The sequence below is a fragment of the Kryptolebias marmoratus genome, linkage group LG14 (genome assembly GCF_001649575.2).
Source record: "Kryptolebias marmoratus isolate JLee-2015 linkage group LG14, ASM164957v2, whole genome shotgun sequence".
NCBI lineage: Eukaryota > Metazoa > Chordata > Actinopteri > Cyprinodontiformes > Rivulidae > Kryptolebias > Kryptolebias marmoratus.
In genome coordinates, this window is record NC_051443.1 from 19,784,186 (window position 1) to 19,904,921 (window position 120,736).

General features: G+C 37.4%; 5 protein-coding genes across 8 annotated transcripts; 3 read left to right on the forward strand and 2 right to left on the reverse strand.

Moving 5' to 3' along the window:
- Positions 1-23,579: 23,579 nt before the first annotated feature.
- Positions 23,580-27,440, reverse strand: arpc3 (actin related protein 2/3 complex, subunit 3). The gene is made up of 7 exons (XM_017410518.3): positions 27,313-27,440; positions 26,847-26,946; positions 25,348-25,424; positions 24,839-24,907; positions 24,457-24,583; positions 24,095-24,189; positions 23,580-23,811 (listed from the first exon to the last, which is right to left on the reverse strand). The coding sequence occupies exons 1-7, from the start codon at positions 27,316-27,318 to the stop codon at positions 23,749-23,751; spliced, it is 537 nt and encodes a 178-aa protein (XP_017266007.1). The 5' UTR covers positions 27,319-27,440; the 3' UTR covers positions 23,580-23,748.
- Positions 27,441-27,510: 70 nt separating this feature from the next.
- gpn3 (GPN-loop GTPase 3) lies at positions 27,511-30,354 on the reverse strand. Its single transcript, XM_017410517.3, has 8 exons — positions 30,181-30,354; positions 29,903-30,011; positions 29,525-29,692; positions 29,232-29,356; positions 29,024-29,139; positions 28,669-28,765; positions 28,460-28,588; positions 27,511-28,362 (listed from the first exon to the last, which is right to left on the reverse strand). The coding sequence occupies exons 1-8, from the start codon at positions 30,226-30,228 to the stop codon at positions 28,297-28,299; spliced, it is 858 nt and encodes a 285-aa protein (XP_017266006.1). The 5' UTR covers positions 30,229-30,354; the 3' UTR covers positions 27,511-28,296.
- Positions 30,355-31,180: 826 nt separating this feature from the next.
- rnf170 (ring finger protein 170) lies at positions 31,181-35,411 on the forward strand. Its single transcript, XM_017410519.3, has 7 exons — positions 31,181-31,425; positions 32,017-32,180; positions 32,402-32,477; positions 32,885-32,999; positions 33,080-33,153; positions 33,618-33,749; positions 33,957-35,411. Exons 2-7 carry the CDS (start codon positions 32,041-32,043, stop codon positions 34,224-34,226), a joined length of 807 nt encoding a protein of 268 aa, XP_017266008.1. The 5' UTR covers positions 31,181-31,425; positions 32,017-32,040; the 3' UTR covers positions 34,227-35,411.
- A 1,214-nt stretch (positions 35,412-36,625) lies between these two features.
- On the forward strand, positions 36,626-54,454 carry hook3 (hook microtubule-tethering protein 3). Of its 4 annotated transcripts, none has more exons than XM_017410668.3 (25): positions 36,626-36,805; positions 40,392-40,477; positions 40,650-40,722; positions 40,893-40,943; positions 41,077-41,209; positions 41,341-41,408; positions 41,534-41,596; positions 41,919-42,002; positions 42,590-42,652; positions 44,204-44,367; positions 44,483-44,623; positions 44,980-45,067; positions 45,248-45,361; positions 45,451-45,561; positions 45,673-45,757; positions 45,840-45,909; positions 46,632-46,772; positions 47,080-47,167; positions 47,504-47,538; positions 47,678-47,760; positions 48,114-48,214; positions 48,335-48,439; positions 48,526-48,597; positions 49,633-49,769; positions 49,943-54,454. In XM_017410668.3, exons 1-25 carry the CDS (start codon positions 36,749-36,751, stop codon positions 49,953-49,955), a joined length of 2,226 nt encoding a protein of 741 aa, XP_017266157.1. In that variant the 5' UTR covers positions 36,626-36,748; the 3' UTR covers positions 49,956-54,454. The 4 variants fall into 4 exon arrangements, with proteins under 4 accessions (XP_017266157.1, XP_017266156.1, XP_017266158.1 ...); XM_017410667.3 differs by having other exon boundaries at positions 51,232-54,454; XM_017410669.3 differs by lacking the exon at positions 42,590-42,652 and having other exon boundaries at positions 36,627-36,805; positions 51,232-54,454.
- Positions 54,455-67,244: 12,790 nt separating this feature from the next.
- On the forward strand, positions 67,245-114,105 carry trabd2a (TraB domain containing 2A). Its single transcript, XM_017410497.3, has 7 exons — positions 67,245-67,948; positions 68,871-69,431; positions 90,269-90,415; positions 90,805-90,979; positions 109,426-109,516; positions 110,537-110,809; positions 112,952-114,105. The coding sequence occupies exons 1-7, from the start codon at positions 67,778-67,780 to the stop codon at positions 113,154-113,156; spliced, it is 1,623 nt and encodes a 540-aa protein (XP_017265986.1). The 5' UTR covers positions 67,245-67,777; the 3' UTR covers positions 113,157-114,105.
- Positions 114,106-120,736: the final 6,631 nt, after the last annotated feature.

Sequence of the window (120,736 nt, forward strand, 5' to 3'; positions counted from 1 at the left end):
CAGTGGCTACAACAGATCCCAGGAACAACATCAGACATCTCAGTCCAGAAATGTGCAGTTCTAGGCACAGCCAAGATACTGCGCAGAACCCTCAAGCTCCCAGGCCTCTGGTAGCGGACCCGAGCTCAGAGGATGAAACAAAGACCACCCGCGGAGGGTGAGAAGGAAATTTTTTTTTTTATATATATATATATATATACAGTAATTTAAAACTGTAGTTCTGACATTTAAGCATTTAGTGGAAGAAATTCTATTTCTTCTGTTTCCACAAAGACAAAACATTGGTAGATTTAAAATTTTTATACTTCAGGGGCCATTTAAGGGTGGCATTTTTTTAAACTGAGAGTCAAGTATATGCCAACCTATCAGGGTATTCAAAACTTTCAATGACACATTGGTTGACAATAAAATGGTGAGCTGGGTGGGTTTTCCCTGCCATTTAATACTGTTTTCCAGTTCACTTAAATTTTTGCATATCTCACTGGAAATACCAGCATCTTATTTTATTATATGGTTTATCATACAGCATGAGCATAGTTGTAAGAAATCTGTGAAGAACCTTTGTGACCATACATGGCACTTCAGGGGTTAATCCAGTTTCAGCCCACCCCCCAGGTTAAACTTTGAATCCGCCCATGTAACAACAGCAAATTGAAGAAGAAAACAGTGAGATTAAACATACAACCACAATAATTTAGAGACCAAATGTTCATGAGCATTGTCCAGTGAGTAAACATGGCTGGATCCAGGCTACTTTTATTGATTACTGCAGTTAGAATTATCGGTTGGGTCAGCAGAGAAAGAGAAAACAGCGATCTACCACATTAATTGGTGATGATTTCTCTTCACTCCTGCACCACACGGCTACGGACTATATTTCACTGCAATCGCCTCAAAGCAACCCCAAAGTGCTTAATCTTGAGCCAGTAGAATGAACACGACCGATTCTGATGTGCAGCAGCTCAGTGGTGAGTTTTGTAGAGCTGGCCAAGCCCCAGCCTCGACTCATGAGCAAGTCTGCCCTCTATCTGAGCCAGACAGATGTGAGGTTTTTCTTCTTCAAATGTGACTTTCATTGCTCAGCAAAATGGCATATTAAAAAAGGCCAAAAGGCTCTGAACACTTTAGAAAACATTTATTAAATCAAGATATGTTTTATTTATCATGCATTAAGTCGTTTTAATTCAAATTCTTTGTGTATCATTGGGTATTGGCCATTCAATAATGAACAGAATCTATGAAGCATTTGCATCCAATCCCTTGACATCTAGGTTTTAGTTTTTTATTATTATTATTTTGAGCAAAAATGCTCTAAAGTTAAAAACATCATTCCATTTCATTTTGTTTAATTGTCATTGTGAAATCAATCTACGTACTTTGGACTTTCAAACACAACATATTTAACTTTCTATTATTTAACCATCATCAAAGGAAAAAAATATGAGGAATCTCATTTGAATTTGCTCAGATTTTAGTTTGATTTATATTTTTTCAGCTTTGGAAATTGATAATTTAATAAATGTTGAGAAACTACAAAAGTCTAAATCTTTCAAAGAGAGTTCATAAAAGGGAAATATAATTCTTATATGTGGCAGTAAAATCATGTATTTAGTTCAGTGAGTAGATGGGATAAAACATTATGTTCATATGTGGCACATTTATGTCAAAACTGCCAGCAGATTTCTAAACGACTACTTTGAGATGATGTACTTTATAAAACTTGCAACATCAAAAAGAAAATTAATTGAAAATTAGATGGTGAAATTAAAAGCACGCTCCTTTCACATCAATCTCCTAACAGCTCCTTTTGACATGCTGTACCACTACTCATCAAGTCAAATAACAATCTAGTCACTGTTGGGCAATGCTGGCATTTTCACACAAGTAGAGCCATCAATTTTACATTTTGTCATGTTGTGTTTTTAGTCCCAGTCAGGGAAGCTTGTGTTTGAAACTTCTGAAGAAAGACACCTAATGTCATACCTCAGGGCATAACCGCACTTGGGGAAAAAAAGACTAATAAAACATCATGAATTATGCTCAAAGACATAAAAAATAACAATGTCTGAAGGAGAGTAGATGCCTTTATAACTAATTGGTGCCTCACAGAAACTGTTTTTCTCTGTAGGATTTGCTGTAAAATAGTTTAAAATAGTTTTCTTTTTCTTGTTCGATTAATATCTATCTGGTAGATTTGATTGTTTTGCTCTCAGACATGCTCACAGCATGCATCAATATCACTTGAGCATCCTATTGGGAGGTAGGCTTAGTCTTTGAGTTAGTAAATCACACTAACCTTCGGTAAGGTTGCTCAAAAAAAAAAAAAAAAGAATGTTGACTTTGCTTTTCCAAATTGCCTCCTGTGTTTCCGATTTCTCTTGGTTTGTAGTGATTTGTACCATGCTACTTTTATCTTAAAGCAAACCCCTGCAGCCTCACACTGCTAGACTTCAGATTTGAAGTCTTAGTTTTCAATGTAATCTTATTTCATACCACTTTAGGAGTCTCCAGTAATGAGTTGTTGATGATTGACACTGAAGACACTCAATTACAGGGAATCATTCCAACTAAGGGTTTCTTTTCTCCATCCCGAGCTTACGTTTTTGTGATTCTGAAAGTGCTGAAAGCTAAGAATGATATCAGAATTAGACAAAAGGAGTTTATCTAGTTTGCTTTGTGGTCAAAAATCACACAAGGGTCAATGATTGGTCATGAAAAAACACTACTTGGATTAAAGAAGGCAAGCCCTGAGAGAGAACATGCAGTGGAAAGATATTGATCTTTTCTTTTTTCTAATCTTTCTTGTAAAAGTTTTTTGTTCTCTAACTCTACAACACAAACTCCTCCATCTGGAGTATGTCATTGCCCGAGATGGATGACATCTGTCAAAAGAGCCATCCCATCTGAACTACGGCCAAGACCCCAACACATTTACATGAAAGAGCTAAACCACATATTATATTCCTCACACATCTTTTTTTTTTTTTTTTCCTCCACAAGCCCCTCCCTGACTGGCCCGGACCGTCTTCCTGTCTCTGCTGGGCTGCAGCCGCCAAATCAATCATCCTTCTCCGGCTCTGATGGCGCGGCTGTCTGATCAATGATACCACTAATAATAACTGCAACGCTGTCACCTCACCTCTCATCATCCCAACTTGTGCAGCCGGGGGGCAGCTCTCTGCAGATTGCCTCCACAGATTAGGACTCCATTAGAAAAGCTATTTACCCACCTTTTCCTCCCCTCGGGCTCCCCTTCACTTTGTTTGCCCACCAAAAGACCCCATGAAGGAGAAAATAACCTCTCCTTTTTTTTCAAAGCGAGAAATAACTGCTTCATGTATATTGCTCCAGAGGCATCAGATAGAACTGGACTCTGGAATTTCTGTTTCATGGCACCACTTGTGAAGTTTTAACTCAGGGGGCTTATGGTAAGAAATTGCATCCACCTCCTCCATCTGTGAGCGTCGTTCATCATTTGCAAGTACACACCTCCGTGGCATCTCCAACACTCTGAGTTAAAGGTTAGCTGAGAGCACAGCCACTCCTCTCCCCTTTACGGTGCATTAAGAATGCAGAACTAGACTTTGCGAGGATGAGAAAGAGCGATATGTAGACATATTAATCATCTCTGCATCTTTATATTTCAAATGGTTTTGCAAAGAAAAAACCCCCACAAACTTCTAGTTTGCCCCTTCAGGCTGCCTCAATGGCCTGACAACAGCAAGAAGTCACGTAAATCATCGTCCCAGGGACCCCAGCCCATTACAGCAGTCACTTACACCAATCATTAGTGAAAGAAGACCCATTGCATCTCTGCCCCGCTCTGCCATTACCGCTTCTATATTAATCATTTGCTTCTTTGCAGCAGGAGTAAAAGAGGAATAAGGTTCTAATTTACCCCCAAACAACAGCGCAGGATTCTCTTGCCCTTTTATCTGCATGAGTAAGTTCCTTTGAGCTACTGTGGATTCAGAGGGCCTCAGAATATAAAATGATGTAATATTTGAGACCTTCATTTAAGTGAGCATATATAACTTTTGGGAATGATGAACACAGGCTCCCACTGGCTCCTTTAATTAAGCGCAATGAGCCTTGTAAATCCAATATTCATCCAATGCAGAATAATTTGCAGAAGAATGGCTGCTGTAACACAATAGAAAAATAGGTATTTAAGCAGATACAAATGATCCATTACGATAATATAACTCCCCTGTCTCTCGAAGTTCCCAAAATGGCAGTAAAAAAAGTGTTTTGAATTTTCAATGCCAGCGCACCCTTACAAGGAGAGCGAAATTACCAGAGTGAATCTTGTCTCTGGCAGTCCTTTATCGGACCTGCTTCTCTCCAGGTAATTTCGCTGGTGAGCAAGTACAGTCCTGATAGACAGAATGGAAGAGAAAGAATGTCATATTCCCACCAGCGCTCTTTAATTCATGAGTCCTCTGCGTTATCAAACCACTGGAGTCCTGACCTGTTTTACTTTCTGCAGGTGTCCGTTTTGTGTGTGGGTGTTCTTCCCTCCAAAGACTTTAGTCTCTTCCCTTTCCAAACACCGCACAGGCCAAAGCGCCCCCCCCCCCTTCCCCCACGGGGCTGATAACTCCTTACACGCAGTGAGTCAAAGGGATAGGATGAGATAAGGCTCATGAAATTTAGAATTGGTTTTCCCTAAATTCGATTAGCATTTTATGGCGCTTTATTTTCTTGCCTGGCACCAAGGACAAGCAGCGATGGTCTAGTTATATTGTCTAGTTCATACATTTGAGACATGTTAAAATGAAGCTGGCAGATATATTTAGTGTTTATTTGCATCTGCCAGGAAAAACAGTGTTAGCCAAAATGGCAAAAAAAAGGTAGTTTAAAGTTGTAGATCTGAAAGTTTTACTGACTCTTAAATCTTTTTTTAATTATTATTGCAAAACTTGCACTGCAATAAAATGGTGGGTTCTGGGTAAAAGGTACCCCACTACCTTTTAACTCACAATAAGCTTTTTTAATAGAATCTTCTCTGCCTAAGCAAAGTGATGCTTTGATAAAAACATATCACAACAGTCCAATGAAACCTCTGAAAATTTAGTCTGCTTCTTAAAAAAATAACATGTTATGTCTTACATAAAGAACCTGCATTTGAAGATATTATTCCTGTCCCTGATTGACTGTGAAGAAAACCAGAGTGGGTTAATTGCGCCGTGATTGAATCTAATCAAATGAAAGCCAAGCGAGTGTAACATAATTAAGAAGAGGATTAGATTATGGATGGGCGTTTAGTCAAACCCAAAAGCCACAAAACTGATCAGAGAAGATGCACAAAAACACAGCTGCCAAAAAACAATGCCACGGCTCAGAAGTGAAAGTGATCATGCTGTTACTCTGTGTTCAATTATACACAACTTGAAACTTTGTAAAATCCATTTTTTTTACCAATTGGTCTGTTAATCTTTATGTCAATATCAGTCAGTAAACACAGAACATAGCAATAACAATGATCACAGAAAAATTAGTTAAGTTATACACATTGACAAATGTATACAGTTGGGTTATGCCATTGATGCTTGTATGGAAAATGGAAAGAATGAAATATTATCTGAATACTGCTTTCTATCAATCATAGCAAGGAGAATAATATTTGAAACAGAGTAGGCAGAGATAGGAGCACAGCATCCATTTGTCTTGTCCTTCATTAAGGTCTTTTTCTGTTTGCATTTATTGGCTACAGGAAATGAATGTGGATAGTGAGCAGAAAAATTAGAAAAGATTGTAAAAAAAGAAAGAAAAAGTGAAGACAATTTTAGTAGGTGTGCAACATAGGAAGGCTGGGTAAAGTTGCTAAAGCAAACAAGCAGAAAGATAAAAGAACAGATGGATGCATGTCAAGTAAAGGTTTGGGAAACATGCATGCAAAATGTTTGGCCCTTGCCCAGCCGCTGCTGGTCACTGAGAGTTCAACTAGGCCATATCTATTAGCAAAAACACGGGATCGTCTCTCAAATGGCCTCGTTCCTCCTCCCCCTAGCAGCCACCACAGAGTGATGACGGCCTTGTCTGAGGGAAAGGCTAATCCATCGGTCTGATTTGTAGCAAACGGGGCAATTTCAATACCTGTCTTTGGCTTGATAGACGAGGCCCCAGTTTGATAAAGGGCCAATTTGCCAAGGGACCAATGGGGATAAAATTGCAGCAGTTGCCTTTATTTTGTCCTCTCCTCATTGCACAGTTAAACAGGGTTGATTGGCCTGGACCACCACCAATGCAAAATACAAGTAAAAGCATTAAAACCAAATATGGCTTTCATTGTGAGCTCATCTTACAATAAAAGCTCATCTTGTTTTTCTGTAAGGAGCAATAAGCTGGCTGAAATGTAAAACTTGTGAAGTGGAAAATACATATATTGGACCTAGTGCCGTGGTGGCAAAGTTATACAAAAAAAACCCACTTTAGCCACTTGATCTTCTCACTGAACAAGACTTAACCAACTAGACTCATGTTAGTTACCTAACAGTTAAGGGGATAGATGTTAAATTTGTTTGAAATTCACTGCACTCATGTCAGCTAGGTCCATGACTGCAAAATAGAAACTTCCACCCACCAACATGACTCAAGTAACTGTATCAAATTGCTTCATTTCAATTTTTATTTAAGCACGACGACTGAAATTTCTGGAGAAAGGTGTAATCAAGCAGATGTATGTTTATCTTTTTCGATTTCATGGAGTCATGCTACAAATATTAACAAAAACCACAAAGACCACTGTATTCCTTGATCAGTTCTGTAGTAGTTAGGATCATTTGTGCTTTCACTGGCAGAAATTAGGACAACAATGTCTGAAAGGATATCTAAATGTAATAACTCCTGTAAGACAATAAATGAATTTCAAACTATTGTCATGAGACTGCTGAATAATTACTTACTGGCTAATCCAGTTTACACACTGTGATAGATAGGTGTGGTGTGAGCCTTGGCTGAGGCATGTTCTCTCTCTGTATGTGTTGTTTTTGTCACACATTCTAAAAACATTCATGTCGTGGTTGACTAGAATTTTTAAACCAGCCCGGGTTGTGTTTGCAGGCGTGCAACCCTGAACGGGACAATGGGGGTAAAGAAAATGAGTTGGTGAGTCAGTGACTGTGTGGAAATAATCAGTGTTATTTATAATCACTGTTATTTATTTCACTGGTTTATTGTTTTCAAGTCTCGCTGAGCTAAAAACAACACACACCCTGCTGAGCTAAAAACGTCAAGCTGCACAGACCCAAACAGCTTGGTTTCTGTGCTTGCATCACCTTATATTATGAATTTAGCTCCATTGTTCAAGTTTGGGGAGGCACAGCGGCGCAGTGGTTAGAGCTGTCGCCTCCCATCAAGAAGGTCGCAGGATTGCCTCGCTGGGGCTTGCACGTTCTACCTGTGCATGTGTGGGTTTACTCCAGTTTCCACTCACAGACCAACAACATGCATGTTAGGTTAATTGATAAATCTAAAGTGTTCCTAAGTGAGAGTGTGAATGTTTTTTTATTTCTCAATGTGACCCTGGGATGGACTTGCGACGTGTTCAGGATGTCTGCCGCCTCTCGCACAGTGACTGTTGGAGATAGGCACCAGCTCCCCACGACCCAAAAAGGAGAAGCAGGTAAAGAAAACGGATGGTTGGATGGATGTTCAGTAAATAAACATTCAATAAAATAAACATTTTCAGTACTATTTTTCACCTACGACTGACAGCTTAATAAAACTCTTATGAGAGATTATACAGGGGCAAAATGGAGCAATAATGGGTCATGGGTTTCTGAAAAATGGGTGTGGCAACAATTATGATTGGAGGAAATTTCAGGAAGAACCCAAGATGTAAGATAAGCTTCTGGCTGAATAGGGAACAAGATGCAGAGTAATCCTCCAAATAATTTTTTGGGACTGTTACAGTTTATTTCCTTTAACACCTTTAAAATACAGAGTTTGCAGGAAAACGGGTGAGTTTTAGAGACAATAAGAATTGCTGAAGTAGAAGTTTAAAGTTATGGCTGATCTGAGTATTTCAGCTCTCTTTCAGTTATTTTAACATTTATCCAAAAATGATAATATTGTATTTAAACTTCTTATGTCTTACTTTGATTTGCTAATAAACTAATTTTGTCAAACTGTTTGTTTGTTTCAAGCAGAGATGCCGCCAAGAGGGAGTGGGGCAATGGCCATTACATTACATTTAAACAGTAAAAACAGTATATTTAAGTTTACAGCAACTATGAATGCGTTGTTTCAATGTTTATTTTAAATATTTTATGATAAGCTGAACAAAATTATTTTACAAATGTACCAAATACTTTTGATAGATGTCCTCAGAGAAGTTAAATAATTATATAGTTGTAAGATATGATATAGGAACAGAGAATTTTGTCAGAACTTTGCAGCTTGAGAACACTTTCAGTACAGATATATTGGGACAAGGTGCTAAACTTGATTACACCAATCTATGTTCTGGCAGCATCTGTGTTCATTACAGTTATGTTCTGGAGTTATTCATCAAAACTCAGCTTCTCTGACAGAGATTATCAGAAATTATTTCACTTTTTCCTCCTGAGTCTCATTGCACAGTTTGCCAAATGTGCCCTCTAAAACTTTACCGCTATAGATAGATCTTAACAAATTGGTATCTGAACATTACTTTTAGTCATATTGAGAATGAAACCATGAAGCATTAAATATATTGAAATCACGTAGAAATGGTCATTACCCACTGATGCAAATGCTATTAAACTCTGCAGCGAGCATGAAAACATCCCCTCGATTATCAAGAATCTGCTGCAAAACACCTGATGCATGAAAAAGAGGAGGCGAGGAAAAGTCTTCCATTTAAAATCAATGGCATTTCTGCACCCTAGATCAAGGGCTTTTCTCGACAAAACGAGACGTGATGCGACATAATGATACCTTTCCCAGAAGTGGATTAATATTTTAAAGTTCAACTCTCTCATCAAGAGGATGTTAAACTAGTTGTAAATCAAGCACCTCTTGCAACACATTTGCATGCATAAATGATTCCTGTTTGCTCTTGTTTTTGTCCAGCAATCACATTAATCCGTGTTGTTTTCTTGTGACGTGCTGTGTGTCCATATAAGTGAGCAAAACAGGAACTCTGACGATCATTGAAAACATCCACAGCCTCCAACAGAGCGGACCTTCAGGATAGCAGCTATAACCCTGAGGGAGCCATCTGCCTATTACTTCTCGGAAAATTGTCCGGTGATAGAGCGATAGATTTTATTATAAGCAAAGCAGTAAGCATCACACTGGTTTCAAATGTATTTACAATACCCGTTTTAAAGGTCAACGGGCAATAAAAAATACATATCAGAGGTCTATTTTGCATAAAGTATGTGTTTTCTAGGTGGTCTGTGTGTTATTTTGTCTATAACTCATTTTAGATGGAAAGGTCAGGCTCTTTTAACCCTCCAGTGGCCTTCGGGTCAAATTGACCCGAAGTTACAAGGGCTTTTCTACCTCTCTTCATCTCTCTCTCGCTCTTTTAAGGGCTTCAGGAGGGTTTTGAAGACGCCCATATATAATCAAAAGCCTATCAGTCCTTGAAAGAACGCACATTGCCCGCCACGTTTCATGCCCGAATGTCATAATCATCATATGTTGAAAAATGACAACCCTATAGTCTCTTTCTTCAAACCCTGAAAATAACATTACGGACAATCTCACATAATATCATGACATGTCACAGTCCGAGTATGTGTTGTGAAGGACTCTCTTCTACTACCACATCAAAATTTACCTCAGTATCTGTAATATTTAGTGAGTTTTAATCATTTTTGTGTTGGCTAATATTGATTAAATGTTGTGGCCATCTTGACATGGACTGACTCTGAATGGTAAGCAGCTGTAGATGGACATCCAATTATCACTTTCAGAAAGTTTCAATAAAATCTATCTGGGGGGGTGATGAGATATTTTGCTAACAGATAAACGAGGCTGGCCCCAACAGTAAATGCTGAAGTTTTAGACAAAGCACTTGCACAATAAGTAGCACTTGAAGTATGAGTTGAGCCTAATACCTGTGAAACTAACTGTATAAAGACGTTTTTGTGTTTTCTCAGGTCAGCTGGCGACCAACTTGAATGGGATTGGCTCCAGAGGCTGAACAGTTGTAAAGCTAAATCCATCTGAAAGTTTCATTAAAACCATCCAATGGTTCATGAGATATTTTGTTAACAGACAGACACAATTTACTCAAAATAATTAATGGCAAATTTTTCAACTATTTTGCTAACAGACAGGCATATTCACACATGTACAAACACATACAGACACTGACAACAACACAACCACCCGACTTCACCCTTCACCCATGATTAGTTTTATTTGTTATTCCTTTGTAATTCATAATTGACCAACAAAATTCACTTGGACGCTTTAGGGCCTTTTTTTTTTTTTTTGTAAATACCCGGAAATCATCATTCACGCAAGTTCAGATGCAACACCTAACCCTATACAGAGACAAAATTAGATTTATTTAAAAGCCATTTATTAATCGCTGCAACCGGCCCACTAATTTCCGGACTGGACGGTTGGACTCCAAAAGTGTTTATGAGGGATGAGCAAATTTAAATAAAAGCAGGATGTAATCAGGCACGCAGGGTGCTGAGCTGTCCCCCGGGGGATTAAATACTCCACCACATAAAGCAGGTCATATTGATACAAAAATAAAGCAGGCACTGACGAAGGTTACGCTAAAATGTTGATAAAGAAAAGCAGAAAAATATGCAAATTTTTAATCCAAGTCTTATAATCTGTTTCTAAGCAGATTTTCAAACAATTTAAAAGAGAATTATGTTCTTATTGTCTTTTCACAAAAAAGCACATTTTAATTGCAAATTAGATTTATAATTCTAAAATTTGCCAAAGCTATACTTATTATCCAGCTGTTTACCAAAATGCTCCTAAATCCTGTTTGGCTGTTTCTACATAACTATTTTCATGGTTTTATCAGATTTTAATGATCCTTTAAGCCTGAAATTTTAATTAATCTTTCTATGTGAAGTCATAATTTCCTAAATAGCAGGTGAATGTGTGTCTTGAGAAGTAAAAAAAAAGCCATTCTGACTTTGTGAGATTGTCAGTGTAGCTCCCCTGGTGAGCAGAAAAGGATGCTGGGAAGAGAAAGTGATGTTCTTATCTCACACATTTACTTTTTAGGAATCACTTGTGGTTGCAGCCTGCTGCTCTCTCTGGTGTGTTTGTTGAGCATGATTGTTCAGAAAGTTGCCAACTCAGCAGCCTCCTGTGGATACAAAAAAAGAAAACTGATAAATGAGAAAACTGTCATAACATTAGAACTGTCTAAGTTTCAGGGAGTAAAGTCAAATGTAAATGTAGGAGAAAACAGGAGCTTCCCATTTAAAATGTGGGCCACAGTGCCACCTATTGAATGCTAGCAGATCTCTGTATATGCTGCTAAATGAAAATAAAATCAATCTTTTTACTTGGCATCACCTTTATAGCCTTAACTATATGTCTTTTTTATCTATTTATTATTAATGTCAGCCATTTTCAAACCTTATTCACTGGTTTTGTTGATGACTGACCTCTGAAAAGAGTTGCAGTGAAAAGCATCCATATTTAGCAATCAATTTCAAAAGACACATTTCAGATTTAATGAAAGCTTTCTCAGCTAAGTCGTTTTGCATTAAATGATAATAATATTATTTATGTGAAAATAGTCTATTAGACTTATTGGATAAAGAAATACATCAATTGAAATGTTTTGATTTGTTCCTATAGAAAGAGAAAAAGGCTCAGTGAGATAATATTTTCAAATCAGTTTATTAAAAGTGCCAGTGCTTTATCTTGCAAATTAGATGTGAAAACACTTGTTACTAATGTGTAAACAAAACAGTCCAAATACCAATGTAATATACACTCACTGGCTACTTGACTTGGTCCACTTGTTCAATTGCTTGTCACTCAAATAGCTTATCAACCAATCATCCAGTCACATGGCAGCATCTCAGTGCCTGAAGTTCAAACCAAATATCAGAGTCTGGAAAAAAAGGGGGATTTAAGTGACTTTGAACTTGCTGTGGTTGTTGGTGCTGACAAATCTGCTCAAATGTCAATATGGACCAAAATCTCTGAAGCATGTTTACAACATTTTGTTGAACATATGAAACTAAGAATTAGGGCAGGTACCAGAAAAGGTGTACCTAATAAAGTGGCTGATGAGTGTGTATGAATAAAAACGGTGGTAGGTTCAAGCTTCCTTTATTCTTATTTTTAGGTGAACCATATCCTCCAACATTTCACTGTAGAAATATTTGGTTCAAAAAGTTCAGATAAATTCAACTAATTTCGCATACTGTTCACCTACTAATCACCTTTTTCTGCTTCATTTTGTTTTAAAAATATGTAGCAGAAAAGCTTTAATAGGAAAGTAAGATCCTGAGCTGTAAAATGGAAAACTGTTGTTTTTCCTAAACACCATGATACTTAAAGATTAATAAAGCTGTTTTCCCTTGCAGGTGCTTGAAGGCGTACTGCAATATTAAAAATAAAAATAAACATGGAACGCAAGCCCATAATCTCTGAGGATTTGCTCTATTAATTATTTTACTTGTGTTTTTTTATAAATAATAAGGTATATAAAATGCAGTTTCCCCATAGGCAAAAGTAAAGAAAATAATACATGCTGGTTTCAAGTGGTGAATTGTTGTGACCCCTTTTAAAACAATCATGTTCCCCAGAGAGTGAGTAATTCCACCAGCTCTCGTAGCAGTAGTAGTAATAACCTTTTTGCTAATTGCTTCATTACCATGACACTGACTTCCTGCCACAACAGGCTCCAGTTACTGCTGTATATTTTTCCCTTACCAACCAATACTGGGTCCAATGTGCATTCATCACCAGACTGAGAAAGGCTTGTTTTTGTTTTTTTCTTCTTTTTTACAAAGATGCAGTTTATTGAACCAAATTAGTTTTAGAATCGGTAGTTCTATTTTCAAGCTCAGACGGTACTTATGTCCTCGTAGTGAAAGAATAGATAATCTTCTTCCATCTGCAACAAGCTCCTTTTCCATTTTGTGAGCAAATAAAACGTTACCAAAACACTGGTCATAATTCTTACTCAGTGAATCTACAGGATATTTCTTTGCGGTATTTATTTATATATAAGTCTGGCTACATCTTATTATTGCATCACCAAAAGTCATAAGTAAAATCTGAAAGGTATTTAAGTTCATAAGCATCAATGATAGCATGCTTTAGATCAGAGCAAAACTTGTTCCAAACGTAACTTCTTCATTCTTTTGTAGTTCTATTCTGTTTTTAGAACATTTTGCACACACACATAGACATGGGCGAAAGCATAATCACCCTTTCACCTTCAGTGGTTTGCGATAACAAATCCATGACATGTATCACATTGTAATGCATGTTGAGCATGTGGCTGATCCTTATGAATACACATGTTCCTGCGAGCAAAACCACACCACACTCCACCACACTTTTACTTTCAAGTAGAAATTATGTGCGGAAACTGTGTGATTTAATCAATTTTGACAACACATTTAGATCTTACCAGTATTCTCGTTCATCCTGTTCTTGTTTTTCTGATCCTTTTACTCCTCTGAAACACTTTGCCTCTTGTTATCACTTCTCTCATAAAAGTGACATTTTTCTCCAGAGAGAGTTGCTTATTAGGCTGCAGTATTGTCATGTAGAATTGAGTTTTCATCCATAGACCATATAGCTCAGAGAAAATGGATAAAAAAAAAACCTGAGGTGAGCTGAGAAAAAGAGAAATTCAGATTCATCAAATTCATCTGCAACTTCAGCACCTTGGGCAGCTCTATGGATTTATCAATAAATCACAGAAACAGACAACTAAAAATGCACTTTTGTCATTTTCCTGCAAAGAAGATCAAATTTTCTATTACCCTTCTAACCTCTGGACACCCTACGCCCTCATGGGGACATTGCACTATTTTATATTATTCTGTTCAACCTACTTGTTCTTAAGTTGATTATTGCTTGTGAATGTGCATCTGACTGTGTGTTTGTGCAATCGTGTGATGTGTATCTATAACTGATTAACTTTTGGAGTCAACTCAATTCAAGATGGCCTTCACAGTTAATTGACATTAGTCGGTACAAAAATAGCTCTAACTCAGTCAATTTTACAGATCTTGAGCGAAAACGTGGTGAGGTAATAGCCGATACTCATCCTCGACCCATTCTCTGAGCAGTAATACACCTCGCAAGATCTTGCAACACCGCATGAGATTGAGCGTGATGTCATTTACGAGGTTTGACTAAAACTGCTGCAGTTGATTTCTCATTGTAAGACGATCTTAGTTTAAAACTGCTATGAAAAGCGGTGAGCAATTTGCATTCCTTCAAAGAATGCTAGGTTTGTAATTTGTGTTGTGGAGGAAACCAGAGCAACCAGCAAGTTTCCCCCTGCCGACACACGGCAAACAGACAAACTTCACCCAGAATTCAACAGGGATTCTTTTAACTGACTTGTAATTAGGTTAATTTGTAGCAAGACAATTATAATGTTGGATTTAAACATTGCACCCCTGAGAGAGAGGCTTCAAGATTTATACTGTATAACCATCTGTGTTGAGAATCTCCCAGAATAAGTCTGAGCTGGTCCACCTGGACTTTTTTACATGCAGATCTGCCCAAGGCTCAATTTGTAGCCGTCTGGAATCCCTTTCAACATTCAAAGACTCAAGGCTACCTGCAGAGTTCAGAGAGCCAGGCGTTCTGTGACTGGGAGGAACTTTCTTCAGATGTTTTAAACCACCCAGGTGAAAAAAAACAAACCTACACAGACACAAAAGGTCTGAGAGCCAAAACACATAAAGCGGTTTGTGTAAGATGTCTAATATCAAAGCATAGAAGATTACTTGTGCAAAATGCTAAAATTGTGAGCCTTTCTATAGAATAAACGGTTCAAAGGTTGTTCACAAAGAAAAAAAAAATGCATCACTGTAAATAAATTCTCAGAGCAAATCACCCTTTCTAAAAATCATTCCCCATTAAAAAGCAAAGGCAGACATTTGTCTTTTACTAAAATACTTTTTTCTAACACTAACAGATTTGGCAAGATCTTTGCCAATAACTATTTGGAGTTAACTAAGCCTGTTAGCAAAATATCGCAGACCACTGGGCAGATTTTAATGAATGTTTCAGGAAATAATCAGTGGATGAACATAGATAGGTGTCAGGTTAAGTGGATGGGTGGAGGATTAGAACCCAAAACGGCAGACACAGAAGGAGCTCAAATAAAAATTAATTAATTAACAAGAACAAACAAAAGAGCTGACGTGGCAGCAAAAACTAAACAACAAAAAACCTACGGACTGCAGGGAACACAAGGAGGAAGACATGAGGAAAAACCAGACAGTGCATATCTGCAAAAATGAACCAGGAAGTATGTGAAGCAGTGGAACAGGTTTAAAAACCGAGGGTGATTGGTAAGTGGACACAGGTGACTGATTACAGACGAGGGACAGGTGCAGATGGGTATGGCAGGCTTATAAGTACTGAGCTGAGGACACATGAATAATAACAGGGGACACAGAGGGCACAGGGAGCAAAACCATGCAAGAACCTACAAAATTAAACACAGAGATAACAAGTAAAACAGAAACATGAAACAATAAGCCTAATACAAAAGAGACTCAAAAGATAACTCAAAAAAAAACAAAATCCTAACACTAAGGTTATTTCTAAAAACATACCTGTTATAAAACTTGGATTAAAAAGTAGGTTAGGAAGATTATTCAAGATGGCTGTCAACTGATCTTAGAAAACACAACAATGACTATAATTCTGTACATTTTACAAATATTACACTGAAATCTGGTGTGGTTGTAGCTAATAGACAGTCGCAATACAAACTCCAAGTGCTACACAATGTGTGAGATCTTTCCTTAAAAATTTAGCATTAACTACTGGAGTCAATAATGTTTGTTATCCAAATATTTAATGCACCACTGGAAGATTTGAATAAATCTTTCAGAAAATAATCATGATATATATCTGCAACTCATTACCTTTTGGAGTCAATCCCATTCAAGATGGTTGCCACAGATAGTTCAAAAATTGGCTATCACTCAGTCAGATTTACAGATATTAAGCTATTGCAAAAGATGGCTCAAAACATTATTTTCAATGTTTGACCAAAATGGCTAAAACTCTGTCAATTCTCAACATAAGATGAGCTTAGTTTCAAACTCTGGCATGAATGGGGAACTGGTGATATGCATTCTTTCAAGGAATGCTAGCTCTTTTAAATAATGCTCGAGTTTTCTCTGGGAGTCATGCGATCATGTTGGCATCAGGCTTCTACAGGTGCCCTCGGTCACTTCAAAACCACTTTTACTGGGATGTGAGCTTCAGTTTCAAAGTAAATTCTCAACTTAATGGGAACAGTCCAACAACTAATTCAGTTTGTCAATTTCAAGTGTATCAATAGCGTTCTTCATTGTGCTTTTTCCCTGTAGACTTCTCTAATCAATGGTACATATTACCCTCGATTAGCCCACTGGCCAGGGCTCTATATCTCTCTCTCCTGCTGGCTTTGCTGCAGCACGTTTTCACTGGCACTGACAAAGAAATGCATGCAGTTTTTTTATATTAATATCCTACATCATTGGCTAATGATACAGCATTTAATAGCATCATTACTTCACACAAATGAGAGCAATATGCATACAGTGACTATAGCTCCTGTCTTGAGTGTGAGGTTTAGCTATTGCTCAAAGTTAAAGCCACAGCTCCCAAAAGGCCCATTACATTCTGTTATAAATTAGACGGTGCAATGATTCCCTCCCCCAGAGCCAAAGCCGGTATGTTTGTCTTTTGTTACTGATTCATGGGAAAAGATAAATGTGCTGACAAGGGCTTCTTAATCTACATTTTGCTTACAGCGCATCTAATGTGACAATTTGTAAAAGTTTTATTCTCTGCACATCTCACAGTTTGAGACAAATCAGGGGCTGACTGCCGACAAAGCCAAACAACTGTGCAGTTATTATATAGGAAAGCTTTGCAGGCAGCTAAATGCACGGCAATGAAACAATAATTTCTGTTTGTTTTAAAACAGAACCAATAACTTCGTTTTGTGTAACATTAGGAAGTTTAGAAAAATGTCAGACTGGACTGTGGATGAGCAAAAGAATGTACAACCCCAATTAAAAAAATATGTTGTGATGGGTAAAATGTGAATAAAAACAGAATGCAGTTGATTGCAAAGCTTATAAATCCATATTTTATTCACTATGGAACATAGTAAACATAGGAAATGTTTAAACTAAGAAATCGTACAATGTTTTTTGAAAAAAAAATAAAGCAATCATGAATTTTATGGCAACAACACATCTCAAAAATGTTGGGAGAGAGGCAACAAATGGCTGTAAAAGCAAAGGGGATGAATAAGAAATAGCTGGAGGAGCATTTTGCCACAAATTAGTTTATTTGGCAAAAGGTCTGTAAGAGAACTGGGTATAAAAGAACATTTTAGAGGCTGCAAGAAAGTCTGGCTTCTGAGAAGCAACGTATCACGAAATAAGGAATGGTTTTAAATTTTTTGCAAAACCAGCAAAGTGCCCAGTGTAAAAAAATAACCTTCTATTAAGCCAGTCTGATGTGTCCCAAATGCTGCAATAACTTAAAATATTATGGCATAAAACAATCAGTTTAAAAGGAAAATGCCTAATTCTGGTCCAAATATCTTGTTGGCTGATCGTGTTTGAAATACCAGGCTGTACTGCCTGAACTTGGCTTTAGTGAGAGGTGCAGCACTTCTATGCTCTGATGTTTACTTTTCTACACAAATCAATTTTTTTTTTTTGTTGTTGTTGTTCCTCCACTTTTGAAGTGACCTGAGTGCTGCCTCCCGCATTGATCAAGGCCACTTAGAGTTGTATAGGTTGAACCGTAAGAGTGCAGCCCTAAAGCAAAATGCAGTTTGTGTCAAATCATGTTATGTCAGAGTGTCGGTTCTGAAGCTAAAGTCTAAAGATTGTTTTTTTTTGTTGTTTTTTTTATTCCGTTATCTTTGTTACAGAAGTCAGTTTTGCCCAAGACATGCCTGTTGAAACCTAGTTATTTTCTAACCCTAACCAGTATGTTCAAATAAAAATACACCCTCTCTTCTATATGTACATGATGAGATGGAAGTGACACCACACTCACTTGCTTCTGTGGTTTCCAGTTGCATAAAAAGACCTGATTCTGTAAACTAGGCTGGTGACCAAGTTGGGGAGTAAACCTTTAAGGTAGTATCTCACTGGGCTGCGACTGCTTCTGACTAGCTGTGATCAGCATTCATGAGGGAGTCTACAGAACGTCTGATGACATTTGTGGGGTTCTTAATTTCCTCGCTTGAGTAACAGAGACTTTCAGTCCTGTCACACGGCTCGCTGGTCACTTGATCAGAAACACTCTAAAATCAGTAAAACTGCAATGGAAAGTTTGTGTATTATCTTGCATTATTGAATTAAGCTTGAGCCACCAACTCGTCTCCAGCTGTTGCAGTCCATTGAAATGGTACCTTTACATCACTGTTAATTTTACATCCCACCATTTTTTGCATAGAAATATATAGTTATTTCCCAGTACAAAAATGATCAGCAGCAGATAGAAGTTCTGTTTCTGTTGCAGCTTGAGGAACTTCCTGCAGAATCGTTATAATATTTCTGCCAGAATAACTATGCAATCCAAACTGGACAGCAGTGTAAAGATTGACAAAATAATAATTTTACAAACTGCTATAATATTTTTATGATTAGAGCTGTTTTAGGTTAGCACCAAGCCTGCTCAGACTAGCCATTAGCTTGTCAATCTGGTCAGAATTAAATTTTATGTCTTCTGCAACAGGTGAGATATTTGTTCAAACCTGTCTACCGAACCCCACCTGAAAAGATCTGAACTATCACTTTAATGCCCTAACTCCTCGAGAAGGAAAGCTGAACAAGTTGATGAACATGTCAAAACAAACATTTAAAGAGAGCTGAATCAAACAAGGCGTGCTCCAAGAAGGAATTGTTTTGCTGATCTCTGAGAGTCTGACTTTAATGACCACGTTGTAAAGTGCCATGAAGATGACTGCATGCAGGCCGTGAGCCGGAACAAGCAGCTGCAGAATGAGCTCGTGCTTCTGAAGCGTGGACGAAGCAGTCAATCACCGCTACAAGCCTGACTTCTTGTTCCACCTGAACAAACAATATGTGTCAAGATGAAGCAGTGGGAATTATACAAACATGTTTTTTTTTTCTTTCTTATCTTATTCAAACTTCTGTGCTCTATAGGGATGTTAGATTTATGAAATGACAGCAGAGCATGTGAGTGAGCAAAAAAAAAAAAAACTCAGACTTTCCACGAACTCCTGAGACTGACTAGGATAAAACAATTGTTTTTTGAGAGACCAGTAAATTAAAAGCCTAGCATTTCTTCAAGAAATGCTTATTGGCCATCACCTTTCATGCCAGAGTTTTAAGAGTTTTAAACTAAAACCAGCCTGTGGTGAGAAAGGTTTTGGTCAAACTTGAAAATAAAATTATGTGCAATTTCATGGGATATTGCGAGATCTCATGTGATCTGTTGCATTGAGGATGACTCTCAGCTACTACCACATCAATGTTTTTTTTTATTCAATATCTGTAAAATGAACTTAGGTATAGTCATTTTTGTGTAAGATAAAGCTGATTAGCTGTGGTAGCCATCTTGGATTGGAAAGACTCCAAAAGACGTAAAAGACACAAATAGACGTAAAGCCAAAGATTATTTTCTGAGCGTCTCATTGAAATCCATTCTGTGCTTTATGAGATATTTTGCTAACAGACAAACGGGGTTGACTGTAACAGTTAGTGCCAAGGGTTTGTTGTGCAAGGTGTGCTCAAAATATGTGTTGAAGACAGTGTTAAGGTCCTAACACACTAAATTTGAGCTCAATATCTTTCAAATTCGACGACATATAACGATTTGTTGGGTTTCCTAAGGCGGCCGCCATCTTGAATTAAATCCAATTGTCATTCAGTTGTAAATGTCAGTCTAATGATTACTTTCTGAAAGTTTCATTAAAATCCATCCAGGGGTTCATGAGATATTTTTCAGACAGGGTTGATGCCAACAGTTAAAGCCCAAGTTTTTGGTCCCTTTTGGCCATTTGTTTGCATTTTTGAGGCCAGTTAATTTGGACTAAAACTGTGGATATAAGATTGAGTGGAAAGTAGTTTTGACTGAGCAAATGTGCGAGAAACGAGAAACACTCCGATCCAAACATGTATTCTCAATAAGTTGCCAAATGAGAATAATTGAAATTTGTGCCAGGATTGCCAAGAGAAGATTAGATGAAATAGCGCCAAATGTCAAGGGGAAACATCCAATTTTCCAGTTTGAAACCAGGGGAAGTCTTAATGTACCCAGGTTTATGTAGGCCAACTGAACTGGAAGCTGTAACGTTTACGGTCACGGAGGGAAAATAAAATGCCTGAGAGTTCAGATTCGTCATAACAGCTATCTATAAGTATGTTTTAACACATATAGGAAACGGTAAACCCTATAAGAATACCTAAATGAGAATATGAAGACTGTTACACAATAGAAATTCTCTTAAAGTGTATAAGGACATATTTAGGGCATCAAACTGTACCACTCATTTATGCAAGACGAGCAGGCTGAGAGACGAAGGTGTCTGCCCCTGAATACCAATGCTGCTGTAACAAAAGCCTTTCATAGATCCTCGAGTAGAGGAGGAGATAAATAAGGATTGTTATTGTGAACAGTCGAGATAAGAGAAGCTTATAAAAGAGCGATGAGAGAGCTGAATATTGCACCTTCAGATTCGAGCATTTATCACGAAGACGGCTGCTACTCAAGTGGTTGTCAGGTCTCAGAACATGAAGATAAGTACGAAAAAACGCCGGGTGCATTCTGAAACCCCAACAGTGACACAACTTTAAGGCAGGTGCTTTTCTGGCCGGCCCAGCGTCATTTAAGACCTTTCAGGTGAACTGTATCCGGATGCAGGACTATCAAGAACGATACAGCGTGGAAGGAGAGAAAACTACTCAATTTAACAGCAAAATGCAACAGCGCAATGTTTAAAATTTAGATTTACCTTTGTTTTGTTCTTACAAAAATGTTACAATTTCACATTAAATATATTTACGGTGTTTCGTTGTGAATTAATGACAAGTTTATGAGAGCAAATCATTGCATTCTGACATTATTTACATTTTACGCAACTTTTTCAGAATTAGGGCTGAAAAAGAGATAAAAATGATTGATTATTTTGCAAATGATACAACGCCCGCTTGATAAGAGTCATAGCGACTCTCAAGTGAATAAGCCGGCCATGTTTGTATTTGAACGACTGCATTTGTATGTCGAGTGGTGTCTGACGAGTTAGCGGACAAAATAAAGGAGGAAAAAGAAATTATTCCGTATCATATGCAGAGCAGTTCCATCAGTTAGGTTGCTTGCCAGACTCTTCCCAGAAGTACTAAAGTGTTTTATCACAACACAACTGTTTGGCAGTAAGAAAACTTGCTTTTGTTGCCTAATAAAGATACACATTTGGGGTCCTATATTCTCACATCTGCCAAGTTTTCCCACCATGAATTCAGGATACCTGTAGTGCAATTGTTCATGTACCATCTTGTTCAATTTCAAAGCTTAATAGAAACCCAAAGAGGGTTTTTTGTTTTTTTTCTGGGGACTTTTGAAAACAAAAGATGACACCTATCTGTGAAGAGTGGTCGTTATTGGACCTCAAAACTCATTATTGTGAGATTTTTTTTTCTTTTTTTTTCCATACCCATCCATTCTCATTTATTAGCTGTGACGTGCACTCACCCAAATCCTAAACCCCAGAGTACTTGTAATACCATGCTTCATTTACATTTGCAGTGGAGTGCTTCTTTATATTTTCTCAAGACTGTCTTTTAAGGCCCCCAAAGAAAACGTTCATCATCGAAATATGACATCTAAACGGTAGAATAAACTCAAACTGAGCTCTGGGTTTCAACACAAATATGACCTGTAACATTATCTGACTTTTATCCAAGTCCTTTAGGTACATAAAGAGAACACAATGAAACCACACAGAAATAATGAACATAATCTTTGATTTATTGAGAAAAACAATCCACTGGACGATAGCACCAAATATCTAGTGGCAAAAGGATGAAAGCTTTTGGGATCTGCATTTAATTTGATATGAAACACATCAGCCAACAGGAAGATTTAAAGCTTATTTGATCTCTTAGGTGAGCTACAACAGAAGTTAGGCATTTATAGAATATACTGTTTATTAATCAAATACTTTCAGAAAATGTCTAAATACAAAAGGTGGGGAAAATGTGAACGTTACCAGTTTCTGCACCTGAGTTTCCTTGTGGGAAGATCACAGGTACAAGTTTGTGTGTGGTGAAGATCTTTAGTGTATTTTTAGCTTTTATATTAAAAAAAAAAAGGTTTAACACGGATTTTGGAAAAGTAATGAACGACTTCTGAATGAAGTCTCACTGCAGTCACAACGAGCACGGAGCACCTGTCGAGGGGAAATTCTGCACAGTGAAAATTGGGAAGTAATTGGAACCTAGAGGGTCGCAGTACCTAATTATTTAAGTGATGTCTTTCCATGTGAAATCAGCAATTATACTAAATTAACAGCTGAAATTGGTTCTGCATCAGCTTGTTACTACAGCGGATTGAGAATCTGGTCAGACTTCCTTCAGTGAGCAGAACTGAACACGTCTCCAGTGAAGACATTTAACAATTTTCTTACCACTACCTGTTTTGTGCAGCTATTTCTCTCTTACTTTTCTCCTGCAGTTTTAGTAGTTATTGCTACTGAATCGTGTTGAATGGAAGCAGCATTCTGGGCACTAAAACTATCATTTTCTTCATAATCAGAATATTTAAAACACTGGCCAATCAACACTTTACCCACAGGTGAAAACAGCTAAATGTGTTTTTCCCATGTTGACGTATTTTGATACACCCTGCATTTTCTATAGTTTATCTGTTTTATTTTAGTCTTTAGTAAGCTATGCTGAGCTAAGTATACACTTATATCAAAGGTTATGCAATGTGACTATCTCCAATAAGATGGAAATGCAGGCACTTCTATCTTAAATGTCCTTTATTTAATCCTTTATTTAAAAAATGACTCATTTTGGGTCAGGATTGTATTCAAACCTACTGAAAAAAAACCTGTAAACTTCACTGTTTTTGTCACTTATTTACAAAAACAGCAGCTTCCTGTGAGTCTGGGAGGGAAACATGTTGTAATACGTCTAGAAAACCAAAAGATTTATGGACTTCTTTGGGTAAAAGTAGAATGAACAGTATAAAATTTATACAGTCTGTCTTAACTTTTTACATACGTAGAACAAAAGGATGTTAGCCTTTGTAAATATTTTTACCAATATTCAGTGCTAAATAATTTTGATTTAAATTCCCATCTGTGGTTATATAAATTAAAACAATGAAAAATACCCACTGGTGAAATTCAAAATGATATGGGGTTTAAAAAAAATAATAAAAAAAGAGAAAACAATACAGCATTGCTTTTCAATCTGCATAATTTCTTTATTGAATTAAGTACCAGCTCAATATAATCAACATCCAGAGAAGTGAAGACATAAATTTAAATTCAAACAGTATAAAATCTTGACAGAAAAGCACTCTCTTTAATCCATCCACCTGCAGAACAAACTCTGGGCCGCTTTTGTTTCACTGTCCGGGAGCAGACAGACTTTTGTTCATGAACTGCTTCTTGACGAAGCACAGCCACCACTGAAACAGAAAGTAGTAATTTATTATGTAAATATTACTTTACATAATAAAAAAATCATGTAGGTTTCAGAATTTATACAATGTACTTTAAATATAAAGTAAATTATCTTAGTTAAACTTGGTGTTGATGCTTTTGTGCATTTGTAATCAATCTTTTAGATGTTTTTTTAAAGTAACTTTTTCTGAATTTAACTTTAACAACACTCTGGAAAATAACTTTGCTGACAAAGTTGCATAGCTCCAACCTTTTTGGCTCAAAGTTGTGTTTTTTATGGAGACTTGCCTTGCTGGGTTTGTCAGTCTGGGGGTCAAACACACGATCACAAAGTCTTAAACCAGTCTCCTGACGAAGCTGCTGCAGGTACGCCCTCATGGTCTCTGAAATACAAAAAACAAAACAAAAACAAGGGCATGTTACCACTAAGGTTGCAAACAAATGTTTCATGATTTAGCAGTGCTGCTACAGTGAGAGTAATCCTAAGACCAGGATGTTATTAATCCATGGTTGCCACATTAACAGTGATTTTGCCTTCAGCCTACACTGTTTTATAGTAGAAATATTCAGAGTAATTAAGCAGATGCAGATTCTGACTTTAATTTAACGACGGGGCTGACGCTGGAAAAGAAGAAAATCCTGAATCTCACCTTCCTCCTGCTTGTTTGCGGGCTTGACGTACATGGCATTAAGGGGAAAGCCGGGTTCTCCGGGAATGGGGAAGTTTGTAATACCCAGTGTGTACATCTCCTTCTCTCCCTGGCCTCTGGAGCTGCACTGCAAGGATCGAAACATAATCCCACAAACGGTGTCAGATACGGAGCTTTACGTGCACCAAATTTACATCAATACAATAAACAATATATTCAACGAGCCACTCCCTGCTTAAAGCACGTAGTAAAATAACTGACATTTTACTGTTCAGCCTTTTTTTTATCTCCTTGGCTTTTAATTGAGTCATTATTACTACTTTAACACACAGTTTAAATGCTGTTAACATTTCACAGTCAAACAAAAAGGTATTAAATGTACCTTCTGTAGTTTCTTCAGGCATTCAGAAATGTACAGTGTGACATAGATCAGTGTCCTGTCGGCCTCATTCTGAAAAAAAAAAAAAAACACATTCACATTAGTTTTTAGTAGTATTGTATATTTTACCTCCAAACACTGATAGTAATGTGATTCTGGAAAGCAAAGAAGAAAGAATACACAGTGAAAATTCACAGCAACTATGAGAGGATTGTGCTGAGAGAAAAGGGAAGAAGCAAGCCCGGGCATGTGGGGGAAAATAAACTGCACGGCTGCGACAAGACCACGAGAAAGAGGGAGGAAGGAGAAAGACTACAAAATCAAGCACATTAAAAAAGGTATTTGTTTAGATGAACAAGACTTGGATCAACTGTTTTTAAACACAATTACATTCTAATACATACAGATTTTATAACTGTATTTTAAGCACCTTTGTTGCTTTCTGAAGATCAAGACAAGGTCGAGAGTTTTGCACAAATGTTCAACTTCCTTAAAACGATTTGAGATCTTACCTTGATTTCATAGTTCTTAAAGAAGACGTTGGCCTTGAAGTAGTAGATAGCTTCATCGATTATATCAGAATCTATGCCTGAAAATGGGGAAAAGCAAAAAAAATAAATAAAAAATAAAAAAATAAATAAATAAGTTTATTTATACAACACCATTTGTACACAGGGCAATTCAAAGTGCTTCACAGATACAGGAAAATACATGAAGGGGCATTTAAAACAAGAGAAAATTGATAGATTATATTACAATTAAAGGAATTACATGAAAAGAAACAATAAAATCCTATTTTAAAGAAGTAAAAAACTTATAAAAATAAACTTTTATCTTTATGAGAAAGCTGCAGTAAACGATAATGTTTTCAGTTCTGATTGAAAAGAGCCATCAGTTTCTCCACATTTCAGGAACTTGGTTCTAGAGTTTAGAAGCATAAAAACTAAATGCTGCCTCTCCTTGTTTAGTCCTGGTCCGCTGAGTAAATATGTCCCTGATGACCTGAGGGGTCTAAATGGTTCATACCTGACAGGTGACTCAGATATATTTAGGCCTCGAAGCTGTTCGGTGCCTTATAGACTTTAAAACAAATCCTTTAACAAACAGGGAACCAGGGTAGTGATTTAGGACTGTCGCAATAACGTTTTGTTTTGCTGGTTTGGGTCAGGATTTTGGCAGCAGCATCTGCCTGATTGTTTTTTTATTTATTTATTTTTATTGACAGCTGTAAAAACACCATCAAATAAAACCACGCTCCAGTTTTTCTGTGTCATGTTTTAACAGGAATCTGTTTATTCTTGCAATGTTTTTAAGACGATAGCAGGCTGATTTAGTTATAAATTGATGTGGCTGTTTAAAATTAAAGAATGAGTCCATAACTACACCCAGGTTTCTGGTATGCTTTTAAATTTTTATCAACATCTGTCTCTAGACTTACAAACAATGACTTGTGTTATTTCTGCATTAAGATGGAGAAAATTCTGACCCATTCACTTATTGATATTGTGGACAGAGTGACTGTAAAGGACTATGGTGATGCTGTGGGACAAATGGAGATCTGTGTGTCACCAGAATAAGAGATGTTATGCCTTTACAACGTGCCTGTCAGAGAGGATGTAATTTCCTATTTCTCGTTTTGCACATCTTCCTTCAGTGCTGGTGATGTCTCACTTTAGAGTTCTACAATTTATAAACCCTTCACAAACACTTGTTTCAAAATTATACAGTCGTGTGTTGAATTATTAGTCTTATCTGGGCTTTTATTATGAAAAGTCAATGGTACTTTGCAAAACTGAGGGAAGTTGAGAGTTTAGGATACACTCTTCAGGCCATATAAGGAAGTAAAGCTCAGTTATGTGTAAGGAACTGAGACATGCCACAACAACTCACAACTATGCACAAAAAACTAACTTCCCCAGGTCAAAATGTTTAAGACAAAATAGTTGCGTTTATTAAGGAAGTAAAGTAGCCAGAATTGGGATAATCTAAAAGGAGCATTATAAACTCTCACCGTCTCCTCTGGCAGGTCCTTTAAACTGAGTTTTGACAGGGAGCAAGGCCATATTCCCCACTAGCCTTGTGTCGGGGATCATCAAGTTTGAGTGATACGCCTTAAAAAAATCAAACAAGATAATTACTGTCAATTCTGTTTTTATCAAGTACATTTCTGTCAGATAGCTGCAACCCCAGATACACAGCTTTGTAATGGAAACAGGAAACATTGACAAAATGCTACATATCAACATTACTGGAAAAGTGGAGCATAAGCTGCGAATTTGCGACTTTTACCTTGTCAAATATTGCTAAACATCTACCAGATGCTAACGCGGCTAGCCAACTATGCTACTAGTCATCGCAGCTAACGTTGTAAGCGGAAGATCGCTGACGTCTTAGTGGAGCCTTTCTGGGGGTATTTTGCTCTAAATCGTACAACATATATGGTTATCCTTGCTAATTATCGTGTAACATATACTCACCGGCATGTTGAATGAAAGATATCACTCCAACTGCTCAGCAAGAGAAATATACAAGCACCGTCCGACGCTGCTTCCGCCTGTCCCACCCTGCAGCTTAACAGGAAGTGGCTACGTGTCATGTGACATAGCAGCCGCTTGGGGGCGCTAATGGCGTCTTTTTTTCCCTCCCCAATCACACGAACAGAAACGGACAGAATGCATTTTATGAAGTTTTATTTAGAAAAAATATAACATTAATACAAAAATTTAATAGCAGTATTTTAAAACTCTACATTGTTCAAAAGTAATAAAATGCAAACACGCAAACTTCTTAAGTGGAAGTCATCAAAGCAGAAAACATATTGCAGTCAGTTTGTTTTCCCAAATGTGACCTGTGTTAGCAAAATGATTCGGAATGAGCACATTCCTGCAGTGCAAAATAGGTAAAGGATTTTTGCCGTAATTGAAATCTGCATAAAAATAAATCTATAAAGACACCATCTAGCAATTCCAGTAATTAAAACAGCATATAATCTTCCTAATCTACCTTTGAATCAAAGTTTTCCTTTGTCTCATAACCCTTGTAATTTCCTTTCAAATTAACTAGTTCACTCTGCTGGCTGACATTGCACCGTTCTCGTCATATAGTGTTTGGTGTCATTTTGAAGCTTAGGCGTTTCCCCTTTTTAAATACAGGACTGGAATTTCCAATGACATAATTGTAGACCAATAAAACGGGCACTTTTCTAAACAAAACCCATCTCGTTTCTAGCCAGGTGAGAAATCGCCAAATTTCAACAAACGACATGTCATTTGGAAGCTCTTGAGATGGAGAATTTGAAAATAAGAACTCAATATGATAGAAATTCCTCATTTTGAATTATTTTGCCAGCACAGGTCACAAATGTCCATTTATCAGCAGCCATGCAGCGATATGCAGCTCTCCAGTCGAACTTCATCCAAAGCCTTGCATGCACATGCTGTTTTCCAGCTACTCCACAATCCTCAGCTGGTGACCGTATCTTGAAATATCTCATCATAATTTATGTTGGCTGGCTCTTCCTCGACCTCCTGTAGACAAAAAAAACCCCATGAAAGCATAAATGTAAGTGCAGAGGATATATTTCAGCTATATTTAGTTTAGCATTTATAGAGTGGTTTTCTTCACCTTAGGCTCCTTGAACTCCAGGTCCTCCCCGTACTGTATGGAGAAGTCGATGTGCTGCAGGACTATGTTAATACCTTCCTCATCTGTGCGATCAAACGGCAGGAATCTTACCATACTATAGTCATCTATCTGGGCAGACAAAACAGAAAAAATGTCAAGATAGAAATTTGAATCATGTCATTCAAAATCAAATCAAGAACTGGACTTACCAAACCACAAATAGCTTTGGTAAGCTTCTTGAACTGTGTGCTTCTGAAACTCTCAGAATTATCGTCCATCATTGAGTACATGTCTGGGTCCAGGTACCTTGCAAAAATACAAAAAGTAAAACTTTAAAACTTTTTTTATTAAGCATGTTTTAGAAAGCAGAAAAACTGAGATTCAGAACTGCATTTAGTAGCAGAGTTTAAGATCTACTGTAACATTTTTAAAGACAAAACATCATTCTTAAAAGTCAATTTATGTGGGTCTGAGTACAAATATTCAGAGATTACTGCAGCATGTTTCACTTAAACTTCTGTGGGAAAACATACTTTTATTTTGCTATAATCATTTAGAACTTACTTTTCAATTTCTTTCTTCGCTTTGGGATTAAGCAAGTCCATTTTTGTCAAGATGTTTACTTGAGGAATTTCCAACGACACCATGGCACTCAGGGCAGCCATGACTCCAGAAATAAACTACAGTTGGAAACAAGTAAAAGACGAGCACACTGCAGTTTAAAATACAGCTGAAGGAAAAAGACATAAATCAACAATGAAGGGATTTTTACCTTAAAAGACTCCACCATGAACTGTGAGTCTACTAAAAAGACTCCGCAAACCCGAAACTCCCACTGCTGGAGCTGCTCCACCAGCTGCCTCATTACGGGGAGGTGTGTGTAAAGTTCAATCTGACCTGTTAAAAACAACAACAAAAGAGACTCCAAGTGTCAAAACAGCCATGAGTCACATATTACCACCCCCTTTTCACATCTATTCCAATAATGCAAATAAAATAAACAGTACTGATCAGATTCCAGCACTGGAAACTGGCTTTCAGCACACGTTTCATCAGAACCTTTACCTGGGCAGTCAAACAATATGTAGTCATCTTCCACATGTCCCAGGCTTTCCTCCAGCCAGTCGAAGTTGTTGGCAAAGTACTCCATGCAGAAGACCAGGCCCCCGTTAGGGCCAAATCTTAGAGAATCGTCTTCCATCACATCATCAACCTGAATGAGTTCACGAATGTCTGACAAAACAGACACAGTATGAAGTCACCTATGGTTTATAAGTCGTAAAAAAATATAATGACAATGACAAATATTATCAACTACCTCCACTTGTGATTAATTACACAGTAAAAAAAACCCTGATAGATTACTTGGAATATCATTTTAATAACCTGAAGATATATGAATTGGTTTCTGTTCTGGCGAACACGAATAAAGAGTATATCTACCTGCCATCACAGGATAGTTAAAATGTTCAGCTGCTGGGTCCAAATTTACCACCTGGACTGAGCGATTTAGCGACTCTGCGTGCTGGACCATGGTGGAGCAGTAGGTACTCTAAAATGTAAATAAAACAAACAGGAAGAAATGCAAAAAAACAAAAGTGAGATACAGATTAAGTTGAAAACAAGCTTCACCATGATGCCGCCTCAGCTCAACACGTTAGCCGTTAGCAGCACAACATTAGCATTTTACCACGTACAGCGTTGTATCACCGATAGCTTACCTTGCCGCTACCCGCCGGGCCCATCACAATTTGGGCATAACGAGGCATTTTACCTAATTTACAACTCGTTCAATGTGAATTTCATATAGTTAGTTTGCTACACTCCAAGACATGTCTTTTACTACTGCGTACTGATATCTTGGGATTTCTTCCTCGTCTTTTAAGTTACATCTCATTGAGTGTCACAGTGCTGCCACCTATCGATCAGAGCGGTAATTACAGCTTGTCGAATCTCACTGCTGCCACCTACCGATCAGAGTGTGAATAATCACATTAATCAAAACACTGCAGATTCAGTGATCATAGAGTGGACAATATGTAAGATAAATATGTACATTACAACATATTTCGACATGACTAAATGAGTCAGTGAAAATTGCTTTATAAAAAGTGAAAAATGCTATATTCTACAAGCATTTGATTTGCTTTTATTGTAACCTTTTTCTGTTCTTTTGGTATCTAAATAATTACACAGCTCTTAATATGTCTCATTGTTTTTCCTCTCAGTTTCTAAGTCATTAAAAATAAACACCATACACCTGTAGCTTGTAAACAGCCAGTTTTGAAGCTGAAAGACATCTCTTGATACGCTGTAAATGTTAAAGATGTACAACATATTGTAAAAATATGAAACTGAATCGGAATATTTTGAAATGTTGAAAAATGTAACGTTTGAAAATATTACAAATGTCACTTTTCTGAGGGTTTTTAACAGCAATACTTTAAATATTTCATTTTTAATTTTACTAAAGCCACATCCCATGGTAACCACCATCAGGTTCAGGTGGACCTCATTTCAAAGCGGCATAAGCAGCAATACGGCAGACTCATGGCAAAACAAAGTTTTTAACTAAATAGAATTATAATACTGGCTTTATTAAAAATAAGAATTTCAGTAAAAATAATTTTGCAGTAGGAAAAAGGAAAAAAAAATTGAAAACCTCTATTTCAAAAGGGAGACGTTTCTCCGGAACGCTAGGTGGCGGTAGTGCACCTAAAACGACAAAAAGAAGCACACGAAGAAGGACGAAAAAGATTGTGGGACAGAAGAAGAAGAGGAAAAAAATTAAACCACAATATCATGAAACGTTACAGCAGCAATATCACCAGTGAGGACTGACGTGGTCACTTGACCGAACTTCGGGAATTATCGTTAGTTATGATAAAAATGTGTAAACAGAGGGGCCGCAGTTGACAGGCGCAGCTTGTAGAGAATATTCCCGTCTGAAAGTTGACTCCTCGTTGGTAGGTGTTCAGGATTTCTGTAGATGTTGTTTCAGTTTGCTCGATTTCGTGATTTCCAGTCATACTATTTGTGTAAATGTTGGCTCTTGTGCAGCTAGAGGTGCAATGGTGGTCCTGTTAGCTGGACAGAAATGTAGCTACGTGTAGTAATATACATGTTTTTGTTTATTTTTTTTCCAGTGGCATCAGAGGAAACTGTTTGTTCAAGGAGTTTCCGAAAGTGAAACGTTAGTGTTACACTACCCTCACCAAGTTGAGGCTGTTCCGCGTTTGTTTTCGTAGAAAAGAAAAAATACATTTTAGCAAATGGAAGAATACTGCAGTAAATCCAGTCAGTGGCGTTAACTGGACTCTAAAGTATTGCACCTAATCAGACAAAATAGTGAAAAGGCCTGCAGTCCATTTTAACAGTCTTCATGCTGATTTTCTTTAAATAAGGCAGCCATTTATACGAAACTTGTAAATTAGTTTTATCACTTACTTAAAAAAATAACCATATTAATTCAGTTGGTAAAGTTTGTTTTCAATTAGAACCATAACATTTGTCAATAAGGATCCTGACCTGTCTTTTCTCTGTGGGTTTTCCTTTAGAGTTGCAGGCTATGAGTGTGGATTATGGAGGATAGTCAAGGTGGGGACTTGGACTACCTGATCCAAGATGAGGACACCATCATAGAGGGGGTCAGCAACCAGGTCTTATTTGTTGTGATCCTCAGTTTCACCTTCCTCGCAGGCCTCCTCACTTTGCTCTGCAGGTAAGCCTCAAATCAGGCTTCTGAAAATGGTATCTCTGACTTTGGAATGGTGAGATAAATTGATAAAAATGATTATAGTTAAAATAATGGTATAAGAATCTAGATTTTTGCTGTAGCAGTAAATAAGCCCTTTTCTGAGAGTTTCAGTTGTCTGTCCAAGTTTGTTTAAAAACACCAACAATAAATATGATGCCATCATCCTGTGGTTTCCTCTTTTACAGACAGGAGGAGCAAAATATTCATCCTGAGAATCAGGAGCACGTTCGAGCCATCCGACAACAGCTTCAAACTGAGCAAGTAAGGCAGCGAAAGCAGCTCAAATCTGTTCAAGACAAGTTTATTTGACAAAAAAACAAACTGAAGGAAAAAAGCAAGAATTGTTCATTCAGTTCTGCTATAATTCTGTCATTTCAAAGTGTTAAATATTACTTTTTTAATCTTTTGAATACATCTGATGAACTCCTAGTGATATTTTGTCAGAAATCAAGTTTCAACATGTTTATTTCTGTGCATTTGTCATAAATGTCTTTACTTTTGAAGTGCCATTTGATTATTTAACAGCCACATAAAGAAATTACAATTGTTTTAACAGAACTTGCATTCTTTTTTTTTCTCTTTTGGCTTTGTAGTTTTTAGTTTCAAAACAATCTGTTTTCCGTATAGCATATATTACTATGCCATAATTAATTTCTGTTTTTTTCCAGGACGAAAACCCTCAGGCAGCGGCCCGGCAGCAGTATTATGCAGACATGTCTTGTCCTGTGTGTTTACAACAGGCTGTTCTACCTGTGGAAACGAACTGTGGACACCTTTTCTGTGGTAGGAATTATTTCAGATCCTCTCAGTTGACACTTGTATCTCAGCTGCTCTCATGTACTGTCCTCCTGATTCCTGGATAGGTTCCTGCATCATAGCTTACTGGAGGTACGGCACCTGGCTGGGTGCTATCCACTGCCCAATCTGCAGACAAACGGTGAGACTTCATATCATATTAGACAGTCAGCTGACAGCATTCTGAACTTTCTGCTGAGCCTCCAAAGTAATACAGAACAGGTAGTTGGTGTTCAGGTTCCCAGGTGATGTCAGAAGAGAGCCGAAGAAGGCATTATTTTATAAAACACTGAGAACAACAATGAAACGATTAGTTATTACAGTTTAGAAGACCAATGCTGAACAGCTGACTTTAAAGCTTAAAGCATAATTGCATTATTAAAAGAATAGGAAGTATGGAGGATTAGTTTCCTTTCTATTATATGCTTTAAGCAATATAACTCTAGAACCTTTATGAGAAGCCAGATACCACAAGCTACATGTGAAGGCACCACAAGACATGTTTTGTTTTTCTTTGTTCAAATGGTGGATGCTATTTGTAAATTAGAGCAGTGGTCAATCTTTTTCTTTTAGCCCTGTCATATATATTTTGCCTTTTATTTGCAGGTAACACTTCTCTTCCCACTATTTCATGAACACACCACTCCTCAGAGGGTGCAGGATGGTGAAGCAGAACCTCAGCTTATATTAAGAGACATCAATGATTACAACCGTAGGTTCTCAGGGCAGCCGAGATCTGTGAGTATTCTTCATTTTGATGCTGGTTTAGGTTATAAGGTTTATCAGTAACAATTTAAATATGTATGAGAATGTTTTTCTTTTAAGTATTGGACTATAAAAATATTAGGGTTTGCAGTTTACAAAATAAAAACTCCAATCCTAAGCGTTTTATTTTAGATGAGTGCATTTCGTTTCATCCATTTTTGTGTCTCCACTTCCCCTCAGCTAATGGACAGGCTGCGCGATGTGCCCACCCTGCTGCGTCACGCCTTCAGGGAGATGTTCTCTGTGGGCGGCCTATTCTGGATGTTCAGGATCCGAATCCTTCTCTGCCTGATAGGTGCAATCACCTACCTGGCCTCGCCCCTCGACATTCTCCCCGAAGCACTTTTCGGCCTTCTGGGTTTCCTGGACGATTTCTTTGTGATCCTCCTCTTGTTCGTGTACATCTCCATCATGTACAGAGAAGTGGTCACGCAGAGACTGAACGGCTAGGCGATAACTTCTAGAGGTCTTGAGGGAATCTTTGAGAGGAGTGAAATTAATATATGAAATAGACCTGTAAAAAACTGAATAAATGTTCAAAGAGCTGCTCATTAATGATGTTTTCTCAGAGGGATTTATTTTAACTAAACAGGCTTACTATTTCCTCAGTAAACAGCTTGGAATTACTCTGTATGTAAAAGTTACCACAAAACGTTCATATCTTGAAAGAGTCAAAGCCAGAGCCATGTGGGGAAAAGGGAAAGGTTGGCTAGAAAACTGTCCACTGACCTAAAACCTCCATACCTGAGTGGCTCACAGCTATAGGTGACAGCAGTCAATCAGTTCATGAGACTATCAACTTTATGAAGGCATCTGAGGAATAGAATGTGATTTTGAAGTCTTGTTATTATTAGTGATGTATTTAATTACTGAGTTAAAGATGTTTTTTTTTTCTCCATTTGGATTGTCAGTTCTAGATTTATCATTTTTGTCCTTTACAGTGATGGAAGCATTTCTTTAACCTGTTACAATGCAGAATCATGACAACTTGAAAAGCACAGCTTGTTAAACCTTTGACAAACCCTGAATGATTGTTTTAAATTTAATGATCCACCTAATCTGAAGTTTACTGCATGCATCTGTTCAAACTGATGCATGCAACAAATCTAATTCATGCACAGTGACTTCTCCTATTGTTTAAAAAATAAAATTATTTTTTTTAAGCCAAACTGGAAATACAGAGATAATCCTAGACAATTCTGAATGTAAAACAACTCCAAAATAATGAATGTGAAACTTTTTTTTTTTATTATTAAATTAACTTTTAAGTTTCTCATTTTTTAAGATAAATGTAAGTTTGTTTGGACCAGTGGGTGGAAAATCCACATCTGATTTCGCATTCTTCAAATATGTCCTTTTCTGTTGGAAGTTGATTTTCAAAATGAATAAATATTTCATTTTGTTTAATGTGTTTTATGTAAAAAAAGAAAATGTAAATACTTTGGCAGGTGGTGCATTTGTTTGACAAGATGATAATTTCGTTCTTCAGGGTTTTGAATGAATGAGACATTTCAGTTTTGTGCAGGACAGCTCCAGTTGTTGGTCTCAACCTTTTCTCTTTTTGACTTGTATCTTTAAATTAACCCACTGTCATGGGTTTGTATTGGCTGGTCTCACTAAAGGAAAAAAACACTGCTTTTCCTGGTTGTTTTGGTGGAAAAAAAACAGAGATCCATTGTTGGGTTTATGTGAAATGCCTACTTTGTTCAAAAGAATGGCTCCAGCAAACAGGCAGTTCCCACCCCCTGTGACTATGAACAGAACTTAGCGGGTACAAAAATGAAAATATGGATGTATGTCCAGTTATTTATTCTTTGATGGCCATATCTGAAGAAATTTCATTAAGATGTGAATATGTATAAATATTAGAAATGACTATGGCTTCAATTTATTATTTATACACACTCAATTTAATTCAAACTTATCTTGTCTGATGTTATTATTTTTTTGTTGTTCTCATTACATTTTTTTTAGTATAAAAACTATTCTTTATTACTTTTTAGACAGGGATTTAAAATGTTGCTCAGCTTTTACAATCTGTTTTACCTCTACGTCTGACCAAAATCTTAATAAATCATATCACTGTAATCAGTTTGAAAAAAAAGTTGGCCTTTTTGAGCCCAAAGTCTGCTCTCGAATTTTGTCATTTTAAATCTGACTCAGTGTCCTAAGGTGTGGCCAGAATGCGACTCCCTAAACTAAACCTATTCAGAGGACTATAGCCTGGAGGCGAGAGGCTCGGATTAACAAGGATGATGAGCTGCTTTGGAATTTTAAAAATGTAAATTTATAATTTTAAAACCACGATCCCATTGTTGCATGTTATGTAATAGTCTTATGTGCATTTAAAAGTACTTAGAAAACTGTTATGAAGTCAGGAATAGATATCTCTACATTTGTAGCACCTACTCAACATCTGTTAGTCTTTGAAACTGTATTTTTCATGTTTTATTCCGTCAAACCTATACGCTTAGTTTGAAATTAATGCAAAAATATGAAACGAGTTGTTTAGGCATGCATTCCCCATTTACTTACTTGACAGTCAGGATTCTTGTCATAGTTGTCATGGAAGGCACTAGTTGTTGGTTGGTGTGCCTGTTTTTGGTATGCTGTTTACTTATCAGTTCAAGCGTCACAAACTCCAGCAGATTCCCAGTCTTGGTTACCAAACACGACTGGTTCCCATTTTGATTCCCCTTGCATCTTATGGGCAAGGTTATCATTTTAGAAGACAGCGTAAATAAAAGACTTTGCAATCTCTGATAATAGTGGCATTTTTCCTTTACGGCCCCGCTGACTCCGCCCACCCAGCCGGCCTCCGGAACACGCCGGCTTGCCGACGCAGCGAACCCGACCATTGGCTGACGGATTGTGAGACAGCCGAGGAGCCAGAGAGAGAGGGAGAGCTGGGGAGTGTATGAGGTTCACGGTGAAGTTCAAGCTCCCTTTGAGTCAGTCAACGTTTGGAAACAATGAGCACATCAGAGGCGTTGGATCGAATGGAGCTCTGTGAAAGCCTTTTAACGTGGGTAAGTAGTGAAGAGACGGTGTTTGTGTCCCCAGGACAGCTCTCTCCGGCGCCGGGCGGTGCTAGTTAGCATACAGGGCTAATGGTAGCTCGAAGGAGCTAACGGTGGTAGCGTTAGCTGGAAAATGACACACAGGCTCACTTTGGTTACGTATGCAGGCCAGCTGTTTTCTGGGGTTTTTGTTGTTTATCAGCATCTGCCATCATTTTTACCAATCGCGTTCTTACCTAATATGAGCTCAACTTTTTGACGTCCTGCCTTTATGTTAAAACACAGAGGAGCAGCAACAAAGACAAATGTATGATTTAAAACGTTTTTGACGAAGAGTTTTTTTTTCTTTTTTCCCAGAGCAGTGTCTGCTTTGGGTTGGATTCCTCTCATTGTCGCCCAGTGTAGCCTGATGTCCTTCCTCATTCCTTCTGATCCAGCTGTTAGGCACACGATAACTTCCTGAGCATTGATTTCCATCTGTGCCCGCAAATACTTTAAATCCAAGCTGAAAAATGTTACATGAACCCACCCACCAGACTATTATTGTTGAAAGAAGCGCCCTAACTCTCCTATAACTCTAACCTAACCCTATATTTGTGCTCCAGAAAACATGTAGCAGTTTATCCAAATAAGTAACTCGCTCCATTAAGAAAAGGTCTTGCATATTAAAGCTTTCAGAGTGGATTAACTGAGGTGTCATGCTATGGAAACTGTGCTTTGGGAAAATGTTGTCACACAAACTACCAGTATAAGTCAGCAGTGTATAACAAAAAACATTTAAATAACACTAAATGAAGGGCTTGATGCAGGCTCAGTAAACTTTCTTACATAATACACAAGCTGGAGTTTCAGGTACATCAGCCAGAGGAGGATTTATGCTATTTATCAAAACCTTGATCACAGAAAAATCACTTCAGATGTCTCCTGTAGCAGCAGTAAGTGAATTCACCTCCACGTATGCATTGTCACATACATAATCAATTTATTGATAAGCTCTTGTGAAGCTGACACTTAGACCTTTTCGTTGAGACGAAGAACCTGGCAGATGCCCCTCACACCTCACATTGCAAGGTGTAAATGCAATAAGTAAAACACACAAAAGTGAATTTTATTAGAAATAAACAGTAGTGCAGTTTGTAGTTTATATGTCGTTTTCTGGCACTGAGTTTCCCAGGAAAACTCAGGCCTAGTTTACAGAACAGTTGCGGTAAAGATAAACCAGTGTTTCCTGATGCCGTGTACAGCCTGATCATCTTTTTTCCAGCTGTTTCCACAAACTAATAGGTGTGGATTTCCTCTATAACCTCGGTCAGCTCCATTGTTTTGATCCTGGGCTTAATTAGTTTACTTCAATATGTAGTTTTGAAATACAATTTATTCTCGTTTTAGGTTATAGTGTTTTAAGGTATTCAGTTTGTGCAGCTAAAGCTTACTGGGATTATTCGTTTTAATGTTTAAGAGTCCATTGTAGATCTATAGAATCAGAGTCTCACCTTGTAGTGGAATTAGCTGTGAAAGAACAAATTAATTGTAAATTAAGTAGTACAGTTTAGGCACAGTTTACATTTTTGGATGTGTCATTTTAGTCTGAAGCTCCATTGGATGTGCTTGAAGCAAACAAGTTGTAATCTGGAACAGGAGGATCTGTGAAAGATTTGGGTATACATGGATCCTAGATTAGGTGGTTTCATTCATCATCGGTGTCCATGATTGTTGTGTGCTGCCCCGTAAAACAAATTTAAAATGGTCTTTTTGTTCACCTGTAACAGCACAGCGAGAGGCTTCGTTCAGAGATAACACAGGATCCTGCTCAGTGTAAAGCTGCTCACCTGCACTGCTTTGAAGCATGTATACAATAGACATCTCATGGACCAATGTTCTCTTTAAACCCTGTTATCCAATGAGTTTTTGTAAATTCAGCTTGCAGGATAACATGTAGAGCTCGCCATTGATTCTTTGTGAGAGTAGTTCAGGGTGTTTTGTCCCTTATCTAGCCTGTAGATCAGGGGTAGGCAACCCTGGTCCTCGAGTGCCACTATCCTGCATGTTTTACTTGTTTTCCTGCTCCAACACACCTGATTTAGTGGTTAAATAACCTCTTCATGTTCTGCAGAAGCCTGTTAATCACCCATTGATTAAAATCGGGTGTGTTGGAGCAGGGTTGCCTATCCCTCCTTTAGATTTAGGACATTTTAGCCCAACAAAAACAGGTATTACTTTAATTTAATAAAATTATTTAATTAAATAAAAAAATCTGTCTGTGATCATTATTATTATTTTTTTTTTTCATACTAGTGGTTTCCCAGCCCTTTGTTGCCTTTCATACTTTCTGGTGCCTTTCTGCCGGTTCATCCAATATGTTCTTTTCTTCCTTATCTTTCCTGCAAAGGGAAATGATACAGACCACATGTTGTGGTTAGGATCCACAAACATTTTTATCACAGTCGGCCTATGTGCATCTTCTTCCTCTTCTGTGTCGACGTTGTTTCAATTCTGTTTTCTTAAATAAATGTTGTTTGTTTTCCCTCTGTTTTATAAAGGCTAAGTCAGTGGCCAGATTTAGTTACGAGCTCCTTATCGACCAAATACTGATAAGCTATGGTTTTTGTTTCTTTTGTGCTTGACTACATTTAAACCCCTACTTGATATGTGTTTTGTCAATGAATTTTGTAAATTGTTTTGAATACACTCATTTAAATAATTGCCCCCTAAAATAAGAAAAAATGCTGGAATTGTACCCACATATTAAAATAACAGCATTGTGGGTTATTGTCAGTCTCATGTTCTCACAGTTTTCAGTTTGTTTTTATAGTGGACACATAGTTGGGTGTCTGTGTATTTCAGTTTCAGAAAGATCATCTTTTTTTTTTTTTATTATTCTTACCTTTTATTTTTTTTTTTAAGCCAAGTAAAGATATAAGTCAGAGGACAGAATGATGCACATGCAGTGTTTCTTCATTTTCTTCCTGTTTGAATTCCTGCATTCCTGCATCAAGTTTTTCTTCTCCTTTGGCACGTGGACAGCTGGCGTATTGACTGAAGAATACAATTTCCATTTGCACAGCAGTCTTTCTGTCTGGGCCATATGAGAAAGAGAGGAATATAACAAATAAGAGCAGGCTGAGAACAGGAAAACGCTCTGAAAATGATAGGGGTGATGTAACAGGAACTGAGTGCTGACGAGCAGAACTCTGCTGGATCAGAAAGTAAAAGTAGCCTGTTGGTGCAACACAGTGATGTGACTAAGAAGAGAGAAGCAAACATAAACTTTACTGTAATTAATTTAGACAAATCCTCCAGTTAGAGAGCAATAAGGAATAAGGGTTGGGGACCTTACTCACTCGGTGACATCTGTTATCCTGAGAACATATCTAACCCGCCTGTTCTGTTTGCTGAGCCTCTTAAAGAGTTGGCAAACAGGTGCTCAGAAGCACATCGCAGCATTCGGGTGTGAGTTTTGTGGTTACTGGAGAGTGGGTGTGTTAGACTTTCATTTTGAATGTTATGAACAAATTACCAATGGCTGATAAATTGTTCCAATAATAAATAATATTTTAATATATCATACGTATTCTTTTGCCCATATTTTGTTCAGATCCAGACATTTGGAGTGGAGGCGCCATGCAAGACGGTCGAAGACTTGACCAGTGGTGTCGTCATGGCACAAGTTCTGCAGAAAATGTGAGCTTTTTCTGCGTTTTATTCCATTGTTTATGTTTTTTGCTGTTTTCATGTAAACTTAAACATGCTGTTAAAGAAGATCCTCCTGTAGCCATTTTGGGATGAATTGCCTAGTTGCCAAAACACACTTTATGTATTTAAGTTGTCTTATTTTTGTCTCTGAATTTTCTAGAGATTTGGTGTATTTCAATGATGCTTGGATTAGCAGAATCAAGCCAGAGGTTGGGGACAACTGGAGGTTAAAGGTAAGAATAACTTGGTCTCTAAGATGTTGTATTATATAGTAATGACAATGATGACCACTTTTTTTAATCTATGGAGTCCATTTATCATCATAACTATCATCACAATAAATAACTTCTATGTCTTTATAATTTTATGAACTAACATTTACCCAAATTTTCTTTTTTTTTAGATCAGCAATCTAAAGAAAATCTTAAAAGGAATCTTAGACTATAACCAGGAGGTAAGAAGCCTTTTTGTAAAAAACATTGTCATTATCTCTATTTCAATACACAAGTCAACCAATTTCTTATTGTTACGTATTTTAAATGTTTTTTTTTTTTTTTTTAACATCAAAACTTCCTTTTTTTTATTAGGTCTTAGGCCAGCACATTAATGACTTCACACTACCTGACGTGAACCTGATTGGAGAACACTCGGACGCAGCAGAACTTGGGAGGATGTTGCAGCTCATATTGGGCTGTGCTGTCAACTGTGAACAGAAACAAGGTGCTTATTTACACAAACTGTGTGCACTTATCTTTTTCTGTGAGGAAAATGGATTCATATGATATTCTAATATATTGCTAATGTACTGAGAAGCTTGAATCTTCTTTTCACGGCTTCTCTGCAATTTCTAGAATACATCCAAACCATAATGATGATGGAGGAATCAGTCCAGCATGTTGTCATGACAGCCATCCAAGAGGTAGACGGCATTCTATTTAAAACTCAAATATTCTTTGTAAACAGAACTGGTTAGGGTTTTCCTTTACACTCTTAGTGATATGTGTGGTTAACTGTTTCAAAAACAGTTTTTTTATTTTTTTGTAGCTAATGAGTAAAGAGACTCCAGTCACAGGAGGAAATGACTCGTATGTGGATCTAGACCGACAGGTATGGAAATATTTTTATTGTTTTTCATTCTGGTTTAGTGTTTTTGGTCAACATTATTTTTAATATGCAAAATATAATTTTGTCTTGACTTATGATGAGCATTAAAGTGTTGCTTAACAGAAAAATCAGGTTGGAAAGGTACTAAAATTCCCTGTGGTGCTAATTTAGAATGAAGCTCGATTCTTCATCTTTGAACACGTTTGTTTTGGAAAGAGCACACATCCTCTGTGTGTCTGTTGTGGTATTCATAGAAAATTACCAACTGGTAATCAAGTTAAACCTGCAGGGTTTTAATTAGTTGTTTTTTTTCCTCTCTTCGTAGCTTAAAAAGGCAGTAGAGGAGCTGAATGACGCTTTGGCTACCAAGGAAGAGATCGCCCAGAGGTGCCGTGAGCTTGACCTACAGGTTAGTTTCTTGCAGTAATTATCTCTCTTTAGGCTCTCATGATTTAAAAGTCATACTGCATTCCTTACCAGGTCTGCAGGTTAGTTGTTACTAAAATACATTGTAAAAGAGGGGTTGTGAGTACTTGGCGTTGACAGAAAACAACAATTATAACACTGTAATTGTGGCAATATTATTGTTTTGATAAATTAATATCTATAATACACAGAACAGCTAACCTTAAATCAAAATGTTTAACATATTTTAACTGATGGTTTCTTGCTTCATACTTACAGATATTAAGTTAGACTATGAGAAGCAGCTCCCTTTTTCTGCCTTTAGTCTTTAATTATGTGGTGCTAAAACAGCTTTTGTTTCTACTGATACGGATATCCTTTATTATAAATGTTTTTACTAATTGCTAATTTTATATTAACATGTGTCAGCCCTTTTTATGGGTGTCATTATGACAAAAAGGGATGCAGATACTTCCCATTTATTTTTAGCAAATGACAGATAAACTGCAGAAAAAAAGAGCTGCGCATCTGACGGGTTATCTGCTCTTTTATTCTTTGCTTACTGTTTCAACACTGTGCCTTGTTTTAAAGGCCCTCCATGTCCAAGAGGAGCGTGATAGACTGAGGTTAGAGTTTAATGAGCTAGAAGAGAGGGTAAATCCAAACTTTATTTCCTCTTTCTTCCATTTATGCTGTGTGGTGTGTCAAGTAGTCCTGGATCTGTTTCAGCCCGCTTGCACCAGATTCTCCTTCTCCAAATTGTGTGTGCATGCGCGTGTACCGTGTGTACACGTTTGTGCACAAATTTGTGTGCACCACGTATACACTTGGTCCTCTTGGAGCACACCAAGCCACTACTGCAGTTTTGTCTGGGTGTGTCAGATGTTTCCCCCACACTAACAACCCACAGCGTTTCTTACCTCAGTGTGTGTCATGCTTTTTGCTACACCCACAGTGTACCGCAAGACAAAAAGGTTGGTATTCAGACCCAGGAAGGTGTCACTTCTTGGGTAAATTGCTGAATATATACTGCAGAATATTCACATATAGTGCCAATCTTTTTTTCTTACCAATTTGGTCAGAAAACTTGCATTTTTAAAGTTTTCCAACGATTTGTTGCCTTGCTGTATCTCAGGACTTGATGTGATTATTTGTGCTTCAGAAAATGTCTTTCTGGCTTTAAAAACAGCTGATTCCTGCATTGTTTCCTGCTTTATGAGCCATCCCCTTCATGTTGTTGATGGGATTAAAGGCTTGTTGCTTTGAGAGAATTTTCACACTGTTGTTAAGTTTTCCCTGAATGCTTCTACATAACCACATCATATGAGACGCATCTTATTTTAAAGCCTTACATATGCAGACAGTTAAAAAAGATTTTAAGACACTTTAAAACACACAAAATAGATTTAATCAGTGGAGTAAAAATTACAACTCAAGCTTAATTAAAAGTGCTAACACACAGTTGCATTTCTTTTTAAGGAACAAAATTTGTCACAACTGATCAAATCGATTTAATATTGGATGATTTTTAGTTTCATGGTCCTCACAGGTAATATTTATTCAATCCTAGATACGTTTTCCTGTTATTTTTCACCACTCAGAACTTTATTGACTCAATCCATTCTAATTAAATGAAATCTGTGGTGATAAATGATGGGTTTTTACGTGACAGGTAATTTGGCAAAACCTTGTTTATTAAACAATTAAACGTTTGGTCTTCAAAATTATTATATTCAGTTATTTTGTTTGTTGGCCATTTCTTTCAGGTGATCGTTTTGAAAAAGACAACAAGCAGCTTCTGCTTTGCTTCGTGTGGAGTTGGATTTTTTTTTGTCTATCATGCTGAGAAAAAACAATGAACCTATAAGCAGCTCTCCTCGCCATGTTGGAATTTATTGATTTGTCTTGTTGATATGTGTTGTGGTGTGACTTTATCTCAGTAAAAACTTCATTTTGCAGTGATTTTGAACCTTATTAACAGAATTATGTGTTTTTTTATATATTTACATGCACATTTATGTAGCTTGAGCGACAGATTTAAAAATAAAATCAATTTAATTCTTTTTCTAACTTGTTTCTTTTTTCTGCGTTTCTTCTTATCTTCCTGACACTCTCTCCATCTCTGCTTCTGTGCCACCTTCCTCCCTCCTCTCATCCCACATGTCCCATTCTTTACTCGCTCATCCGACTCCCTCCCCTCCTCAGGTGGCAGCTCTGCAAGAAGAAAAGAGCAGTTTGCTGGCAGAAAACCAGGTCCTGATGGAGAGACTCAACCAGTCTGACTCCATAGAGGACATAAACAGCCCCGCTGGACGCAGACACCTCCAGCTGCAAACACAGCTGGAGCAGCTTCAGGAAGAAACGTTCAGGTGAGGAGCTGCAGCACACGAGGACTCCATCATCTAACCAGTTAGAACAGAACTGACTGATCTCCGGATCCAAACTCTGTATATAAAGATCATTATGGTTCCCGGTGTCCTTTAGGTTGGAGGCAGCAAAAGACGACTACCGGATTCGTTGTGAGGAGCTTGAAAAAGAACTTGTGGATGTGAAATCCCAGAATGAAGAGCTCACAACTCTGGCGAATGAAGCCCAATCTCTCAAGGATGAGATGGACGTACTCAGGTAAGATTAGGATACAAAATTAAGCTTGTTAATGTGGGGAGATTTACCTGAGTGATGCAAGCTAAATACTTGACACAATGAATCAGTTGCTGCTTATGATGATCATGTCTGGAAAAAACCTCTGTTTTCGTAGTTTACAACAATTGTTTTCTAGATTTTATTTCATGCATTTATTTTAATAACATCTGAGAGTACAGTACACTTTCATGCAGTTCTAAAATAAATAATTCTTTACTTCTAGAGAGTCTGTATATCGTTGATTAGATGTGGCACCTTGCTTAAACATAAACATGGACTTCTATTTACAGTTATTAGTCTAACAAATGTGATATTTTACATTCACAAAACATTTTTAGGCACTCGTCCGACAAAGTGTCAAAACTGGAGGGCACAGTGGAGCACTATAAGAAAAAACTGGAGGACATGGGGCTCCTCAGGAGACAGGTACACGGTCTCATATTACCTGATTAACCCATCTTTGTTGTGATGGCTGATTTGACGTTTCTCAGTCTGCAAAAACATGGTCACCCATTTTGCGCTAACAGGAAAAAGTGGTGAAAATTGTGCGTCCACGCAGGACGAATCAACACAAATAGGTCTAACATTGCTATTCCTGTGCTTTAGATTAAACTTTTGGAGGAGAAGAACACAGTCTTAATGCAGACCAATGTCGGCTTGGAAGAAGAGCTTCGAAAAGCTAATGCTACCAAGGGCCAGCTGGAGACTTACAAGAGACAGGTATCTGACCGGCAGCAGTCATGTTAGCATGCAAAACATTGACATTCCCCTAACTGTGCAATGTAACAAACCGTCTTCTCTCTGCCCAGGTGGTAGAACTTCAGAACAGGCTGTCAGAAGAGTCTAAAAAAGCTGACAAGATGGAGTTTGAGTACAAACGGGTCAAAGAGAAAGTGGACTCTCTGCAAAAAGAAAAAGATGTGTGTACTTTCTTAGCTAATCCCAAATAGTACATAAAAATGTCCATGCTGTATTTTTCTTTCGAATCTCTGTGGCACATTCCCAAAGTTGTAACTTTGTCTCCTTCGCAGCGGATGAGGACAGAGAGAGACTCGTTGAAGGAGACTATTGAGGAACTGCACTGCGTCCAGGCTCAAGAGGGACAGCTAACATCGAGTAAAGAAATGTCTCGGTCATCAAATCAGACATTGAGTTAGACATTTTCTTAAATCAGAATTATTGTGGTCTGTTGGTCCAGGTTTGTTCCTGCTGGGCAGCAACGACAGCTCGCACTCACTGGCTGCTGAGATCACCACTCCTGAAATTCGGTAAATGAAAATATGGCTTTTCAATGTTGCATACAAAATATATAATATAGACTGTATTTTTTTCAAAACTTTGATCAGTCCTTTTTAAACTTTATCTGCTGTTTTAAGTTAGCTTGTGTTGGTGTTTTACAAAAACCTTTTATTTTTTACAAACTTGTGCAACAACTGTGTGAGTTGCCAGCAGCTTTCAAGAGGGCAGAGGTTTTTTTTAAGCTACATTAAACATCCAGATAGTTTTTCAAACCACTTTTGAACTTTTACTGAAATCCTAATCTTCACAAAGCTGCCTTTGGTAAAACACAGGCTGGAGTTACTAAAGTGCAGGAAACTCATTACCTACAGAGCAGAAACTATCAGAACATATGTTCTGTGAGGTGAGGTGATGCCACATCCTGAAAGCTTTTGAGGATGGAAAAAAGATTTAACGGGGGTGATGTTTCATCAAAAAATTTGAATAAATATTTAATTTCTGTTGGTAGATACAGTTATTGGCCTGTTCTACTGTCCGTCCTCTTTTTTTTTCTCTTTTACGACCCACCCAATCTCTTTTTAGTAACTTGCTATGAATTAAACTTTTTTTTTTCTGTAAGTTGAATTCTACCAGTTATCGTGTAATGATGTGATCACTTTATCTGCAAGTTGGGCTGTGTCTCATTGACTAAACTGACTGCAGGACCTGCAGTGTTCTGACTTGCTTTGTTTTCCTTGACGTGTTTCTACAGAGAACATTTGATTCGTCTTCAACACGAGAACAAGATGCTGAAGCTGGCCCAGGAGGGTTCTGACAATGAGAAGATCACGTTGTTGCAGAGTCTGCTGGAAGATGCCAACAGAAGAAAGAACGAACTGGAGACAGAAAACAGGTTGGAGAACACAGATACTCAAAGTATTGGTGTTGTACTCATATGTATCCCTTATGGCCCTAGCTAACTATAAAGCTGGCCTTTTTCTTTGGAATTCTAACATAAAAAGGACAAAAATAAAGTATCTTTGCCTTGATATTTTTAAATTGCTCAGATACAAAAGAGGCACTTCATCCCATGTTTGAATGTTGATCAGTTCTCATAAATTTTTGCACAAAGATTTATTTTATTCTGATTGATATCTTTGTTTGCTCGTTGTTGTCAAAAACTAAGCTCTCACAGCGTTTTATTTGCTTGCTGTGTTTAGAATAACCAACCAACGCCTGATGGAGGAACAGAGTCAGGTAGAGGAGCTCCAAAAGACTGTCCAAGAGCAAGGCTCTAAAGCAGACGATGTAAGTAAACAAATGCTTTTGTTTTCTTTGTGTAGCTTCTAAAATTTGTCGAAATTTTGGTACTAAACTTGAATCAGGCACCAGCATTTCTAGGACTGCAGAGCACCTCACATTCTTTTTCTGGGGCTTACAAAATTGAGCTTAAAATATGTTCTGATCCTATATTCACGCTCGGAAAAAAAGTTTCCTTTAAAATTAGATTTTACACTGCCCTCTGATGGATGTTTTTGGAACTGGATAGTTCTATGTAAATTGTGTATTAACCTTTCAAAATGACTGGTACCGTTTCTGCAAGCAGTATGTGTTGGAAAACAAGTCTTCCTTTGTCTTTTTCAGTCTTCTGTTCTTAAGAAGAAATATGATGAACACATGTAAGTGATCTAGTAATGTTTTTTTTTTTATTACATCAGGATTTTCTGTAACTAAGTTAATTTCAAGTACATACCATGAAATGTCAAGCCAATTTAGGCCAAACATGTCGTGTAACCAGACCCTTTTTTCTTGTTTTAGGGAGAAACTACGAGAGGTGAACAATGAGTTACTGAAGAAAAACGCTATAATCGATGAGATGGAGCCAAAGTACAACGCCAACTGTGAGTCCTGAGCGGATGCTGAATGTTTTGAAGTCTGTTGACCTTCATCTTGTCCCGCTGCTTGTTTTTAATGTCATTACTCCATTAAGACTCGAGCTGAGGAGGAGAAATGTGATCTCTGCCCTTTCCGAGCCAAATTTCATCAAACTTGGAATGTAGGCAGGAAGAACCCAACAATTTGTGGTCCAGATTGGGATTATTTTCTTTAAAATTACAAAATACAGCATTGGCTTCGTTGGAGGATGTTCATTCCAACGCTTCACTTTGACATTTTGCTCTACAGACACAAAATTATTTCACTCATTGTAGGGTCATAGTAGAACCGGCTAAACTTTTTTTTTTCTCTCTGTTAGCCCAACGAGTGGACGAGCTAGAAGAAGCCTTGAAAAAAAAGGATGAAGAGATGAAACAGATGGAAGAGAGATACAAGAAATATCTTGAAAAAGCAAAAAGTGTAAGTGAAATGTCCAAAATGTTAAAATATTTCTGCAATCAGAGAAGCTAGCTATATTTAAATGTAAACAGTCAAACTTATGTGATTTAAATCTTGGTGTTTTTTTTTTTCTTTTTACAGGTTATCCGGACTCTGGACCCAAAGCAGAACCAGGGTTCAGGTCCGGAGGTCCAGGCTCTGAAAAACCAGCTGCAGGAGAAGGAAAGAATGCTGCATTCACTGGAGGTAAAAAAGACTCAGATTAAATTATTAATTGATTCCATGAGTTGTGAGATGTCTCACCATTTCTCATTTTGATTTTCATCTTACAGAAAGAAATGGACAAGGCGAAGAGCCAGAGAGATCACGAGGAGAAACTAATCGTTTCAGCCTGGTACACCATGGTAAGAAACATGTAGAGCCTGAAATCATCCCTGTTACTGGCTGCTGGCTTTTTCTTTATTTTTTTTATTTTGTGTGTATGTGTTTGTAATTTTCCTTTTTTATTTAGTTAATCTTTCAGAACTGATATTTTAGCTAAACTGAGGAGAGACAAAATTATTTAGGCCAAAATGTTATAGTTTTGTTCTTTGTGACAACCTCAACATTTCTTGAAAATTTCTTGAAATCCGTTTTTGAGTAATCTGCACAGACAAACACAACAAAACAAAATGCAAGGGCCTAGCACAATAATAATCTTACCAGTGATTAAAACAAAGTGGTGAAAAAAGAAGAAACAACAGTTAAAAACACAATCAGTAGGTGAAAACAGGCAATGAATAAAATAGAGATTTGATTTAACCACTAGAGGGCAGCACAGACTGTTCTGTGACATTAAAACGCTGTTTCTAAAGTTCATTCAGGAGACAGGAAAACAGAGAACTGTGACTCTGCTGGCATGGTTTGAGTTCACCCACTCTCTAAGACAAAAGTTTAATACAAGATTATTTTGACTGATTGCCTTTTTCTTCATGATGAACCATTTGTATTCAGATGAGTGTCGTTCCTTCCAGGCTCACTCTGCTCCTGTCCAAAGACAACAAAGGCACATTAAGTTGTCAGAGTAACGTAAAAATGGACTGTAAGATATGCTGTGACTTTTGAAACGTTGATTCTCAACCAAATCAAACACACATAAAACTTGTTGGACTGACTTGTTAGATCTGGCTTGCCAGCACCACAATCAAAACGCCAAATAAGGGATTTTTCTTTTTTCTTTTTTGAAAAACTGTACATGATACTGCCACTTGAATCATAGCAGTTCATCTCAAGGCACCACAGATAATATTTGCAAAACTAGGTGTCTGTTTTTGCTTTAAGAAACCTGTCTGTTTGAGATAATTTCCTTTTGAAATTAGCCCTAGTGTACAATTTCTCAAGTATGTTAAAATAGATTTTGCTTCTCCACTATATTTAAGTATATATGTTCCTCCCCCCAGGGCATGTCTTTGCAGAAGAAGGCGGCTGAAGACAGACTTGCCAACACTGGCTCTGGTCAGTCCTTCCTGGCTCGACAGAGACAAGCCACCAGCTCACGTCGCTCCTACCCAGGCCACGTCCAGCCAGCTACCGCAAGGTAGATGGCCACAGGCCCCCCCCCCCAAAAAAAAATATGCCAAACTTAAATTCCCTGAACTGTCATTCAGCAGGTGTGCCTGTTCTGAGGCACACTCGTTTCCATTCATTTCTAACAGAAGGTTTTCTGCATTCTGCTTATTGATTTTCTGTTTTTTTTTTCTTCTCAATCAGATCCATGAGGTAAAGATTCCGGGCAAGGCTGCCTGAATCTTGCATCAGTCTTTTTTTTTTTTTTTTTTTTCCCCTGACAAATCTTATTTCCCCCACCCCATGACTTCAAGATGCAAGACTTTGACCATATTCAAACCTCAGCATATTTGATATAAAGACTAATCACTCCAAACTTCCCCTCTTCCTCCATCTCAGCCACCAATTGAACTTGTCCTTCCCACTCAGATAATCTGGACTCAGAAGAATTGCATCTTCTTGAAAAGATACTGTCACTTTTGATAAAAGGGACTGTTCTACCTTTCCATGCAGCATTTATGCACTTCTCTACCTGTGATACCATCTGATGTTCGCTTTTGCTTTTGACAGGACCTGACTGTCCGGCGTAATGTTTGGATTCTAATTTTTTGTAGCTTTAAGGAGGCAGCAGCAATGTTTGAGTTTTATGTCGTCTGACTTTAAATCAGTCTTAAATACGTTTAGTCACCGAGTCATAGGAAGATGTGTTATTGCATCAGTGTTTGAGTTGCTCTGTTAAAGTCTGAATTTCATGATTTTAGTAGGATTACGTTATCTGGGAGACGACGGTTAACTAATGGACAAAAAAGTGAAGCAATAATTTGGGATGTTTTTCTTCTAGATGAGTCACTTTACCAGGTTTTTAGGATGTTTCTGAAGGTGCAATCCACAGCGAGGCGGCTGTGCATCAGTTTCTACTAGTTTGTTGTCTGTAGCAAATAATCAGGAGCCACTGTCTAGCCAAACCTCTGGTTTTAGCTCTACCAGCATTTACAGAATTATGTCAGACAGCGCATCGTGTGCCATAGTGTTTGTTTTTGTTTTTGTTTTTTTTTCTTTTTTACTTTTGTAAATTATCAATATTATTCCAGAGTTTTTGCAGTGTTTTTCCCTTTAAATGGCATAACGAAAGGTGTTTCTGATTTGGAAACCTTGGGTTTATTGACAAAAAGTTGGCAGTATTCAGTGTTGCACATTAAAACAGATTTTTTTTTCTCCTGCATATATATTTGTCGTTAGGGAAAAAGGTGTTTTCAGACCGTTTGAGGCTGTTTCACTGAATGCTTCACAGGAAGTTTGTATCACTTCTCTTCTTCTGCTCTCATCTTCCCTTTATAAAATCTTTTATTTTATTCTTATCATTTTAAGGCATAACATGAACAATCTATTAACTTTTATTTGAATTTGATTTGTGAACATCCTGAGCACATGTTGTTTTTTTGCTTCCTAGCCCTGCCATCTCATCCTAACCTCTCTCTCGTTTCCTTTAACAGCAATATCACTGCATGACTGGTACTCCAATGACCTGCCCCCTAGCCATGTGCGGCCCAGCCCGGTCCTTCTGTGGGCTTCACTGACCCCCTCCCCCCTGCCCTCCGCTGGGTGGGCTAGGCTGAGGCACGCAATGCATGAACCTGCCTGCGTACTGTTTGCATGACCCTTGCATTGATTCCAGTCTGCAAATAACCAGCAGAAGCATCATGAGCACTAACAACTTCCTCTGCAGTGTCGTGTACGTGGATGGGGTCAGGAAACAGAACAAACTTTTTTTTTTCCCCTCCAGTTAATTATTTTTCCATCAGTTGGGTAACCCTACCTATCATTCTTGTGTTACTGTCTTCATCTCCTCTCCCTAACCTCCTACCTCCTCTCAGTCCTGGTGGACATGCCTGCTTGTGCTTCCACAGTCTGTTACGATTCAGCATATGTTCCAAACGTCCCCAGAGGGAGCAGAAAACAGCAGTAGTTTCTGTTGAACAAGCTTTCTCTGTAGTATTTGTGAGGATTTTGACATTGGCTGCCCCTTTTTGGGTTTTTTTTGGGAAACCTCAGTGACATATTTTCACTCGTCTTTCTGTTTACACGTTCGGAGGAGCAAGGTGATATTTGAGAGCTTAAACCCCTCCATTAAATGTCCGACCTCCTCTTACCTTATTGCTTGATTGCATCGTTAAAGGTTTTTTTAACACCCCAAGTATTGATTACAGCAAGTTTTAAACTAAAGACCAGCATATCATTATTTTATTTTTATTTTTTTGGCAACAGGAGCAGATATGACAAAGTAAATGTAATATATGAATAATGTTACAGATGTCTTTTTTATATGGGATAAAAGCCCTCATTAAGCCTATTTACAATTTATCTCATCACACATTCTTGTTATTTTCAAAATCCACGTTTAAAATTCATTTATGATTCTTATATAGGTCATGTCTTTGATGATTAACATGTATTACGTGCTTTAAGGGCGATTTTAAAAAAGAAAAGCTCTTCTGATGGCATTTTTTTATGTTTCTATGCAATTTGAACGATAATTTGACTTAATTAAAACAAACAAAATGAGAGGGCGAAACTTCATTTTCTCATGTAGGCAAATGGAGTCCATTCACTTTAGACTGAAAAGGCTAATAAGTGACAAAAAGTGTGGAGAGGTAAGAGAAATGTTTTCATTCTCAGATTTAAAAAAAAAAAAAAAAATGAAAAGCCTTTGTGTCAGTCAGTGCAAAACACAGACACACACCCCACCTATGTGGGAGTGTTTCAGTATTATTAATGTGACTAACAAGGGTAATAGCATGGAAGTATTTGGGCATTAAACATTCATAAAACAAGGTGATTTTTAAAGTGTAATGTTATGCAGGACAGATGTAACAGTATCAGTTTTGGGTCAAGTTTAACGTTGCTGCGAGTCGTCCTGTATGTGTACTTTTGTTTTTAAGTTAAAGTATTTTTTATTACTATTATTTATAAAGCTTATTCAGAATTTGAGGGCAAAAAAACTCCACCAGGATCTAAAGACAGGCTTATTTGAACGAGAGATGATTGAATCCTCCAGTTTAGTGCCTTTTTATTTTTCATGTCATTAGGAATAATTTGGATTTTAGGAAATAAAGCATCGAGACTGATGAGCTACTTTATGTTGCAAGTTTTGAAGAAGAATGCCTCAGTTTAGCTTTATCTTTATGTCCGTAAGACATCAAATTTAAGTTTGGCTTAATGAGGACTTTTCTCCAGTTTTACCTGGTTTTATTCACATTTGTTCTATTATGTAACCTTAGTTTAATCCATACCATGTGTTATATCTAAATGGCTTATTTATTCTTTTGCCGCCTGTACAGCAGTGTTATGATTTTTTTTAAATTTAGTGTTATTTCATCACCATTTATACTGTTACAATGGATGTAATCAAGTTCCAAATACTGTTACAGAACTTATGCAACAAACCGAGGAGAAAGTTTGTAGTTTTGGAGCATTTGTCTCCATCCGTCAAAAGGGGAAGCACAAAGTCGCAGGAGCAAAACATATTACAGCTTAGTATTTACAGGTTTCATATCGGGTTAGTACAGGGTAACAAGTCACTTCTTAATACAGTCCGGTCTTCGTATGTACTCTGTTAAGTATCCGGTACGTACCGGACTGTACCGTGTGCTGCTACCACTGTTTCTACAGGAAGAGGAGAGGTTTATTTGAAAAAACACTGCAAAGAAATTCTTGATTTTGATCATGATTTTCTCTCTTTAATGGGAAAAAAAAGCTAATTCTAATTGACTCAACAGTCAGTTTGCAGTGATCATATGAACCATAAATTGCAGTATTTTCTTATCGAGACAGCAGAGACCAGGGTTGGACGTTCCGAGGGTCCTGGGAATGCATGTCTTTGCTTTGATTCAATGTTGTCTGGACAAAGTGGTCATCCAATAAATCTGTTTTTCAAAAACCCGAGTGGTGACATAAGATTTGAATTTAGCAAAGGGATTATTTTTTTTTTCTTGTTTTGGTTTCTGATAGTTTCTGTGGGAATCAGTTTTGTGAGCCACAGGCCTTTAACATATTACACACACCGCTCTCTTAACCGTCCAGTAACAAATTTGTATGTAATGAAATTCATCCACATTGTGGTGGGAATTTGTATCAGGAATGTGGGGAAAGCCTTTATTATTTTTCAAGACCTCAAAAGGAAAACGGGAAAACGGTCTTGTTTACTTTCATCCCAGTCGAATCAGCCAATGAGCTTCTTGTTGCTTTCATTTTAAAATTTGCAACTCCTGGACCATTTTCAGACCTTTTCAGATACAAATCAGGAGGAAATTAAAGAAAAGCAGCATCATGTACTGTAAGAAAGACCTGAAAAAACCCCTGCAGGAATCCATTCAGAATGGTTTCCTGTTTTATATACTCCAAAAGTACCAAAAGAGTGCACACAAGAGTTACACTAATTTGTTTTTTACTTATTAGAAAATGTTTTCAGACATATTTAAGTTGCAAATTACATCCCAATTGCCAACTTTTTTTTTGCTTTAAGTCACCTGTATAGAAAACCCCTGTACATAGAGTTTGTGGTTGTGTGTTATCGAAGTGTCTGAGTATTAAAATCATGTCTAGTTAGGATGGATTTCATCCCTCATCTGTCCACAGAGGACCTGCTGATGGAAATGTGCTTCCGACACCACAGAAACCTGGAAACCACGTTGTAAATAAAGCTTGTGTAAAACATCATGTTTGTGCTTTCTTCTCAGTTTTCCTTTTTCTTCTGTCAGAACATACAGCTAAAAAAAAAAGACTGCTTCTGTGTTAAATATTTTATTTGTTTTTTGAATGTAATATTTATAAAATCGTGCACACCAGTCCAAAAAAAAGTGGTTGAGTTCATAGTTTGCAATTAAATTCAACTTGGTTTTATAATTGTATGAAAGTCTTTAATCTAGTTAAAAATTGTGCCTCGTGATTGTCTAATGCACTGAAAAAGCTTCTTGTACAAAAAACATCTTTGGGTTAGCAAAAACAACAGAAATGTTTGCCCTCTTGACTCTGAAGATTATTATACAAAGGAGAAGTCCCTGAGGCCGAGTGAGTGATTCCGATTATTTTTCAAGCTCTACTCTCTCATCCTTGTATGCGTTCCCAGTGCAGAATTAGATTTAGACCATAACTTCTGCTCGCCAAGGAGACATGTTTTCCTTAATTAGTCTAGCCCAGCGCTCTTTCCATAATCTTACAAATACCTCTTCAGTCACTGCTATGTTCTGCTCAGTGGGATGTTGGGAGTTCAGCCCAGCCTGGGAAAACGAAGCCTGGATGCCCCTCGAGGCTGCGGACACAGGAACTTCCCTGTATCGGTGTCCTATTCTTCATTCCTGAGAGCTCCCTATTCTCTCTCTAGCCTCAGCCTCTGGGTGCTTCCTGACACAAGTCACAGCAGAGGTCCAGAGTCAATATAAATACTCTTCTCTGGTTACTCACTTCTGTCACAGGCAATCTGAGCGAGACAAGAAGAGACGATAGTTACAGTCCAATGTGGAAATCTCACATTCCCTATCTGGATCAAGGCATATTTGTGCTGATGCAACACTTCACTCTGGTTAGGCCCCATAAACAAAACTGATTCCTATTTTTGAACTATGGTCAGTCTTGGAAATAACATCACAACATATGACCATGCAAGAACCTTAAGTGCAGCTTTACCATGCTATTGTTTTGGCAGACGATAATGCTTTTGGCTGTGTATGCATGTGCATGTGTGTCTGTTACCAAAATATCTCATGGACTAGTGAACGTATTTTAATGAAACTCAGAATGTATTCATTGTGTTGACATCTACAACTGATTACCTTTGGATGCTGCCCAGTTCAAGATGTCCATCACAGCCAAGTGACCTCAGAAAACATCAAAATGACTACAACTCAATTTTCTAGACACTGAGCTTAAATGTTTCTTCGCTTCTTTTTATAGCCTGCCCTGGTAAATGTCTCGATTGTATTACCTGTTTCTTGTCAGCCTCTCAAATAAAATTCTCCGTATGATGATTACACAGTGCATGCATCTAGCAGAACATTACTGCCATGAACAGCAAATGCTGGTAGAATAAGAACATTGCCATCAATGTATGAAGAAAAAAAAAGGATACTTATTGATCCCAGATGCATGTGTATTTTTATTTTTTTATTTTACTTTGTTTTCTTTTTCAGAACATGGAGTTGCATTTCTCAATTCAAAGAGACAGTTATAATTTCTTTGTATGGTCATGTTTGGCTGACAATTAAGGCTTTATGACACTTTTGATTTCCATTCCAGCCACAGCAGCGAGGCGGGAGAGTCTGGGGTCAGATAACACAAGTTTTTTTTGTTGTTTTTTTTACAGTCAGCCACCAGGCAAATTCTCACTGATACACACACTTTGGTGTGCACACTGAGACCTACACAAATCAGCTGGTGTTTCAGTATTTGTTGATTGAGGTCTGCACCTGACCTCAGATTCGGACACGCTCACGCACACAAAACCACGGGCAGCAGCCTCTGACACACGCATATGGAGCACTTTGATTGCCAGCCAGCAGGCAAACGCTCCAATTTTATATTATGATTTTTGGCTCGACTTGAGAGGAAAGCAGGTGAGAAGTGCAACACAGAAACTGGAACCTCTTGCTCAGCTTGTTGACACAATCAGAGAGCCAAGCAGAGTGGCTCTTTAGATTCCACTGATCCAGTCAAGCAGAGGACAAGAGAGCTGATTTTGGAGTGAGGTGGTTTGATAGACAGCCGCTATCAAACCACCTACAGGAGACCAGGGATGGTTTATAAAAGGCTAACCTAAAAGACAAGTAAGGATTTTTAAGATACAAAGCTTTTATTATCCATGAAGAGATATTGAGTAGCAGGTTTCAGATGATCCTGGACAGCTCGAGCAGACCTCACATACAACTTTTCCACTTTGTTAACATTTTATATAAACAGATTTGTGTATCAAGTGCTGCACTAGATGTGATCATGCAATCTAGTCAAAGCCATCATAGATTCATAGACAAAATAGTCTCAAAGACTGGTTGAAAATGCTTTATTGTTGGCTCACGCTGTGCAATTATACAATTTAAACAATAAGGAAAAGATTTATACTGAAATAAATCAAAAATGTAACAAAATCTAGTTAGAGCAATGGTAAAGCCTTAATTATTACATGTAGAGCTTTTTAAAATGGTCTGTGATGATACAAATGCTCAAAACATGTTTTATTTGTAATGTCTTTGTGTTGACAAAATGTTGCCATGTACTCATTCAGGCGAGGTGGTACAAATCAAGATTAGTTTTATGAGGTGGAGATTACAGACAAAGCCACACTCTGTAGCCATCTATCAATAATTAGTATTGGTTTCACAATACAAATGTTTTATATGGATGTGAGTCCATGACCACAGTGCTTTGCTTTATGAGTATACAGGCAGACATCCTCCTAACCAGAACTTGTACAAAGCACCGTCAGATCATTGTTTTCATTTAAACAGATCATTAATTCTTGTACAGCAAGTTGTTTTTACTGCATCTGAGACAAAACATTGAGGGATTTTTCTTTCTTTTTTCTTGCATGGTTTTCGACCACAGATTGCCGTCTTATTAATTTTTTAGGTTTAGTAGCACATGCCAACTGGTTTTGTTTTGGTTTGTGGTGTGATTCGGCACAGCTGACGGCTACAACAAGAGCGGAGAAAACAGAAAACTCCTGTATTCTTTCATTGTCTTCTTTTTTTTTTTTAATCCAGCCATGCATGTTAGCATTTAGACTTTCTATGAAGAGCAGATGCTCGTAAGAAATATGACACTTGCACAGTGAACGCGCAGAAAATTAATAAAATTAAATTTGCCTTCATTTAAAGTATCTTTTTGGTCCGTTTTTCCAGATGACTGATCTTGATTTAACTTTTCTTTTTTCTTCTTCTCTTTTTTGCAAATACAGAAATAGTTACAGCAGATACTGCCCACATGAGCAAAGTATTTCCTCTCTCTCTCTCCCTCTCACCCATATAGAGGGCCCAAACAGTGAGCCGAACACTTCTGGAGCAGAGGGATGAACGTCGAAGTGATCTCCTCGGTGTTTGAGCCACAGTGAGTCACACTGGGCAGCGTGACCACTAAATCAAAGAGCTGTTTGAACAGCTGCATTCCTTCACACCCCTTCATCCTCTCGCTTGCTGTGCCGTGATACAAACTCGGGTTTTTGCTGCTGACTCCAGAGCCCCCTCTCATTCCTCTCATCTTTCTGGACTAATGGGGGAGATCTAACTTCATGGGGAAAAAATGAAGAAAAAACAAAAACAACAAAAAAAAGTGCAAACGTGAGTTAAGTCATCCTTTGACTGTGGACAGGTGTCTATTAATAAGATAGAACAGAGGAACCCTGTGAGGCTTCACGGCACCAACTGTGGCTGATTTATGGAGCCGTGACAGCCTGAGTGAGTCATTATGTAGCTTCTATTTCGCTTCACACATATGACTGCCCTCCTCCAGAGTCATTCATTGTTGAGCCATGAGTTTTCAGTGACAGGCATGGAAATTGTGGCTGTATGGACGCTGAAAGATTTCTTTTGTTTCAGAACTTTACATGTTTTTGAAACATGCAGTTGTGAGGAAATAAAATGCAACAGAATAAACTTCATATGACCTTATATTTACTGCCAGCCACACAAGGTGAAGGCAGAGTGACGATGCTGTGTGCTTGTTTGTCAGTACTGTTAGAAAAATATCGGATAAATCACAAAACAGATTTCATTAAATGCTAAGAAAACGATCACTGGCACTTATCACTGGATCACTGGATGTCTACAAGTAATTAACTTTTGAAGTTCTGAAGATGGGTGCCACAGCTGATCAACTTTAGCCTACATGAGAACAGCTATATATCAGTGGATTTTACAGATATTAAGCTATAATTGGGCATAGAGTTATTTTCAAGGTTAAGGGTTTAACCAAAGTGACTATAACTTAAGATGCATAAGATAATCTCAGTTTAAAATGCTGGCATGAAAGACAGCAGGCAGTATTCAGCTCTTCAATGAATGCTAGGCCTTTAACTGCAATCTGTATGTCAAAGAAAAACAAGGGAGCATTTTTATAACAAAACGAGGACAGAAATATATGTTTCTATGCCTACAGTTTTGAAGAAGCAGAATGTTTTGATAACCAGTGGGAAAAAGATCAATTTACAAAAATTACATTATAAAAAAGTGAAACAACCAAACTGTTTTTAGTCATTAGCTTCAAAATGGCATCTGCCTGCTTGTTTCTCGATATTTTCCAACTATATCAAAAAATGTCACTTTCCAGGCAAAAGGAGACTACACTTATCAGCCAAGAAATTAGGTTTTTTTCAAACCATTCCCCTTTAAAGTTTGTAAAACCATGGATGCATTGCTGCAAACATAAATCCCAAGAGCCAGCATGCCTCAGTGCAACACAGCAAAACTTTCTCCAGCAGGAAAAAGAGCTCTTACATAAAACTTTGGCTAACAGAATATCCTAATATTTGCACTTATTATTTGGCAAAAATAAACATTTTATGCACTGGGTTTGGCAATTAGGAGATTATTTTATTAATCTGTTTGGCCTAGAAGTGAACTTAAAGCAAGCACTGTGTTGCTTTTGGCTAATGTAAATCAACTGTTTTGAACCATGACAGAGCCTCCATTAAAAAGTCACCTTTTAACTTATCTTTTAATGTGGGACTGATTATTCTTGTGCTTGTGACAGACAACAGACAAAGAAAAAAAATGTCATAGGAGTGCACTTGCAAAGAATTATGAACTTTAAATAATTCAGTGTTTTGAAAGAAAGCCAAGAAAGGTTTTGCTTTGGTTTTTTAATTAAACATCTCTGTGTTCTGACAGTTTTCTTGTTGAATATCTGCTGCTTGGATCCCTGGAGAAATGGTTGGAATTCACATGCAGCACTTCATCAAGTTGTTACTGAAGAAAGCCTTCACACCTGAGGGAAAACACTCTGGCGTTACTGTCGACCACTAATGCTAAACAGATGAGGTCTGTCAGCTACCATCCTGCATCGTAGGCTCACCTCTGTAATTACATTTGTACAGTAAAGCTGTTAAAGAATCCAAATTTATTCAAAATAAAAGAATTACACTACTGGATGCAGCCAGAAGAAGGGGTACTAAACTGATCAAAGCATCAAAATAGTTTTAAACTATTTTGTTTTTACAAAACATTTCTTCTTCACAGAATGTTGATTCTGAGCAGCAATTAAAGCCTAACTTCATTAAATCCACTGATCTGAACACAAACATGCTAAACATCTTGGTTTGGTTGGAAATTGAGGGTGGAGTTGGAATTCTGACTGTGGAAAAGATCATTATACAGGGTTTGTTTACTTCAACTTTTGACCTCATCACATCCAGATCTTTGGGAGACGTTGCTTTTAGGAAAACTGATCAACCGTAACATTTTGACCATTGCGGAAGAAGGGATTTGCTAAATCATGTGTCCTTCTACATCAGTGGTCTCCAATCCTGGTCCTCAAGGGCCACCATCCTGCATGTTTTACTTGTTTCTCTGCTCCAACACACCTGATTTGAATCAATGGGTGATTACCAGGCTTCTGCAGAACATGAAGAGGTGATTTAAGCACTGAATCAGGTGTGTTGGAGCAGGGAAACAAGTAACACATGCAGGATAGTGGCCCTCGAGGACCTCGATTGGAGACCACTGTTCCACATCATGAGGATGGTGAGGTCCTGGTGTGGGGGTCTTTCAGGGGAAGTCATGATGCTGGTAAACTACATGGGAAATTAAAGGTCGCACATAGAAAACACATACTCTGAATGCAATCACATCTTGAAAGATGTTGCATGAGATCAAGCATATTGTCATTAACAAGGTTTGACCAAAACCTCTACAGCGCCATCACTTCTCAGCATAACTTGATTTTAATTTAAAACTCTGGCATGACAGGCGACAAACAATAATCATTTCTTCCAGGAAAGCTAGGCCCTTAATTCTTGCCTCCCCCATCCTAAACTGATTCTTATGTGAACAAATCAGTGAGACTGCTACTACTGTACTTTCCACAAGTCAGAGAAGAGTAGGAGGAAGGTAGTGGTGAGATAATTGAGGACATAAACTTGGGACAAGAGCACGAAATATACCCGGTATGTGTTTTGGCCCACGGAGGCATGAGGACACTCAGGATTCCAGTAAGTGTTTTTTACCCCGAACACCATTATTGCTTTGATGCTGTGACTAACGTCTCAGTCACACAACCACTTCCATCACAGCTACCCATGAAGGCATGCCTTTTTTCTGCTCTGTGTGCCACTTCCCATTTATGTCATGTTTGTTTTTGAAACGTGAAACTGCAGATGCTTACAAGAACCAGATAATTCGATGTGTCGTGGGTATCAGAAACAGCAATCATGTGGTTTGTTTCCCTGCTAAAACTGGAGAGTTGGAGTGCAAATCTTACTGAAGCTGAGCCAGGTGGAAAGTTTGCTTGCTCGTGTTGTGAAGGGAAAGATGACAATAGATGTGGAGTTACTGTAAGCGTCATAAAAACACCACATTATCTTTTCACACAAAGAAAATCTGTGGCTTATTTTCCCTCCTAAAACAAATTGCAGAAGACAAATGCCTGTACAGATCCGTTTTTTATGCCTCATGGTTAAAGAAAACCTCCAGAAACATGTTTGATTGCTCTAATCAGATTATCATGTTGCAGCCATCAGAGTCTCAAATCCATTTAGAAACCTTTCAGGAAGTCTTCGTTTACTGAAATTACATAGATTAAGCTTTGTTTGTAGAACATATTCCATGCAAGGTAAACCACTGAGGTTTATGTAAACAGTATTGTGTGTGAGTCACGGATTTGGCTGCGAGAGATTAGAAAAGCTTCCCTCAGCAGGAAGCTACCTGATAAAGCCCCTCTGATCTACAAAAAAAAAGACTAAAGGTATTTTTGTCACTTTGTTTTTTTTTCCTGCTGTACTTCTTTAAAGAATCTTTAATTATTATTAAAGAAAATTATTAATTACGCTTATTTTCACCCACCACTGAAGGTGGAGGTGATAGTAACAGAAATTGCTATACCACAGTCAATTTTACACACATTGAGGTAAAGTTTGGAGTGGTGGTTGCTGGGACTTATCCCCAACACATAGTCTGAGCACTACTTGATCAGGCGAGATCTGTTTTTAAAACTACTGGGGTCAACACTGCCTCCTGTTAGCAAAATATCTCACAAACCACTGGGTGGATTTTGATTTAACTTTCAGAAGACAATCATTGGATGTACATCTACATCTGATTAACTTTTGGAATCAACCCAGTTCAAGATGCTAATTGACCTTAGCCAACACATAAATGGCTATAACTCAACCAGTTTAGCAAAAATTAAGCTAAAATTTGAGCACCATTCCCAAAACATACTTAGAGTGCTACACATTGTGCAGTATTATTTTTGAAAACTTTTGCATTAACAGTTTGAGTCAGTCATGCCTGTTTGTTAACAGAATATCTCATGAACCACTGGATCAATTTGAATGAAACTCACAGAAAGTAATCACTAAATGTGCAACTGCAACTGATTAACTTTTGGACTCAATCTGATTCAAGACGGATGCCACAACCAATCAATCTTAGCAAAAACAAAACTGGCAATAAATCAGACCGTGTCACAAACACTGAGCTGCAGTTTGGTGTGGTAGTAGCTGACAGTCATCACTATCACATACTCTGAGTGCTAACAGATCACTTGAGGTTGTTCACTTAGAATCAGAATCAGAATCAGAATTCTTTATTTGTCATTGTGCCACGGGGGTACAACGAAATTGTGAAACAAGAAAAATAGAATAAAAATAGAATAAAAAGCAACAAAAAATAAGAACAACAGAAAACAGCACTGTTCTGGTATTGCACATAGAGTAGAGTAGATATTGCACATATTCTGATATTGCACATAAAGTAGATATTGCACAGTATTGGCTGTTTGGACAGGTGATAGCAACAGTAATTTACAGTGTACGTGAGGCATTTAGGGCAACAAACGCTCTTGGAAAAAAGCTGTTTTTTTGTCTGTTGGTTTTGGTCTTAATTGCCCTAAGACACCTCCCAGAGGGGAGCAGTTGAAAAAGGTAGCAACCGGGGTGTGAGGAGTCCCTGATGATACTGTGGGCTCTCCTGAGGCAGCGGGTGGAGTAAATCTCCTCCAGCGAGGGTAGGGGGCAACCAGTCAGTCTTTGGGCGGTGTTGATAACCCGCTGGAGCTGCTTCCTTTCTGCTGCAGTGCAGCTGGAGAACCACAGCGAGATGCCACAGCTCAGCACCGACTCCATGCAAAGTGGCAGGTGATATGCATTTGTTTGAGAAATGCTAATTTTGGATTTTCTTCTAACTTTTTTAAAATAAAAAATGAACATTTTAACTTAAAAAAAAAACAACAAAAAACTAATTTTTACTCCTATTTTACAGTACTGAAGACAAAAACAGACAGTGATTTCTGCGAGTCACCTGACAGGATCAAACACCTCCACCACCCAGTCTTTATAAGATGAAGCATATGTGGTCATTTCCATATTGTGAAATCCTTTTGAAGAGTCCTCTAAAGAGACAGAATCAGATGTTTGCTCGGAAATCCTCAGAGGACTCCCATTCTGTTTGATGTTCACAAACAGAGCCACTTTAAAGTGGAAATGTACAGATGTACCATAGAAGAAGAACTGACCTTTATAGTCTTCAAAAAGGCTCCTTTTTACAAAATAAAAGACATTAGATTAAAATGTTGGAGGTAAATGGAAAGAGGGTACTTTGCTCTTATTAAATATGTATTTAATTTAGTGATTTTAATGTATTTTATGGCACCAAAACCATTCAATATATTTATAATACATTTTTTTTGTATTGTACTTCACTGGTTTAAGCAAAGGCATGTTTTAAAATAAACTTCCTCATAAAACCTACCCAAATATCAATATATTACATGATAAATATTTTGTAATATCTTGTTGTTGTTTTTTTAAGAGAGAGAGACATTTTTTTCTTCTATACAGTTTTAACTTGTAAAGGCATGCTGTCCTTCTAATATTTCAACTTATGCACTTCTTACATCTGTGGAGTTATAAACCACAGGATCTTGATCCCAAGTGAGAAATTAAGCATGAGGTTTTACTTTTCTGTAATGTAGAAACGATAATGATATATATGATAAAATAATCAGTTAACAGCTCTTACATCAGGCGTCTGGGACTTTAAACAGAGCCACAGAGGATGATAGAGTGAGGAGATGAAGACCAGGTGTGTGTGTGCGTGTACATGTGTGGGGGCGTGGGAGTGTGTGTGTGTGTGTGTGTGTGTGTGTGTATGTGTGCAGCTGCTGATAAACAGATGGAGATCTATTATTCTTGCGCAACACGAGCAAAGATCATCATCAACACTTTGAGCGTTTTTCTTTTGTTCTTTCTTTGTGACCTGCCAACCGCTTGGATGAGTTTATTTGCATTGTCTTCAGTAGGTATTCACTCCCTGTATGTCTCTGTTCCTTCTTGTTTCATTATTCTGTCGCAGTGAAGCCTGTTTGGCGTAGAGAACATGAAAAAGTCCAAATGAGGGACATCAAAAGTCAAAATCATCAGTTGAGTTGTGGATGAATGATCAATATTTTTTCTTAGCTCTCATTTTTATTCTCACACCAGTTGTTCAAAATAAAGCACAATTTGTTGAACTATTGTTCCCAAATGGGTGCTGTAATTATATCTACAAGCCAGTTTTTATTTTAAAATATTTGGTGTGGAAGGAAGTGAAATGCTCACGACATTGTGTTGGAGGGTATGAACTATATATGGTTTTTGCAATTTCAAACTTTGCGAGGGATTGTCATATAATTCATAATGAGAGGACACAAATTGCAGGCACTGAGACAGACTAATAAAATATTGGCTTTAATAAAGAAAAAAGCTGACATAGCAGCAAAAAAACCCCATAAAAAACAAGACATACTTCACACATACATGAGGTAACTGGGAGCAGAAAACAGTGTTTATAGACAAGAGAATCTGACAAATGACAAAGAAAGCAGGACCATAAATACACTGGAGGAGTGACTGCAGAGTGGGAGCTGCTGGGTAGATGAGCAGGAGGGTCGAGGTAGTGTCTCACTGGGCTGTGATTTTTAGCGATTAGTTTGCCAACTGCAGTTGTGAGAGAGTCTCCAAATGTTTGTGAGGGTTCTCAATTTCCTCAAGTAAGTCACAGAGACTCACAATCTTTGTTGCTTCAGTTTTGAACATGTTCAAAACATTTGTGCAACAAATTGTCTCTCAAAATAGTCACCAAGTTGTTGGAAACTGGTCTCAAACCCATCTCAGTTTTGTTGCAGGTGTTTCCAAGAGGATAGATGTGTGTTGACGCCTGCAGAGCTCTACTCAGACAGAAAACATGTCCAGGTCCAAAAAACCATGTCAGTTATAAATAATCATGATTAAAAAATAGTCTCACTGGTTGTATTTTATTGCAAATTTGAGTCACCAACTCGACTCCTTATAGTTGCAGTTCAGTAAGATGCTACCTTAAGAAGCTGGACAGGAAAACTGAGTGAGATATGGAGCAGGAAACAAGTGAGCTGAAAATTTACTGAAGACAAGAAAGAATATAAATAAGCAAGAGAAGAAAAACTAAATCTAAACGAAAATCATTACAACTGATACTCAGAGGTTAAAATGGACTGCTTCAAGTCTCACTGCTAAAACACTAATAAATTATTGCTTGTTGCTGTTTTTACTTAAAATGGGACATTGTTTTCACATTTTAGGAATAACTTTTACTACTGCTCCAGGACTAGCTGACCACAAAGGGACATATAATAAAAACTAAGACTGATCCTGTGAAACCTTCAGATGCTTTCTGTCTTGCCTATATTTCATTCTTAATTTATTTGCTTTACCTTCCATTCAGTCAGTTATCTGTTTGGTTTCTCTTATGCTAAAAAACTAAAAGACTGGTTGATTGTGGCCAAAGCCCAGACTTTTAGTTTGACCTGTTTGATGCCTGACAGAAGTAAGTTTCTCCACTAGGAGGAGCTGCAGCAGACATTTACAAAGTGTGTCAAGATGACAAATTGGAGTCCACATCATTGACAAAACACAATAAGTGTCATTTGTTAATAAAATCTAATTTTAGTATGAATTGTTATACCTCTGATCAACAATCAGACTGAAGGTAAATTGATTGTGTCCTTATGTGGTGTGGAAAAAAATCTTAATAAAGAATCTATCTAAAATCCTGTTCAGTCAAACTATTAATGAGTTCATTTCACTCTAAAAGCTAAAGACACTTGTAAAATTTTAGCCTGTCTGTCTGCAAACAGCAGCAGAAACCGGTAAAAAGTAAAAAAAAAAAAAATTAAATCAATAAGTCCTTTTATTTCCTCAGACGCCTGACAACATCTACACGTGTGTTCACATATGATGACACACGATCCAGGACTTCTAACTGCATAGGAAGACCAAACTGAGTGAAAGTCATAAAACACTATTTGTAGAGCTAATTCACTGCTTGAAAACATCAGCAATTATTTGTTTTCAACCATAAAAACTATAAAGATAGCAGCAAAGATTCAAATGGCTGCCTTTTTTATTTGTATGAAGTGGAAATGTTAATTTCTTTTAAACTTTATTTTATTTTATGAAATCTACTTTAACATACTTGCTCCATCTCTGTCTCCTTACACTACTTTAATGTTTTTAGCTAGCATTTTGCTACTATTATCTATGGGAGTGTTTTTTACTATTAGCTTTAAGCTAGTATTTTGCAACTTTTAGTTAGTACTTTGCTATTTCTAGCTTTCAACTCGCATTATGCTTCTCCTGGTTTAACTTAGCATATTGCTCCTTTCTTTTAGCAGGCATTTTTTCTCATTTTAGCTAGTTTTCTCCTTTTTTAACTTCAACAACTCAGATTCAGTTTCCTCAGCAAATATCTTAAAATTAATTGAGCACCAAGTATTCACACTGCATTTAAAATAAATAAATAAATAACTTTTATGCATGATACAATGAGCCACATTTGATCACTGACTCCCCTCAAAGGTGCAGTCCTGCTCCTGTCCTTGGACACAGCAGAATAAAGAGGTGTTATTGCAGGTTTTTCTCATGCAAATGCCTTCAGTTTGGAAGTCCTTCCCTGGGAGGACATGATAATCTTTCCAGGGAATCTCCATTGGCATTCCTGATTGTCTTTGGCCCTCCTGTGGGGCCACAACAACAACAACAGACCTCATCAGTTTAACTGGCTGATATTGGTGCTAATTGAATCAAGGCAGACCTCAAATTAAAAGTAGTCGAACTACAAATTATATCCGTTTTAATATCCAATTTATTGATCCAAATCATCGAAACGAGAGGCGCAGGTTTAATCAGATTACTGCTGCAGATTATGTGAGAGGAGAGGGGGTGGGGGGTGGATTGGGGGTCGTGATCCAAAGGGGGTAGGTGCTGCCCACAACTCTCACACGCACCCAGAGGCGCACAGGCGCTGGTAGAGACCAGAGACAGGCAGGGGAGACTGCAGGGAAGTTTGGACTTTCTAACTTTGTTTTTATTTTGCATTTTATTTTATTTCTTTTTGAGGGGGAAAGTGCGACTCCTCGTTAGTTTTCTCGCTCACACCTGGACCGTAATCCCGCAGCTCACACCGCTCTCCTTTACTTTTATTTGGTTTGGTTTGATTTGGTTTTACGCGGCGGGGGTCTGTTGGAGCAGGAGCACCGAGTTCCTGCGTCAGAGACACATCAAAGGGGAAACAAGAGTTAAGGAAAAAGACAAATCTGAGAGGATGGTGATGATGATGATGATGATGTGACCCTGTTCAAACCTCTGCAGCCCCCCCCCCCCTTCCACCACCACCACCACCTCTGAACAGACACGTGAATTAGGAGCAGCGCTGCGTCCCGGAGGCTTCAGCCAACATGACTCTGTCCGCCGCTTTTTCGGAGACTTGTCAGATAATTTTACGCGACCGCAGGGACACGGGGTTGTGGGAATAGGGCCGGCTGTCCATGCTTTCTGGGAGACAAAACGCTGTCGCAAACACGCCGCGCGGAGTCCGGACAGAGCCAGGAACGATGCGGGGCACTTTGAGCGCATTCACCCACTTCTGTGTCATTCTGCTGGTCCGGGCAGACCAGTGGAGGCTGAAGGACTCCCACAGCTGCGAGTTAAACAAGAAAGTAAGTGATTTGACTCAGGACTTGCTATATCCAAGGTGCTTTTACATTTTGGGCACTTATACTGTTGCATGTTTTGGTACTTTATAAAGTTTTGTGTCAGAGAAACTTATCTCCCCTTTTCCCATTATGACTTGTTGCTTTCTACCCTCTTTGCACCATAGTTTGTTTTACAACTTTACTTGATGCCATATATATGTAAAATAATCATTTTTTCCCAACTTAGTCATAAAGCTATTATGTGTTCTACTATTTGATTAAAACAAATGTAATTCCAAACCCCAGTTAACCCTAACTAAATGCTAAGTTATCTATTTAACACTTGTTTTATGTATTGGCAGTGCATGCTTTACAGAGTCAAGAAAAGCATTCAAAACAAGGCTTATAACTTATTTTTCTTGTATTACATTATTATATTGACACTTCATAACTCCTCCTTTATTGTTTTTCTGTCAGTTTATTCAGCAATTTTAACTTCCAGGGAGACAATAGCAACAGGAAGACAACATTCAGCAGCCTTTAGTGTGGCAAACACCGACATGTGTATTGTTTCTTCTAAGTGGCCTGTTAATAAGTCATTATCAGCCTGTTAGCAGTCTAACAAACAGTCTCCTGTAAACAAAGGAGATGCTTGGTGTCAGACAAGACAAGGTTGGTTGTAAAGTAACTGTAAATTCAACCCCTCGCCTCTCTGCTTTTTGTGTGTTTCCTACTTGCTGTTTAGGGCTGCTCAGTAAAAAGAGCAGTGGCATATCACAACAAATTATTGGTAAAAAGTTTGATCCCAGTTTGTCAAATTCGTCATTGCTTGCTTTCCCCTGTGTAACCTGAATATCTTTGGGTTTAAAGCTGACATATTGTTCTTAAAGTTCAGAACATACTTGCTGAGCCTAATTCTTAGAAATATTCTTATTTTCCTTTACAGCAAAGTGACCTAAACTCCTTCCTGTGGATGATCAAACGGGATCCCCCGTCGTATTTCTACGGCACAATCCACGTTCCCTACACACGCGTTTGGGACTTCATCCCTGAAAATTCCAAGCAGGCCTTCCAGGAGAGCCACATTGTGTACTTTGAGCTGGACTTGACGGACCCTTACACCATCTCAGCCCTGACCAGCTGTCAGCTGCTTCCTCAAGGTGAAAACCTGCAGGACGTCCTGCCCCAAGACATCTACAGGAGACTTAAAAGACACCTTGAGTATGTCAAACTCATGATGCCGTCTTGGATGACCCCTGATCAGAGAGGGAAGGGGCTCTATGCGGACTACCTTTTTAATGCCATTGCTGGGAACTGGGAGAGGAAGCGGCCCGTTTGGGTGATGCTGATGGTGAACTCGTTAACGGAGGCGGACATCAAGACGCGAGGGGTGCCGGTGCTGGACCTGTACCTGGCCCAGGAGGCGGAGAGGATGAGGAAGAAGACGGGAGCAGTGGAGAAGGTGGAGGAACAGTGTCATCCGCTCAACGGGCTCAACTTCTCCCAGGTGAGTTTGACAAGTTTGAAGCTCGAGAGCTTCCTGGTACTCAACTGTTAGCTGTTCAGCCAATAAAAAGAACAAAGGAAGGGGGAGAAAGTGACAAAACACACAGATGGTGTATGACAAAAATTATGCCTACATTGTTTTTCAATTATGACTTCTACATTGGCTGGCTGCTGACCATTTCTCTACTGGTTTTTCTTCTTGTTTAGTTGTAGTACCGTTTTTATCAAAAGTAGAAAAATTAGGAAATTTTATAGCAACTGGTGTGATAGCCAACCACCTATATAGTGCTTTCAAGACACAATCACTGAAAAAAAATATTATTTTTAAACATAACCGTGACATATAATTTACCCATGCTAAAGTACACTCAAGCAGCGATCTGTGTTGTTACAGTTCCCTTCAACGTGACGCATCTTAGCCTATATGTTCAAGTGGCATCTAATGGTGTGCTGCGGTGGTCCCATTGTGTTTTTGGCCCAATTTAACACACCACACATAAAAATTGTCTTTTTTTTCCTTTTTTAGCTGTTTCAAACAATTAAAACTTTGCCTAACCACATCTAAAGTAAACTGAGGACCAGCTGATAAGCATGGAAAACACTTCTTTGTTTACATTTCTGTCTATGTTGTCTTCAAGTTAAACTTCATTTATCTTTATTTGCATTATTTCTAAATATAAATAGCATACATACAAAGACAACCACTTCCTGTGATTGAGGGTCATGGGTAGCTGTAGATTATGCCTCTAAGCTGGCAGGTTGACTTGATCTTATTGCTTTGTTTTAATGCAAGGTTCTTGTGCACTTGAAGGCACAACAAAGGGCCTAATGTCACCACTGTTTTTTTATCTTAGTTTGACGTGAAAGAGTTTTTTTAGAAACAACAAAATTACTGCATTTTTTGTCACATATGATTCTGTTTTTAAGTTTACCCTAATCCAGATACAGTAAGTTCCAGTCAAAAGTTTGGACATGCCTATGTACTGATTTTTTTGGTTATGTGCAGCCATTCTTTTGACCAGTACATCTTTATTATTTAGAGCGATGCCTTAGAGAAGTCCACTGTCCTCTTTAACATTGAATAATAAACATGGGTTGCACGCCAAGGGTTGTAATCAGGTTCAGTGGAAACACAAAAAGTATATGATGAAGGATTTCACATACCATTTGGGTATGATTTTCACTTTAATGATATCACACCAACATATCAGCCCCCGGGCCTTCATCATTACATTTTTCTTCTTCATCATTACCCATAATCTCATACTGACATTTTCTCGTATTTGATTTCACATTATTGTCAATCATTAGCTGTTAGCTATTCCAAATATTTCTTACAGTGTCTAAAAGCGTGACAGCATTATGCAAAAGTTTTAAACCGCTCCTATTTTTGTTGTCTTTCTTCAAAAGAGGCTAACTTTTTTCATACTTTTTGTAGTACTTTAATGTGGTCTTGATCAAAAATTCTTCCGGCTCTTGAAGATCTTTGTAAGTTTTTGTTTGGACCTTTGCTGCTTTTTGGTTATTTAATGTCCAGCTTGTACCTGATTATGATAGCATTTTGTGCAGTGTGTTGTTTAAATCCAAAGAAATCAGATTTTTTTTCCCCTGAAAACCTGAATAAAGATTGTTTAAGGCCACTTAGAAAAATTACAAGAAAGGTTGTTTTCTTGGAAGCAAAATCTAAAGAAATGAGACATGTTTTAATATTGGAATCATGCGCATTAGTGTCAGACTGTTGTTTAGTATGATACAAACAGGAGTAAAAAATGATTGATGTGTTTGTAATCACTGCCATAGATGAATGCAACCAGGTGTTGTTCCATAATTATTTCAGTCTGAATCTTTCATATCAAAGGCAGACGAGTTTGTGCTGCATGATGCTGCTTGTGGGTTCAACTTTCAGTGCTTAAATTTGTTTTGATTAACACAAAGTAAAATCTGTTCTGAAAAAAAAGAGGTCTCACATCTTTAAAATGTTTGCATAACAAACTCCAAATTCTGTTTGTATGTATTTTAGTGCAGCAAAGGCCCCTTTTCCCTCCTCATTTTCCACAACTTTGTAAAGTGGAGAAAAGTCCGGTGTTAATAATCAGCTGTATAAACATTCAGCCTCGTGTTTTCCAGCATGTTTTCTTCTTAAAGAAAAATCGATCCTAATAACTCAAAAATCACCTGAAAAAAGAAAGCCTTGTTCCACAGATGAACACAGTGAAGTTCTCTTGTCCACCCGTCTGTCTCTCTCTGCCCCTTGCTGACCTTTTCTGCATGATGGAGATGTTCAAGAGCAGCAGTCACAGTGAAACCATGTTATTAGCTCCTCTTAGTCAGGAGTTAAAGGAATTATCCCTAACCAATAATAATAACTTTACACCCAGAGGCTGAAAGTGGTGTTATTTTTTTGAAAGGACTTTCTGTTGGACTTGCAGCAAACCACATACAAACACGTTTACCATCACAGGTCATGTTTTTAACACATTCTGGCACTTGTTTGCACAGATAATTGACTGGACCTAAATTTTCAACTCGCAATGTTTTGGTTTCATTAAATTCATCTTTTAATTGAGAATTATTGGCTACCATGGCCCTGTTTGCATTAACGTGAACATTTTTGCAAAATGAACATGTTCTGCAGCATTTGCACCTCTCTTCCAGCCATTTTTTGTCAGAAATACTGAACATTTTTAAGTTTAAATTTTTTAAATGAATTGATCGAGGCTTGAAACAGAGACCTTTGAGAATCAGAGATGTTGCAGCTTTTTTTTTCAGTATTGCTTTGTGCGCTCAAAACCACAACTGCAATGGAGCCGTATTTACAATCTTTTTCTACATCTTGCTGTCTTTGTCTTGATTTTGTTACCATTGAACTTTGATTGTGTGCTGAAAACATTACAGATTGATGAGGAGTTGTAAAAGACGAGATAAAATAAGCTTCAATTGTTTTGGAAGAATCTTTAGCCTCGCTCAAAATGTTCTCCTTTTGCATTTCGATCTGTTGGTAACATCAGCGGTATTGCCACATAATAGAAAATCATCTGGATAAAGCCATTTTTCAAACAATTAAAAAGAAATATCCATTTAAAATATGTATTCAGATTAGTGACGTTGATGCCCCCTTACCTATTTTCTTTCAAAATAGAGCTTATTACTATATTTTTATTTGTGTCATGAAGAGTTTTTATGTTTTTGATAAACATTTTGTTTTTTTAAGCAACTTTAAGAGATGGTTTGGGTGTGCAGTTTTCAGAAACAACATATTTCACCAAGAAATATGGTGCAAATGTCTTTAATAAAAAAACATACTAACATGAACCCCTATTAACAAACTTTTTCTTGTGACAGAAATAGAAAGGTTTGGGTCATTCATATGCTGCTCAAATTTATCGTCCCTATTAGCCTGGTTCACACTGCAGTTTTTGGCCACCATAAACAGCTGAAATCTTGATAATAACCTGTACAATGCACGGTTTAATAAATGCTGGACTGTATGGACTTTTTGCCACAGGAACATTTAATATGTCACAAAGATCTGACAGGGATATCAGTCCAACAGTAAAAGGAAATTAAGTGCTGACATCGACACTCTAAATATTATAGTTGGACGCTAAATAAAGAGGGAGGAAGATGAGGAACAAGATACAGCTGTAGACGGCTCATGGCTGGGAAAAAAAAGACGTTGATTACAAGACCAGTCACACAGCACAACTTTCCCAGAAAATTTCTGACCTTCTTGATATTTGCCGTCGGTTGTTTTTGATCGTGAGAGTGCTGAATCAGCTGCCTGTCAGCCTGTGACACTGAACGACCACAGATTCAAGCTCACAGTCAAAGATTTTCTAACACTGTTTTTCACAACAAAAGATTTTGTCTAAGAAAGATGGAAATTGCACAGTGTGAGCCCAGCGCTGTGATAACTTGTTGTTTTAATCATCTCAATGGAATGATAATATCCTAAATAGTTTATAAGAACATTTCGGTGACTCTTATTTTGACTTTGCCTGATTTTTAAAATTTATTAATTTTGTGGCTGAAATATGGTTATTTGTTGTTGTTAGAAAGACTTTAGTTGGCTTTGTGAGTAAATTTACAAAGAAGACAGTACATTTTAATTGGTCCACAAAGCCCCTAAAGGCTCAACAATATGTTCCACTGTACCATAAACCATCCTCATCTTGACTCTGTGCCAAAACAGCACACATCTTGGACCTCCATAATTTTTACACTCAGTTTCAATCTTATCACCAGCAGCTCAGCAGACGCCTTCAGCCCGCCGTATTCATATTCCCGTAAACCTCTTCCTCATAGTTTTGCCCTGAAGTTTATAAAGGCCCTTTCCATTTGAAGCCTTTTAGCTCAACTCAACTGTAAGACATCCAGACAGAGAGCGACGAGTGAGGGACACGCTTGGTGAAACAATGCTGCTGCCTCAGTCTCCATTCTTGACTGAGAAAGATGTTTAATCAAGCTGGAAATAGGGAGGCGCATTTCTGCTCCGCGATAGTCTGAAAATGTTTTCACTGGCCATTTTTATCCGACATAAAACAGCTCTTACAGCAAAATGAAAATATTTGATGTACTGAAGCAGTGAAAAGCTCCCGCCTCATACATGTTAAGGGCAAACTCAGAACGGTATCTTGCCTGTTTGCATACCTCCAAGAGCTTAGATGATGATGTATAGTTTCAGAAAATTTCAAACCACACACATTTTCTCTCTTTTCTTTTTTAGAAAAATATCAACGCTAACCTTTCACACAGTTGGTTGGATGATCGCACCATTAAGCTAGGCTGGGTCTTTGGTTCTGATTTCCATGTTGGAAAGTTTCTCTTGTGGAGTTGAAGTAAAAATCCTGCTCTAAAAAAGTGAGAGACAAGACAGTGCTGTGGTCCTGCTTTGTTTTATATTTATATTACACAGTTAAAATGACTTTAACATTTGGGGAGAGAGGAAAAAAAGTGTTTGAATGTCAAAACAGCATTTTAAAGTCAACAGCATTTAAATTATTCTTTGACAGTTCAAATCATCCACGCATTCAATTATTTCTGAATATTTTTTAACACATTTTGACTGGCACCATCCACAGAAAAACCTTTAAGGAATGAAAAAATGCCACAAAATGATGATAGTTTCATTTTTGTCTGTATTCAGGTATAACATGCTAAAAAATGGTCACCTTACAAGTGATGTGTTCAGTTTCAAGTTTTCTTGTCAATACAAATTAAGCCCCTTTAGCTCATTATTATTGAATCCCAGAGATTTTTACTTTCCTTTGTCAGTTCTCTAATCTGGCTAAGCATGACTGCTCTTATTCTTGCGCGGCGCCTCTCGTCTTTTGAAGAGCGGGCTCAGCCTTGCCCATTACACTAAGTGAACTTTTCGAGGGCAACAATAGCTGCATGGAGGTTGGCTTTCTCCGTCCCTGTTGTTGGAAACCCACGGGACATTCCACACCTCAGTGGCGCAGACCGGCTAATGAAAGTGTTGTTTCTTTCCTCCCGTCACTGGGAGTAATGGTGCATGGAAATGTGATGAATGCAGGTCTCAGTGTACGTCTGTGAGAGCAGAGAAGGAATGTTTGAAGTCCATTTAGTGATCATGATCGGGAGAACAAGGAGTGTCTGAGATACAGACTGAGATCAGTAGAAGAGCCATTAGGAGAGGAAGGCCCAACTCCATCTCCATTAAAGGTATCATGACGTTACTGCTGTTTGACAACCTTGAAATCCCAGTTGTGGTATTTCCATTTGATTTGAACTGACAGGCTACATGGCTCTGGATCATGGCTCTGGATCTGCAGGGTTACACAATGCAGTGTCAGATAAAATCCAAACAAAACCCACATTTATAACATTAGCAAAATGCAAAGTCTTTGAATAATGCAGGCTTCACTTTTTATAAAATAGTTTAGTTTTTTGTTATTCTTTTGTTGTTTTAGCCTCTTTAGAATGTATCCTTCTTTACCCTAAATTATTAGGGCTCTATTTACTAATCTAGACTAAACTTTGCCTAATTTGTAATTTTCTTTTCAGATGTGATGGGTTGACTTAGTTCAGTGACTTTTAGACACGATCTTGGTTCACAATCCCACATAAAAACACACATTTTAATTTTGTATACCTTAAACAAACAAACAAAATAACTTGCATATTTTATTAAATAATTGTTCTATAATATGTTGAATTGTTTTGTATTTATCACACAGATGGGTTAAAGTCTATACCTCATTTAAATGAAAAAAACAAAACAAACAACTGTTAAAACCAGTCTTAAATAAGGACTTTAGAATTAGGATGTGTGTGTCTGTAAGTGTGTGTGTGTAAGGAAAAAGACATATGTTAGCACAATAACAATGTTACTCAGTAATTAAAGGACAACAAATCTGATTAGGTTTCATTTATCCTGCTGGAAAGATCCATGACCATCTGGTTTGTTGATTCAGTGAGCTTGCAGTGAGGAAGTGTGTACAGTATTGTCACACAGCCAAATATATGACAAGGACAGCTATAAATCTTAACCTGCATTTCAATTTATTAACCTAATTAAGCTATTTTTCAAATGGGAGTTTGCACAGCCAAATTTTTGTCTCGGCTTAAAGGAAATCAATTTATTTCTCAAACAACTTATGAATCATTTGGATGTTTTTAAACATCTAATGCCAAGAAAATTTCAGCGTGTGTGATATTACCAGGAAATATGTAATTTCTTTATATCAGGAAAACATCTGGTTTTCTGGTATAAGGAAATGGATTAAGTGCAATAATTTATTATAAAGTACTAAATTATTAACACACCAGTGTCCTGCTTACATGTGGAGGAGCGACATATTTGTTCTCACTCATACTTTAGGAAAGGATTTGTAATCCAACACATTTACTTGTGTTTTTGTCTCTAGATTGTTCCTAAATTTGTTTGTAATTTGTTATTTTGCCTCACTCTGCTTTGATCAGAAGGGAGTAAACTTTCCATGTGTAATTACAGCTCGGAGCATATTTGTCTGGTGTGTATCTGTTCATATAATTGCTGTTTATTATTGCTTATGTGTGTGGATGAATGTTTCCATGTGCATGTGTACTTCTCTGCTTGTTTCCAAGAGTTCATGTTTGGGTATGAATGAGGGTTACTTTGGTGTGTGTTCAAGTGCATACGCACTTCCATGATTGAATTTCCAACATATCCACATAACTTCCTTTCTCTAGTCTCATGTCACACTGAAGTGCTTGATTTCCTCTCCACTGTTGACCAAACAGTCTCAAACTAGATGTCTGGCATTTCCTTAGACATTATCTGTCCATCTACATAGATACACAACACCGGAGCTCCTTTCACATTTAACTCTCCTCCTTTTCCCAAAAGCTGAAAAAAAAACCAGAACAATTTTTTTTTTTTTTCTGGGCTGAGGGTAAATAATCATTCACTGATTAAATGACTGAACATTGCCTTCTTCAGAATACCTTGTAAAAAAAATCAATATCTCAGATATTCTAAAGTGGTGCTCTGTGGAATGGTTATGAACAACTAATATCTTACCTGTTGTAGATAGCTCTTTGAACAACCTCAGCTTGGAGCCTAATTCTTACCATAGGATCACCTAACCGGAGTTAGTGAATTGCTGCCTTCGCCTATCTCTAAACTTTCACAGCAATTCATGCAAATAATATTTTATAAACTTTTCCACTACTGTTAATTTCTCATTATAGCCATTTACATAGAATTTTTATGGTTATTTTAAAGCACAAATAGCAGCTCTTCCAGCAGGAATATCATTTTTTCCCAAATGAGTAAAGACCTATCTACAAAAAGTAAGATAATAACTGTTAATAACTTTTACACAGAACCTTTAAAAGATTTGAATTCTCTTTTTATTGGTTAAAATGGTACAGCTGGGACAATACAACCTGAAAATTCAAAAATCCTCAAGTTTTAGGTGTGGATGATTATATTTGCTTATATGCTTAGCATTTCTTTGTTAGCTGAGTTTAATGTAGACATTTTCACAAAACAGTTTTGCGAAATGACTATGAAGCCGTAAGCGTCTAAGACCTGGTTTGAAGAGTTTTGTGAAAGTGCCTTAAGTTCCTAAACAGTTGTGTTTTTAGCTTGTGTTTAATATGGTACATTTATTTGACCACAAAACCCTCTTCTTTGCTGCTCCTATCAAGACGGACCAAATTAGATTTTTTTCATTATTGTTTAGGTTCAACAGTTTGCACGGCTTTGTAACTCAGGTATATTAAATTTAAAGCAGAATTGGATACCATTGGAAGGTGCCATCTGTGTGCCAAGAAAAAGAGCTTAGATCTGTCAGAGTACACACGCAGTGATACTCTCCCTCGGACTAGAGTTTGACTTGTGGAGATTGCCCCAGGCTTTTCCTGGTTGTGTAACACAAGCTCCTGCAGCTCAAAAAGGGATTGAATGGCTTGTCTCTCTGACATGAAAATGTGTGCAAGCGCATAGTAGCAACATTGTGCACATACAAGTGTTTCATGCTTCAAATTACACGCCAAGTATGGAAAGTTTAGAAAACACAAAAATGCTATGAAAAATACAAGATATGTATGTTGGTGTAGCTAGCTATTTAAGGGGTTAGGTCCTTTTGGCTCAGTGCTAAGGTCAAGGTCTCCTCAGGGTTTAAGGGGTTAGGACCTTTTGGCTCAGGGCTAGGGTCAGGGTCTCCTTGGGGTTTAAACTTGACACATTGTCTGTCAATTTCTTATTGTTAGAAAAATGAATGAATCCTTTTATTTTCAAAAGAAACAATATGTGATTACAGGCTTTTCCCAGGGAGTGATATAAAATTTTGGATTTATGGCTCAGATAAATACTCACAGGAGATTTATATAATTTTTTTTCTTGTTTTAGAACAAAACATTGTGATTGTGTCACATGGCATCACAACCATTTTTGCTTCAAGATTAGTGAATATTTTCTTGGAATAATCCTCATATTTAACATGCCTAGTGCTTTGTAACATTACACTTTCAGTGTATTAGAAACAAATACATCAGTGTGATATTTTAGTTGGCCAATAATTCAGTTGTAACATTGAAAATTAATGGAGTTTATTCAAATTTGTTTATGGCTGATCTGATTTTTTTTTCAATGATGAATGTTTAGTAACTAAAAGGAGACAAGTAAAAATAACCCTGGCTGTAATTACAGATTTAGCAGATATCTTTGCCATTGCTTATTTTAGAAAACATTTTCCATCCACTGATCCAGCAACTGATTTTAAAACTTGCTGAAGATAAACAGCTTGTGGAAAAACACAGAAAATGCATTCTTCCATCTTGCGGCATATTACCACTTACTTTAGGTAAGAAAAGCTCAGCATTCACCACGTACTTAACACTTACTTACAAGCCTCCGCCCATAATTAAAGCTAATGTAAGGTGTTTATATGTATGAGCTGTAAACATAATGCTAATTTCAATTTGTTTGGTGCCCTTCAAACTTTTCTTTTGTGCTTTAAATTAAGATGTTTGCAGGCCCAGTGACATTGTCTCTACCAAGCTAAAATCAATCGGCATTAAATAAGAATGGGGCTGGTAAAAATAAAGAAAGGCAATACATGCTCAATTTAAAGCAAATAAAAATCTATTTCACACAATAGTTTGTTTTCCCCACAGGTTAGAACTCCAGTAAAGTATTTTCATGAGAGTTTTGGTTTGTCAAGTTTATGTTTCTTTTTTATTCAAATGGGTAAGTGACATTGGGGTTGTCCATTGGACACCATGGTGGCGCAGTAATTATCACTGTTGCCCCATAGCAAGAAGGTCCCAGGCTTGCCTCTAGACTTTTCGCATTCTCACAGTGCTTGCATGGATTTTCTCACACAAACCAAAAACATGTATGTAAGGTTAACTGGTAAAGCTACATTGTCCCTAGGTGTGAGTAATAATGTAAATGGTTGTCTCTTGCTTGCCTCTATGTGTGGCTCTATGATGTCCAGGGTGTACACCACCTCCCGCACAATGACCGCTGGAGACAGTCACCAGCTCCCCTATGCACAGTCAAATGCATAGAAAAGCAGGTAAAGAATTATAAATAGATGGGTGAATAGGTAGATAGTTGTCCATCCATTCATTTCCATTATATTAAGATGGGAACATTGCTTTCAAATAAATCTTAATCTCCAAAGTCTTACATTACATTTTATATATTGTGCCTGATATGCTAATGCATTTGTGAATGGGTGAGAGTCGTGGCAGGTCTGTATTAAATCCAGCCTCTCAGATGCTTTGAGAAATTATTCAAACCTGGCTAGAATTCAGCTGAGCAACAAATGCCAAACATGTCCACAAGCTCCAGCAGAGTTAACAGTGCCTGTTTCTTTGAGAGTTGAAAAGTTTTGTGAAACAGCCATTTTTTTTTTAGTTACTCATAAACAAATGACAGATTCTTAGTTTTCAGTTTGGTGTGATAAACCCTTGTCCATTGGTCAGTTTCAAATGTTTTCATTTCAGATCTTCTTTTTGGCTTTTAATGACTTGAATCTACTGAGGAATATTCCTACAGGTATTGAAACACTTGTTTAGCGGAAGAATAGCTAAAATAGATAATATTCTGTAGAAAAAGGCTATAAAAGTCTTTAAATAAAATTGTGTTATTAAACCCATAAAACAGTGAGCTATAGCAGAACCAAACAGTTTCTCTGCCAACATGACCATAAATCTGCTTGTGTCTCTCTGGTTCCAGTCCACATTTTTGTGGCTTTAGAGGAATTTCACAGGTGAGCACCACATAGGAAGGTTTGTGAGACTTTGCAGATGTTTTGAGCTGACTCACAGTCAGACAGGCACATGTCTTGTTGCTCTTTTATATGTTTTCACACATAAAGAGTCCTATTAATGCTCTCCTTTTACCCTACTAGCCATTTTACACATCTTGCAAAGTGGCTTTCTGACATTCAGGTCATTGCTCACCTGTAAAGCAGAATTCACACAATGTTTCAGACCGCCTCAGTCTCGTTCCTTTTTTTTTGCATGGGATGACATGCCTAAAATGAATTGTTGGTCAGCTACTTGACTTCTTTATTTTTCTAGCAACAGAGCAGGTGCCAGCCATTGAAATACAGAGACCAATAACTATGTGAACATTCCCAAAATGTCAGATATACTGTATCTATTACCAGGTGTTACCATAAAAAGTAGACCAGATGCAGTTGAGATGCTCTTTTGCTTTAGTTTTGACCACACAAAAACAAAATACTTTAGGTATATTTCATATGGTATTTCCTTTGCTTATGTACTAAACTGTAATCAACCAATAATATTTATAAGTAGTTCTATTTTCCACAGTTAGCTCTAAAATATAAGATGCATTCTTGTCTCAACCATGTAGGGTATAGTTCAGACAGCTGAGTGTTTTTCATATTTTCTTGATTTTTTTATGTCTGTGGTGAGGCTGTGGGTCATGGCAGATGTCTGTACAATAACCACCAAGGACCTCTCTGATTTCCCATCTTTTCACCTTTGCCTCTTTAGCACATTCCCTTTTTTTCTGCTTGTGACCACCACTTCCTCTTTCCTCTCACTGTTTGTTTCTGAAACCTCTGTTTATGTTGGTCTGTCTTTTTGTCTCTTTTTTTGTCTCTTTTGCTGATCAGTCTGTCAGCACAACAACCAGATCTATTTCTCAGATGCTTTGGATACTAGCTCTTATTTTCCATTACGCAGACCATTCCAAATGAGTGTGATGAGCAGCATTTGTAAGTTAAAGGTTAACCATATGTTTTTGGTGTGTTTTTCTTTAGAACGAGAGACATGATGTAAATTGTCTGAAAGTGTTTTCATGCATATTAATATGAATGAGTATGGCTCTTTGCTGGTATCTGCGTGGCCTCTTCATTTTGCTGTGCCTGCGGCGTTTTACTTCTGTATCTGTGCCAGTGGTTTAGGGGAATTGCAGATACCCGTAAACAGCACTGTGGGTTTTTCTTTCCTGCTGCATCTTTTTGATTTCTGCAGAGTCAAAAACCGGAGAGGTATTTTTGGTGCTGCTGTGTGCTGTTTTTGTTTTCCAGTGCTTAGAATGAGTCGTCTAAACAAAATTGTAGCCATCATCTTGTACAGTGAGAGACTAGAGGGACTCTTTAAGTTTAAAGATTTTGTTTCCTACCATATCAGAAAAGAAGCACTTTATTAAATGCATACCTTCTGTCGTAACCCATTTAACTCAAACCTTTGTAATTGTTTTTAAATCAGTAATGCACATTGTGACATCAGGGTTTGGGGTTTCAAAAGCTTGTTCCTATTGCTTCAGTCTAAAAAGCAGTTTGTCAACTCTGTGATTTAAGAAACTCTGATAACATGGGCATTTAATAGTGGATTTTTTTTTTTTTACCTACAAGTTGCAGTCACGGCAGCACATTTGTTAGAGCTGTTGCCAACAAGCAGGTTCAAAACCCAATGACGACTTTTCTGTGTGGAGTTTGCGTGTTCTTCCTGTGCATGCATGGGTTTTCTCCTAGGTACTCAGGTTTCCTCCTACAGACGAAAAGCAAGCATGCTCAGTTAATTGGTAACTCTAAATCGTCACTAGGTGTGAGTGAGAGCATGAATGGCTGTCTGTCACATTTATCTCTATTTGCCCCTGTGATGGAGTAGCCACATTGTAATGTTGGAGCTGTACCATCGATACAGATGTCGACCGTACACACCCTCCCAGCTCGCTAACAGGCTGTCACATTGTCAATCACAGTGTAACGGGACAATTTAAAGCCTCATATAACTATTAGAAACTAAACATTTTGAAAAGATGCAGCAGAAAGGTAAAAACTATCTAAATCAGTAAACAAAATTCAACACTTGACATATCTTAAGAAAAGTATCTCAAGTTTTTTTAAGGTTTTATTCAGTATAATGTCCCATTTGTTTACATGGAGGAGTGGGACTTACAAATTGACAGCTTACTAGATGGCAGCTGCCTATTGTGGCTTCAACTTCTGTTTTCAAGTTCTATTTCTAGTTATATTACATGTTGATAATCACGACCTGCTTGCTCCTTTACCAGCGTTCAAGTGTAATCTGGCCTTAAGCCTGAACTAAGAGTTTGCAGCTGTTTTGAACTGGCTGTGTTTTTTGTTAAACTCTTGTTGTCCCAAATTCACCATGTTCGTCCAGCCAACGGACAGGCACTGAGATTGATGGCTGTTTTCTTTGTGGTTTGCTGTGTTTGTACGATCCACATGTAGTTTCGTAGTGGATGGATGGACTTTGCGGCTGGCTGGTTGCTGTGTCTTTTGTGCTTGTATGTGTTTGTGAGGGCAAAAGAGAGCGAGAGAGAAAGGGAAAAGTGATGGATAGAGACAGAGGCAGAGGAAATCTACTGTGGATGTCTGTGGCTACCATTTCTCAAACATTTGTCTTCAATTTAGTCGCGGTGAGCGTGTGAGGACAGGTGAATTAGCTGTCATTTTTGCCCCCCTTGTTTAAATAAATAGACAAATATGTCAGAAAATGAACAAATATTTGGTACAGATTCATCAGAATTATTAGCATTAGATGGCTAATCACTCTTTTTGGGTTACCTCTTATTAAACAGCTTTCCTGATAGCAAACATAAGAAAACAATGCCTTATTTTAATCATTTATTGGTTGGGAATTGTGTGCAGCTTGCTCAGGCAGGACAGAACCAGGAAAGAGTGGGGGGTTTCAGAAGTTGGCATTTCAATCACCACAATCCCCAATATGCACACACACACGCCCACAAACCTTGAGCCATTTGGTTTGAGCCTGATTCCCTGTGACAGCCTAAATATTTGGCTGCGTTCAGGCACCAAGGTAAATGCACCCCGCAAGAATGTTTTTACAGGGCACAAGAGTGAGATCGAGAAGGGGAGGGAGAGAGGCAGGTTTTGGACAGAGACAAAGTGAGGGAGACAGAGAACACACAGCAGGAAAGAGATGAAGAAGTGTATTTGTGCTTTCCCATAAATGCGGTTTGTGTGATGGCCACCAGTTTCACAGCTGTCAGTGTAATCTGAGGTCCTAAATGGGAAATGTTACCCCATCTTAACATCATAGAAAATGAATAAAAAACACTTAAACTTGTGAAACACTGTGAATTTTAAAGAGATATTGAAGAAAACTCAAGACTGCACGCTAACTTAAATATTAAATGTTTGCAAAACAACAACAAAAAAATTAAATTAAAACCACTGTGTCTCAAGTGAATGCTATTTCAACACACTAAACCCAAGATAAATCTCATCTGTGTCTGACTGACCTTTTGCTCTTCGCTCTTTTTCTCAAACGTAAGGCTTGCCACAAAGTTGTGTTGCCACAAGTAAAGATTTAAAAAAAAATCTGCGTCAATGAATTTTGAAAACTGAGTACATTCGCTTTATTAGGCTTAAACAACTCATTCTGAATTTATGGCCTTGTCTTTTAGGAAAAGAAAAAACATTTGATAATTTCTGTTTGTATGATTCAGCAAACAGGTTCTAGTTTACCTCACTTAATATTGCCTATCCTGAGACGTGATTAGTCGAATAAAAATTTAGCCAGTTAGTATAATTTAAAAAAAGGTTGCATATGGTTTACTCTTAGGTAAACCCTGAAGTTTTTTTCTTCACAGACAGATGGATTTGAGGCTGTGACCTGCTGTTCAGTCACGACAAGCATATTTGAACATGCCATGGTCAACATGAAAGTTTCTTGATTTTTTGGGATATATTAAATCAAATAATTGCATCAAATATTACAAAAAAATCCATGAATATAATCAGAAGTAGCAAGACTTCTGCAGTACTATTGTGAAGCTTGAAATACTGTAGTTTAGAATGTGTAAATATTTCCGTTCCAGTGACAGTTCACTTTCTGAGGCGCATTTTGAAAAGAAAGAGAGTTTGTGTGTTCTCATAGGCTTCAGCTGTCTGACTGTGGGAGAGAGTTGTGCCCGTTAACATTCATAGATTGAACTGTCAACGATCAAAAGGAAAAGGATATATCAATTATGTTTGGGGGTGGATTTTCCTTTCAAAAAGTGGGGAAAAACAACTTTAGGTCATCATTATATTCAAAGCCATGGGCCTGGGGAGTTTTCCCTATGCGGCTTGGCTTTTTTTCTCTTTCTTACTTTCTCTTTTTTCCCTCCTGTGGAGGAAATAATGGCCCCATATTTCCTTTCTTTTGCACTGTAATGGAAAATATTAATAAAGCTATCTTCAAAGGTCCACTCTGAGCTCCGCGGAGGCTGCTGTAATCCATGATGATGAAACATTCAAGCACACATATACATGAACAGATGTACACATGCACATACAAACACATGTAGAAAGAACCTAATCTTGTACAGGTGTATACACACTTACATGCGCATAAACACACACGCCGCTAGGAGGTCATTAGTGACCTGAGGAATGCAGAGGTCAAATCTTAAAAGACCTGGCTGATAGAGGGGATATATAAGATCAAAGGAGAAAAGGAAAGAGGGAGGGAGAGATGGATGGGAGGAGAGGCAGGGAATATATGGGATCAAAAGCGAGAGGGAGGGAGGAATGATGGAAGGATGAGTTTGTGAATGAAAGTGGAGGTGTAGTGGAGAGGAAGGAAAGTAAAAGAAAATGTGCTGGAAGACAAGAGTATATAAGAGAGAAGGGAGGACACGGAAGAAAAAAAGAAGTCGAGGGCAAGGGTGGAAAGATGGAGTGCAGGAACAATGCAGATAACTCAGTTTGACAGGTGTGTGTATCTGGGTTCAAATTGTAGGTTTTCAGACTAAAAGTGAAAGCTTGTGTAGCGATGAGAGATTTATGAATGTTCTGTGTGTGTGTGTGTGTGTTGGAGAGAGTCAACAAATGCTTGCTGAATAAGGCAGGGTGCATATTTGAAGCCACAGCACCCACAAGCTACTGAAGGCATCTCTTTCAAAATGTAAAACAAACAAACAAACAAAAAGACTATGAAATTTACTATAGGACAAATTTTCTCACTACATTTCTTTGTAAAGCTTCATGAAAACACGTTAAAGCGAAATAAAACTTGTTACCCTGCTCAAGCAACAGTAAGGGAATATAGGAAAATTGATTTATTGTAGACCTTCACTATTTATGAGTCTTAAATCTGCATTTTTTTTGCTGTATTCAATTAGGAATTCTTAAAACAATCAATAAATTGAAGGGAATGTTTTTTTGTTTTTTTTGACCCACACAGGAACATGTTTTCTTTTTTTTATTGTTTCAGCCTTGTGTCCACACAGGAGCAAATTTTACCAGCCCCCAAAAGGTATTCTTTGGAAACAAGCTTGAGAGTAAAAAAATCTTGAAACATCGCTATTGTGTTTTTGTTCAGACAGCTAAAACGCAACATTTTTAAAACAATGGCGTCATATCCCCACCTAATCTAACCTATGACCTGAGGGCATTCTCTCTTTCTACCTGTGTTTACATTTTGCACCCGGAGAACAAGCTTTATGCACATGCTCCATGCCTTGTTTCCTGTTTTTTGGTACATTTTTGTGGCAGCATTACAGCACCACATACATCTTTGGCATAGTTACTAAGGGTATTAGTTGTTTTTTGTTGTTTTCATGTAGAAGAAGACATCTGTAGAAACAGTGCCGTGTTTACAAGGAAAATTTTTGTTTTGAAAAAACTTTCCGTGTGGACAAGGCCTAAAAACTAGTAAAGAACAGTGCTTATCTTTTTTATTTATTCAATAGTTTGAAAACACTGACTCACATAGGTAATTTATTCAGCACCACCACTGCCTTTTCTTTTAAGAAGGCCATCTTTTACGTGATTGAACAATGTTTTCTCAATAAACCCTCAAATCAGCTGGAAATAAAAGTTGACATATTCTAACTGATTTAATGCTGGTCTTTACTTTGACAGTACTTGAGTCCTATGTTATAAAACGACTTATTGAGCCTGTGTGAGAACAGAACACAGTGCTTACAGTGGGCCACCGGGCGTGCTCATTCCGTCTCTTGCGTAAATGACATGAAATCAGAAAAATAAAAACATTAGAAAGTGAAGAAGTCATTTAGGATGAGGACACGCGAAATTGTTTACCTGGAGAGACGTTCGAACAAGCCGGGACAAGTAAACTGCTCTGGAAAATGAAATAAATGGATAGGTTCCTGCCATTTAAAGAAAACAGAACAATCAAATTGCTAGTCTAGTCATAAATCTGCAGTAAATAAGCACGTTTGCTTTTTCCAACACATGCTTTGTTTTTCCATTGTCTGAATAAGAAGAAGTTGCACAAGAAGTGCATTATGCATCCACTGAGATAACTACAGTTTTAACTAATGTGCTTTACTTTTCAGCAGATTTTGTACCTTCTTTGGTTTTGTCTGTGGAGGTTAATCAGCTTGCAAACTCTTCATTGCCGCTCTTTCGGTTTAACAACGAGCCACTCACACAGTATGCAACAGGTTGCAAAAATGAAGATGACCACAATCAGCCAAAACAACACTCCAATTGTTGCAAGGTCAGTTTTAGTGCACAGCTCTCTGTTCTTGTTCTGGCGAACAATTGTAAACTAGGCCCTGCATCTTTGTGGGGTTCTGGAAGAGCTGCAATCATCCTAATGGGACTTGTTTTATGGCTGACTGCTTTGACTAACATTTTACTGATACCATCAATGACACATTACTCAGAATATCCATCTTTGTCTACTGCTTTGTGTTTTTGTCTCTGCTGGTGTTTTTCTACAAGGTTTTTTTTTTTAAATAACATCAGATCTACTGTAAAGTTTTTTGTCTCTTTATTTCTTTTTGCTTCATTTGTTTGCCTTATTCTTACTTATTTCTGGTAGAAATCTCTGCTCTTCTTCTTACCCCCCAGCTGCCTCATGTGTGTATGACAGAAAGAAGAAGAGATAGAGTTGTATTACTATGATAACATCACTAAGGCAGAAGGAAACAAGAGTAGTGTTTGGAGGTCTTCATTTGTACTTGGGAGGCAGCCAAGACTCATTGAATCGGCTGCAAGCAAATGTGTGTGTGTTTGTGTGTGTGTGCACAGACTACCTTTGAAACACTTGTTTCAACACATGGTTTTCCACTCATACGTGGACACACTATCAGTCATAAGACAAAGGAAAAACACTCACACAGAAAGATTGTTGCATGCGGGCACACACATGCTCCTCTTTAGAATCTCATTAAAACCGAATTGGAAATTAAGTTAGTGAAACAATCTAAATCCAGTTCCAGCAGTTACAATTAGAAGAACCTGAAATAGCCAAAGGCTTTACCATACAAGGAGTATCTCTTTGTGTTTACATGTTGTTCACATTATAGCATACTCAGTCTGTGGCAAAACTTCTCAAACAGCCTACATTTAAAGCAGACAAAATGTGCTGCTGACTTTGGTGTTTAGTTTAAACATATAAGGATAATTTGTTATGCAATGTATTGGTTTTATTTAGGCTAAAAACTAAGAAGCATGAAAGCCTACAGATGTTCTATTGCCATGTTGTGATGGATTGCTTTTCTCCTCACTAGGCCTCATCAGGTCATCTCTATCTATTTCTAAAGTAATCTCATGTTGTCAAATTTATGAGCATGCACCCATTTAGGAGACCTTTGCAGCATAACAAGCCAACAGGTCACCCCATAAATTGCAGAATCAGACTATATCTTGTGAGTACATATGATAATATAAAATAACAGGTAATCTTTAAAGAAACCAGTTCATGCAAGCCTTCATTTGGTTTTAGTGCAAACTAGTCTTAAACCTAAACTACAAAATGTACATAAGTGACCATGTTATTATTTAAAAAAATAAATAAATACATTAAACTGGCAACTGCTGTCAGCTTGATGACAATGATTTTTTTTTTTACTTCAACAAGTCTTGTGCTATCATCATTGCCAAATTATCAACTAAACATTATGATTTTTCTTTGCAGTGACAGCTCTCAGCCTAAAGCTGATTTTCATATCTTTAATTAACGCAGTTTGTCGTTTCAGAGATAATCTACAAAGGTCGCTCTCCAGTCTTTTTTTTTTTTTCTGTAAATCCAACACTAACCCAACACACTCTCGAGTGAGAACTTTCAACTTAGCCGCTGAACACTTCAAATCGCCACATGTGGGAATCTAACTGTGATGATGTTTGCTCTAGACATGCACACCCACCCCATTCCATTTCAACAAGACGGGACATTTCAATGACAAAAGACAATTATTGACTTTCATTGGCTCCACTTGCTTTGATATCAGCTAGGGGTGTGTCTGTGTGTCTCTCTGTGTGTGCAGGAGGGGGCGGGTTAGGGGACCGCAGTGATGAAGAAGAAGAAACAGGGGGACCTGATGAAAGGAGCTGAGTGGGAAAATGCACCCACTGACCTTCGGTGCACTAACAGAAGGGGACGCTCAAAGCAAAAAGACAAAAATCAGTTTATTAGAGTTTTTTTCCGTTTTATTTGCTCTCTGCTTCTGTTCTTTATTTGCTTTTTAGTTGATTTTTTCTGTCCATTCTCTCCCTATTTCCTTTGCTAGGCCTTTCTTATTATTTAAGTACATATATATGACAGATCCTCCTCTTCACCCCCACCTCCTCGCCTTTCTCCTCCTCCCTTCATGACCATAATTTAAGGGGCTGAAAGGCATGGCGAGCTGAAAAAGGGGAGAAGAGAGCTGAGAAAAAGGGGAGACCCTGCAGATGAGGGCCTTCCTTCACGGACATGGCACAGATGTGAGGGTGTTTTTGTGAAGTGAGTCGGGGAGGGGCGGCGATAGGCTAATTTGTGTGGTATAAAGACAGGGCCCTTTTCATATGCAGAGCGCCACTTTGATGCGCGGCTCATGAAAGCTGGAGGGAGAGCAGAAGAGAGGGTGACGGAGGGGTTCTTTGTCCTGTGACAAGAAGGCATCTGCTCCACGCTGCCCTCCTCTCCTTTGCTGCACCGAGGATCCCACAATGGGACAGCCGAGAGGAAGGATTGTCATCAGAGCACCTTAGAATATAGAACTTTAAAAGAAAAAAACAGTCACTTTCCTGATTGCAATCCCGGTATGTGTATCAAAACCAAATTTATTAGATTAAAATTCTATGCAGATGACTGCATATTGTACACAGATGTACACCTAATTGTAAAAAGGTGCAGCTATTTTACAGACACCAATTACATTCTTCCACAGCTGATGAAACACAACTTCCTTTGACTGATTGCTCCCTTTGAGAAAGAAGTAAACCATGAAAACTTTCCCCTTTAATGGAACTTAAGTTAAATGTTTTGTAGAGGTAAAGTTATGCATGTGTATGTGTGTGGGGAAGACTGTTCGCTGAGGTGAGTGGTGGCACTGCCTGTTTGGAAGTTTGCCTCAGTCTCATTGTGTGTAGATTGTGCAACTTTCAGAGTTTTTTTTATGAAGTGTATTTTTACTGTGTGTGTGTTCTTTCACTGGACTGCTGATTATTGGTTTGGGCTCACCAGGGTTCAACACCAAATACTGGCTGATTTATCACTCACACAAAAGCTGAACCTGTGCAATAAAGCGGAGCGTTTTGCCAGAAAAAAATGTATGGACTAAAAGTTATGGATTTGATTCTACATTTTACTAAAAGTATCTAATACTATTATTCAAACCCCAAATCTGTTTATTAGTAATGGGCATAAGAGCAATATTACTTATTAATTACTATTTTGTTTCTCTGGAGCTACTGTAAACAACCCATTTCCCTGCTGGGATTAGTTTTGTATTCTGAATCTGATTCCTCCTTCTAGAATACATAAACAACCATAGAAAATGGAATAAGCCAATGTTGTATGGTCATAAATGAAACAAATGTCAATGTATTTTTGCAGGTATCAAACGCAAAGGAAATGTTTGGGTTTACACTAGGCGTACTAACTGATCCATCCCTGGTTGTGTCATTCCAGGTGATTTTTGCCCTGAACCAGACTTTATTACAGCAGGAGTCTTTGAGAGCAGGAAGCCTACAGGTCCCATACACGACCGAGGACCTCATCAGGCACTACAACTGTGGAGATCTGAACTCCATCATCTTCAATCATGATACCTCACAGGTCAGTTCTATCAAAAGCTTATCTTATCTTATCTTATCTTATCTTATCTTATCTTATCTTATCTTAGTCCACACATAATTACTTTCACTCTACTCAATAAGCAAAGAGTCATTTTGACCCCTTGACCTTTTGATTGTCCCACTGACACAACCCTTGACCTTTTGCTTTTACCCCTAACCTTCTGACAATCTTCACCCTCTTCTTTCTCTCACTCCCTCAACCTCTTCTGTTTGTTTTTTCTTTACACTCCCCATCAGGTTTTTGAGTCAAAGAGACAATCAGAATATATTTTGTACAATTTGTTTCTCCTGTTTGTTTAAATCTAAATTTTTTCTTCATTTTACTTTTCACTTTATGGCCTGATTGAACCTCTACCCCTGCAACTGAAGGTCCCTAATTTCAATAATGTGACACTGCCACCCAGCGAGCAGGTGACTGCCCAGGAAATAGACAGTTACTTCCGACAGGAGCTCATTTACAAGAGGAATGAGAGGATGGGCAAGAGGGTCAAGGCACTGCTAGAGGAACACCCGGACAAGAGCTTCTTCTTTGCCTTTGGTGCAGGTCAGTGCTTATGAATAACATGAAACACATGAAGAAATAAAAATGTTCTATAAATGAAACGTTTTTAAGATTTTAAATATGTAGTTCTGGTTGTATATAAATTTGATAAAGTGCAGCCACAATGAAAAGTAAGCACTGTATTTATTTAAGGATTTACAGTTCAGAACATTTTAAACGTCAACAAACAACATTTCTATCAGGAGTTAGACTGAAGTATATGACTTTGAGATAACAAACACCAAATATTTGACTGTTATAATCAGTGTTGTGTATGTCCTTGTCTAGTGACATTAATATTTTTAAAGCACCACTGTGACAAAGTTCAACAAATTTCTCATTGAGAGTAAAAGTCTGATGTAAACCAAGAGACCTCTTGAACAATACTTGTTTGATTTTATGTACAAAATTTTTGCCAAATTCTTTTTTTCCTCAAGGCCAGAATTAGGCTGTTACATACTGATATGCTTCTATTTTTGTGAGTGATTAAACACCTGCCTCTCGCCCTAGCTTTAAATCTATTTATAAAAGGTGTATGCTTTCACAATTGAAACTGAAAGCTTAGGCCGAGTTGTGCCTCCATTCCAAATTCTGCATGCATCTTGTGGAAGCATGCCCTAGCCACAGAGCACAGATCTGTTTGAGCAGACATGGCAGGGAGGAAGAAACTGTAGTAGAGCAGCCTCTTTTTGGTCATTGTTCTAGTAAATATAACCAAAATAACAGCACAGACATTGCCTTTAACTTGGGTGTGTATGGGGAGTTTGCCAGTAGTTAGAGTGCATAAAATTGTAAATTTACTTTGGTAGAGCACTACAGTGAGCAAACTCACAAAGAAAATTTACCAAATGTTTTATGCCAGATGGCCTTCTTGACGCAATCTGGTCTCAGGATTAAATAACCACAGCGCTGACCACCAAATTACCACACCACTACTTTATTTCATAAATAAACAATAACACTTTACTGGATGATTTGCAAATTTTTAACTTTTTTTTCATTGAAATGGAATTTAAGCTCATCGGTGTGGTATGTTGTAAGGCATTGCTGACAACCTTTATTTAAAGATATTTTTGTTATATGTAGTCCAATGTGATTTTCATTTTGTCTGTTTGCTTAACCGTCCACTCAACCTACATTTTATCATCGGTCCCTGTGAACAAGAGTTTATCAGGTCTCTCTGAGGTCGATGTTGTGCAACCTAAGAGTTTGTGACTGTCCAGACTGTATGATAAAACTCCAATTTGTAAGATGTCACCAAGGACAAAGAAAACTGCATAATCATAAGCAGAAGAAGATGAACAAAAAGAATGCTTCTTTTGATGAGATAGTGAGGGTATTTTTCAGTTATTCACATTTATACAATTTCACACTATAAGTACACACACATTGTGTAGATTTCTTTCAGTCTTACTCAAACCTTTTTTTCAAATACACAGTCAAGAATTCAGCACAATATTGCCATCTTTTGGACTGGAGTGTTAAACTGTAAATCCATGAGTTAAACACTTAAGTGCAGCTGACCCAAAATTTAGTAACACGAGCATAGCCACACATGCACATCTGCAAAGTCTCTAATGTTTGAGCATATGAGCACAGAAATCATGCTGAAGCCTTAATTCCTTTTAGTGATACAATGATATCATCAGGTATCGTCCTTTGAAGTTTTCTCCAGTCATTTCCAAAAAGAAAAGTAGTGAGAATTTAGTAGAAAGAGAGACCTTCACAGTCTGCTGGTTTTTGGACTGACAGGAAACAGCTGAAGAAAAGCAGGCACACACACTTACACATGCACATACACACACACACTTACCCACACACACATACATAAGTCTTAACAAGGAGTACATTTCACGGTGTGTCCCTAAGGAGGTGCCTTTACAAGGGCTTGGTCTCTAAAGGTGTGTGCTTCTGTGTGTATTTATGTGTGTGTGAGCTGGTGAGTGAAACTGATATGGCCAATCAGCCCAGAAGCACAACTCCTAGACATACGGAGGGCAGGTTAGGTTGACATGTACAAGAAATGGAATGGAGCATGTTAGGGTACACACTCACACACATGCACACACATACACATAGAGACTCCAGCCAGAAGTCATTCCCAAAACCAGCCTTTCTAAAATGTGTCCTTAATTATACCTTGAAGGGTCAGAGGACACAAACACACACATGCACACACACACACACACCCCTATATGCACATGCACACAGCCACACAATACAATGGAGCCCATTGTGTCAGCACACTCACTTCCCTGTTACCATCAGCTGTGAGACTTATCAGTGACCATCTCATGTCCCTTTGAATCAGTACAAAAAGATGTCTCAACAGATTAAAGGCTCAATTATTTTCTACTCCGCTTTTACTGAAGTGTCTCTGTGACTTGCTCCAGTAACGAGACTCTGGGAAAGAGCTGGACTTGTCACCTATAACTGCCTAAAACATATCCAGTATGAACTTCAAATCAGATTTAAAGGAATTAGAATTGAGCTGTTTGTAGTTGCAGAAGCATATTTTTCTTGAACATATTTCCATTAGCGTGCATGAGTTAGTCTGCAGATTCCTGACTGACGTTATGTGGAAAATTGCTGTGGGCTTTCATTTTTGCCTTCAGTACGCTTTATTGCCACAACAACTTAACAAAAATGTTTTTCTATGATAATTTATTTTCTGTCAGACTGCCTAGTTTGAAACAGACAAGGCTTTGCCAAAGAAAACTGAAGATATAAAAAGATTTTGGGGTGTCCTCGTAATTTGTATTATAGAAGCTGATACAAACATTTTGAATGTGCTGCAATGACTATTTATAATTTTAAATTATATATTTAAATCATTCTTAAGTTGTATATATTTGATTATGTAATGTAACAAAAATTCTAAACAGTGCAGAAAATTAGAAATTCAGCATTATTTATTGTGTTTTGATTTTAATTAGTCTTTTTTTAAAAACAAAACAAAACTGAGGGATAAATGACCAATTTATGGCAGAGCAGTTGGCCTTTAACACATTACAAGAACTGCAAAGTCACTGTGATTATGGCGTCTATATATGCACAAAGCAAAACAAAATAAAACAAGTAAAGCCGTCAGGATTTGGGGGTTATTGATATTCTTCATGTTTAAGTTTGGGTTTATTTGTGTCTCGTACTTTGTTATTTAGTTGCCTTTATGTTTAGTCTGGGTTTAGTTCTGTTTTTGTTCCTTGTCTTTGTTTCATGTCATCGTTCACTTCTCCTCAGTCAGTCTCGTTTTCCTGCTGTGCCCATCTTCACCTGATCCTAGTTGTAATCACTCACCTGTGCCCACTTCCCTTAATTACCCTCTGTTTTAAAACCTGGTCATTTCCTCCACTGCTGGTTCATTGTCGCTTCATGCGCTGTCTGGTTTTCTTGTCTTGCCCCTCGTGTTTACTCATGGGTTTTGTTATGTTTGGTTTTGCTGCCACGCCAGCCTTTGTTTTGTTCTTTTACTCTTAATAAATTAGTTCCTTTTAGTTCTTGCCATGAGTCTGCGCTCTGGGTTCGCCCCCTCCTCCACCCAACCTGACAAAAGCTTACATTTGACAGATTTTGAACTCCAATTAATATTTTATTTTCTTTTATTTTTTTAAAGCAGCATAACAAAACCAACCCTCAGAGTCTTGAATACATGGGGCTGCATAAAATTAAAATATAAGTCCTTAAATAAGAAATCAAATAGTTTGATTTGTAACAAGGTCAGATTTGAATACAACCCTGCATCAATTTAAATAAGTAATTTGAACATTCTGATATAGATTTTGTTCAAATTATCCTGTGATATTGGATCACTGAGCTCCCTTTTCCAGCTTTGACATTCATTTCTGATTTGTCTTTTCCTAATATACATTGAACTCCTGTAAGTAAATACCTCCTTGAAATCCCAGTCTCCCCTGCTGCACCAGTCTATTTATCTAAAAAACCACACCCATTATTCATCATGGAGGAAAACGGTAAAAAAAAATGTCTTACTTTCAGAGAGTCATATGAAAGCAATTATTACTATGATATCTGGTACAGTAATTTAATCCATGCATACTATCTGAACCCATGTTCCCTCTGCCATACTCCGGCACTATTAAATTTTGTATAATGGTGTGTTTATATATTGCTGAAGGCCGAAGGCTCCGTTTCTGCCGCTCCCTAAAATGAATTTTTCTCTCCAGAACTTGAATAAATCTATGCCTTTTTTTCCGAATCTGCTTAGCACACCACGATTCTCCTCAAACTCTGCTCCAAACCACAAATTTAAATGTTTGTGGCAACGTAATTGCCAGTGTGGTTGACAAGCTCTAACAGTTACTGCATTTTAACTGGTTTCACAGACAATTAGGGTTTGTCTTTGGATCTTCTGCTGTTTAGCTTGGTAGGAGTGCTCTAAAGTGAATACTTCTTGGTTACTGAGCTGTTTTGTGCAGTGGGGAAGGAATAACAGATTCATGTTGGGCCATGAGATGAGGTTCATGACAGAGGTTGACATGAAATTAGCCAAAGCACTTTAACATCAACTGTGAGGAAGAGAGTTACTCAGGGCATTGAGCCCCAGATCCACACTTTAAGTAGCAAATGAGTTACGTGACTTAATGAAAACTACTTCACTATGCAGTGACTTGTAACACTTTTTCTTACAAATATTGCTATTATTTGTCACATAATATGGTGAATCTTTGGCAAACCCAACATGGATTAAAATGAGCATAAGTCATATAGTGCAATCAGTGTAGTTTGCTTTGTATAAAATATACTATATTAAATGAAATATAACTAATCCAAACAGCTTAAAGCTGTTTTTTGATTGTCCAGTCTCAGAACAACTTGCTTCACCCCAAATCCATCCCACTTAGTTCTACATGGTCTTCATAGCTTTCCATATTAGCTGAGAGTCACCTAGATATGGACAGGTCATCATAGCGCAGCTGCCCAAAACTTACTACCAATGGGTAAATGAGTGAAATAAAGTCATGAAACACTTACCATTCTCTGCCACAATTTCCAAATGTGCTGAGCAGAGGCCACCTTACCTTTACCTGAGTTGTAAATAGTCCATTTTGTCTAGCCCTGTCTGAGTTCTTTTGTTATCCAACAAGCATAGAAACGTCTGCACCTCCTCGTATCACCATGCTGTTGGAGTTTACATGTTATTTTATTTGGTTATAATATATATGTTTTAAAAAATTACATAACAAAACAAACGCTGTGTTTATGAGGTTTTTAAAAATGGTGGGTTTCTTAAAAAGAAGGTGCTTTTGGTGATTGACGTCGCCATTCAACGGCCTGCAGTCTGCTGACGCCAAATCTTCAGCCTGACTCGACTCGCTTGGAACCCTGGTTGAGTAGGTTCTAGGAAGTGAGCTGAAAGTGGGTGGGACCACTTTCAGCTCACTGGGACCACCTAATGGAAAGAATCTGAAGCTGTACTGGGTCGACCCGAGTAGAGCCCATGGAAAAGGGCCGTATGTGTTAGGGTGTGAAATTAAGCACAAAGCATGTCAAATATTTCCACTGAATTTAAAGGTGTAGCCTTGACTAAATGGACCTTACATGCATTACTGAACAGAATAATTTAGGCAACTGTTCATTTAAAATAATATTTATAAATCTAGGAAGTTCCTAAATGTTTTAGCTTTTAGCACACAAAAAGCACATGTCAAGGTAATATAAGACAGATAAGTTGTGATTCAAATTATTATTAAGAAGACAAATATTGCTAATAAGCTAATCAAAGAAGAGGAGTCAACTATTATTATGCTTTTTTATTCACTTGTGACTACTTTTCAAAACAATTTTAGTAACAACTAAAGAAAAAAGTGTTGTTTTTTAGCAGCCATTTTCACATTTTCTTTGATTTCTGGGGAACATTTTAAGACCTCTCACTTGGTGTTTTATGGCCCACTGTGAGGTCCTGACCCAACTTTGGAAACCACGGATCAAAACATTAAGGATTTTAAACAACTGCTACAACTTTTCCCAGTCTCACAAGAAAATGTTTAAGCAATGCATCAATATTAAAATGTAAGTGCCCTTATCTTTTTGTCAGACGAGTTTTGGTTTTGTGATCTTGTGTATAATTCCAACCATCACTTTATTCTCGTGAAAATGAGCAGATCAGCAATGTGTAACATTTGTTGTCATTTAGTGAGATGAATCAGGTGATTAACACGAAGTTACTAAACAGTGGATAGACACTGAACGTAGGTGTCATCATGTTAGCTTTGTCTTCATATAAACAAAGTGAAGGAGACAATATAGCTGTCAAGTTTTAGATCGCCTTTTACTTGAATGGTCTGATGGAGTCCAGCAGTTTCACCTCAATTTAAAACTGACTGGAAAACTTTCATAACATATTGAAAATAATATGTAAAGTAATTTAAAAAAGAGGCATCGGTATATATACTGTAATTGTATGTAAACATAAATCTGTTAACACCTGGAAGCAATAAATCTAAGGTTGAGTTATAACTTATTAACTGAGCATTTCTACTCCAAATCAATTCCAAATTTTTGGACTAAATTTGGCCCATTCTCAGTCCAAATCCCTCCCGTGTGTTTTCACACTGAGCGCCACATCAGTATAGTTGCTGCCCTTTCCCATTTTTTTTTTCTTTTTTACCAGATGGTGTGAAAGTCAAAAATGTGCTGCTTTTCTACAGCACCTCACCCTCATAAACAGCCAGTTTACAACTGTTTGGGGTAGTCGCTGACACGAGTACACACATGTCATCCAGCACCATTAAAATGCAGACCAGACCCACCACATACACACACACACACACACACACACACACTGGGTGGGGAAACTGGGACAGGCAGGGGCGAACCGTCTGCCAAACCTGGATTAAATCCCAGAAGTAGGTTTGAATGACACCTTTATGTTAGAAATTTTTTAATAAAATTATTTTCTTTAGTTTTATAGTGCAGCAAGTAAGATTTTCTTTGCCACTAAAGACCATTTTATTGTTTCCTCTACGTTTTCGGCAGTTTTAGATCTCTCTAACAAATAGCTAATACATTTACAATGTAGACATTTAATTCCTTTTTTAATTTGATAAAACAACATCAACCAAAACAAGAAATTCCCATTCTTTGCACACAAGAAAATCTACATTTTTAGCAGTGTGAGAGTTCATTTGGAATAAAACCTGGAAGATGGACATTATTGGAGATATAACAGAAAACAATTGACAAACCCACATTTTTTTTCTTATATTCTTTCATCCCAATTTAGGTCATTTATATTTACAGCCCAGACAGAGCTGAAAATCATTCTACCAGAAAGATAAGATGTAAAGAGAAGCTGTAATGTGTCATCAGTACACTCCATCCCTCCTTAAAGAAGGATAAAAGGAAGATAAACCTGTCAGCCACTTCAGATAACTAACTGCCTGCTGCTTTGCTGAGCTAAAAAGCACCTAAATATATACATTTTTTTGTGCTCTCATATGGTCAAAGGCTCCAGTCTCTGTTCTCCAAAGACATATTTCATATAGCCCACACTCCTCTCAGTTGTCACAACAGCTCGGTGTGATTTATTGAAAGCGTTGAACTCCTCACCCCTGACCCCATTCAAACCCAGCAGTATTTCCTTATCCACCTGGAAAGGGCCCTTTGTGTCTGCCCAGGGGCCAGACTTCCATTCGGACCAGAAATACTTCACTCCTGTATGAAACGGGGAAAAAAAGATGGAAAATTATATATTTAGCTTGCGAGCCGCGGTGCATCTATTGATGATTTGAAATGATAATTGTTTTGAAGGAGTTGTCCCCTTTCATTTGGGGGCTGAAACTTGGAGGCGATCAATGCGCTGCCCAGAGGGGATGAAGACATGAAGAAAACACAGCTTGTATGATTTGTGGCTTCCACAGTCGTCTTTTCTCTCTTGCTGTGCAGTTATTGAATGTTTTTTTTGTTTTACTGCAGCAGGGAGTGTTTTGGTTCTCTGTGTGAATGACCTTGAGTTACTGACCAGAACTGTTACTGTCTCACAGAAAGGGAAGAATTTAAGGACATCAGGGAGCTCTAGCTTAAGTATTTAGAGTCAAACTGAATTTATATATGTATGTGTGTGTATATGTATACATATATTTTTTTAAAGATTATGTTTTCTTTTAGTTTGCATTTTCAGAAGTTCCAAAATTTGAGAGAAAAATTAGGTTTGACTAGAAAAACATTCATACATCCATACATTTTCTTAACTTTATTGCCTGTTGAACATTTATACAATTTTAGTTCTTATTTGGTAAAAAAACAAACAAAACAGCAACATAATCTTCTCATAAAAACAATGCTCAACAAAATTTGTTTAAAAAAACTGTTTTTGTCAATTATCAATTAGGGAAATTTGATGGTGATAGACAGTTAAATGATCTAATTTTACATCATAAATAGTGGTTTATATTTGCTTTCAAGCTTTTTTCTACACTAAAAAAGTGTTCTTTGTACATCGTCTTGTAGTATGAGGCTGGATCGGGTGCTTCACAGCTGAAGACTTTCAAAATGAATAAAAAAGGACAGGAGTTCATTGATCAATTTGTGAACTTTTTAACATGCAAACATACTAAACTGATTGTGTTTTGATCAGAGCCAGAATCTGAGTACAATGAAGACACAATCAGTGTCAAAATGTTAGTATAGTATAGTATTTTTGCTAAAACATTGATTGATTAACTCAACAGAACACAGATATTTGACAACGGTAATTGTCTGTCTGGAAAAAGAGAATCTTGTTGACAGTGCACTAAAGAGAGATAGGTTGACAGTCAAAACAGAGCCAGTAGGGATTTACAAGACTCAATCCCATGGATCTGTTCTTACTTAAAACTTAGACCTAAAACAAAGATGACATGCAGGCCGTGAGGGACAACAAGATCTTTTGCAGATTACTCACACTAAACAGGCACAAAATTGCTCTCAAAGCCACATGTTTTAAATGGAAGCACTGTGTGGAATGCTTTTTTTAAAAAGTGAGAGGGATTTCTACTCCCATTGCTTTCTTTTTTCCTAGACCGGGACAGTTGAAAGGCTGAGTGGGAACTCGCAGCGGGACCCAAGGCTTGCAGAGGTTTGCGTGTTATTTTAGAGGAAGCTGTTCTTGAAACAACTGCAAGAATATATATATATATATATATATATATATATATATATATATATATATATATATATATATATATAATCTAAACCTCTGTCAGAGCTTTAGTATTCTAGCTTGTTAAAAGAGAATAATTATCATAGTCAAATGTCCAGGGAAGGACAGTCTGCTCTTGATATAAAGTGTGACATAACAGCACATTTCAGTTAGTGGACAAACTCTATGTCAAAACCCTATTTGGAATCAACTTTTCTTGAACAATTGCAATTTTCTTTGGTCTTCTGTCTTTATCATAATGCTCATATGTATATTCACCACATGTGTATTGTAGATCTTTTTTAATACATTATTTTTTTTAGTTTGGGACGCCTTCAAACAAACATCTGACATTAGGTTTTTACTGTATATGGCAGCTAGATTATACACATATTTGGGCTTTTTTGCCTAAAGATAGAAAACTATCCAGCAGGCACAGGCTAAGATAAGAAAAAAAAAACATCTAGAAAGTTAAAAATAGTTGTTTTGCAGAAATTTGTTATTCTGCCTTTTTATTCCATTAGTCATTTGCAGCCAACAACTTTTATCTCTCCCAGATTAGCTCAGACTGTAGTTCCCAGAATGCATAGTTTAATCAGACATATGTAACAGGATGTTGAAGGTGGAAGACTGGGTTGGCTCCTTGCTCCTTACTGATGTCTATGATGTTACAACAGTAAGAATATTAACTTAAATAAATATCAACATGTTTAAGAACTATGTATTTGAAGCAAAATAAACACCATGGTAAATACATATTAGCTGTGGTCGCCATCTTGAATCAAGTTCACCCCAGAAGGTAATAAGTTAAATGAATTTCCAATTAATACTTTCTGGAAGTTTTATTAAAACCCCTCCAGTAGTTCACAAAATGTTCCGCTAACAGACAGACAAGACTGACTGCAACAGTTAACGCCACACTTTTCAACGAACACCCCATGTGATCTGTCAGTGCTCAGACTAAGAGTTGGAGATTACTCACAACAACTATGCCAAATTTTAGCTCAGTATCTGCAGAATTGACTGTGTTAGTCATTTTTGTGTTGGCTAAAACAGATTTGCTGTGTGTCACCATCTTGAACTGGATAAATTCCAAATGACAGGAACCTACATAGACAGTTTTATCCATTTTTAAGTTAAAATGAAGTCAGTTATGTATTCAGAACATGACAATATAGTGATTGTACTTGAAAAAAACCACTGATCTGATAAGTGCTGGAAAAGAACCACCCTTTCTCTGGTACGTCAGAGCTAATTTGGAAGGTTTGACGTAAACATTTCCTCTTCATGCTACTTAGAAATACTAACTCTAATGTTCCAGGCAGGTGGGTAATTAAGGACCCTCCCACCCCCTGCCCACCCCTCCCATTTTAAATTACTTATAAATCTTGTTACATTTGCTTTTACAGTAGTAATTGCACAGATTTGTGAGGCAAAACAAGACATTCTTTGGCAGTAGTTTTCAGAGCTGGCAGTGCTCCAGTTAATTTTGTCAGAACTGCACCCTTAAGAGAATTTTTAAACCTTTAAAAATTATTTTGATCACTGTGAATGAGTCGGTGTGTACTTGGTCGCCATCATTTCTTGGCAAAAAGTGCAAAGTGTAGAAGTGTGCAAAGAAAGCGTGTAGAGACTACTGCAGGCTGACAGATGTAATCCCCAACACAGCTCCAAAGTGCCGTTCGCCACCACAAATTCTGAGTGAGGGTTTATTTAAAAAACAACCTCACACCACAGACCTCTTATGCGCCCTGTTTTTCATTTATTCACAGCACAAATTTCAAAGCTGCAGTTTGCTCCACATGAGCTTAGGAAACCTCTTGACGACACTTAAGCAGCTTTGCACCCCCTTTGTAAACACAGTGAAGCATTTTTTCTTTTGTAAAAATATCCACAGGAAAAAGCTTTTTTAGTGTTTATATTTTTACTATTTTAGTTTTTTTTCTGTAGGTCCACCTCATACTGGAAGAAATTAAACTATAATTGCCATTTTTACCATTGATCCTGCTTTGCATTTCATGTTAAAATCTACAATCCTTTAACATTATTCATTTTAAACTTAAAAAAACCTGAATGTATTTTAACAACAGGATGAGTGTGTTTCTCTCTTATCTCTCCAGACAGTATTTACTTGGCTGTAGGTTTAAATTAAGAGATTCAGAGATTAAAATGGGTGAAAAAGCTGCATGCCAAACTAATACCTCTATAAGCTGTCTTGTTTTGTACAGCAGACTTTGCACCACATCAAGATTGAATCTACATTATCTAAATAGCTTCTTTCAGGTTTCAATTGAAAAACATTTTGCTGTTATTGTCGTTTATCAAAGTTTGGCATCTTATGACTTAACATTCCTGAGTTGTTTTGGTTTTCCCTTTTGTCTCTACTTGTGTGGTGTTTTTTCTTCTTTTTAGTTTTACTTAAGACTGTTTTATTCTTTCTGTGTTGAATCAAGTTGGCTTTTTCCATCTTACACTTTCTCTGCTGTATTTTCTTTCACAGATGCATCAGTAATATCCCTAAACAAAAATGGCCTATTATTCGTAGTCCATGCCTGAACTTTGAGGGAACACTATGACAGAGAAAAGAAGGAGGTTGGAGAGGTTTTGGTGTTGGCTGAGCCGTTAGTATTTGAGTTGATTAAAAGAAAAACAGCTTATTTCTTGGAACTGATGTATGTGCACACATTTGATTTGTTTTTGTGGGCTCAGTTATGCTTATCTTTTATCATCTCACAGACTTGTCACAGCCGTAATTCATCACATCCATTTTATTGTTATTTCTGGCATTTTGCTTCCAAACCCATGTCCTGTTTTACATCCTGATAAGTCTAAGGCAAAATGTTGTTTAGTTCAATTCAGGCAGTGATTTGATTAGTTTTGCTTTATTATTCCTATAAAAGAAGTTTAGTCTTTTTACAGAAAACAAAAAAAGGACTCTAAAATATTGTGGGTTGAGTTCTGGCTTAATCCAATTTAAAGAGGTAAAGAAGAGGTGACAGAGTCCAGGCAGGATGGAGTGGATGGAGAAAAGTTTCAGGAGTGATTTGTGACAAAAGGGTGGCAGCAAAGGTCAAAGAAAAGGTTTAAAAGACAGTGGTGAAAGCATCTATGTTGTATGGTTTGGAGACAGCGGGACTGACAAAAAGACAGGAGACAGAACAGGAAGTGGCAGAGCTGAAGATGTTGAGGTTCTCCTTGGGAGGAATGAGGATGGACAGGATTAGGAATGAGGTCATCAGAGGTACAGGACAGGTTGAAGGACTGGGAGATAAAGTTAGAGAGGCCAGACTGAGATGGACAGTGAGTATATTGGTAGAAGGATGTTAGAGACAAAGAGAAGACATATGGATGCAGTTATAGAGGACATGGAGGTAGTTGAAGTGAGGACTGAGGACGCAGAAGACAGAGTTAGATGGAGGAGGATGACTCACTGTGGCGACCCCTGAAAAGGGAACAGCCGGAAGAAAAAGAAGATTTCAGCTTCTGACTTTGCCTACTGTTGCACTGCAGTAAGATCAAAATGACAACATGCTGCACATTTGCAAGTTGTATCAGGTTAAATTGATTCATGGCAACAGTATTCACTTTAAAAAAAGTTTCCACGCCCCATTTAGTGGTAAAGACTCTTGGTGCCTGTAGGGACATGCATGTATTAACATTAAGTCGAGACCAAGTTATCTACTTTGCACAAGTGGAAAATAAAATAACATTATATGCTTCTTTGCAAAAATTTAATTGTGGTTTTTGTGTCTTTATATCAAACATTCAAAATGCTTTTGCTCCATTTTTGTTTTGTCTCTGTCCTTGGCCACGGTAAAGATGTGACTCTATTTCTGTCTGTGCAGCTTTTTGTTTCAGGCCCAAAAAATAAAAAATAAAACTAATTGATGTACAACAACAAAATTTTGAATGTGCATTTGGGATTAATCCAGTTGACAATTGTGATCCAAGTTTTCTCTCGTGCAACAAGCATGTTAATAACATTGTACTGATTGTTGCCAAATGTTGTATTTCATGACTTTGCTGATAAAACAACTTTTCGTCTGAGTTTTGGTTTTGAACTTTGAAGCTGACTTGATCATTCAGCTTGCAGTGTGTGTGCATTGAAGCCAAGACACAGTTTATTGTTTTTTTATGTTGTAAACTTTGTAGTAATAAGTTAGAATGGATAGATTTTATGGTACAGGATTTTGACACAGGTTGAATGAATGCCTATTGATGTTTTGGTTATCAGTTTGTGCATTTGTGTGAAATAACTTCTTTTTTGTACTATGTCTGAATTATCAAGTAAAATATTTTAGGTTTTGCCTACTTGAAAATGCCAAAACATTAATCAGTCTAAATCTGCTTTAAAATGAACACAACAAACTGCACAAACCAACATTATAGTACATTATATATTATGGATTAAACTATTTGGCCACACCCAACCTTCATATTAACATGGACTGAATGAAGTCTGTTTCTCTTTTGCATTTCTAACGGTGTCCACTTTTCCTGAAAGGCTTTCTACAACACTTTGGTGTGTCTGAGAAGGTCTGACTCACAAGCTACGTTTTAGTTCATCTAAAAGGTGCTGGATGGGGTTGACATTAGGGCTCTGTGCCAGCCAGTCAAGTTTTTCTACACTGAATTCATCAAACCAGGTTTTGATAATCCTTGCTTTGTGCACCAGGACACAGTTGTTTTGGAATCGAAAAGGGCCTTCCCCAAATTGTTGCCACAAAGACAGAACCATACCATTGTCCAAAATGTCTTGGTATGCCGAATCATTAAGAATACCCATCGCTGGAGTTAAGGCTAAGCCCAAATCCTGACTGAAAGACCTGAATTCAACAGTTTTAACAGGTGTGGCCAAACCCCTTTTTCCATACAGTGCACTCATATTATATGCTTGGTTTATTTTAGCTAACTCACAAAAGAAAGAATGCTGAAGATTGAAAGGTTTATTTAAATATTATCCCTTTTCATTACACTCGAATGGCTTGTCAGCATTTTATCATATTGACTTGTATTTGAGACTATTATTAAAGGAACCTGTTCTCAGAATGCTTTAGACATCTGATTAGTGGTGAGGTATAAATTTAATGTTAGGAGGAATCTTGTGTCCATCAAGGACATAGCATTTTAAGACTAAACCATGGATAGGAAAAAGTGTCATGTAAGCAGAGTCTGTATTTCCAGACACAGCTGGCATCGTTGAAAAACTCTGGAAAGGCTGTGTTATATTCAAGTCAATGAATAAAGCTTTCTTTTCCTTTTATTTGTCTTTGTCATGACTGTAGCCTTTATGGATGGCTGAGCCTCCTTGACAGTCAAGGACATTGAGGTTTTACTTGACTGCTAGGAGCCAATGTTGTGATTTTTTCCAGTAAAATCCTTTGCTGGTTAGTTACCTCATAAATTGTCAAATCATAGAACTTATTACTATATTTTTTGTTTTGACAATAGTTTAGGCCTAATTTGAGCTGTGATTATGTTTCAATGCACTATAATTTATACAAACAATAAAACCACTGTATGGTCTAATATCAACAAAAAGAGTAAAATGTGGCGATGTAAGTTATATTCATGTAAAAGAAAGTTATTGTTTTTCATGGGGAAGCAATGCTTTTGATAAAACACAAAACAACCAAACAATAAATCAAAGTCAAAAGTATGAAACATTTAAAAGAGCCCTATAGAGTTATCTTTATTAAATACTTCATTCTGTGCACAGTGGTGATTATGACCTGCTGGAACCAGTTCACTAGCAGGGCACATTTGCTCATAAACAATAAGAAAAAGCTGCATTGGGCAGAAAGGCTTCAGTACTGACTATAGCGTTTGTTTATCTAACATGCTGTAATGTTATGAGAACTGCTGTTTTAGCCCTGGTTACAAGCTGTAATGTAAATATTGAAGTGTATGGAAAAGGAACACTATTTAAAGCTTACCATATGTCCTAATAATCTGAGCCCTTGATTGTGGAGGCTTGATGTCTTCTTAAGGACAAATACTGCTGCGGTTTTTCATCTGGTGCTTCTCGAAATGTAGCCATGAGAATGTGCACATGACATTTTATTCAAATTAAAAACATTGTTTTTTTTGTTTTTTAATGCGGGTATTTTTTAGGTTGAATGTTCCAAAATTATAATTCACATGAGATGCACTCCAATAGTGTCTCAACAGATGTACCGCTAAGGGTTGTATCTCAATGAGCTGTGAATATTGGACACTAGTTGGTGGCTTAAAATTGTGAGAAAACAGGCAAATTTCCAGTCGAAGCCCAGTGAGATATGGCTTAATGCTGTAATCCACACTTATTTAACACTTATCTTAGACAGTAACAGAATCCTTCAAATTATTATATATTTGGCTGATGCTGATTCATTAACTTTTTTCAGACATGTTTGTACATAGCATTGGGGTTAAAGGGGGATTTAAAGACTTGTGTTTTAGCAGATTTTTTTGTAGCTAGATTTTGTTATGGACTTATAAAAAAACCTGTAATTTCACTGGAAAATAGATTAACTCATCTAAATGAAGCTTTTATAAGGAACACATGAGCTAATCTATGATTTTTTTTCCCTAAGTGGTCTATTCATGTCCAACTCTTGCTGTATGAAGGGAGTTCAGTGTGAATGAAAGCTTTCAGGTGTGTCTCATGTCTTTATCTCTACCATCTCCCCTCTCACAGTGCTACTTAAAAGACACACTGAACATACTGTGCATTGGTGTAAATATGCCTTGATAATTGCACAGGATTAAAATGTATGAAAAAGTCCTAAATAAATAATCAGTAGAAATACCTGTCAGATGTTGTACATTGCTCCATATGGGTATGATGACTAAAACTGTGGGTTGGGCTGTAAATTATGCTGCATGTCTGTTTTTTTTTATTATTATTTTATTTTTTTAGTAAGAGCCAAAAAATAAATATCAAGTATAATTTATGTTGTGAGCCTAATAAAGTGCTGAGAAGTGCGACCAAATTGAGAATGCCCCAGCCAAGCAACAAACCACACTCTGTCATTTTTCGTTTTTTTTTATACAACTTTTAATTTGTTTCATTTTTCCGGTCTGGACCGCAAACTCACAGGAGTTTTGCCCTTTTTCCACTTCATAAATCAGCACCAGCTTCACATGCCCTTGTGAATTCAATTAATAATTATTGTACGCTAAAAGCCTGGCACCAGCCACCAAAAGTCCTCTGGAACTGGTCTGAGAGCAGACTATCTTAACCTACTGCCGCAGTAAACCACCTGTTCTGGAAGCAAAACAGAGTTGCCACAACTGGGCTCTGTACCAAGGAAGGTGTTCCTTTACCTGTGGGAATTTCCCTTTCGGAGACTAAGTCTAAGCTGCCTATACTGAGACAACCAACTCTGACTCACAGTACTAAAACTCTTTTCTTGTGTCAGAAACACAGACCAGCTTCTGTCTGCTGTGGTCATGATGATATCCTCTGCTTTAATTGGCCTTCTGCTCATTAATGCTACAATAATATTGTAAGTGAGGATGTTTCAAAATATTTTTTAGAATACATTAGATCCTTTCCGAGGGCCCAGAGGTCCATGACGGTTCCTCTCTGGTGTGAGCATGGATGTGGGTGTGTGCGTGTGTGTCTGCTTCTGTGTTTCTTTGAAGTTTGGAAGTCCGCCCACTTCTGCGCGGCCCTACATTGTGCTGAACAGCTCCATTTATCCCACCTTAATCCCCTGATGTAAACTTGCATAAATCACAGAGTGCTGTTTCTAAATGTAGCGAGGCTGGAAACTCTGTCTCTTTGCTACGTTCTGGTTTCCACCTCTTATGGAGCGTTTTTGGGTTCTAGATATTTCACTGTTCTCTTGTATTCATAATAGTTGCCATTTAAAGTAAGAATTTCTCCTTGCTGCATCAGTTATTGTTACTGTTTCACAAAAGCTCTCAACTAAGATATGGGCATGTAATAGTCTTTTCCTAAAACATGCAAAGGTTTCACCTGTAGCCTTAAAATAAATGCTTTAATGAGGAATAAATAGAATATAAAGTTCCTTAGTCAAAGTGGCAGCATGCTGATTGTGGATGTTTTAGATGATTCTTTATGGACAATTTTTTTCACCGTTCCATTTTCTGAAATTGTTTCAGCCACGTCATGGTGCAGCATCACAACACCCATAGTGCTTATGGACTAACCTCCTTCTATCAATGGCTCTGGGCCAGATTAAAGTGCTGGGGCTCATTGTTTACACAGCTCTCTGGTGCCACGGCTGAGCAGGCCCAAACAATAGGCCACTGCTCTCCTTTGTCAGAATGAGAGGAAGAATGGAGACCTCTTGACATGGCAACCTGAAGCTTCAATGCCCCCACTTCACCTAACTGAGAGGGTCACATGAAGAAAGAGACGAAAGGGGAGTGAAGGGGAAGTGGAAAATAAGTAAGGGGGAGAATGGAGAGATCAAACTAGAGAATGAAAAAATGGAGGTTCAGTATGAAAGGGATGGATGGAGAATGATCAGGGATGAAGGGTGATTGATAAAGAGGCTTTAAGAAAAATAAAATAATGGACAGTTTATGTCAAGTGAGAGCCATAGAGCAGGAGTAGTAAGACAAATGCCAAAATAATCACTTTTAGTGTGAAGTACAAGTATAAATTATTTTGAGGGGAAGAATATCAGATGACAAGAATGGAAAGATAAAACATTAGTAAGATCACACAGATCCTAGTTTGCCAACTAGTCACAGCCTAGTGAGATACCCCCTTAATTAGTAGACTCGAAAAACAATATGATTGTTGCCATTTTCCTGGGTTACCCTAAAAAATAGTCAGATTGGTTAATGCTAAATTTTGCCCTGTCTCCATCTTCAGGCAGGCATACAAATGATTACAACCAACATTTCTTCAGGGATTGTTTTTTCTTTTTAAAGATGAGCAGAATCTGTTTGAAATGTTGTTGCCAAATTTGTTACTAATTTTCCTAGTATTAACCGTTCAAAGGAAAATTATGATACCAGTATCATTTAATAGCCCCACTATTTTCCCATGTCCTTGCATTTTTAATAAACACTTAAATAATGTAAAAATGATGCATAAAAATTATGTCTTTTGACTGAGTTTATTGTGTGAGAGTGTTTTGAAAGTGTCAGCTATGAATGTCCTTGTGCTTGTTCACCATAAATCCCATATTACAGTCTTGGATGATCTTCCTTAACTTAATTGCATTCTTCTTATAATCCAAAAAAGTGCAACTATTGGTATTCAATGTCTTGTTACCATTAGGTTGTAATTGCTCATCATTAGCTAAATGAAAATGGGAGTCATCAGTTTTCATTATCTTGGCTGTAGGTCACTTTCTTGGCAACAACACAGTCATCGATGTTCTACGCCGCCAAGGTTATGAGGTGGAGCACACCCCTGCTGGACAGCCCATAAAGAGGTAATTTCAATGATAAAATAGCTTTAAACACACTCATAATCGTCTAGAAGGACATTACCTGTTACAGTGTTTCACACTCAGGGTGATCGATTGGCAAAGGTACTGTTTAGAATTCATGACAATAGTCGATCACTCTTCTTATTTTATCTCACAGAAAGCGAGACATTCAGCTGATTGCAGTGTGTAGTTTCAATATTAGAAACCACTTCAATGACAAGTATATCACAATGGATTTTGAAACTAATCCATTTAGCATTACAATTCTACAACATTCAAAATCCTCCTGAAATCAGAATGACTTGTCTTGTAACTTTTATGCAACACTTGGTCAGGAAAAAATATTAAATGGTACAAAAGTTCCAAAACATCCAACATGACAAAAATCCAAAGTGCTTAACAATTTTCCCACACATACTAGTTCAACAAGCTGTCTCTAAGTTAGACTATCATATGATGGATCTCATGTTTACATTTTCCAGTTTCAGCATGAAAAAACTGTTCTCACCAAAGCCTTTCATTCTTTATTGGTGTTTGCATGTTTTTGACTGCTTCCACATTATAGATTGTGCAACAGATAAGCTAGAAAAAAAAATTCCAAAATGACCACCAATGAAGTAGTGTTGAAAAGACCAACTTAAGTGAGGCTCGTATCTCCTGCTGCGGAGCTTGTGGTGCAGTCAGTCGACCATGCAACTCTGCGGGTGGCTATCTCAGCTTCAATCTGTGTTCCTGTTCCTGTGTGTGAGTGAATGAATGAGTAAATCGACTTTTCACACACAAACCCACTGTTTGATATGGGACTGAAATGAACCTGCATCTGACCTATTAGTACTTGAGTGCTGTCGAGGGTTAACACAAGGCCAGAGTGTACAACAGAATATTTGTGCTCAAGTAGAGAATTTAGGCACACTATGTGAACGTCAGCCTTGAAAACCAGTGCTTCCACCTAATTTTGCATATGTCAGATTTCTCATTTACTTCCTTTCAAAATCATCATATCCTTTTATGTGTGTCCTCCAGGAGATCATCTTCGATATCTGCTTCACCAGCGATAGAAGACCACCAGGATGAGTCCCCTCTACTGGAGCCTTTCCTCCATGAGCTCCCCCACAAGGCTGAGGAAGATGGGCGACCACATGAGGAAGATCTTTTACCCCACATGATTCTTCCACCTGATAGCTTTGGTCTGCTAGAGAAAGCACAGAGGAAAATGCTAAAGAAAAAAAGGAGGAACAAGCAGAAGAAACAGCGGAACCGGCATTTTAACGACCTTTGGGTGCGGATAGAGGAGAGGTAAGAAAACAAAATGAAGAAAAAGATGAAGATCTTGCTTCGGTGCATAGATGTTTTTCATGATAATAAAGACGAAAAAGGATAATAATGTACTATTGTACAAGTTCTGAGGGAAAATAAAAAGGAGCATATCATTTGAGAAGGAGCATTTGAAATGCTTTCTTGTCTGTAAATTGAAACCAATACTTCCCGTTATGACGCCTCAGGCTGGAAGAGTCACCATATCACATCATCGTACTCTTCCTGCAGCGGCAAAACACACACATTAACCCTGCAATACAATATGAGTCCAGTCTAGCTCCTAGCTGATACTACTGCTTGGATTTAAAAATAGCAACTTGATAATTCCAATGCAGAATCCAGCTTTGATTTTACAATAGCTTAAGGCAGGGACTAACCGAATAACAAAACAGGTTCACCTTTCAGACAAAAAGGAACCCATGGCCATGTCAAAAACGTCTCTTGGTGTTTTGTGACAGCAAGATTTAGTTTTCATAGCAATTGTTCATTTTTTGAGGACGAAATGGTGTCAGAATGCTATAGGACTTTGTGAATCTGTTTTCTGCGGACAACTATCAGCTATGACAACCTGTTTGCTTGTTCAGGATGTTTCACATTCTGTGGTCTGTCACAAGGAGAAGAAATACAGTTTGAATTCATTCACACCTAAGGGCATTTTACGGTTTTCAATTTCAACTGTATTACATAAAGTCAGAAAATCAGAGCAACGGAAGGAGAGGAAAACAAGAACAGCATGTACATTTCACACAAAAACATATTCAGTGTATAAATACACTGTATATATGACTAGCAAGCATTATACAGAAGGATACTTTTACAGTGACACAAAGACATACTGTGGGTGTTTGCTCAGTTTTATGAAAATTAAATAGCACATAGTTTGAAATTGCTGAACATTTTGACTTGCTTCTGTATTTTTTCCTCACTATTACTCCCCTTCTGTCAACATACTGTATATACCTTGACATTTCATGTCAGTTATATTTGTTTGTTGTTACACTGTTTCAATCATATATTAATGAGATAAACATTAAACATAACCGGTCAATGTGAATAGATAAAACAGGTCTCCAAGACTTCCTAAAATTATGCATGGATGATTTTTTTTTTTTTTTTTTACCTTTGAATGAACATGTATTTTTTTGTTTAAAGTTTTCATAATTTCTAATTAGTGATGGAAAGAAAACTGCTCTCAAGCCTGCAGAGAACAGAAGAGGTTTGTGAAACCTCTGTGTACATTATGTCTGTGGAAATGTTTTCTGTCTTTCTGCAAGACGCTGCATTTGAAACGGAGAGGAAACAGACTGTTTGGGCGCTCGTGCTACAAAGTGCACTGGTTGAACTTCTTTGTGTATTTTAATGTCTGAAAGGGTGGCCAAGTAAGAGAAGGTGAAGCAGTCCAAAAAACAGAAGGGACCGCAGTGCCATGGCTGTCTGTTGTGTTTGATTCATGGCCACACAGTGATGTTCTTTTAGTCTGCATAGCGTCACTTCAGCAGGGAATTGATGTCTTCTTCAGCTACCTGGTTTGACATAATCTTCCATTTAAAAATGTATTGAATAATTAATTTCTTCAGAGTGGTGCCTTTTTTTCCAGTTGGAAAAAAATCTCTTTCATCAGTTGAAATTAAATTAAGAAACTGCGCAAAAAAAATCTGTCTGCTTAAAGAGTGTTTGATCTGTTAAACATTAAAGGTTGTCTTGATCAATAGTTCTTCAAGTCTTTGCACAACTTTTTGTATCTCTATTTATCAAAGACGTAAGTTGCAGGTATGGTTCATCTGCTGTTAATAGTTATTTGAAGCCTTGTTTGTTCTCCAGAGGTCCACGTTTTGGCAAACTTACTGGATGATATGCTGTCACATAAAAGGGCTGGACAGAAAATGAGGGGAATAAGCAGTGCAGGTTCAAAGATAAACACCAAAAGACCACCAGAAAGCTTGAAGAACTATTGATCAAGACTGGTTCAAAGCATTGCAAGAAAGCCTTGCTCTTTGCAAGCAAAATATAAAGATTTTAGTAGGGTTTTTAAACTTTACCATTTCAATTAAAATGTTTGATTTTGGAAGAATATGTGCAAACTTTCTGCTAAAAAGTGATTTTGTGTACTTTTACCAACAGCTCTGTGGCGCAGTCTCCTCCTCCCCCATTGGTTCGCATCATCAATGGTTACATCACAGTGCAGCCACCCAGCAGAGTCTACAACCACCACAGCTACCATCATAAACCGTCTGCATCGCCCAGCTCGGCATCCTTATCATGTTTACTTATCTTCAGCTCCACCTTGCTAACAGTGTTTCTGCAGATGAGAGCTGGAGTCCTCTAGCAGAAACTCAATTGAGACTTTTTAAAGTTTAAACTCAAAGAGATGATGGCTTAAGATAATTTGACATGAGATCTGAAGAGGGGGGCTTCAAAAAGCATAGAGGAAGGCTGTAAAGTCAGCATCACATTGAGCTGTCAAATAACAAATCATTCCATGAATGTTTATCTGAATAAAATTTTTCTTGTTGAAACTGAAAATGTTTTCATGTTTCGTACAAACCCTGACAGGCATGACAATGTACATGTTTTGATGGAACACAGAGGTTTAAATTAGATTATTTTACCAAAACAACAGAGGCTTAAACACAGAATGGACAAGATGGATTAAAGCAACACAAAAAATGTTGGCGATTTTGCAGACATTACACAACATGTCGGCACACTGATCAATTAAGATGATGAACTGAAAATTAAGGAGAATAGAACAAAAGTACCAATAAAACCAATGCTTAACATCAAAAGTCTTTCATAAACATGACTTGAATTATGTTTTTATGTTTATTTGTGGGTGTTGGAATGTTTGTGTTTTAATGTGTGTGTGAGTGGGTGATGTAGTCTATCAGCTCTTACTGTATACCCCTTGTTCTTGCAAACAAAACTTAATTTATTCCTTCATTAAAAAAAATCATGCTGCATAAAAACATTGTTGGGGGGATTGTACATATTGTTTTTAAATATTATAGATGTATTTTAGAACTATGAAAGAATGAAAATTAATGAATGCATTGTTGTTTATATAAAAATATAAATAGATATGCAGTATATTTTTTGAAAGCAGATGAGGAACTAACCACCACACTTCATGTCTCACTGAAAAGAAAAATCTGATGAGAACATTTGATTGTATTGAACTTTATGGATCAGTGTTATTGCCTATCTTCAAATGTGTGTTTGCTTAAAATGTTTCATTTATTTGTTTGTGGGTTTTTTTTTTTTTTTACTAAAACATCATTTGTTTAAGTTATTAAACTCTGTTAGTTTTCTTTAAACCATATGATTTTTTTATGGCTTTTATTATAAATATTTTTTGTTACTGCAATATTCGATTGTGTGATTTTTTTTTTATGTTTTACTGATAGCCATGAAAATAATAATGTTATAAATACTGAAAGATGTCTATACAGGTAGAGAGTGTACAGCTTAGCATCTTAGGGCACTCATATTTTGTTTATGGTGTGAGATGATTGTAATACCATTGACAATAAAATATTTATATAAATTAATGTTTGTTTTTATTGTCAGTTTTTGACAGTAATCAAATTTGATGAAGGCCAAGAAACACCAACATTATTATCTTTTCCTAGAACATTATACATTGGAACGTTTTGTGGTAGTAACTAACTTGCATTTTTTCATTTTTAGGCCAAATTTTATTATTTTTGTTCAGAAATTAGAGAATATACTTAAAATTAGTGTAAAACAGTAGTGGAGCATTTAGCACATATGGTCACAAAAATGGGTCTAAATAAATGCCACTATTCGCTCACATCTTTGCCAGCTTTATGAGGTCACAGTACCCCAACATGAACTTTTATGCTGCCATTAAAGCAGCATGATTGTAGGATGTATTTAACCTAAGCAGAATAGTATATGTGTTTGTACACATTCTTCCACTGTTGAGGGTTCTTGGCGTGCTAATGTGCTGTCCATGCCCCCTAATAGAGCTGCTGTTATACGTTGTTTAATGTGTGCATGCGGTCTAACACAAACTAGACAGCTGTTCCGCAGACAAATAAAGAAACAAACAGGAAGCTGGAGCAATGAGCGGCCTTTCAGATGTACAGGAAATGAGAGTTAATTGATTTGTTACATCAACAGGAAATGACAGCAAAGTGACTTGTTAGTGTGTGCTTTGATCCAAGGAGGCTGTGTGTTAGATGTGCTGATGTGTATGTGCAGTATAATCACAGGAAGATTTACGTGATATGACACGTAACTGATATCATTACACAGTATGAAACAGAAAAGGTCTTTTTTTTCTTGAGTTACTTCACCAAACAAATCTGAGCTACAGCAGCAGTGTGCTTCGACTTTTAATTATTTGTCAAAACAGAAAATTATGTTAGCAGGTAAAAAAAAAGATTATGAGTAATGAGTTTTGAAGACATAAAGGCATTTTACTTTTTCAAATACCAGCTGGACTATCACAAACCAATCATATTTGACACTAACGACAATTTGATTTTTACTGCTGACACTTAGGTAGGCTTTTTTTTCATTTTTGTATCTTAAACAAACCTGATTCCAGACTTTTTCTGCTGATGTTAAATGCACGACTGAACACTGGTACCTTTCATCATGTGATTGCAAAGGGGGGAAAAAAGCAGTTTAAGTTTATAGCTTAAGTCATGTCTGTAGCCAGTCCAACTGCTCAGAAACATTAAACTCACATCATCTTAAAAAACGGCACACAATTCTAAATGACATGTGCGCTCCGCTCCATGTAACACAAAACTTTTAAAAACAACAGACCATGTAAGTCACTCAGTCATTCCATAAAAGAACAAACAAACAAAGGTGCAGGTCACTCCCTAATTGCCTCCTGTTGAGTGCTCCTACTGACAGATGTTGTAGCTCATTTACTGTTCGAATTGTGTCGCTTAAAGAAGGGTGTGAATTCCAGGAGTCAAAGTGAGCGGCACAAGAGTTACTGCAGTAAAACTGAAACCAAGACCAGATCTGAGAGCACAAATATCAGTTGCCATCAGCTGACCCTAACATTCGAACTTGATCTTCTTCTTTTTGTTTTAACAAAGTTTAATCTTTGTACCTTATACCTTCAATCTCCAGGTCTGTTTTTACAAACCAGGCTACTCAGTGAAAGGGAGACCAACCCAGAGCCACAAGTTCAGGCCTCAAAATAGACTTAAACTATTAAAGGCTGAGGACTCGTTGAAGAAATGCATATTGCCCGCCTCTTTTCAAGCCAGAGTTTTTTAGACTTAGATTATGTGATGACAAGAAATCACAATTTTTGTATATGATGTTACACCCAGTGCCTGAAAGCTTTAACAAGATGTGTTAGTTCTTGGAGTCTGTGTTGGAGATCAGTCTCAGATACGACCACACCAAATTTTAAGCCAAAATCTGTGAAACTGACTGAGTTATAGCCATTTTGTGTGGTAAATCAGGCTGATTAGCTGTGGAAACCTTCATGAGTCATAGATGTACATTCAATAATTATTTTCTGAGAGTTTCAATAAAATCTGTACAGAGGGTCCTTAGATATTTTGTCAATGCTACAGACAAATAAACACACAAAATTAGGGCAATATTTAGGTTGAGGATAGTATTTTTACAAGAGTGACCTTTAGCTACCATCTAATCCACAGCATATTCTCCTAACATATATGTATGTAAATTCATACAAACACACAGTACTCAAATTTGTTTCATCAGAATTTTCTCTAGGATGTATTACTTGACTTGCTAAAGGGACTTTTCTGAGTCATTATACAAAAAGAATGCACCAAATGATGAAACTGATTTAATTTCGAAAGCCATCTATTCCTTAAAAGACAATCAAATAAGAAAACGGGTCTTGTAAAAACACCACACTGGACTGGAAGCTGGGTCGTCTGATTGGACTGAGCAAACTGGTAGGAATTAAAAGCAGATGTCTCGTAAAGCAGGAACTCCAAAGACAGTAATCATAATAGAAAAAGAATACTGACATAGAGGCAAAAAGACTTCAGTAGTTTATGCTGACTGAACAGTTTTTAAAGACAGCAGTTTATTTTCTGGCACTGACGGGGCCGGCGCGGGCCAAGTCTTCACTGCATTTCTTTATAATTTTCAAATGAGCAAACATTTTGCAGTGTTTTACAACAACCCCAATTCTACAAAAGTTGGGACATTGGGTACAATTATAAATAGAGTGCAATGATTTGCAAATTGCATAAACCTATATTTTATTTACAATGAAACAAACTAAACATATCAAATGTTAAAACTAGGAAGTTGAATCTTTTTATTTTTTGGAATAAATAAGACAGATTAGAGCTCTATGGCAGCAACACATCTGAACTAGTAGCACTCTGTGAGCACAAACCTCCACGAAGGCTATAGGGTCAATAAATAATTGTAGGATCTGAATCATGATGCAGCTCATCACCTAAATTTAATCAGTTGTTTTTTGTGACAAACCCAACATTCCCTGAAAATTTTATCCAAATCTGATCATTAGTTTTTAAGTAATCTTGCAAAAAGACAAACAAACATACCAACACTACTTGGTGAAGGTAAAAAAAAAAGTTGGGACAGGGGCAACTAAGATACAGCTGGAGGAGCATTTTGCTCAAAGTTAGGTTAATTGGCAGCAATTAAGTGAGAGAACTGGATATAAAATTAAACATTTTAGAAGAAGTAAAGATGAGCAGAGCTTCACCAGTCTGCAAAAAACTGACTAAAAATGGTGAAACAATTCCAGAATAATGTTCCTCAACGGAAAAGTAGAAAGTCTTTGAATACCACATCATCAACAGTTCATAGTTTCATTAAAAGACAACCGATTTTAAAAAACCTGGAGAAAGCTCTGAGCTTGAAGAACAAAACTGAAAGTCAGTGCTGGATGCCCGTGATCTTCGGGCCCTCAGGGGCCACTGCATTAAAAACAGGTTAGATTCTCTTCTGGACATCACTGCATGGGCTCAGGAACACTTTCACAAATCACGGTCTGTAAACACGGTTTGCTCTACCATCCACAAATGCCTGTCAAAGTTTTGTCATGCAAAGAAAAGGCCAGATGTGAACACCATCCAAAAACACTGCTGTCCTCTCTGGACCAAAGCTCATTTACGATAGTTCTATCAAAATTAGAATTTCTTTGGAAACCACAAATGCCATGTCCTCTGTACTAAAGAGGAGAGGGGCCGTACAGCGTGTTATCAGTTCACACAACGCTTCTCTAATGGTATAGGGGTGCATTAGTGCCTAAGGCATGAGCAGCCTACATATCTGGAAAGACACCCTGAATGTGAAAAAGTACATACATGTTTTAGAACAACATGGGCTCCCATTCAGCCAAAATCCCAGCAAATGTTGAAAAGCTAGAATCCTTCATCAGACAGTACAGGGCTCATTTTACAGAACAATTTGTAACATTATTTTACTAAATGGAACTTGGTCAGAGATCATCTGTTTGTTCGCCAAAGTGAAACTGCCCAGCGAAATACCCCAAACCTGAGACATCTGTTAGTTTCAGTGAACTCCAGTTATAAAACATGTACAGATGAAAACACAGACGTTGAATATATTCATGGTTTTTACAAGAAATTTGAAATAGGGTCATCAGAAATCCTCCAACAGAAATGTCATTCAAGTACAGTAAAAGTCTACAGATTTTTTTTCTTTTTCTGGTGGAGTTTCAGAACAAAAGCATTTTTTGTGCGTCTCTCAGGGCCTCTCAAGGTTGGTCTGCCTTTGATTGTCAGTTTATAAACAAATGAGCCATTTTTGTGCTGGCACCGCTCCACAGGGTGTCACTCAGCCTCGGCTCGGGTCAATAGATCCCATTCAGAGGGATGATTTTTCTGAGGAGTGTTGTGAATCAGAGGAAAGCCCACACGGCAAGCTCAAACTGGGAGTCAAGAAACACACACTCGTGCACCATTATACATACATTATTACTCTGAAAACACTGCCACACACACACCTTCACATGTCCCATGCATCCAGGTATTTAACTCATGTCAACCAAGTGTAAAAAGACCCCAAACATGATCTGAGTGTGTCTGGTTTATACCTATTATTACTCTTAATGTACTCCCCCTTCTGAGACTAAAAGTTGCTTCCCTCAGACTGAAAGACAGGTTGCAGCAAAACAATATAATGATTAAAGAATATGCAGATTGCTACAATGTTCTTTAAGCTGCTATTTTTGTATAGTTATTGACTGTATGTCAAATGAAAGAGAAAATGACAAAAAAGACGAGACATTTCTTTTGAGATCTTGAAGCGCTGATTCTTCAAAATGTGAACAATGCTTCCCCCTGTCGGTAATATGAGGTACTGTACCCTAGTTAAGTGTGTCACTCCTCCAACATGCATGTTCTGCATGGAGCCAAAAATACTGACTAAAAGTTTAGGTCATTACAAAAATGACCCAATGAAGGACACTTTGATAAAATATACTCTTTCAAGAAAAAAATAAATCAAATAAACAAAGTATGAGAAATAAAATTAAACATTCATACTGTAAGTGCATTTTAAATGAATCTGAAACAGTTAAAGCACTAAAAAGAGCTCAAGGCCTGAATATAGCAGGCAATTTGTGTTGTCATAAAGTTGTAATGCTAATATCCAAAACTTGAAAGGATGGATTATTTTAACGGAATTTTAAAAATTGAAATTTTATTGCTTTATTCCAATGCTCTGCATAGTCTCAATAAAAACTTCTAACATGAAATACAGTTTTAAATATTGATGCATTAATGCTACAACAAGAATAATATATATATAATATATAGAAATATATCTTAAATTAATTCAACTTCTTTTAGCCCTCATTAATTATCTGGCTTGAAAGAATTTTTTCTGAAAATAAAGGTGTGAATGTGTCCTAAAAGGATCCCAAAACTGCAAAAACAAGTAGAGCCTTGTTCCTAATAATCCTGTGTGGTTGTAAAAGCATTACATTTGTAGTTATTGCCAATATAGTTTTAAATTATTCAGCAAAGACCAAGGTATGTTTTACATTAATTTGGTTAATCTTTTACCATGTGAATCACATGAAATACTAAATACTCAAAACAAAACTATAAATTAACCAGTTCTCTGTTTATTTCTTGTAAACTACGTTTTTGATTTTAATGTTTTTGATTAACCAGTTCCTCATAGCTATACTTGAGTTTTTCCCCACATGAATAAATGTGTTTTTCTTCTCATAAAAGAGGGAATTGGAAACATTTACTTTCCGTAACATAACTATTCACTGTCCTTAAGGCAGTGAATGGAATTAAAGGAACTTGACCTTGAAGAACTACAGAAAGATACTCAGCTTGTTAAAACTAAACTTCACTTTATTCAGTGGTATTAAAAGCAGTTCCACATTTTTAATTAAGGTTTTAAATAGAGACAAAATACTATTTTAACTTCAACATAAAGGTGAATTGCTTGTGATTGTCAGAAAGAAAATCGGATAAACATGTTAGTAAAAAGGAGTAATTCAGTCAAAATGCAATAAGACACTTTTTTGAGCAATTTGTGGTAAATTGAATCAACATTTAATATTCCCATCATGTATTTACAACCTGTTTTATTGATTTTTTGGAAATTTGTGTAACAGCAAAATAAGACAATATGACAAAATGTTATGAACTATTAGTACTTATTGTAGATAGTTTAAAGAACTACCTCAATATTTTACAGTTTTTTTTCAGGATAGCTGAAATCCACTTTGGTCACAGCTCCTCTTAGCCATTTGCTCTTCAGTCTGGACATAATTAAACTCTGTTTCTCCAATCTACAGGTGCTGGTCATAAAATTAGAATATCATGAAAAAGTAGATTGATTTCAGTAATTCCATTTAAAAAGTGAAACTTGTATATTATATTCATACATTACATACAAACTCATATATTT

Bases quoted from the DNA above. Each gene is read 5' to 3' on its own strand.
- gpn3 (XM_017410517.3), bottom strand. From the start codon at position 30,228: ATGCCTCGTTATGCCCAAATTGTGATGGGCCCGGCGGGTAGCGGCAAG. The intron at 28,589-28,668 runs GTAAGTCCAGTT...TTGTCTGCCCAG, and splicing joins CCAAAGCTATTTGTGGTTTG to ATAGATGACTATAGTATGGT. The intron at 28,363-28,459 runs GTGAAGAAAACC...TTTTGTCTACAG, and splicing joins TGGAGTTCAAGGAGCCTAAG to GAGGTCGAGGAAGAGCCAGC.
- trabd2a (XM_017410497.3), top strand. From the start codon at position 67,778: ATGCTTTCTGGGAGACAAAACGCTGTCGCAAACACGCCGCGCGGAGTC. The intron at 90,416-90,804 runs GTCAGTTCTATC...CTGCAACTGAAG, and splicing joins TCAATCATGATACCTCACAG to GTCCCTAATTTCAATAATGT. The intron at 109,517-110,536 runs GTAATTTCAATG...TGTGTCCTCCAG, and splicing joins GCTGGACAGCCCATAAAGAG to GAGATCATCTTCGATATCTG.
- arpc3 (XM_017410518.3), bottom strand. The intron at 24,190-24,456 runs GTGAGATTCAGG...TTTGTATTTCAG, and splicing joins CGCAAACAAGCAGGAGGAAG to AGACCATGAGGGCGTACCTG. The intron at 23,812-24,094 runs GCAAGTCTCCAT...TTTCTGTTTCAG, and splicing joins AGACTGACAAACCCAGCAAG to TGGTGGCTGTGCTTCGTCAA.
- rnf170 (XM_017410519.3), top strand. From the start codon at position 32,041: ATGGAGGATAGTCAAGGTGGGGACTTGGACTACCTGATCCAAGATGAG. The intron at 32,478-32,884 runs GTAAGGCAGCGA...GTTTTTTTCCAG, and splicing joins AACAGCTTCAAACTGAGCAA to GACGAAAACCCTCAGGCAGC. The intron at 33,750-33,956 runs GTGAGTATTCTT...ACTTCCCCTCAG, and splicing joins TCTCAGGGCAGCCGAGATCT to CTAATGGACAGGCTGCGCGA.
- hook3 (XM_017410667.3), top strand. From the start codon at position 36,749: ATGAGCACATCAGAGGCGTTGGATCGAATGGAGCTCTGTGAAAGCCTT. The intron at 44,368-44,482 runs GTGAGGAGCTGC...GGTGTCCTTTAG, and splicing joins CTTCAGGAAGAAACGTTCAG to GTTGGAGGCAGCAAAAGACG. The intron at 47,168-47,503 runs GTAAGTAAACAA...TGTCTTTTTCAG, and splicing joins AAGGCTCTAAAGCAGACGAT to TCTTCTGTTCTTAAGAAGAA.